Source organism: Corythoichthys intestinalis, chromosome 21, assembly GCF_030265065.1.
Source record: "Corythoichthys intestinalis isolate RoL2023-P3 chromosome 21, ASM3026506v1, whole genome shotgun sequence".
Lineage (NCBI taxonomy): Eukaryota > Metazoa > Chordata > Actinopteri > Syngnathiformes > Syngnathidae > Corythoichthys > Corythoichthys intestinalis.
Window position 1 is genome coordinate 30,178,986 of NC_080415.1, and position 124,235 is coordinate 30,303,220.

General features: G+C 39.0%; 2 protein-coding genes and 2 long non-coding RNA genes across 12 annotated transcripts; all 4 read right to left on the bottom strand.

Moving 5' to 3' along the window:
* Positions 1-8,112: 8,112 nt before the first annotated feature.
* Positions 8,113-15,470, bottom strand: LOC130909391 (uncharacterized). The gene is made up of 3 exons (XR_009061749.1): positions 11,760-15,470; positions 11,591-11,698; positions 8,113-10,596 (listed from the first exon to the last, which is right to left on the bottom strand). It is a non-coding gene; the product is annotated as an uncharacterized LOC130909391 (long non-coding RNA).
* Positions 15,471-30,603: 15,133 nt separating this feature from the next.
* LOC130909390 (uncharacterized) lies at positions 30,604-36,440 on the bottom strand. 7 transcript variants are annotated; one of them, XR_009061747.1, is made up of 5 exons: positions 36,279-36,440; positions 36,113-36,217; positions 30,972-35,672; positions 30,839-30,887; positions 30,604-30,756 (listed from the first exon to the last, which is right to left on the bottom strand). It is a non-coding gene; the product is annotated as an uncharacterized LOC130909390 (long non-coding RNA). The 7 variants fall into 7 exon arrangements; XR_009061748.1 differs by having other exon boundaries at positions 30,604-31,669; positions 31,731-35,672; XR_009061745.1 differs by having other exon boundaries at positions 30,604-31,155; positions 31,556-35,672.
* Positions 36,441-48,055: 11,615 nt separating this feature from the next.
* On the bottom strand, positions 48,056-51,654 carry LOC130909388 (short neurotoxin 3-like). Its single transcript, XM_057825783.1, has 3 exons — positions 51,492-51,654; positions 51,312-51,422; positions 48,056-48,232 (listed from the first exon to the last, which is right to left on the bottom strand). Exons 1-3 carry the CDS (start codon positions 51,538-51,540, stop codon positions 48,126-48,128), a joined length of 267 nt encoding a protein of 88 aa, XP_057681766.1. The 5' UTR covers positions 51,541-51,654; the 3' UTR covers positions 48,056-48,125.
* A 2,832-nt stretch (positions 51,655-54,486) lies between these two features.
* LOC130909788 (potassium voltage-gated channel subfamily H member 4-like) lies at positions 54,487-115,183 on the bottom strand. Of its 3 annotated transcripts, none has more exons than XM_057826645.1 (16): positions 114,953-115,183; positions 90,207-90,440; positions 86,271-86,402; positions 86,069-86,205; positions 80,427-80,667; positions 75,893-76,050; positions 75,612-75,813; positions 75,354-75,548; positions 71,441-71,640; positions 70,277-70,526; positions 69,991-70,205; positions 63,687-63,725; positions 60,040-60,371; positions 59,870-59,925; positions 58,778-58,854; positions 54,487-55,373 (listed from the first exon to the last, which is right to left on the bottom strand). In XM_057826645.1, the coding sequence occupies exons 1-16, from the start codon at positions 115,026-115,028 to the stop codon at positions 54,960-54,962; spliced, it is 2,958 nt and encodes a 985-aa protein (XP_057682628.1). In that variant the 5' UTR covers positions 115,029-115,183; the 3' UTR covers positions 54,487-54,959. The 3 variants fall into 3 exon arrangements, with proteins under 3 accessions (XP_057682628.1, XP_057682626.1, XP_057682627.1); XM_057826643.1 differs by having other exon boundaries at positions 59,870-59,970; XM_057826644.1 differs by lacking the exon at positions 63,687-63,725 and having other exon boundaries at positions 59,870-59,970.
* Between the last annotated feature and the right edge of the window lie 9,052 nt (positions 115,184-124,235).

Here is a 124,235-nt window from a genome sequence, read left to right on the forward strand (position 1 = left end):
CGTGAATGGTTGTATGTCTCCTTGTGCCCTGCGATTGGCTGGCAACCAGTTCAGGGTGTCCCCTGCCGACTGCCCGTAGTTAGCTGGGATAGACTCCGGCACCTCCGCGACCCTCGTGAGGAATAAGCGGCATGGAAGATGAATGAATAAATTAATTAAATAATATTAAAATAGTTATCTTAATATTTTGTTGTGTCCACAGATTGATTCACCCTATGTTTAAAATGTTTCATCTTATTTCGTTGTGTTTGTGGAAAATATACACACACGTTTCAGCATGAAAAGACTGTTGTACCTACGGTTTTAAACCAGCAGGGGGCAGCGTTCGCCTCTTGGCATGCACGGGCAATAAATATTCGCATTTTAGAGCGAATAAGAAATTAGCCGTCTTTGTAGCAATGCGTGACAATGCGTGATAATTTGACTGTGTATATCAGACATGTCCAAAGTCCGTCCCGGGGGCCAAATGCGGCCTGTGGTCAAATTTCATCCGGCCCCCAGCCTCTGTCATAAAATCAATAACATCTGGCCCGCACATAGACTTAATAAATTGGTAAGCAGTACTGCTACCAGCGTATGAAGTAGCTTACACACTAAATGCTGCTCCTCATTTACCCACTAAAAGGCAGCAGCACTCTAAGCAACATTACCCCATGTCACCCTTTACTTCCAATTTTGTAAAATGGTGACAATCAACCAAAAAAAGAAAGTTGACTGCGACGGCCGACGCTTCAAGGATATGTGGATATTGGACTATTTCTTCACTAAAATACGCAACAACTGTGACTGCCTCATTTGCAAAGAGACAGTCGCTGTTTTTAAAATCTTGGGGTGGCCAAGACTAAAAGCCATAATTTCAGGTTTTCATTATATTATTGCAGTAAAAAGGCCAGGGGAGAACTATCAGAAAGACATTACGACACGACTACTGATATACTTTGGTGTATTGTGTAATATTTGATGTTACTAATGATTTGATGTGCATAGTCCCTAACTCTCCAGTCAACATTTTGAGTTCCAATTCTGTTTTATTGTGTTATGTATATATTAGGCATAAGGTGTACATTTAACTAGGGCTGTCAAACGATTAAAAATTTTAATCGAGTTAATCTTGGCTTAAAAATGAATTAATTGTAATTAATTGCAATTCAAACCATCTCTAAAATAAGCCATATTTTTCTGTAAATTATTGTTGGAATGGAAAAATAAGACAAGACGGATATATACATTCAACATACTGTACATAAGTACTGTATTTGTTTATTATAACAATAAATCCACAAGATGGCATTAACATTATTAACATTCTTTCTGTGAAAGGGATCCACGGATAGAAAGACTTGTAACTCTTAAAGCAAAAATGTGACTTTGTATATTGTGACTAAATATTGCCATCTAGTGTATTTGTTGAGCTTTCAGTAAATGATACTGTAGCGACTTAACTGTTCTGCCCAAATGCATGATGGGAATTGGTGCAACCATGACTGTGTGTGGTGGCTGCAAATGCTATATTTTCTCTGCATTGGGTACACTACAGGGTGTTAAGAAAAAGATCAACTCCTGTCATTCTTCCCCACATCGCTTCCCACAATATTTATAGTTGCTGTGGGAGAGATGACAAAGCTTTTGCCAATTAAAAGCACAGCCCCAAAGAATGCTTTTATCTACTCCACTCACTTGACACTGCCTCTTATCTCTGTATTGAAGTAAAATGACGCCATTGTAGGCTGTTTGCGGCAATGCGTGAAGGAGTCGTACTGCGAATGCATTAATTGCGATAAATATTTTCACGTTATTAATTAAAAAATAATAATTACCGCCCGTTAACGCGATAAATTTGACAGCCCTACATTTAACAAAACAAAATGAATGCATTCATTTGGGATGAAATGCATAACTGATGCTTCAACAATCTAACGATATACTGGCAAGCGGGGTGGCCAGTGGGGTGGCCAACCAATTTATAGGGGTGGCCGTGGCCACCCCTGGCCACCCCCTGGTGGCGCCATTGTCGACCACTCCTTAATGTCTGCGATTTCTGCATCGCGATCCTTGTTATATTACCATGTTTCACCCATAAAAACCCCCAAAAATCCAGCTGTGGCCATTCACAGCTGTGTCTTGACACTCAGTGATACATGCGACATGGAGTTTTTGGATTGAAACAAAGTAAGTATCTCGTTAAAGTCATGGCGTCTGTAATTCTGCTCTCACGTGCTCTCACCTCCAGATAGGGTTTTGCTGTTTAAAAAACTTTTTTTTTTTTAGAAATGCCTTCCTGTCCAAAAATTTTTTTCCCCGAGAAAATTGAGATTTTAAGCTTTCCAATGACACCCATGCATATCGGACAATTTTGAAATGTGGCCAAATTGGGGGTCTCAGAGCGGAACTTCAAGTAACATGAGTGTTTTCCGCATGGCGGAAAACATATGGTGCTTAAAATCTCAATTTTGGGGGGGTAGGGGGGGTGACAAATTTTGAACAGGAGGGCATTTTAAAAAAATATTTTTTTCAACAGCAAAACCCTAACTGGAGGTGAGAGCATGAGAGAGCATAATTAAAGACGCCATGATTTTAACGAGGTATTATCACGTGCTGACCTCTTTTCGGTCCAAAAACTCCATGTAGCATGTATCGGCGAGTGTCAAGACACAGATGTGAATGGCCACAGCCGAATTTTGGGGGGATTTTAGGGGTGAAACATGATACTATAACAACGGTCGCGATGCAATAATCGCAGACGTCAAGATGTTCTTTTTCATATATTTACCCTTTTAAACGTTTATTTATTTATTTTTTTATTATTATTTGCTTGGATCGATTATTTATCATCTAAAATATACAGTGCCTTGCAAAAGTATTCGGCCCCCTTGAACCTTGCAACCTTTCGCCATATTTCAGGCTTCAAACATAAAGATATAAAATTTGAATTTTTTGTCAAGAATCAACAACAAGTGGGACACAATCGTGAAGTGGAACAAAATTTATTGGATAATTTAAACTTTTTTAACAAATAAAAAACTGAAAAGTGGGGCGTGCAATATTATTTGGCCCCCTTGCGTTAATACTTTGTAGCGCCACCTTTTGCTCCAATTACAGCTGCAAGTCGCTTGGGGTATGTTTCTATCAGTTTTGCACATCAAGAGACTGACATTCTTGCCCATTCTTCCTTGCAAAACAGCTCGAGCTCAGTGAGGTTGGATGGAGAGTGTTTGTGAACAGCAGTCTTCAGCTCTTTCCACAGATTCTCGATTGGATTCAGGTCTGGACTTTGACTTGGCCATTCTAACACCTGGATACGTTTATTTTTGAACCATTCCATTGTAGATTTGGCTTTATGTTTTGGATCATTGTCCTGTTGGAAGATAAATCTCCGTCCCAGTCTCAGGTCTTGTGCAGATACCAACAGGTTTTCTTCCAGAATGTTCCTGTATTTGGCTGCATCCATCTTCCCGTCAATTTTAAGTCTTCCCTGTCCCTGCTGAAGAAAAGCAGGCCCAAACCATGATGCTGCCACCACCATGTTTGACAGTGGGGATGGTGTGTTCAGGGTGATGAGCTGTGTCGCTTTTACGCCAAACATATCGTTTTGCATTGTGGCCAAAAAGTTCAATTTTGGTTTCATCTGACCAGAGCACCTTCTTCCACATGTTTGGTGTGTCTCCCAGGTGGCTTGTGGCAAACTTTAAACGAGACTTTTTATGGATATCTTCTGAGAAATGGCTTTCTTCTTGCCACTCCTCCATAAAGGCCAGATTTGTGCAGTGTACGACTGATTGTTGTCCTATGGACAGACTCTCCCACCTCAGCTGTAGATCTCTGCAGTTCATCCAGAGTGATCATGGGCCTCTTGGCTGCATCTCTGATCAGTTTTCTCCTTGTTTGAGAAGAAAGTTTGGAAGGACGGCCGGGTCTTGGTAGATTTGCAGTGGTCTGATGCTCCTTCCATTTCAGTATGATGGCTTGCACAGTGCTCCTTGAGATGTTTAAAGCTCCGGAAATCTTTTTGTATCCTAATCCGGCTTTAAACTTCTCCACAACAGTATCTTGGACCTGCCTGGTGTGTTCCTTGGTTTTCATAATGCTCTCTGCACTTTAAACAGAACCCTGAGACTATCACAGAGCAGGTGCATTTATACGGAGACTTGATTACACACAGGTGGATTCTATTTATCATAATCGGTCATTTAGGACAACATTGGATCATTCAGAGATCCTCACTGAACTTCTGGAGTGAGTTTGCTGCACTGAAAGTAAAGGGGCCGAATAATATTGCACGCCCCACTTTTCAGTTTTTTATTTGTTAAAAAAGTTTAAATTATCCAATAAATGTTGTTCCACTTCACGATTGTGTCCCACTTGTTGATTCTTGACAAAAAAATTAAATTTCATATCTTTACGTTTGAAGCCTGAAATGTGGCGAAAGGTTGCAAGATTCAAGGGGGCCGAATACTTTTGCAAGGCACTGTAGGGGGAAAATGCGACAGTAAAAAAAAATAATACAGTTAATCGATAGTTGTGAGGTAGATATCCGTGACTTTTTTACAGACGCCATTTTTTTCATTGTGAGGTAATTTGTTTAAAAGTTAAATATGCGAGTGAATAATTTTTTAAAGTCGTTTTTTTTTTTAAACTAAATATTAGACATCAATTAATGATTATAAGCTAAAAATGACAGACATTTCAAATGATAAATATAATTGCTTACCTTCTTTTTATGGCTTGGCTGAAACAAAAGCGGTTGCGTGACATCTGTAAACGGGGGTCTCCAGGGTAAAACAGACAAATTAAAAATAGTTCTTTTGTTGTGTGATGGATGCTTTTATTTTGGCATAAGGTAGTACTTCCGCACATACGCGGAGATTAAGGGTGGGCCAGGGGCATACCCCCCCCCTCGGTGGCCAAACATGTCATTGCATGTAATTGACTTTCCAATATATTAATTTAAAATTAAGACTTTCCCGGTAAAATGCTGTCTACAGTAGTTGTAAAGCCATGAAACAAATGACAAAAATGAAATATATTTTTATTATGGGTCAAGATCATTTTTCGAACATATCATGTAACGAGACGGTCATTTGATTAGCTTAACCAAAAAACAAAACAAAAAACAAACAAACAAAAAACAACAGAAGATGCAAGATGGATATACGAATTTTTTTTCAAGCCCAGAACCAAGGATTGAAGATGTGGACCATGAAACGCCGGACAGCACCGCTCAAATGGTGAGCGAAGTTTCAGTTTGCCCTACTAAAGACGTGAATTGTACAACAAAAAAAACGCTCATTTTCAACGTATTATTCTAAATATTCCCGCTGGAATATTCAGTCAGAAAAGGATGCGATGTCTACTTCACCACTAGGTAGGACAGAAAACTGACACATGCTAATCGTTTGTGTGGACTCTAATTGCTGTATCAGAAGCTAGTTATAAACGCAAATCCGAATTGCTGTTTTTCAAGATGAAACTGATTTAATTTCATTTTTATTTTAGTTTCATTCTACAAGTGATGGTGTCATGAGCGACGGAATAAAGTCAGCAAACCACACGGACGTCTGACGTCATCATTTGGGCGCTTAGCTTGCTGTGTAGCTAGGACTTAGCTTAGCTTATCTTGGCGAGGACAGTACAATAACGTATAATACATGTTTTTGGATAGTTATTTTGAGATTTTGGGGTACTTAAAGGGTTCTGGATTCACACGGAAATTCGGGTTATGTCGCCAGTGTAGGAACAGAATTCGTTCGTAACCCGGGGACTACCTGTACAGTATCTACAAAACGGTAACAGCGCAAATCAGGTGGCGAATCAATCATTCGTACCCTCTCAGTCAAATGGATTGCACGTCTATTGCCGTCATTTGCAAATAAAGAGATATTAGGAAAGTAAAAAGTATCCGCTATAACAGTATTTTATTTGTTTGTCTTTAGCCCAGTGTGTTTGTTTGATATTGAGTCAGACTTTCCCATACAAAGTTAATATTAAACTCGATTTAACGTCAGTATTCCAATATTGGGTAGTATAAAGTTCGCATGCTCAATGAAACAGGCTACACAGAGGAGGTACTACAGAAGAACATGAAGACTGCGATCGTTGCTCTTTTCGTCTTTTTACTGATGGGTCAGGGTGAGTGTGTTGCGCTCCATTCATAAGAAAAGAGATTAATGAAAAAAATATTTCTATGCATAGGTAAGGCGCTGAGGTGCGCCTGCGGAGGAACTCATCAGTGTCCGCGAGGGATGGAAACTTGTTCCAGTGACAGTGATGTCTGTGGCACTCGTACTTCCATTTCTTTAGGTGAGTAGTTCATTGAAGTATTGTTGTACAGTGATCCCTCGCTACTTCGCGCTTCAAACGTTGCGCCCTCAGTCTATCGCAGATTTTTTTCCAATTAAAAAAATGAATAAATACAGATGAGCCGTCCCGAGCCGATCACGTAGTCTCACTCTCCCTCCTGCTGCTCTTTGTTGGTCAGGCAGTGCACTGGAGTTGCTTATTAAAGTTAAGGATGATTGACAGACATCAAGGTTTGCTCATGCCACAGATGCCTGGAAGTCGAAGCTTCAAAGCGCCACATGCGTCAATCATCGTTTAACTTGAGTGAATTTGAGTGGACTCACTCAATGATGCATTTAATATAGACAAATGTTTTTCTACTTTATTCTTGTTTAAAAATTCGGTGGGACAGTAACATGTTTAAAACTTATCATAATTATTACATTTGAAGTGCTTAAAAACTGCGACGGTGAAAAATGTGACAGTAACAAAAAAAGACAATTAAGCGATAGTTATGAGGTAGACAACCGTGACTTTTTTTACAGACACCAATTTTTTTCATTGTGACAGTTTGTTTAAAAGTTTAAAATATGCAGGTGAAAAAATGAATAACGTTTTGTTTTTGTTTTTTAACGAAATATTACACATCAATTAACGATTCTAAGCTAAAAATGACAGGTATTTTGAATAATAAATATAATGACTTCCTTTCTTTTTATGGCTGAGTTAAGAAAAAAAGCGGTTGCGTGACGTCTGTAAACGGGGGTTTCCAGGGTAAAACGGACCAATTAAAAATAGTTTGGGGGCTTAACGCGCCATGAATCTGCTATGGCAGCATGTAGACATATTGTTCTATCAAACACATCAGTTTTTTGGCTTAAAATACAGCAGTTTATTTTAAAGAGGAGTGCAAGAGCAGAAACTGCTTTTTCAGTCTTGTCTGTTTTCCGCCATGTATATATGTAATATATATATATATATATATGTATATATATATTTTTTTCAATAAATGTTTTTAAGCTCTTTGAATGTAATAATTATGATAAGTTTTAAACATTTAATCATTCCACAGACTTAAAAAAGTAAACACCCTATCCATTTAAAAAAAGAAAAAGTTAAAAAAAAAAAAAAAAAAGTTTTACTAAATGCTTCATTTAGCGTCCACTCAAATCCGCTCCAGCTGCTCACTTACACACAGTGAGTTGCCACAGCAATTGTTTAACAAGTTAAACAATGAATGACGCATGAGGCACTTTGAAGGTCGAGTCTCTGCCAAGATCAAAGCTTAACCGTCTGTCAAAAAGCAGAGAGAGGGAGGGAGGGAGCGAGCGTGAGGCAGCTCGGGACAGCTCATCTGTATTTATTTATTTATCTATTTTTAATTGAAAAAAAGATCCACGATGGACTGAGCGAATTTTAAAGCACGAAGTAGCGAGGGAGCACTGTATGTTATTGTTTCGAGGTTTTATTTGATTTATTTAAAAAAACAAAAAAGAATCTATCGAAAATACTTATTCTCCTCCCCAACTCCAGGGGGTGCTGCAGCACCCTCAGCACCCCATCACCAACGCCACTGCCAAATATACAAGGAATTAACCTGAAAAGGCCCCAAAATCAACAGGAACTAGGCTGGAAATGCCTGAAATGTTCCAAAATTTACAGCAATTGAACCGTAAATACCTTAAAATGGCATAAAAGTGACCCAAAATTAACTCATTTCCTGCCATTGACAACGTGAGATGTCCAATTCACTTATAGAAAAGATATTTTCTCAGCTTAATTTTTAGTCTTGGAAAAATGAAACGTTTTTTCTTCTAACATGATATGTTTTCTGTATAGGTTTTGTTTCCCCCAAAAGTGGCGTCACATTTAAAGGCTGCGTTGCACCGGCGTATTGCCGGGTAACTGATGGGTCTAGACGTTCCTGCTGCGGGACTGATTTTTGCAACTTTTGATGTATGTCATCAATTGTTTACCTTGATGGATAAAGAATAAAAAATTAAGATTTTGACGATCAATGGCACAGGTTTTGAACAGTGTTGTTTTTTTGGCAGCCCTTAGTCTTTTGGACAATAACACTGATTAGTATTAGTCATATTTTTGTGATCTCAATTTGTGTTTGTCTTTGTTTTGTTTTTCTTGACGAAAACTCAAGACTAATTTCGTGTAGTTTCGTGTCGTCGACATTTTCTAAAAATGTTTTCGTCTGGAAAATTGAAAAATAAATAAATAAAGGTTTCCAACTATTCCAATTGAACTTTGCCAGTTGAGCACATATTGTAGCATCTACCAGGACAATGCCAACTTGGTGACTATACACACTCAGCAGAAAACAGTACATTATTTTCAATTAATTATAGCCACCTGGACGTTTCAAACTGTATGTAAAAAAAGTTGCCTGAAGCCCCTTTCACTTATATCCTGGTAAATTCCCTTTTAAGGTGACGCAGTATTTAGCCGTGTCATGGCTTTACCACATGGGGAATTGTCCCGGGAATAAACCTGGTTGTATGTGTGAAAGTGGCTTGATTTATCCCGGGCTGGCGTCTCGGCCAAATCGAGTTTAATATTAACTTTGCATGTAGTGCAGGAAAGTCTTGCTCAATAGCAAACAAACACACTGGGCAAAGACAAACAAATAAAATACTTTTATACCGGTTACTTTTTACTTTACTAATATCTCTTTAATTGCAAATAACGGTGATAGATGTGCAGTCCATTTTTAATGAAAGTGTTCGAATGATTGATTCGCCACATAGTTTGCGCTTTTACTGTTTTGTAGAGTCTCATACAAAAAATAGAACATTTCGTTTACTAACATAATATGTACATTCTTTACAACAACCATACTTACGGACAAATCTTGTCCAAGGATCATATAAGCATAACATTACAACGTAGGCTTCAGCCCGAGACGTCGTGCAGCCATATGAACTGGCAAGAAAAAAATAAACCATGTCGCAAAGCGACCACAAGAGTTCGCTGTTGTTGTTTTTTTGTTTTTTTTTACAGCCTTGCTGTAAAACTTAGCAAAAGGCAGAATGCTGTCTGAGCGGGACATGTGCGTTAATTGCGTCAAATATTTTAACGTGATTAATTTAAAAAATGTATTACCGCGCGTTAACGCAATAATTTTGACAGCCCTAATATATATATATATATATATATATACATACATACAGCATTGGCCAAAAGTTTGGAGACACCTCAAAGGTGGATACTTTAAAGAATGTAGAAAACAAAACCTGTTTTCAATTATTTCACATTTTTTGCCCTTCCACATGTTCGTTCATAGTTTTGATGTCTTCAAACGCAAAATGTGTGTCCAAACTTCTGACTTTCGTTTCAGTCTTCAACATGCTTCTCCCCCCAGTCCCACAAATGTAAAACTCCGCCTATAATTACAAACTCTAACTATAAAAATGTACATAATTACACATATTATAAAGGCTGGTTACAACCTGTAGAAGAGCTGGCTGTCTCGTTACCTGTCGGCTTTTTTTTTTCGCGACATGTAGTGCTGTAATTCCAAGTGCTTCCTTGTTGAATTGGATGTCGAGTATATAGCGGTCGACAGTCTTTCTGAGCCAGCACAGAGTTTGCAACGCACGGCGATATTTTTGTCATCTTTACTGGACGGATATGTGAAGTAATGGCTGTATCTCCAGTGAGCAAATGCAGCCGTTTGTTGTATCTCTCCTGCTCCTTTACTGTTAGCATCCTGATAGCTAGCAGGCTATGTTGTTGACCGCCGTGGCAGACGGCGCGCGCACAGGCAACATGGTTTTACACGTGACCCGTTTTTTACCCCCCGATGACAAAACGTGAGATGTGATGTCACTCCCAAACTCAAGCGCAGTATTTTCTTTTCAAATGCTCAGCGTACATGACAACAATATTCTTCATTCTACATACAGTATGAGGCAACAACAAAATAGTAACGCACAGGCACCGAGGAAACTAACTTTAATCAGATTACTGGCCAGTAACTGACAGATTACTGACAAGATTGACTGACAGATTACTGACAGTAGTAACGCGTTACCTACATCCTACATCCTTGGCAACCCCATGCCTACTCATTGTTAGCCGGGATCGGCTCCAGCACCTGCGTGAGGATAAGCGGTTCAGAAAGATGAATGAATGAAAACTTTACAGTACTTTTTTCTCCACTCATTTATTTGTAAAGTAAATCCATGCCATTCATGAACAGGAACTCGTATCAGTTGCACCAGCTAGACGAGCAACAGGTAGCTGACTCGGAGCTGGACTTCAAAAAGCAATCACTCCATGATGCGCAGCCTTTATAGGTTTCCAGAGCTGAGGGAACAAAACATTTATTCCAAAAAAGTTTTATTTTGTTCTATTACAGAATTAAGTGGCTTTTTCCCCCTAAGAGGACAATGAATATGTGTAAAACTGCAAGGCTCAGGTATTATTCATCTGAGGAAAAAATGACAGACAACACAAAATTGCGAGAGAATGAAGGTATATCTACGTAGGAAAAAACATTTCATTGCAAAAAGAAAGAAAATAAATAATAATTTTTACAAAGAAAAAAGTTCATGAAAAATTAAGTGAATTTTTACCAAATGGTTTTTGGGGGTTCTTTTGTTGTTGTTTTTAAGAAAATTTTTGGGAGAAGAAAAAAGTGCAATTAAAGCATTTAAATAATAATCACCGGAGGAAAAAAATATTTTTAATTGTATTTAGATGCATCTACAACAAATGCCTTTGTGAGTATAAAAACTAGTGATGCACGATAATACATTTTTCAACCGATATCGATAACCGATAATTTCCTGCCCCTTCCACCCGATAACCGATAACGTCACGCCGATAATTCTATTCAAATATGTATGTAAAATTTTAAAGTATACAAAGATCAAATGTTACTGTGCAAAAATGTAATTTAGTGCTATTTTTTTCCACATCAAATGTGAACAAGTAATAAATTCCAACATCTAAACAATGGCAATGACATTGTGTAATGGTAAGATTTTGGCAACAATTACTTCAAGAGTAAACACCCAAGTTGCACAAAAATGCCTTTAAAAGTAAGCCATTCCTAACATATATCACATTACTACACTGCAAAAACACCTCCTTAAAACTAGCAAAATTCGACAAAACTGTTGATTGCGCACATTTGGAGGCTAAATTAAGTATATCATTATCGGATTGGCATTATCGGTTGAATTTCGTTTCATCTGGATTATCTGTGTGACGTCATAATTGCCATTATCGGCCAATAATTATCAGTGACCGATATTATCGTACATCTCTAATAAAAACCCTTGAATGAACTACTTACAGGTGTAAGGCATGTGGTAAGTCGCACAGACATCGTTGAAACCTGAGCAGGTCTCAGTAGATATACATGTACTATGTATTCCTCCGCAGTTACACACCAGGGCCTCACCTAGACAACGAAATATGTTTTTCATAAAGATGTTACAGTTGAAATGACATACGACACTCACCCTGGCTGATGAGCACAAAGACGAGAAGAGCAATCTGGACGGTCTTCATCTTGTTTAGGATGTGGAGTTTCTCCTCTTCGCTGCTTTATATGCAACTTCGTCCCCAATATCTTCCTTTCGGGGTGTGCCAGCCGATTTAAAATGAATTTGGCATGTTTTGGGGGAAATTACTTTCTTACACAAGAGTACACAAAGCCAAAAACACAGCATTACGCAATGAAGGGATGACTTTTGGACAAAGGACCCCTGGAAATTGGACAAATTGACCTGTAAATGATCTCAAAATGGAGCAAACTTTTGTGTGCCCTCAGGGATGGCTTCTTGAGATTTTTTTTACCCTGGGTCTACTCATTCTTTTGTTGTCTACAATCCATCTTCAGGGAGGTTACTTTAGTTGCCATGGGGACCCAACACATTTCACATCTTAAACTTACAGCCAGTGGGCCAATCGCGGCACAGTACAGGTAGTCGCCGGGTAATGAACAAGTTCCGTTCCTACGCTGGCAGCATACCGTAATTTCCTGAATATAACGCGCACTTTTTTCCCCCAAGATCAACTTGTAAAATCATGGTGCGCATTATACACGGGTACATGGATGGCGACACAAATATATTTTTAAATATATATATATAAAACTATTTTTTTTATTGACACAGCCATGTTGTGTTGAAGAAACGTATGCAGCGATCCGTTGCCGACCATTACGGCACGTGACATTAACTTTTTTTTTTTCGGTAATACTTCACTCTGATCGGCCGAATAATTTCGTCCGTGTTAAATTCTGCTTTTTTCACTCTTCATAAAGCACAGAATTTAATTTCTTGAACTCATTTGAGTCAACGTTTATTGCAGCTCCGCAACTCAGACCATAAAAAACGTAACACAACACAGACTTCCTGTGTCCGTCAACTATATCTGTCCCTCGGGAAACTTAAACCCAAATAAAAATAGTTCCTACTGTTACTGTCGTGTCGACAGCGATGAGCTCTCTCGGATTTCCGACTTACGTTCTCACTTTCATTTTACCGTATCAATCCATGGAGGAAACATTTATTCATCATGTTGAAACGAGCAAGTTATACAGCAGCCTTTAAAAGAAAAGTCACATCTGTTTTGTTTTCTCCTGGATTCTGGTAAGTTCAAGAAGTTATCAGCTTATTATTATCGTACATATTGTCAGTTTACGGTAATGTTTTGAACTACCAATGTGCTATGCTTGTGCTGTGTTTCACCAGTCAGTAAAATGACATTTCTGTGTCTGTACATGAGCTCTGTTTTCTTGTATTCTTCTATTTATTGGTGCTAAAATTAGGGAGCGCGTTAAGCACAGGTACAATAATTTCCCCTAGATTTTACAAGTAAATTTGGGGTGCGCGTTATACACGGGTGCGCCTTATATTCAGGAAATCACGGTAATCCCAATTTCCGAGTAAATCGGAATTGACCCTTTAAGTAACCCTAAATCTCAAAATTGCTATCCAAAAAGTCCATAAATTTTGTATTTTGTTTTTATGACGGAGGATACAATGCCCTCTGGTGGCAGCATTGGGTCTGGTTGGTCTGTCAGCTTGTATGACTGAGCTGAGTAGCAGACTCGTCTGACATGGATAAAAAACAGCTGCGCTCTGGTTTGGCCCACATAAAGCTGTAAGTTGTTTTAGCTAATATATGTTTGTGTATACATTTGTAATTAAGGTTAGAGCTATAGTTTGTGGAGTTATGTGTGAGCGATTTGCTATAAGAATTGTAAATACGTTAGCATTTAAAGCATTTAAGATAGCGGACTGTTACAGCTTTACAAAATGTCAAAAGTGAAAGAAGTAAAAAGCTTCAAAAACCACAGTTACCTTGTTTGCTGTCTGTCAAGCTGAACAACTTCACATTTAGTGAGGACAGAAAACATCATATTAATAAAATTAAGTAAAAAAAAAAAAAAAAGATAATGTGAGGTACAACAAGGTACTGTTTACGTGATTGGAAAAAAAAAAACGACAAAATAGCGGACGAGACTCCAGCATCGTAAAGTCAAAATCACCGAAGTCGAGTACGTCGTAACCCGGGGACTACCTGTATTATGCAGCCCCTTACTCAATATGTTGTTAACTACTGAGATGAATGTTTGTGTGTACCCGTTTTTCTTTTTAAATATTAATCACTACAGAACAAGCTAGCATAGCTCAAGCTAAAGTCAACTTTCAACGATGCTTGTCCATCTGTTAGCCAAATCGTCTTTGATTTAGAGTACTAAAAATTGTCCAAATCCTCATTTTTTAACTTCTTGATAAAAAACTTTGTTTCTTTTGCATTTCATTTCTTTAAAATTTGTATTAAATAAACAAATGCAGTAAAAAAAACAACAACTTTACTCTATTTTTTGTTTATTATTTATTTATATATTTGTACAACCACCATATACACTAATATACTATATGCTACCTTGCTATAATTAGTAGGGTTGTTCCAATCATGTTTTTTTAAAATAAATCCTCAAGATGGCATTTACATTATTAACATTCGTTCTGTGAGAGGGATCCACGGATAGAAAGACTTTTGACTTTGTATATTGTGACTAAATATTGCCATCTAGTGTATTTGTTTAGTTTTCAGTAAATGATACTGTAGCCATGCCCAAATGCATGATGGGAAGTGGAACCATGACTGTGCGTAGTGCTACCAATTGATATATCTTCTCTGCGTTGGGAAATAACATAAGGTGTTAAGAAAAAGATCAATTGCTACCTTGCTTCCCCACATTGCTTCCCATGATATTTCTAATTGTAGGGAGAGGGATTGTAAGGCTTTAGCCAATTTAGCGAAAAAGGCTCCAAAGGCTGCCAAAATTCACTCTACTCATTTTACACTGCCTTTTATCTCTCTATATAGGTAAAACGGCGCCATTACAGATTGAGCGCGACAATACGTGAGTGGGTCGTGCAGCGCATGCATTAATTGCATCAAATATTTTAACGTGATACATTTTTTAAAAAATTAATGACTGTCGTTATCGGGATGAATTTGATAACCCTACCTTAAGCCTAAACTAAAGAGTCTGGATGAGTGTAACATATTATGTCTGTAACGTTAAATACAGTTAGAAAACGATTTAATTAAAAAATATATATATATATTTTTAAAAAAAGGCGTGGCCGATATTTTTTTGCCGATTACGATACTTTGGAAATAACGTGATCGGACCCGATCGATCGGCATATCGATCGGGACATCTCTAGGTATGACCATTACAACTGTTGGAGTACTTTTGAATTTATTAATGGTTTTGTTGCATGATGATGGAATTAATCACATTTAATCTCATGCAGTTAATCGCAATAAAAATTGTAATCACTGGTCAGCCCAAGTTTTTTATTAATACAAATTTAATATGCACATTTAAAGCCATTAAAAGCATAACCTTTTGTTTGTATGTAATTCATCCCTTTGCGTGGTCTCCCTTATTCGCAAACTTTTTTGATATGACGCAATAGCCAGTTTAATATTAACTTTCAATTTTGGGTAATTGTTACGCAAAAGCAAATAAACCCGCTGTAGGTTTTAGATGATAAAAACAATGCCACTGACTGAAATCAATGAATCGGACGTCTATTGAGTCAATTCATTGAGACTCGTAAGACTCAAGTAAATGGTTTTTAATGTTGAAACGACCAAAAAGGACAAACCCATAGTCAGTCAATGTTTCTTTTTAATGTTTATCCATCAGGGTAAGTGCAGGATGATATTCATCAACATGAGGTTTATATGTTGCACAAGTCAGAGGTGCAGCAAGATGCTGTGGAGACGCCAGGATTATTCAATATTCTGCATTTAAACAGTGAACTGCAGCCTTTAAAGTAGCTGGGACCTGCGGGCAAAAAAAAATATACAAAGCAAGTTGGATTTTTTGAAGACAAAACAAGTACTTTTCTGTTGAGTAGAAGTAACGTTTCAGCAGTTAAAAGTTCAATTTTAGAGCTGAAGTGTGCATTTTCTTGTAGACACAAGATACATTTTTGTGAGTACTACAATAATTAAGTTGTAAACTTTAAACAAATAAAAGTGTAATATGGAGGAAAAAAGGTTTTCAAGGGCCTCATCTAGGAAAAAATGAGTTAATTTTTTTCCTAAACTCATTCCATTTTTGCCCCTCCATTTTTTATCCTGCCTGTTATTGATCAAGTAATAATTTTGCTTTGTTGTAAAGCTCTGACGACCGTTAAGATTTTTGTAAAGGGTTATATAAAATTTGACTGAATTGAATGTTTATTTTGTTTTGTTGTAAAGCTCTTTGACGACCGTTAAGGTTTTTGTAAAGGGCTGTACAAAATTTGACTGAATTGATTTTTTGTCCAGATATTTGTGTTGTGAAAACTTTTTTTTTTTCTTCAAAGGTAAGGTAGGAAAATACTGTATCATGGTTTCATTTTAACAGAATGAGGTCAAAATCATTGTAGGAAAAAAAAGATTTTTGTGAATTTATATTTCATCCAGGACAACAGAACCTTTTTTGTTAAGCTTTTCGTGTAAAGCAAAACACAAAAAAAAACAACTGGCAGTCCAAAATTTTGCGTTTTGTAATCAACCTGAAAACACACACACAATATAATAGTTTTATAAGCAAATACATTTTCCGAAGTTTTTTTGTTTGTGGTCACAAGTGACTTTTTGTCTCCAAAAACTTGACGAGGATGTGCCAAAATTCACGCACTTGTAACTGTTGAATTTTAGTAGCAAAAAAAAGGAAGTAAAAAAATAAACACCCTTAGAACAAAAAATTCATTGCAAACAACCAGTGTTGTTTTCGTCAATGATGAAGATAATTGAAATAATTCGTCAACGAACGATTTTTTCATGACGATGACGTCACGACGTGCTAAAAACATGTCTTGGGAGACTAAAACATAACGAGATGGATGCCAGTTGTCGGGAAAGAGATGAAAATTTGCCAAAATTTCCGCCATAAAATTGACGATATGATATTTTCTTATCGTATGTGTAGTTAGCACTATGCCTGAACGATATATCGTTTAAACAACGCAATGTGCGCGTGCGCGATGGTCCTTATTTTTTTTAATCCACATCAGGCTTGCTTTCTGCTCTGCGCACAGCCTCACACCCTCCCTCTCCCAGCCCTTTGTTCCTCACAGTCACTGCAGCACTTGCTTATAAAAGTTAACGATGCTCGTTGTCTTTGATCTTGCCAAAGAAGCAGACATCAAAGCGGACCAATGTGTCAATTTTTAACTTGTGATGAATGTGTGTTTGTGTGGAGACGTTGGAGACATATTAAATAAATGCCAGAAGTGATCATGAGGAGTTTGAAATTGTACATGTCACTCCAAGATTCACAGCTATGGTAGATAAACAGAAGCATTTAATAAAGCCAAGCATTTTTCTACTACAGTACTTTATTCTTGTTCAAAAATGATTTGGTTGGACGGTTATGTTTAAAACTGATCATAATTATGACATTTGAAGTGCTTAGAAACCATTTATTTATATATTTTTTAAATCATTTTGGGGAAAAAGTGAGAAAAAACTTCTTACGTCTTATATGTATCTCTTTCCAATGCTAAATCTGAATAAATACAGTGAGCACAAAAAACACACACACACAAAAAAAAAAAATTGGGGGGGGAGGGGGTTGCTCTACTATGCGTTTTTATAGACCCTACCCACCGACGTCACAAAATCACGTGCTCGCTGTATAGTTCCGCCCCCTTGTCCGTCATTTTGTGTCTGTATTATCAATGGTCTCAATTGATCGAGCAATTTATAATGCAGTTCATGGAAGACCCGGTGCTTTCGGATGCCGTAAACTCACTTGATGCGTTGCATAAAAGGCGTTATGTGGAAAAGCTTCAGTTTATCCATTCGCCAGATCCATATTTGATGCCTAAATCGATGTTTTTCGACCCGCTGTCTCCGCCGTATTTGCCTGACATCTGCTAGCTACCCTGATATGTACAACTATCTTGTCCACACAAAATCAGCCTATTCTCACGAAAGTTTGAAAAACTTTAAGAGCTCGGAGGCTTATAAATACTTCGTTGCTGGTTGGGTGAAACAGGTCCTCGTCCACGAAAATTCGTCAGGAATCTATCTTGTGCTTGGAAAGTTGAGTTACGAAATTTTCAATTCAAAATCTTTTGTTATTGCTAACATCCACTGTCAAGTCTAATGTATTTCATGTCGTTTGTCAATGGAGTTAGGGCTTTTAATGTTTATATGGTTTAGCGATAGCACTCTCACTACATACATACGTGTATGTTGTTGGCGATTAGCCTAGCAATGATCTTAATTGTGGTTGTCATCCCAAAACCCTCTAAATATATATTAAATGCATCTTACCAGATATAAAATGACTACTACATAATCTGTGGTAATCGTTTGGAGCCCAGTTTTCTCGTCGAATTGCAGCAGCCCATCTCGCTCTCTTCTCTCCGGGTCTCTCGGAATCCGGTAGAACTTCAAGTCTCTCCATCTTCTCCGTCTATCTTCTCTGTTATTGCAACCGACCGCCACACACGCCTTCACCATTTTGATTATTAATGTTAACGAGCAGAAAAACACGTCGTAAATAGGAGGAATGTACGTAGCCGTAACAGGTAAACATGATGTGTTGACAGACAATTGGGCGGCACCAGTCAGGAGGAAGGAGCTGTGACGTCACGTGGGTAGGGTCTATACTTATCACGGCAGGTTCTGGTCTCCATTAACCGCGAAAAACGAGGGATCACTGTACACTGTGGTAATAGTGAGTCATCCAAAGTCTTTCCAAACAGCTATTTTAGTCATCTAGTGAAAATTAAAAAATATATATATATATATCTATTAGGGCTGTCAAAATTATCGCGTTAACGAGCGGCAATTAATTTTTTAAATTAATCCTGTTAAAATATTTGACGCAATTAACGCACAAATTCCCCGCTCAAACAGATTAAAATGAAAGCATAGTGAAAGGTGTACTTGTTGTGTTTTTCAGAGTTTTGCCGCCCTCTGCTGGCGCTTGGGTGAGACTGATTTTATAGGCTTCAACACCCATGAGCATTGTGTAAGTAATTATTGACATCAACAATGGCGGGCTACTAGTTTATTTTTTGATTGAAAATTTTACAAATTTTATTAAAACGAAAACATGAAGAGGGGTTTTAATACAAAATTTCTATAACTTGTACTAAAATTTATCTTTTAAGAACTAAAAGTCTTTCTATCCATGGATCGCTTTCACAGAATGTTAATAATGGTAATGCCATCTTGTTGATTTATTGTTATAATAAAGAAATACAGTACTTATGTACCGTATGTTGAATGTATATATCCATCTTGTGCCTTATCTTTCCATTCCAACAATAATTTACAGAAAAATATGGCATATTTTATAGATGGTTTGAAATGCGATTGTGATTAATTACGATTAATTAATTTTTAAGCTGTAATTAACTCGATTAAAAATTTTAATCGTTTGACACCCCTAATATATGTATACATATACATTATAACATCGCAATATAATATCGCAATATATCGCAAACCCCTCAAAAATCGCAACAATAGTTTTTTCCAATATCGTTCAGACCTAGTTAGCACACATATTATCTTTTTGGTAGTGTCACTCATGTGACGTACTACACCTCCCCCCGCCGCCCCATTCGCAGGCTTACTCATTAGCGGGTGAGTAAGCTTATGCCATTCCAGGTTCCTTTTGTGAAACAAATGTGTCAGGTGCTTCTTGTTAAGTTTTGTTTTCTTATTTTGGGTATGCCATGATGCTTTAGCCTTTATAAGTTTGTGTTGAGTGATCATCACCAGTGTTGCTAATAAAAGCGTTATAGTAAAATGCCGTTACTAGAGGCGTAATTTTCCTATCTTTTCGATTTTAATCTAATTAATTACTTTTCTCATCTTTGCAACGCTGTTACCGTTACTGAGGATGTAAAGGCGTGCGTTACTATGTGTTACTACATTGGTTGAATGACGCGAGAAGGTCTGAGAGACACGGAGAGGGAAGAGTGGGAGTGGGAAGGAGTGAATGGAGTTCTGACGCTGTTGCAAACGCGATGCTAGGCTAGGTGGCTCCAATAATACCTGACTGTAGCTGACAGCCTACAAACTACGCCGACATGATGTTGAGCTAGATATCACTTGCATATAGAACTAAATGAACTAAATCATTTTAAAGGACATAATTAAAAGGAAAAAAATGAAAATTCCATAATTGTTTCTTAAATGGCATGTTTTAAGGTTTCATTTACTATGAATAAAGTATTTTTCCTCCATCACTCTTTGTTTTATTGGATTATTAAAACATTCCCATTTTTCTGGTTCACCCTGTATATACTAGTACTGAAGTTTCTCCTATGCTATTAACTAATAACAACGCTCAACTTTGTCCAACATTACGAGACTGCAAATATAAAACTTCAACAAACTACTCACGTGAACCAACATGAAAGATAACACTGGCACAAGCGTTGTCAGAATTGGTGCACGTTTCTCTCGATCTCGGGCAATGTCGCAGTCCTCCACAGTGACACTCCAAAGCCTCACCTAGGCAAAAATATTTTTTTTTCTTTCAAACATATTCCAGTTAAAATGAAGTTTAACACACTTACCCTGGCTGACGAGGAAAAAGACGAGCAGAGCAACAAGTACGGTCTTCATGTTGTTTAAGTGAGGATTCAACTCTATTGTGGTTCCTCCCCTGTGCTGCCACCTTTATACACTACATTCTTACTCAATATGTTTCAATTATGGTGTAAAAGCCATTTCAATATTAACTTTGACCTGAATTTGTTGGAAATGACTCATTAGTAGAAGAACGTGCGATACAGGTAACAAAAAAATAAACACATTGAATTGCAAAATGACATGAAAAATACAGAATTATGCAATGAAGGACGTATGTACTCATGATGGATGTTTCCGAATTCTGTGCGTCTTGTATAAACAGCTTGAATGCGTGTCGTAATACTTTTGCACTTAAAAAGAGGGATGAGAGGGAGATTTTTGCATTTATGCTTATTTGAAATTAGTTATGTAACAGGGAGTTTTTAAAATATGGGTAGAAAAAAAATGCTGACTTGTATATTCACGGTACGTTACTGTTCTAGGTATTAAATCATTGGCCAAATATTGACGGAAATAAAGACGTCCAATCCAATTTGACTAAAATGGATTGGACGTCGATCACCGTCAATGGCAGTGAAACAAACCAGAAAATCAAAATAGCTCAAGTCATCTCATTGGAAAGTTTTTTAAATATATGTTTATGTACAAGAAAATACTGAAATTCCTATAATGTTTCCTCGTACATTAATGTCAACATTTGTTTAGCACTGCTTAAGTGACTAGCTCCATCTAGTGTGTAAACCAGGGGTCTGCAACCTGTGGCTCCAGAGCCACATGCAGCTCTTTGGTCACTCTGACGCAGCTGTTTTAAAAAATATAAATAATTGTCCTGGATTAAAATATATTATGTTGCTTACCGTGTTTTTGCTATGTTTATTAACAAAACACTCACACAGGTCATGAATTCACCAACTATGTACAGTGACGGTTTCGCCTTGATATTGTTCCCCACAAGTCTTTGTGCCATTTACACTAATGGCACCATAACGCAAGCTGAGTGACAGGTAGGGAGCCATTACTGTGAATTCCGCAAAGACATGTGGGTAAAACCTTTGAGTGGAACCGTCACTGTTCATAGTTGGTGAATTCATGACACGTGTGATTGCTTTGTTAATAAATACCTACTTCTTCTTACTAAATGTAAGCTAAATTACTTTTATAACTTTTGTATGCGCCTCAATATATAATATATATATTTGCTTGGACTGACTCTGTCAAAAAGGTTCCCGACCCCTGGTTGAAATGGCTCTTTGAATATTAAAGGGTACCATGGATAGAAAGACATGCAGTTCTTAAAACATAAATGTACTGTAATTTTCGCACTATAAGGCGCACCTGACTATAAGCCGACACCCACCAAACGTGACACGAAAACTGCATTTGTTCATAGATAAGCCGCACTGGACTAAAAGCCGCAGCTGTCCACACTGTGTTATGGGATATTTACACTAAAACATATTAACTGGAAAGACTTCATTTGACAGCGGCATCATACGACTGTCATAAGACCAAATGAACCACCATGAAGCTTTGAACCTATTGGTTGCAAAGCTTCATTGCTTCAAGAACCTTCATTTGGCTATCACTGCTCCCTTGGGGGAGACGTCAAACTCTCCTGCCACCTGCTGTCAACACTGTTGCCGTCCAACATGCCTCCTAGCATACATTGCGGCGCTCCAGATGTAAATAACAATCCAAATTCATGTTCTGTGGCAATTATTTCTTCAGTTACTGTTCTAGTTGTTTCATTAATTGCTAGTTATGGTATTTAGTAACACTTTATTTGACAATGGCGCCTTAATACTGTCATTAGACAATCATAATTATGACGTGACACTGTCATGAGCATTAATGAATGCTTATAACAGATGTCTTTGAGTGTCATCCGGCAAATTATCTCACTTTTGAATGGAATGGAATGAAATGGAAATAAATGTAGTTTGTTGACATAATTTACCAAATGACACTTAATGACATCTGTCATCAGCATTCAGTAATGCCAATGATAGTGTCATGTCATAATTATGATGGTCTTATGACAGTCTTGTGACGCCGCTGTCAAATAATGTGTTACCAAATACCCTAATAAGCAATTAATGAAACACCTTGTACAGTAACTGAAGAAATAATTGGCACAGAACATGAATTTTGATTGTTATTTACATCTGTAGCACTGCAATGCATGCTAGGAGGGACGTGCTGCCTATTAACCTAAATAAATCAACAAATAAGCCACACTGGACGATAAGCTGCAGGATTCAAAATGAAGGAAAAAAGTAGCGGCTTATAAGTACGAGTTATAAAAATTTGATATTAAAAACCCCCCTTAATCTCTTCATTTTAATAAAATTAGTAAAATTAGAAGAAAAAAAAAAAAAACAGGAGCTCGCCATTGTTGTTGACGTCGCAGGGCGGTGACGTCACATGGCCACGCTGCCGTACTTCACCGTGTCACTCTTAAACGATGTAAGGTAGTGATTTAAATACACTACAAAGTGTCAATGGCGAGTTTTAAATGAATAAGAGATCAAGCCAATAAGTACATTTTGTGCCTTGACTGACGCCGCAGTTTCCTGTTTAGTGCAGGTCCATTGGGATTTACGTTCATTTGAATGTTGTTTTCACAACAAACAAGACTCCTGATAATGGCTCCCAGCATCGTTTGTATATCGTGACAAAATATTGCCATCCAGTGTATTTGCTGAGCTAAACGAGTTGCCAAATAAATAGAGTTTGACCAAAGTTTGAGTAAATTTTATGTGTATTTTGCATTATCTATTTTGATTGTGAATTTGTGAAAGCCAGTTCTCTTTGCATTGTTGTTTAACTGTGTGAGAATAGGGCCTCATTAATACAGATTGAAGCACTTTTTGTGAATATTATTTTTTGAGAGATTTTTGTTGTATTTTCACTATATGATACTTATGTTCAGGGCCGGCGCTAGCTATTTTGGTGCCCTAGGCATAAATGCTTTGTGGTACCCCCCATCTACCAATACAAGAAAACACATTCAGGGATTATACGGTGAAATATTGTTTTGAACCATGGTGTTATGACCCTGTGGGTCAATTGTTCTTTTTTACTGCTTTTTCCACTGTGTGTGTGCGCGTGAGTTGGGTGGCAGATTGAATGAATTAGGTGCAGGTGCTGCTGATTCAACCACCCTTGATTGGTGACCCCTCATTGGCCGAGGTTTGGACTTCTGGCCTACTAAAGAAGCTTGCCACAAGCACTCTGCCTCCTCTCCAGCCAAACCGGCATTCAGAAACGTCAGTTGTGTGTGTTCGGTCTTCGGTGAGTCCTGCTTCGTTTCCTCTGAGCTGTTCTGTTTTTGCTGGCCTTTCTGGGCGTGGGTAGGTCGGGAGGAGCTCGCCCCAATCTTACGGTGATTTTGGGGGTTCGTCCGTTGCTTTTTTATCGTCGTTCGTCGCCTTTCCTGGTGAGTCTCTTTGGTTATTTTCTGCCTCGTTGGCTGCTTTTGGTTGGCAGTTTTTTCTTTTTGGTGGTGGCGACTATGGAATTTAGTGTATATGATTTTGTTAGTAATCCGACTATAGAGGTACTTGGTAAATGTAGAAAGGCTGATCTTGTTCTAATTGCACACGCTTTTGAGGTGGTTGTGCCTCCTAACATCAGGAAACCTGAGCTACGTGAGGTCCTGTGTAATGTGTTACATGACAGGGGTTTGTTTGGTGAGCCAGCCCCGACAGAGGGGCCATGTGCTGTGCCTGGTGTTCCCCCACTCCGTACCTCCCCAAGTCAGGCTGCTATGTCTGCCGAGGAGCTGAGGATAACGCTTCACATAAAAGAGGTTGAGGTGAGACTCAAGGAGTTGGAGGTGGAAGCCATGCATCTGCGGGTGAAAGCTCTGGAGCTAGAGCGGGGTGCGGCTGTTACAGCCAGCCCCTCAACCCCACAGTCACCGCTCACAGGTATGCCTCATGACGGGTTTGATGTTAGCCGGCACATCGCATTAGTTCCGCCTTTCGGAGAGTCTGAAGTGGACTCATATTTTAATGTTTTCGAACGTGTCGCAGCTACATTGAATTGGCCCAAAAATGTGTGGCCCTTATTGCTTCAATGTAGATTAGTTGGAAAAGCCCAAGAAGTGTGCACCTCGCTGTCTTTAGAAGATGGCCTTAATTATGACGTTGTGAAAGCCACCGTCCTTCGCGCGTATGAGTTAGTGTCAGAGGCATATAGGCAAAAATTTAGAAAATGTGGAAAAACTGCCACCCAAACCTATGTAGAGTTCGCGAGGGAGAAAACGGCTTTGATAGATGGTGCCAAGCTAGCAAGATTCAAAATTTCGATGACTTGCGTGAATTAATATTGATGGAAGAGTTTAAAAATTGTCTTCCAGAGAGAATTGTAATTTATTTAAATGAGCAGAAAACCACCTGCCTGACTGAAGCCGCAGTACTGGCGGATGAATTCGCTTTGACACACAAACCAGTGTCAGCCCTAATAGTTCGTTGTGATTCGGCTCTTGTTGACAAACCTAGATCCCCTAACACCAATCGTCGTAACCCTGTCACGGTCTCTTTGGCTACAGAAACCCGCGAATGTTTTTACTGCCATGAGCAGGGCCACCTGATTGGCTCCTGTCCCATCCTGAAAAGAAAAGAATCAAAAACCAAACCACCATCCTCAATTGCATCCATTCAGACTAGACAATTTGCACCGCCTCGCATGAAGTTAGCCACACCAAAACGGCAGGTTGATCCAGATTTTCAACCATTTGTCTCAAAAGGTTCAGTAACATTGGAAAACACAAAACCGGTTGATATCACTATTCTGCGGGATACTGGGGCAAAGCAATCGCTTATTCGTGGGGATGTCACTGTCCTGTTCTTATCACTTAGTCATTCATTTCTTGCACAAAGGGCTCATTTTTCTGCCCAGAGACAAGTATTCTTGCACTTATGTTTGGATATTTTTTTATTGTTGGTTACACTATGGTTGTAATATCCTTATTTTATCAAGTTATTATTTATTAAGTTACTAAAACAATAGAAGCAGGCACGTCTGTTTATTGATTAGAATTTTAGCAACAGAGCTATAATTGAATTTAAAGGGGAAAGATCAGAATTTTTCATCTAAGGCTTAATCTTCGAGTTAGCGGGGATTTAATTAGTCGATGGAGCTGATTTCAACCACCATTAATTCGCGCTAGCTTAGCCACTCAGGAGCCTTGAAACTAACAAATAACTGACAAACTGCATGGAATCTGTTGAAATCAACTCCACGGACTAATTAACCCCTCCCTAGCTTGAAGATGAAGCCAAAGATGAAGAATTCGGAACTTCGGGTTAGTGTTTAGGGTTAACATCATATCAGTGCCGATGTAAAACAATGCAAATTGACTGCATAATAATCAACAACACACAAACGAATTGTGCAATAAACAGTGCAATAAACACAAAGGTGGGGGCAGGCGCGAATGCGCGCGCACAACCCGGAAGTGTGCACACACGCGATTTAGAAGATGAGTGAATGAATGAAAACTTTACAGTACTTTTTTTCCTCCACCCTTTTATTTGTATTGTAAATCCATGCCATTCATAAACAGGAACTTTTATCAGTTGCACCAGTTACACGAGCAGCAGGTAGCTGATTCGGAGCTGGACTTCAAAAAGCAATCACTCCATGAGGCCTTTGTAGGATTCAAGAGCTGAGGGAACAAAAAAACATACTCCATACAGGTTTTATTTTGTACTATTACAAAATTAAGTGGATTTTTCCCCAGAGAATGAAGGTATATTTATTTAGGAAAAACCATTTAATTGCAAAAAAAAACAAACAACTCATTTTCAAACAGAATAAAGGTCATGAAAAATTAGTAAATTCTTACCAATTTTTGTTGTTGTTGTTGTTGTTTTTAAAGGGCAACTGAAGAGCTTTTTGGATTTCGCTCTTGAATGTTTTACTCAGTTGAATTGTATTAAATGCATCATTCGCTGTCTCAAAAACTCACATTAAAAAAATATAAAAATAATAATTGACCGCGTAGTTTTTGAGTTATGGCCATAGCAACGAGGGACGTGCTGACCGCTACCTGATGACGTAACTTCCAGGAAGCCTCGCCACCACTCTGAACACGGAAATATAGCACCACGCTATCCTCGCCATGTATTGCATACATTTTCTGGGTTTTACTCGCGAGATTCGTCATGCCATCTCGATGTGTAGTGATGAATTGCTCACAGGAAGACTCGAGACTCTATGAGTGGTCCCCAAAAACTTCTCCTGCAAAGGTTTGGACCGTTTTTGTGAGCATGCATACAGGTCCCCAATCGGCTCATTGTTTTCATCATTTCAGCGACGACAGCTTTGAAAACCTACAACAATGCAACATTGGTTTTACAAAAACGTAAGTAGATACCTTTACTGGCTTTTATGATTCTATAATTTGATGCACTTCTGTTAATAATAAACGAGGGGGACTCCTACTGCCTGTTTGTTGAAGCGCGACATTTATTTATTTATTTTTTTTGAAGAAGGAACAATAGCATCAAATAGATGCTGATTTGACTGGGGCATTATTATTTGATCACCAAGAAATTATTATCAAAAATTATTAAAATTAGGATTCATCCAATATTTTCATGCTGCTGTGATTCCCCCCCCGCCCCAGGAAGCCAAACATAAAAAATTCATTCATTCATTCATTCATTTTCCATGCCGCTTTTCCTCACAAGGGTCGCGGAGGTGCTGGAGCCTATTCCAGCTAACTATTAAGTGGCGGAAACCCTCAACACGATGAAAAAAGCGTTGCAAGTCAGTCGCCACCCAGTTTCCCAAAATCAACAGAGAGTGGGTTGAGTCATATGATGACCAAAGTGATGCGGTGTCCAGCGATGACGACGGAAGAGATCCTATGAGGCCTGCCAGATGCTGAATTTCTTCCGTCTGCGACATCAGATGACGATGACTTAGGAGAAATAAATGTAGCAAATTTTGATGACATGAAATCATAAACTAGTCATATATACTGTATACATAATGCCTAAATTTATTTCCAATCATAAAAAAAATGTTTTGGGTGTGTTTTTACCTTCAAATAGATGCTAAATTAAGTTGAAAGTGATCATTTGAATATAGCCCATAAAATAGGCATACATTTAGGTATGATGCCGATTAGCGACAACAGGCAATTAAGTAAAACAAATGGCAAAAAAGGCACATGTTCCCATCTCAGGTCTGAACACACTTTTATTGATACATCTTTTTTCACTGCTTGTGAAATTCAGAAAAACAATTATTGTTTCTGTTTAAGCACAGATGTACATTGCACTTTTCACATTTGAAAACGCTCTGCCCCTTACGATTTGGGAGTTTGCAACGTTGCTGCGCATTTTGGGCATTCGGCACAATGTTACCACTGGCTCCTATGTCTGGTTTAGAGCTGTCCCGACTAGTCGACATAGTCGACGTCATCGATGACGTAAATCCGTCGACGAGCACAAAATCCTGTCGACGGTTAATGAAGGGTTAAAAAAATATATGCGCGGAAAGTTCAGAATGTCGGATGCTCTGTATGCAAGCGGGGAAAGCGGCACAAAGCCAAAAAAGCGCACCAGAGTGTCCAAAACATTGACTTATTTCAAAGAAATAAAGGAGGGTACACTCTTGTGTCCTGTCTCTTCAAAAAAAAATTTGCATTTTTTGTACACTAGAGGGTGCTGTCGCTTTACTGAATAATAATGTTTCATTGACAATGGGCCTATAAGTGCTATTAGTATTGCTAACTGAAAGGTTTATTTCATGTTATTGTTTATTTTATGGTATAGAAAATTATATAACGTTAAAAGGTCATAAATATATACAGTATATACAGTGATTGCACTCAAGGGAGAGATTGTCAATGATAAGGTAATAAGGTAAAGGCAATTCATATAGGCAATTCATTGATATATAAATAAGGTTTAAAAGGAAAAAGGTGAAAAGTTTTCGTTAATTTCTAATTGTGTTGTTTTATTTGTGTGCACCGTAGCTCTTACAGTGTGATTACATCAAGGATGGAATAAAAGTTGTAAACCATCAGTTTAAGAGACCATCTTTTCAATCGGGATGCGACACTAGTTAATTCTATCAGCATTTGAAGTCATTGTTTATTTGTGATTTATTATTGTTATTTACGTGTTTATTTGTACTTTAGTAAATAATTTAGGTGTTCCAATATGTTTTTTGTAAATTGATAAGTGTCAACAAAAATTTCATTGCTAAATTAGTAAACAAAAACAAAAAACATTTTTTAAAATTATTAGATTAGTCGACTAATCGTAAAAATAGTCGGCTGACTAATCGGGAGAAAATTAGTCGTTTGGGACAGCCCTAGTCTGGTTGGCTCGGTATCGGATCTATTTTCCCTGTGAATACATCAAATGAGTGCACCAGACCTCTTGTGTCGCAAAGCACAAAAAATGCGTATCCCCATTTGTATGGCTTTTAGGGGATGTATTGTTTTAGGCTCAATCTGACCTTGAACCATTTGCTCATCTACACACAACATTTGGTACTAAGGGAGAGCTTGAAATTTGGGGAGAAGTGTGTCAATTAGTAATCTAATTTTGTAAATCTTTGTTGGGTGCCATGTTGTCACATATATGAAGTGTTATTTCTTACCATCTGTCTCGGGTCATGGCATCTGCTACTATCAGAATTCGAGTTACACTGGACCAGTACAGCATGAACAAGTTTTGCAGAGTTTTGCTGTTTTACAGTTCTCCAAGGTATCCTGTTTCTTTTCGATGTAGTACCTCTTGCAGGTGCAGCACTGGTGGTTGGAGGTGGATGAGGCGGCCCGTCAGCATCTGCCCTCACTTTCACTGAGAGCACTCTCATCACTCTCCGCAGGAGGAGTTTTGGTCAGATGTGCTTGCTTAGCGTAAAAAGCCGCTGCATCCATTTGTATTTCTGCAGAACAATAAGGAACAGAAATTACGGTTATAATTTCAAAATAAAATGTGTTGAAAACCATCAACATACATATACTTCTGTTTGATATTTAGCAGCACATGCTGTGTTCATTTTTCATTAGAGAAATAAATCAATAGCAATTACATTGTTTATGCAACACGTTATGTTTGCTATGTTTACAGATGATATAAAACGTGAAATAAATAAAACGTGTCTAAAAGCGGAACGACATGGAGGCACACGTGACGTGTGCACCGTTGCATACAAAGGATGTGTTCATTTTTTTGTTCTGAAGAAAAATAATCACTACAAATGCCCTTTTTTATGCAACACGTTACTTTTGTAATGTTTACAGATGATAACGAGAGTGATGGCCTTTGGGGGGGGGGGGGATGGGGAAATATGTGTATTTCGAAAATGTGAATTTTGAAATGTTCATTCATCTGTGTTGCACTTTGATGGTTATTACATTATTGCATTTAGCATACAGAAGGAAGAATATATTTTGAATAATCGTGTTTACAGAATATTGTTTCATCTGCATTACAACCGGAATGTTCATGTTTGAATTGAAAAGTGATTGCTAATGTATGCTTTGTTGCACGCTGAGAAATTGTTTATCTCAAAAGAGGGAGATGTCATATATCCATTGTGCAGCGCTGTGTTTACATTTGCGGTACTTCACGTCACCTACTTTACGGCAGCTAAAGCGATAACCGGCAAGTGCTTGGAGGCCGGAGTTGAAGCCCGCATTCCCACGCGTGTGCTGTATTGTGTTGAGTCTTGTTGAGCCAAAATAAAAGGCAACGTTCACAAAACGTTACTTGACCGCGCGTCATTTTACAGTGAACAAAGGCAGACGATATTTTGGCCGCTAAGCGGGAACGGTATGATGCCGAATCGCCACATACGGCATTAAGGGTTAAAAGAAAAATCTAGTTAACTTGATATTTTATTAATGATTTATCTTTGTATAGAGAACACTTATTGCTACAGAAAAGAGTAAATACATATTTCCCACTGCCATTATCATTTTTCAATGTTGCGCTAGTCCGTTGCTATCCTAACTTTGTGTTGCTTACTAAATTTATGTTCTTTGATGTGTGCCATTGTGTGCTACGTATAACTTAGCTTTCTATGTTGTGTTACAATCTGACAGCGAAAGCTGATGCTGATTCAACATAAATCTGGTATCATTTATTATTGTGCCCTATTGAATAGTGTTTCAGAATGTAATATAATTACAATATATTATATACCAATAGAATACATTAAAAAGTCAACAAAATATGTCAATGTTGTTTACAATTTATGGTTTTATTTTTTTTAATGTAATTCATGCCCCTGTCAGTGCTTCAGCCTCCTCAAGTTTGGCTCTCAAGTCTAGGATCTCCTGACGACACAGGCATACTCTTGGAATGGTAATTACTTGACGGTTTACAGCAACACCTGGAAAATACAATCGTTTTGTCATTTATTTTGAAAAATCAATAACATATCATTCATTTAGCCACATTTGGGCTAGCTTTACCATATTTAGATCGGTAGGAGCTGTCTGATTACCTAATATCCAGTTTTAGCTATGTGGAGAGCATAGAAAAATATACAACCATGTAATCGCATTCTCTCAAATGAAAAAATCACGATGCTGGATTTAGGCTTACCACTCACTCTCCCGTTCGTGAAGTGTCGAGCTGTCAATTGGCGTCATGACGACATCTGCTGTGTCAAGCAAATCGTCGTCATCTGACGCCTCAGGTTCAAACATGTAGGGATTTATTGTAGTTCATCTTTCCTCAGAGCCTTTGCCATCGGTAGCGTCACGAAAGAGCGATCCTGAATGGTTACCTTTGGTGGAAATATCATTGACATCGTTGTTGCTGCAATGCTAGCTGTGGATAGTCTTCTCTGTTGCGGCGGGGAATCTACGTCACACTTCCGGGTTTGCGAAGGGAACATTAACGGAGTGCAAAAAAACTAAAAAAACGCAAATTATCCTTACAATTACGTGTTGATAATGTCATGGTTGTTTTGACGAACTCGTCCAAAGTTTATATTCGTAAAATTACACCAAAATCCGGAAAGGTCTTCAGTTGCCCTTTTAGAAAATTCAATTTTTAGGAGAAAAAAGTGCAATTTATGCATTTAAATGATAATCATTGGAGGATTTTTTATTTTTAAATGTTATTTAGACATATCTACAACAGACGCCATTGTGAGAATGAAAACCCTTGAATGAACTACTTACGGAATAAAGGCGAGTAGTAGTAAGTGGCACAGACATCGCTGAAACCTACGCAGGTCTCAGTTGATTCATTACATGAACTACGTGTTCCTCTGCAGTTACACTCCAGGGCCTCACCTAGACAAAGAAAAATATTTTTCATAAAGACGTTACAGCTGAAATGACGTACAACACTCACCCTGGCTGATGAGCACAAAGACGAGAAGAGCAACCTGTACAGTCTTCATCTTGTTGAGGATGTGGAGTTTCTCCTCTTCACTGCTTTATATGCAACTTTGTCCCCAATATCTTCCTATCGGGGGGTGCCAGCCAATTTAAAATGAATTTGGCATGTTTTGGGGCAAAGTACTTTCTTACACAAGAGTACACAAACGCCAAAAACACAGCATAATGCAATGAAGAGATGACTTTTGGACAAAAGACCCTTGGAAATTGGACAAATAGACCTGTAAATGATCTCAAAACGGAACAAAATTTTGTGTGCCTTTCCAGGGATGGCTTCGTGGGAATTTTTTCTGGGTGTACTCATTATAGTGTTGTCTGCATCCTCAGGGAGGTTACTTTAGTTGCCATGGGGTCCCAACACGTTTGACGGAATATAGGGGTCTCAGAATTACGGCCAGTGGGCCAATTGTGGCCCGCGGGACAGTACAGGTAGTCCCCGGGTAACGAACGAGTTCTGTCGCTACGCTGGCGACGTAACTCGAATTTCTGCGAAAATCGGAATTAATCCTTTAAGTAACCCTAAATCTCAAAATAACTATCCAAAAGTCCAAAAGTATTGTACAGTGATACCTCTACATATGAAACTAATTTGTTCCAGGACCTTGTTTGTAAGTTGAAATGGTCATATGTCGAGCAGGATTTTCCCATAAGAATACATTATAATTCCATTAATTCATTCCACAGCCTGAAAACCTACACTAAATTCTTAATAAATGCTGCTGGTACTATTGCAAATAGCAATTACACATAGCAGAACAAATAAATTATGAATAAAAATCGGAAAACAGTGTATCACTAAAGTGAATACACCTCGCATTTCTGCAGATAATTAAGTATATCTTTTCATGACACTTTGACACAATGGAATTTAGTCTGTGTGCATCTTATATAATTTTCTCCTCAAAATAAAGCCTTTAGTATCTAAACCCCTGGTAACAAAAGTGAGTACACCGCATAGAAACTACGTACATCCCTAAATGTCCACATTGAGTACTGCTTGTCATTTTCCCTCCAAAATGCCATGTGACTCGTTACAGGAGTGCTGTCAGCATTGCTGCAGAGATTGAAGAAGTGTGGGGTCAGCCTGTTAGTGCTCAGACCATACGCCGCACTCTACATCAAATTGGTGTGCATTGCTGTCACCCCAGGAGGAAGCCTCTTGTGAACACGTGTTTTCCGAAATTTCCAGGTTCACGGTGAATCAGTAACAGGCACACTTTTGCTCAATAGACGATGTTTATTGATTAGAAAATGCAGAATAAATTAGATTTATTGATTACAATCCCACAAGAGCAAGCAAACAGATGGTAACGTGATGCTAGATTTGAGTTTGTCAATCTCAGAATCCCTATGCTACGTTACAGTACAACCAAGTGTCCCCTAGCAATGAAAATCGCTTACCGTGACAAGTGAGTGGGAAGCCAGCAACATTCCAGTAAAGCGGCAAAGGGGCAAAGCCAGGCGATCCGTACGTGACCCCTGGCGGACTTCACGGGTCGCCCGGAAGTGTCCAGTTTTGTAAGGACGCACCCCTCGGAGGCGGAGAGGCCAACTTCCGACCCCGAGCGGCGCGGCCCCGTCCAATCACAAACATTTAAGCTACTTTTGGTTCAGCCCTCTTGAAAAAGGGCTTTTCACATGGGACAAATGAGCTGTGCTGCAACAGATGCCAACAAATATATTAAATAGTATAGTAATAGTAATAGTAAATATTATGGGTGCAAAACAAGTTATCTCTATGGGACCCAGGCGTGTAACTATGGGACCCAGGCGTGTAGTAAAACAATACTATGGTGCAAAACAAGTTATCTTGTGAGATTCTCAAGCGCGTCTCCCAACTATGGGAACAAGGTGAAAAACAATAGAAGTTGTTACAATCTATGTCACAGAAGCAATCATACATCACAAAAGCATAATGTAATATTTTCCCCCATCAACACGGTACATAAAAAAACCCCGCAAACAGCTTGCTGAAGGCATATCTACAAAGCACATGGATTACTGGCACCATGTCCTATGGTGTCCTATGGTCTGAGGTGACGGGCGGGTCACATGACATTTTGGAGGGAAAATGACAAGCAGTACTCAATTTGGACATTGAGGGATGTACGTTTTTTCAAAGGGGTGTAATCACTTTTGTCGCCAGTGGTCTCGATATTTAATGGCTATATTTTGAGTTTTTTTGAGGGAAAATAAGCTGCACATAGACTACTTCTCATTGTGTCAAAGTGTCATTTTGTCAGTGTTGTCCCATGAAAAGATATACTTAAATATCTGCAGAAATGCGAGGGGTGTACTCACTTTTGTGATCCACTGTACATTAAAATTGAAGCAAATGTAAACACTGACGGATGTATACATTTAAAAACACAGGAACATACATTAACAAAAATAGGTACAAATGACTTACATTAAGCCAAGTGAAATGGAATATATTTTAAATGCAAACATTTACATTTCATATTATAAGGAAATAAAGTTGAATGTCTCGTCCGACTCAGATACGCGCGGTCGAAACGGATGACGCTACACAAGCAGTGCTTGATTTGAAACTCATAAGGTGCCGGAACGCAAATTACATATGACAGCGCAGGGATGGCTCGACAATGTGTTGGAATAAAACACAGGGCGAGGATTGACGGTCGTCACATATGGATGAATTGGATAGGACAGTTTTGTGTACATCGACACTTGACGAGTCTAATCAAATGATGTACAATAGACGTGCTGAGGTCCACATTGTTACGGTCAGCAAGGTGGCTGATGGCTAGAAGTCCGAGCAATTCTTGAACGCGACACGAGCAATACCTCGCACATCTGCACACGACCGCAACCTTCTACCTACACCTTCCTTCCCACTGTAACTCCGCCCAACGACGTAAAAAAAAATAAAAAATGTGGTATTGGATAATTTCATGTGGCACACCGGTTGAAAAACACTGACTTAGATAACCCCCCAAAAAAGGTTTTGCATGTTTTCTCATTTAACACAATCAGTTAAATTCCCCAAAAGCAGTTTCGATGTTATGGTCAATTTTTTTGCGGAAACATTTGAACGGTGTTGTCACAGGTTACTTGAAAAAGTAATTTCATTACTGATTACTGATTACGCCTCAAAAAAGTAATGTAGTTACTTTACTGATTACTTTATCATCAAAGTAACTAAGTTACTTTAAAAGTAATGTACCGGTTACTTTTTACCAATTTTTCTCTCTTTGCTGCCCTAACATAAGAATGACAACAGAAAAATGTCATCACATGTAAGTGACTTTCCGATAATTGAATTTAAAGGGGAAGATAAGAATTTTTCACATAAGGCTTAATCTTGGTGTCACCGGGGGTTTAAGTAGTCGATGGAGTTGAGTTCAACCACCATTAACTCGCGCTAGCTAAGCCACTCAGGAGCCCTGAAACTAACAAACGGCATGGAATCTGTTGAAATAAACTTCACCGACTAATTAACCCTCCCCTAACTCGAAGATTAAGCCTAATGTGAAAAATTCTGAACTTCAGGTTAGGGTTTAGGGGTTACAGTTAACATCATATCAGTGCTGATCTAAAACAATGCAAATTGACTGCACAATAATCAACAACACACAAATGAATTGTGCAATAAACAGTGCAATAAACACAAAGGTGGGGGCGGGCGCGAATGCGCGCGCATAACTGGGAAGTACGCCGTTCACACACGCGATTCAGAAGATGAGTGAATGAATGAAAACTTTACAGTACTTTTTTTCTCCACCCATTTATTTGGATTGTAAATCCATGCCATTCATGAACAGGAACTTTTATCAGTTGCACCAGTTAGACATGCAGCATTTAGTTGTTCTGTCGATGTTCCTCTTCGGAAAGCATTCACTGCGTGGTGCGCAGCCTTTATAGTGTACCAGAGCTGATGGAACAAAAAACATTCTCCACACAAGTTTTTTTTTCTACTATTACAAAATTAAGTGGATTTTTTTCCCCTAAGAGGGCAATATGGATATGTGTAAGAATACAAAGCTCAAGTATTATTCCTCTCAGGAAAAAAGGACATTTTTTCAAGACAAGACAAAATTGTGAGAGAATGATTGTATATTTATGTTGGTAAAACCATTTCATTGCCAAAAAAAAAAAAAAGTGCCCATAAAAGTAACCTGTTTTCTAGTAACGTGAATTTTTACCAAATGTTTTTTTTTTTAAAGAAAATTCACATTTGTAGGAGAAGAAAATTTAAGCATTTAAGGCATTTAAATCATAATCACTCAAGGACATTTTTTTTTTTAACGGTATTTAGACATATCGACAACAAACGCCATTGTGAGTAGGAAAACCCTTAAATGAACTACTTACTGTTGTCAAACCTGTAGTAAACGGCACAGACATCGCTGACACCTGAGCAAGTCTCAGTTGTACACAAAGTATTTATTCCTCCACAGTTACACTCCAGGGCCTCACCTAGACAAAGAAATATGTTTTTCATAAAGACGTTACAGTTGAAATGAAGTACAACACTCACCCTGGCTGATGAGCACAAAGACGAGAAGAGCAACCTGTACGGTCTTCATCTTGTCAAGGATGTGGAGTTTCACCTCTTCGCTGCTTTATATGCAACTTCGTACCCAATATCTTCCTATCGAGGTGTTCCAGCCAATTTAACATTACTTTGGCATGTTTTGGGGAAAATTACCTTCTTACACAAGAGTACACAAACGCCAAAAACACAGCATGATGCAACGAAGAGTTGACTTTTGGACAAAGCACCCTTGGAAATTGGACAAACCTGTAAATGATCTCAATATGGAACAAAATTTTGAGTGGCTTTTCAGGGATGGCTTCTTGAGAATTTTTTTCTGGGTGTACTCATTATAGTGTTGTCTACATCCTCAGGGAGGTTACTTTAGTTGCCACGGGGTGCCAACACGTTTGAGGGAATATAGGGGTCTCAGAATTACAGCCAGTGGGCCAGTTGTGGCAGCGGGACAGTACAGGTAGTCCCCGGGTTATGAATGAGTTCCGTCACTCCGCTGGCGACGTAATCCAAATTTCTGCGAAAATCGGAATTAATCCTTTAAGTAACCCTAAATCTCAAAATACAGTGCCTTGCAAAAGTATTCGGCCCCCTTGAACCTTGCAACCTTTTGCCACATTTCAGGCTTCAAACATAAAGATATAAAATTTTAATTTTTTGTCAAGAATCAACAACAAGTGGGACACAATCGTGAAGTGGAACAAAATTTATTGGATAATTTAAACTTTTTTAACAAATAAAAAACTGAAAAGTGGGGCGTGCAATATTATTCGGCCCGTTTACTTTCAGTGCAGCAAACTCACTCCAGAAGTTCAGTGAGGATCTCTGAATGATACAATGTTGTCCTAAATGACCGATGATGAAAAAATAGAATCCACCTGTGTGTAATCAAGTCTCCGTATAAATGCACCTGCTCTGTGATAGTCTCAGGGTTCTGTTTAAAGTGCAGAGAGCATTATGAAAACCAAGGAACACACCAGGCGGGTCCGAGATACTGTTGTGGAGAAGTTTAAAGCCGGATTTGGATACAAAAAGATTTCCCAAGCTTTAAACATCTCAAGGAGCACTGTGCAAGCCATCATATTGAAATGGAAGGAGCATCAGACCACTGCAAATCTACCAAGACCCGGCCGTCCTTCCAAACTTTCTTCTCAAACAAGGAGAAAACTGATCAGAGATGCAGCCAAGAGGCCCATGATCACTCTGGATGAACTGCAGAGATCTACAGCTGAGGTGGGAGAGTCTGTCCATAGGAAAACAATCAGTCGTACACTGCACAAATCTGGCCTTTATGGAAGAGTGGCAAGAAGAAAGCCATTTCTCAAAGATATCCATAAAAAGTCTCATTTAAAGTTTGCCACAAGCCACCTGGGAGACACACCAAACATGTGGAAGAAGGTGCTCTGGTCAGATGAAACCAAAATTGAACTTTTTGGCCACAATGCAAAACAATATGTTTGGCGTAAAAGCAACACAGCTCATCACCCTGAACACACCATCCCCACTGTCAAACATGGTGGTGGCTGCATCATGGTTTGGGCCTGCTTTTCTTCAGCAGGGACAGGGAAGATGGTTAAAATTGACGGGAAGATGGATGCAGCCAAATACAGGAACATTCTGGAAGAAAACCTGTTAGTATCTACACAAGACCTGAGACTGGGACGGAGATTTATCTTCCAACAGGACAATGATCCAAAACATAAAGCCAAATCTACAATGGCATGGTTCAAAAATAAAGGTATCCAGGTGTTAGAATGGCCAAGTCAAAGTCCAGACCTGAATCCAATCGAGAATCTGTGGAAAGAGCTGAAGACTGCTGTTCACAAACACTCTCCATCCAACCACACTGAGCTGGAGCGGTTTTGCAAGGAAGAATGGGCAAGAACGTCAGTCTCTCAATGTGCAAAACTGATAGAAACATACCCCAAGCGACTTGCAGCTGTAATTGGAGCAAAAGGTGGCGCTACAAAGTATTAACGCAAGGGGGCCGAATAATATTGCACGCGCCACTTTTCAGTTTTTTATTTGTTAAAAAAGTTTAAATTATCCAATAAATTTTGTTCCACTTCACAATTGTGTCCCACTTGTTGTTGATTCTTGACAAAAAATTAAAATTTTATATCTTTATGTTTGAAGCCTGAAATTTGGCGAAAGGTTGCAAGGTTCAAGGGGGCCGAATACTTTTGCAAGGCACTGTATATATATATACAGTGGGGAGAACAAGTATTTGATACACAGTCAATGGGAAGACCCATTGGCAGTGTATCAAATACTTGTTCTCCCCACTCCCCACAGTCCATTGACTGTGTATCAAATACTTGTTCTCCCCACTGTATATATATATACTGTATATATACTGTATATATTGGATAAGCGGGAGATATTGGACGGATGGATGAACCTTATATATTTGCACTACTGAATCTACTACTACTACTAAAATTCATTATACAGAAATATTTTTTAGATATGTTTATGTAAAACATAATACTGCAACTTCGACAATGTTTCCTACATTGATGTCAAGGTGTTAAGAACTGTTTAAGTGACTAGCTCCATCTAGTGATAAAACTGAGAAGTGAAACAAAATGTAGGCTGAACTCAAGCTTCTTGTGCGGGCTATTTTCATTTATATTTTCATCATAATAGTGCGGGCCAATAAAAACCAGGCAGCGGGCCACAGTTGGCCCGCAGGCTGTAGTTTGGACAGATATTTACTTGGAGTACAAATCACCAATTTTATGAAGATACAAGATCGATACTTTGGATGATATATTTTGAAATATTCCAAAGTCTACCACATTTGTGCACAGCCACCCGTTGTATTCTGATATTATGTGAAGTCACCTGACGTGAAACCTTTCATTTTCTGTGTTCTTTTTGGAGTTTCGTCATTGTCATCATAAAATGCGTGAAAATCAATACAAAAAAAGATGGAACAGAGGATAGAACAGTCATTTACTTTACCCTTTATTCTAAAAAATAAAAAATGTCACCCATATGTTATGAACTGAAGAATATTTCTCGACACATGTGTGGTTACTTTCCGTCATTGACATTCGATCAATCGTTCCCTGTCCAAATGATTTAGACCTATCTATATCTACAGTCCCTGACAAAAGTCTTGTCACTTATCCATTTTGATACAATTGCTAATAAACTGACTTTTAATTATTAAATTGGTTTCAGAAATGGCTCATATGAAAGCTAAGACCCTCCCAAATTATGTTGAATGTACAGAAATATATTTGTTTCACTGAAAAAAGATTGATCATTTAATTAAGTCATAAAGGTCAAATTTTGGCAAGACAAAAGTTTTGTCGCCGAAAGAAACTAGTGTGAAAATTGAACAAAAAGTGTAGTTCAAATACAAAAATATGTTACATAACATAAGCGAATTACGTAGTGGTGCTATGAGATCCAAATTTAATATTTTGTATGACTTCCATGCGGTTCGGCAAGGATTCATACAATTTATTGATGAAGTCATCAGGAACATCAAAGAAAGCAGTATTGAATGCCTTCGAGAGTTCATCAACATTCTTGGGTTTCGTCTTCCATGCTTCCTCTTTCATCTGACCCCAGACATGCTCAATGATGTTCATGTCTGGTGACTGTGCTGGCCAGTCCTGGAGGATCTTGATTGAAGTATGCGATGGAGCACCATCCTGCTGCAGAATTTGTCCCTTTTTATGGTTGGGAATGTAAGAGGCAGCTAAGATTTGCTGATATTTCAGACTATTTATGTTGCCTTCCACCCTGCAGAGCTCTCGCACACCCCAATACTGGATGTAACCCCAAACCATGATTTTGCCACTACCAGTACCACCACCTCGACATTGTGTTGGAATGAAACACAGGGTAAGGATTCACGGTCATCACATATGGATAAATTGGAAAGGACAGTTTCGTGTATGTCAACACTTGACGAGTCTAATCAAATGATGTACAGTTGTGGTCAAAAGTTTACATACACTTGTGAAGAACATAATGTCATGGCTCTCTTGAGTTTCCAGTTATTTCTACAACTCTGATTTTTCTCCAATAGAGTGATTGGAACAGATAATTCTTTGTCACAAAAAACATTCATGAAGTTTGGTTCTTTTATGACTTTATTATGGGTTAACAGAAAAAGTGATCAAATCTGCTGGGTCAAAAATATACATACAGCAACACGAATTAGCAATTTCTTGTGAGTGATTATTGACTTGAACAATCATTGACTTGAACAAGTCAGGAAAGTCACTTGGAGCCATTTCAAAGCAGCTGCAGGTCCCAAGAGCAACAGTGCAAACAATTGTAAGTGTAAAGTGCATGGCACTGTTTTGTCACTGCCACGATCAGGAAGAAAACGCAAGCTATCACCTGCTGCTGAGAGAAAATTGGTCAGGAGGGTGAAGATTCAACCGAGAATGACCAAAAAGCAGATCTGCCAAGAATTAGAAGCTGCTGGAACACAGGTGTCAGTGTCCACAGTCAAGCGTGTTTTGCATCTCCATGGACTGAAAGGGTGCCGTGCAAGAAGGAAGCCCTTGCTCCAAAAGCGGCACCTTAAGGCTTGACTGAAGTTTGCTGCTGATCACATGGACAAAGATAAGACCTTCTGGAGGAAAGTTCTGTGGTCAGACGAAACAAAAATCGAGCTGTTTGGCCACAATGCCCAGCAATATGTTTGGAGGAGAAAAGGTGAGCACTTTAACCCCAAGTACACCATGCCTACCGTCAAGCACGGTGGTGGTAGTATTATGCTGTGGGGCTGTTTGGATGCCAATGGAACTGGTGCTTTACAGAGAGTAAATGGGATAATGAAGGAGGAGGATTACCTTCAAATTCTTCAAGATAACCTAACGTCATCAGCCCGAAGATTGGGTCTTGGGCGCAGTTGGGTGTTCCAACAGGACAATGACCCCAAACACACATCAAAAGTGGTAATGGAATGGCTAAATCAGGCTAGAATTAAGGTTTTCGAATGGCCTTCCCAAAGTCCTGACTTGAACTTGTGGACAATGCTGAAGAAACAAGTCCATGTCAGAAAGCCATCAAATTTAACTGAAATGCACCAATTCTGTCAAGAGGAGTGGTCAAAGATTCAACCAGAAGCTTGCCAGAAGCTTGTGGATGGCTACCAAAAGCACCTAATTGAAGTGAAAATGGCCAAGGGACATGTTACCAAATATTAGCGCTGCTGTATGTATATTTTTGACCCAGCAGATTTGATCACTTTTTTCTGTTTACCCATAATAAAGTCATAAAAGAACCAAACTTCATGAATGTTTTTTGTGACAAAGAAGTGTCTGTTCCAATCACTCTATCAGAGAAAAATCAGAGTTGTAGAAATAACTGGAAACTCAAGAGAGCCATGACATTATGTTCTTCACAAGTGTATGTAAACTTTTGACCACAACTGTACAATAGATGTGCTGAGGTCCACATTGTCACGGTCAGCAAGGTGGCTGATGGCTAGAAATCCGAGCAGTTCTTGAACGCGACACGAGCAATACATCGCACATCTGCACACGACCGCAACCGACTACCTACTCCTTCCTTCCTACTGCAACTCCGCCCAACGACATAAAAAAAGATAAAAAATGCGGTATTGGATAATTTCTTGCGGCACACCTGACGATCTCTCTCGGCACACTAGTGTGCTGCGGCAATGACTGGCATAACCCCCCAAAAAGTTTTAGCATGTTTGCTCATTTAACACAATCAGTTAAATTCACCAAAAGCAGTTTCGATGTTATGGTCAATGTTGTTGCGGAAACATTTTAACGGAGTTACCACAGGTTACTTGAAAAAGTAATTTCATTACTGATTGATTACACCTCAAAACGGTAATTTTGTTACTTCGTCAATTTTTCTCTCACTCACATATGAATGACAACAGAAAAATGTCATCGCATATAGCTGACTTTCCGATAATTGAATTTAAAGGGGAAGATCAGAATTTTTCACGTAAGGCTTAATCTTGGAGTCACCGGGGGTTTAAGTAGTCCATGGATTTGATTTCAACCACCATTAACTCGCACTAGCTTAACCACTCAGGAGCCCTGAAACTAACAAATAACTGACAAACTGCATGGAATCTGTTGAAATCAACTCCACCGACTAATTAACCCCTTCCTAACTTGAAGATGAAGCCTAATGGGAAAAATTCGGAACTTCGGGTTAGGGTTTAGGGGTTAGTGTTAACATCATATCAGTGCCGATGTAAAACAATGCAAATTGACTGCACAATAATCAACAACACACAAACGAATTGTGCAATAAACAGTGCAATAAACACACTGGTGGGGGCAGGCGCGAATGCGCACGCACAACCCGGAAGTGCGCCATACACACATGTGATTCAGAAGATGAGTGAATGAATGAAAACTTTACAGTACATTTTTTCTCGACCCATTTATTTGGATTGTAAATCCATGCCATTCATGAACAGGAACTTTTATCAGTTGCAACAGTTAGACGTGCAGCAGATAGTTCGGTAGTCGGTCCTCCTGATCGCAGAGCAATCAATTTCTGCTGCGCAGCCTTGAAAGGATACCAGAGCTGAGGGAACAAAAAACATACTCCATACAAGTTTTATTTTGTACTATTACAAAATTAAGTGGATTTTTCCCCTGAGGACAATATGATTATGTGTAAGAATACAAGGCTCAGGAATTATTCATCTGAAGGAAAAAGGACATTTTTTTCCAGACAAGACAAAATTGAGAGAGAATGAAGGTATATTTACTTAGGAAAAATCATATCATTGCAAAAAAAAAAAAAACAGAAAAAAGGTCATTAAAAAATTAAGTGAATTCTTACCAATTTTTGTTGTTGTTGTTTTTAAGAAAATTTACATTTTTAGGAGAAAAAAATTGCAATTTATGCATTTAAAAAATAATCTTTGGAGGATTTTTTTTCAATGTTATTTAGATAAACAGTGGGGCAAATAAGTAATTAGTCAACCACTAATTGTGCAAGTTCTCCCACTTGAAAATATTAGAGAGGCCTGTAATTGTCAACATGGGTAAACCTCAACCATGAGCGACAGAATGTGGAGAGAAAAAAAGGGAAAAAAAAACAGAAAATACCAGCAACAGTGTGTGAAAAGCTTGTGAAGAGTTACAGAAAATGTTCGGCCTCCGTTATTGCCAAAAAAGGGTACATAACAAAGTATTGAGATGAACTTTTAGTATTGACCAAATACTTATTTTCCACCATGATTTGAAAATAAATTCTTTAAAAATGTAATTTTTTTTTTTTTTTTTCTCCACATTCTGTCTCTCATGGTTGAGGTTTACACATGTTGAGAATTACAGGCCTCTCTAATATTTTCAAGTGGGAGAACTTGCAGTTAGTGGTTGACTAAATACTTATTTGCCCCACTGTATCTATACATCAAACGCCATTGTGAGTATCTTACGTAATAAAGGCGCGAAGTAGTAAGTCGCACAGACATCGTGGAATTCTTCGCAGGTCTCAGTTGAATCAATACATGAACTGCGTGTTCCTCTGCAGTTACACTCCAGGGCCTCACCTAGACAAATATATTTTTCATAAAGACGTTACAGTTGAAATGACGTACAACACTCACCCTGGCTGATGAGCACAAAGACGAGAAGAGCAACCTGTACGGTCTTCATCTTGTTGAGGATGTGGAGTTTCTCCTCTTCGCTGCTTTATATGCAACTTCGTCCCCAATATCTTCCTATGGAGGTGTGCCAGCCAATTTAAAAATGAATTTGGCATGTTTCGGGGGAAATTACTTTCTTACACAAGCGTACACAAACGCCAAAAACACAGCATGATGCAACGAAGGGATGACTTTTGGACAAAGGACCCTTGGAAATTGGACAAATTGACCTGTAAATGATTTAAAAATGGGACAAAATTTTGTGTGCCTTTTCAGGGATGGCTTCTTGAATATTTTTTTCTGGGTGTACTCATTATCGTGTTGTCTACATCCTCAGGGAGGGGACTTTAGTTGCCATTGGGCCCCAACACGTTTGAGGGAATATAGGATTCCCAAACTTATGGCCAGTGGGCCAATTGCGGCCCGCGGGACAGTACAGGTAGTCCCCGGGTTACGAACGAATTCCGTCGCTACGCTGGCGACGTAACCCGAATTTCTGCGAAAATCGGAATTAATCCTTTAACTAACCCTAAATCTAAAAATAACTATCCAAAAATCCAAACGTATTGTACAGTGATACCTCTACATATGAAATTAATTTGTTCCAGGACCTTGTTTTTAAGTCGAAATGGTCATTATGTAGAGCAGGATTTTCCCATAAGAATACATTATAATTCCATTATTTCATTCCACAGCCTGAAAACCTACACTAAATCCTTAATAAATGCTGCTGGTACTATTGGAAATAGCAATTACACAGAGCAGAGCAAATAAATTTAGGGCTGTCAAAATTATCGCGTTAATGGGTTGTAATTAATTTTTTAAAATTAATCACGTTAAAATATTTGACGCAATTAACGCACATGCTCCGCTCAGACAGATTTAAATGACAGTACAGTGAAATGGCCACTTGTTAATTGTGTTTTATGGAGTTTTGCTGCCCTCTGCTGGTGTTTGGGTGCGACTGATTTTATAGGCTTCAGCACCCATGAACATTGTGTAAGTAATTATTGACATCAACAATGGCGGGCTACTCGTTTATTTTTTGATTGAAAATTTTACAAATGTTACTAAAACGAAAACATTAAGAAGGGTTTTAATATAAAAATTCTATAACTTGTACTATCTTTTAAGAACTACAAGTCTTTCTCTCCATGGATCGCTTTAACAGAATGTTAATAATGTTAATGCTGATTTATTGTTATAATAAACAAATACAGTCCTTATGTACCGCATGTTGAATTTCTATATCCATCTTGTGTCTTATCTGTCCATTCCAACAATAATTTACAGAAAAATATGGCATATTTTATAGATGGTTTGAATTGCGATTAATTGCGAGTAATTACGATTAGTTAATTTTTAAGCTGTAATTAACTCGATTAAAAATTTTAATCGTTTGACAGCCCTAAAGAAATTATGAATAAAAAAACGGAATAATAATATAATAATAATAGTAATAATCATATAGTAATAATAATAATAATAATAGTAATAATCATACCTGTAAAAATGTAACGAATTGGGTTCTAATGTGGCAAATGTGTTTTGTGTAGTGTACCTGAACGCAACGCGTGTCTGACTTGACAGAGTGAGGGAGGACTTTTTACTTTCACTTTGTTCATCTGCAGAGCACAGTGGGCATGTTGTGTTGCACAAGTTCTGAAATAAATATTAAAAACCTGAAGAAGCTGGCAATTTTTTGGCAATGTTACCACAATATTAATTTTCACCTTAACTTATAAAGACTGGCCAACAGAGGTCGGAGGAGGACTGTCGAGATCGCAGACATTCTACGGCCGTATTGTCGAGCCAGTTCACGGACGTGCACACCACGCTCATATTTTTCTATCATTTCCATCTTCATTTCAATGGTAAGCCTCAACTCTTTCACCCCCTGCACATTCTTGGAACCCATGTTGTTTTTTCTCAAAAGAAAATCTGCCGTGCGCCCGTCTTCCAGGAAAACAAAGAAACTGCGGGGCTTTTATAAATTGTCACATTTCGAGCATGTCGTCGAATGCAGAAAAAAATGGCGAGTCAAATTTTACGTCTGATGTCAAAAAGATTGTGTGTCGAAAAGTGATCGTATGTCAAGGTACCATTGTATTTTGTTTAATAATGGAGGGTACACTGCCCTCTGGTGGCAGAATTGGGTCTGGCTGGACTGTCAGCTTGTTTGACTGAGCCGAGTAGCAGAAAACGCCTGACATGGAATAAGAACAGCTGCGCTCTGGTTTGGCCCACATAAGGCTGTAAATTGTTTCAGCAAATATATGTTTGTGTATCCATTTGTAATTAAAGTTAGAGCTATAGTTTGTGGAGTTAAGTGTGAGCGATTTGCAATGAGAATTGTAAATACGTTAGCATTCATAGCATTTAAGACAAGGGACTTTTGTTAGGTAAATTATGCTAGTTTAATCTACAAAATTGGAATATTGATCAGACTAGATTAACTTTTAAACAGCTATTGTTTTGTGTCTTATTTTATATTTGTGTGTGTTTTATTGTTAAAATGTGTGTCGTTTTGAACATAAGTGTACATACAGTATGTGCGTTACATCTTTACAAATTGTCAAAAGTGAGGAAAGTAAAAAACTTCGAAAACAACAATTGTCTTGTTTGCTGTCTGTCAAGGTAAACAACTTCACGTTTAGTGAGGACAGACACGTTATATAATAATAGTCAAGTAAAAAAATAAAACACTATGAGGTACGATAAAGTACTGTTTACCTGACTAAAAAAAAACAACAACAAAAAGACTGGAAACAACACGGCGGACGAGACTGCGGCGTCGTAAAGTCGAAATCACATAAATCGAGTAAGTTGTAACTCGGGGACTACCTGTATTAAGCAGCTCCTTACTCAATATCTTGTTATCTACTGAGATGAGTGTTTGTGTGGACCTGTTTTTCTTTTTAAATATTAATCATTACAGAACAAGCAAGCATTTCTTAAGCTAATGTCAGTATTCAACTATGCTTGTCCGGCTGTTAACCCTTTTTTTTTTTAATTTAGAGTCCTAAAAAATGTCCAAATCCTCATTTTTTTAAAAATAGAAAACTTTGTTTCGTTTGCATTTAATTTCTTCAAAACTTGTAATAAATAAACAAATGCCGTAAAAAAAAAAAAAATTAAAAAAAAGACTTTATATTTCTGTTCAACCACTGTATACACTAATATACTATACGCTACCTTGCTATAGGTAGCATTACAAGCTCAGTACAATAGGACAGGAAGAGGGAAGTCAGGAAAGATTTCGGTATGACCATTACAACTGTTTGGACTACATTTGTACTTATAACTGGTTTCTTTGCATGGCAATGGAATTAGTCACATTTCATCTCATGCTGTTAATCGCAATAAAAATTGTAATTACTCCTCAGCCCAAGTTTTTTATTAATACAAATTTAATTTGCACATATAAAGCCATTAAAACCATAACGTTTTGTTCGTCTGTAATTCATTCCTTTGCACGGTGTCCCTTATTTGCAAACTTTTTTGATATGACGCAAAAGCCAGTTTAATATTAACTTTCGATTTCGGGTAATTATTACGCAAGAGCAAATAAACCCGCAGTAGGTTTTAGATGATAAAAACAATGCCACTCACTGAAATCAATGAATTGGACGCAGGGCCGGCCCCGGCCATTTGGGGGCCCTAAGCAAAATAATACAAAGGGGGCCCATATTTTTGGCCCAACATTTTGTCACCGTGTACTGTGAAACCCATATATGCAATCCAACCCATACGTCCATATTTTGTATATTAATCAGATTTTTCGTTTCTCTGCTCCAGGAGGATAAATTCTCTTCGACATTCATGCATCTATTTTCCAAGCAAGTTTGAGCACCAATCATCGCGAAGCAGGTTCAACGTCACTCCCCAGGTTGCCGGATTGTGATGACAAGAAAATGGCTGTTTGCATAGATAAATAGCAATGCGCGCCACATTATTCACGATGCTTAATTTTAATAATTTTATATTTATAATTTTAATATTAACAACGTATAAAATGAGGTTGCCAGATTGGGGGCCCCCTAGTGTTCAGGGGCCCTAGGCAGCTGCATATTCTGCGTATAGACTCGTAAGACTCAAATGAATGGCTTTTAATGTTAAAACAACCGTTAAAGACAAACCCATAGTCAGTCAAAGTTTGTTTTTAATGTTTATCCATCAAGATAAGTGCAGGATGACATTCATCAACATGAGGTTTATATGTTACATAAGTCAGAGGTGCAGCAAGATGCTGTGGAGACGCCAGGATTATTCAATACTCTGCATTTAAACAGTGAACTGCAGCCTTTAAAGTAGCTGGGACCTGCGGGCAAAAAAAATATACAAAGCAAGTTGGATTTTTTGAAGACAAAAAATATTTCAGTGTTTCAGCATTTAGAAGTTCATTTTTAGAGCTGAAGCGTGCATTTTCTTTTAGACACAAGATACATTTTTGTTAATACTACAAAAATGAAGTTGTAATTTTTAAACAAAACTAAAATGTTTTCCAGGGCCTCCTCTAGGCAAAAATAAGATGTTCCTAAACACAGTACAGTTTTTCCCCTCCATTTTATTATATAACACTTTTGTGCCTGTTATTTATCATGTTTATTTTGTTTTGTTGTAAAGCTATTTGACGACCATTAAGGTTTTTGTAAAGGGTTATATAAAATTTGACTGAATTGAATCATGTTTATTTTTGTTTTGTTGTAAAGCTCTTTGATGACCGTTAAGGTTTTTGTAAAGGGTTATATAAAATTTGACTGAATTGAATTTTTTTCCAGATGGTTGTGTTGTGGAAAGTTTTTTTTTTTTCATAGGTAAGGGAGGAAAATATGGTTTCATTTTAACAGAATGAAGTCAAAATCATTCTAGGAAAAAAAAGGAGATGTAATTTTATGATTTTTCTTTTCCGGAATAGATGAACCATGACCAAAATTTGTGTTTCATCCAGGACAACAGAACCTTTTTGTAAAGCTTTTCTTGTAAAACAAACAAACAAACAAACACAAAAAACTGGCTGTCCCAAATTTTGCGTTTTGAAATAAAAGAGAACGCACACAATGTAATAAATTGTTTTATAAGTAAATAAATATTCCAAAGTTTTTTTGTCTGTGGTTACAAGTTACTTTTTGTCCCTAAAAACTTGATAAGGATGTGCCAAAACTCACGCACTTGTAATTGGTGAATTTTAGTCGCAACCAAAAAAAAGGAAGAAAAAAAAAACACGTAGAGCAAAAAATTCATTGCAAACAACCAGTGTTGTTTTCGTCAACGATGACAACAACGAAAATAATTCGTCAACGCACAATTTTTTTCATGACGATGACGTCACGATGACGAGCTAAAAACGTGTCTTGGGAGACTAAAACATAGCGAGATTGGTTGCCAGTTGTCGTCTGACGAGACGAATGAAAATTTGCCAAAGTTTCCGTCATGAAATTCCCAATGTGTGTGATATTTTCGTATTGTATGTGTAGTTAGCAAGCATCTTATCTGTTTGGTAGTTTTACTCATGTGACGTGCTGCGCCTCCCCACAACCCCGCCGCCCCACACACACGCTTAGGTGAGTAAGCTTGTGCCCATTCCAGGCTTCTTTGTGAAACACATTTGTCAGGTGCTGCTTACTAAGTTTTGTTTTCTTATTTTGGCTATGCCATGTTGCTTTAGCATTTATAGGTCTGTGCTGAGTGATCATCACACACTAAACTAACTTGTAGAGCTAGCATTACGTTTGCATTAGCATAGTGTTAGCATTAGCATTTAGCGCGGTGACTTGACTTAAACTCTTGGAAAACTTTTTACATCCAGCTTGTGGCGTTCGAGTTTACTTAACTCCAAATAATTTCCTGTTTTCCTGCTGTGTGTGTAATATCATCATGAAGACGTTGATGCCATTGTAGACAATTATGTGCTCTTCTGTCAATGTTCATTCAAAACTGTTGGAAACGTTTCATTTATTTAATCATGAACCAAAACTTTTGAGAATTGAGACGAACACATTTTGAAATAACTTAATATGACTAAGACTAATAAGTAGGGTTGTTTCGATCATGTTTTTTTGCTCCTGATCCGATCCCGATCGTTTTAGTTTGAGTATCTGCCGATCCCGATATTTCCCGATCCGATTGCTTTTTTTTTTTTGCTCCCGATTCAATTCCAGTCATTCCCGATAATTTTTCCCAATCATATACATTTTGGCAATGCATTAAGAAAAAAATGAATAAAACTCGGACGAATATATACATTCAACATACAGTACATATGTACTGTATTTGTTTATTATGACAATAAATCCTCAAGATGGCATTCACGTCATTAACATTCTTTCTGTGAGAGGGATCCACGGATAGAAAGACTTGTGACTTTGTATATTGTGACAAAATTTTGCCATCTAGTGTATTTGTTGAGCTTTCAGTAAATGATACTGCAGCCATGCCCAAACGCATGATGGGAAGTGGAACCATGACTGTGCGTAGTGCTACCAATTGATATATCTTCTCTGCGTTGGGAAATAACATAAGGTGTTAAGAAAATGATCAATTACTACCTTGCTTCCCCACATTGCTCCCCATGATATTTCTAATCGTAGGGAGAGGCATTGTAAGGCTATAGCCAATTAAAAAATGGCTCCAAAGGCTGCCACAATTCACTCTATTCATTTTACGCTGCCTTTTATCTCTCTATATAGGTAAAACGGCGCCATTACAGATTGAGCGCGACAATGCGTGAGTGGGTAATGCAGCGCATGCATTAATTGCGTTAAATATTTTAACGTGATACATTTTTTAAAAAATAATTACCACCGTTATTGGGATAAAATTGATAACCCTACCTTAAGCCTAAAGACGCTGGATGAGTGTAACATATTATGTCTGTAACGTTAAATACAATTAGAAAACAATTTAATTAAAAATATACATATTAAAAAAAAGGCATGGCTGATATTTTTTTGCCGATTCCGATACTTTGAAAATGATGTGATCGGACCCGATCAATCGGCATCATCTCTACTAATAAGTATTTTTGTCCAAATGACTAAGATGAAACACCGCAAACAACATTAAACAACTTTGATTTTACAACTTCATTTCTTTTGGCAGTATTGGATCTCCATTTTGCTGCGGTCAATAAGGAATCCTAACTGTAGATTTCAGGACATTTTAACGGTAGATCTTTTTAAAGGACATAATTAAAAGGAAAAAAATTAAAAATCCTGTTTCTTAAATAACGTGTTCTAAGGTTTCAATTACTATGAATAAAATATTTTTCCTCCATCACTCTTGGTTTTATTGGATTATAAAAACGTTCCCATTTTCCTATGCTAATAACTTAGAACTTGACGCTCAACTTTGTCCAACATTACGAGACTGCAAATATAAAAGTTTAACAAACTACTCACGTGAACCAACATGAAAGATAACACTGGCACAAGCGTTGTCAGAATCTGTGCACGTTTCTCTCGATCTCGGGCAATGCCGCAGTCCTCCACAGTGACACTCCAAAGCCTCACCTAGGCAAAAATACGTTGTTTTTTTTCTTCTCACACATTCCACTTAAAATAAAAGTTTAACACACTTACCCTGGCTGATGAGGAAAAATACGAGCAGAGCAACAAGGACGGTCTTCATGTTGCACAAGTGAGAATTCAACTCTATTGTTGTTCTTTCCTCTGTGCCGCCACCTTTATATACAACCTTCTTGCTCAATAGGTTTCAATTATGGTGTAAAAGCCATTTTAATATTAACTTTGTCCTGAACCTGTGGGAAATGACTCATTAGTACAAGAACCTGCGATACAGGTAGGAAAAAATAAACACAATGTATTGCAAAAAAACAAGAAAAATACAGCATTATGCAATGAAGGGATGATTCTTAACTTCTCTGTACTAATGATGGATATTTCCAAATTCCGTGCATCTTGTATAATCTGCTTGAATGTGTGTCGTAATAGTTTTGCACTTAAAAAGAGGGATAAAACAGATTTTTGCATTTATGCTGATTTGAAATTAGTTATGTAACAGACTTTTTCAAATATTATTATTATTATTTATATTATTTAATATTTATATCAACGATATATATACTGTATCTCAGTTATTGAAATTTATACTTTTTGCAGATGACACAAACATATTCTATAGTAGTGAAAACCAAAATGAATTGGTAACTACCGTTAATGAGGAATTAAGTAAATTAAAGAGGTGGATGGATATAAATAAATTATCACTTAACTTAAATAAGACAAAGGTAATGATATTTAGTAACCTAAAATATAACGCAGAACTACAAATAAAGATTGATGGGGTCCCAATCGGGAATGTAAATGAATTCAAATTTCTAGGAGTTATTGTAGATAGTAAATTATCATGGAAACCCCACATCAGACACATCAAAACCAAGATCTCCAAAAGCCTGTCACTAATAAACAAAGTGAAATCATACCTTGATGACAGTGCACTCCGCACTTTGTACTGTTCTCTAGTGCTCCCATATTTCACGTAATGTATTGAAGTGTGGGGAAACACTTACAAATCTACCATCAATTCATTAGTCACATTGCAGAAACGTGCGGTACGAATCATACATAAGGTTAGATTTCTCGATCACACCCACCGTTTATTTGCTCTCTCAAAACTATTAAAAATCAAAGATCTTGTAAACTATCATACAGCTATAATGCTATTTAAAGCAAAAAATGAATTACTGCCCCAAAATTTACAAAACCTATTTAAGGTTCGTGAGAATATCCATAGTCTGCGAGGCTCTGGAGATTTTATGTTGCCAAGATTTCGAACCACTTGCAAACGTTTTCCTGTGTCTGTATGTGGAGTGAAACTCTGGAACAATTTAGACAATCATTTCAAGCAGTGTCAGAATATCCAAAAATTTAAATCGCTGTATAAAAATATGGTCTGGTCACAATATATTGACATTTGCTGACAATGTGTGTTGCTGTTTATGTCAGTTGGTGTAAATATTGAAATTTTTGGGAATGAGCCAACATTAGTTGGTTGTCTGTTGGTTTAGTTGTTTTTGTCTGTTTTTCCTTTTTTCTTCTTTTCATTGTGCGGACAGGAGTATCCCACGAGTAAGGATGCTGGACAATGAGATCAGGGGTGGGACAAAATAAGTTTTTTTCTTCTTCCCACTCCCTTTCGAGTACAATTATTTTTGTTGAATTATATTGTATGTTTTTTGTTTCTTTTGTGTGTGCATGCTCGAAATAAAAAAGTTTCATCATCATCATCATCAAATATGGGTGGAGAATAATGCTGATTTGTATATGAAAGGTACTAATTGTTAACTTATTGGCTGAGTGATGATCGAACGATTGCTGCCATCCCTCTTAGTCAAAATGGATTGGACGTCTATTGTCATCACTGGCAGTGAAACATGATCATTTAATGCTAGCCTTTTCAGTTGAAATGGATTTGATATGTAGTACTTACGGTGTATCACAAAAGTGAGTACACCCTGCATCATTTCTGCGGATATTTACCCCTTAAATGCCTACAATATGAAGCAATTGCCAGAGAATCATAAAATTTGAAAAATAAGGTCTTGATAAAGCCTTTTTCTTTCAAATTTGTAAAAAAGGGGGAAGTATAAAATATAAAAATAATATGTGTTATAAGTGCTCTAATATCTATAACCCTTGCTAAATCCTGTGTTTTTTTTCTCATGGAACCTGCAGATGCAAGAGTTGACTTGCATCCATTATTATTATTATTATTATTTATTTATTTATTTTGAGGATATTTCAAAATTCTGAATTAGTCTCAAAATCATGAAATTCTAAGTGTATCAAATGTGATACATTTGGCAAGAAAGGGTTAAGTATATCTTTTCATGGGACAACACTGACAAAATGACACTTTTACACAATGAAAAGTAGTAGTGTGCAGCTTATATAATAGAGTTCATTTATTTTCCCCTCAAAATAACTCAAAATATAGCCATTAATATCTAAACCCCTGGCAACAAAAGTGAATACACTGTATGGGAACTACGTACATCCCTAAATGTCCAAATTGAGTACTGCTTGTCATTTTCCCGAGTCATTTTGTGACTGTTCCAGTAATCCATGTGCTTTGTTGACATGTCTTCAGCAAACTGTTTGCGGGCTTTCTTGTGTACCGTCTTCAGAAGAGGCTTCCTCCTGGGGTGACAGCCATTCACACCAATTTGATGTAGAGTACGGCGTATGGTCTGAGCATTAACCGGCTGAGCCCCCACCTCTGCAGCAATGCTGACAGCACTCCTGTAACGAGTCACATGACATTTAGGAGGGAAAATGACAAGCAGTACTCAATTTGGACATTTAGGGATGTACGTAGTTCCCATGCGGTGTACTCACTTTTGTTGCCAGGGGTTTGGATATCAATGGGGAAAATAAATGAACTCTATTATATAAGCTGCACACAGACTAACTTTTGAACAAAACGACATATCTACTAGATGAGATTGTGATCCATATTTTGCATTTCAATTGATCCGAAATGCGGAATGTTTTTTTTTCTTTGTGAATTTTTGTTAGCCAAATTTGTCATTGCAAGACGTTGCTCACAAAAAAAAAAAAAAAAAACGCAACAGACAGTGGGACATTTACTTTATAATTTATTATTTTAAAAAAGAGGCATCCTTATTCTTTCATTTAAAGGGAATTTTTCATTTCCTGTGTTGTTACCGGGTTGCTGCCATTAACGGCGATGGACGTCCTATCCACTTTAAAACGGATTGGATGTCTTATCGCCTTCAATGACAGTCAATAAATTATGAGTAAATTCTCACCTCAGAAAGGTTCACTTTCACCGAAAAATGATCATTTGCTGCTAGCTTCTCCCAGTCACAATGGATTGAACGTCTATCGCCATCAATGAACATTAAAAATGTATGAATAAACTCCCACTTCAGAAAATGTCACTTCCGCTGAAAATGATCATTTACAGCTAACTCCTCCCGTTCAAAATGGATTGGACGCCTATCGCTGTCAGAAAAGGTCAGCAGGGGTTCAGGAGAAATACTGTTTTTAAATTTTTTTTTTTTTTTAATCCGTAAAATCCAGACACCACGACTGTTCGCTGCTTTGTGTCTGCACGCCGACGCTGGACCGGGACGTGCTCTCGCTGTCCATCAGGCACTCCGATTGTAGCAGGGACAGAGAAATGGGGATTAAAGGCGGATGCGAGTCTCGGGTTAAACGTCGCACGTCCTCATCCGCGTCCAGGCACAAAGCGGGCTGGGACCGGCTTATGGCGGTCGGGCATACGAGGCCTCCATCAGGGAAGGCTACTCGTGTCCACGTCGGTGGGGCTAATGTGGTGGGGTGACATTGGGCAGCGGGCAGCATCTGAGGGCGGAGGTTGGAGTTCTGACGCTCGGTCACGTGGGTCTGAAGGAGGTCCATCACTCGGCGTAAGCCGCCGGCCAGTTCCGACACTTCCTGGTTCAACGCGCTCATCTGTGCAGAGAGAAGCTAGCGTTACTTTCAAATGTGCTGGATCGGCATCTGTTTGTGGGCCAGGTAGTGTTGAGTCAGCTCTCTGGAGAACCTCTCTGATTAATGAAAGCTCGCTACCTGACAACATGGGTAGCCGACTGCGGCCTATTTACGTTCATTCCGTTGTGGCGATACAACACAGCTTTGCTTATGAAGTAGGATATTCTATTACTGGATTTTGTGGACTATAACTCACACATATTTTTTTCTAGGGCTGTCAAACGATTAACATTTTTAATCGAGTTAATCACAGCTTAAAAATGAAATAATCGTAATTAATCGCAATTCAAACCATCTATATAACATGCTATATTTTTCTGTAAATTATTGTTGGAATGGAAAGATAAGACACAAGACGGATATATACATTCAACATACTGTACATAAGTAGAGTATTTGTTTATTATAACAATAAATCAATAAGATGGCATTAACATTATTAACATTCTGTTAAAGCGATCCATGGATAGAAAGACTTGTAGTTCTTAAAAGATAAATGTTAGTACAAGTCATAGAAATTTTATATTAAAACCCCTCTTAATGTTTTCGTTTTAATAAAATTTGTAAAAATTTCAAACAAAAAATAAACTAGTAGCTCGCCATTGTTGATGTCAATAATTGCACAATGCTCATGGATGGTGCTGAAACCCATAAAATCAGTCGCACCCAAGCGCCAGCAGAGGCCGACAAAACACAAAAAAACACAAGTAACAAATGGACATGATACTGTCATTTTAATCTGTTTGAGCGGGGCATGTGCGTTGATTGCGTCAAATATTTTAATGTGATGAATTTTAAAAATTAATTACCGCCCGTTAACGCGATAATTTTGACAGCCCTAATTTTTTCATAATAAATTTTTGCATAATATACTCAAGTGTGACTTACAGGTACAGTCGTACCTCAAGATACGTAATTAATTCGCTCTTAAGTGGCTTTTGTATCATGATTTTTTCGTATAATGTACAGTACCTCATTTTACATGTAAATTACCTAAGTCGTTCCAAACTCCACTAAAACACCAAATTAAATTTGCCATCTTCTCTCTGATTGCTTGTCTTTATTTTGTAATGCTTTGTCGCCACCTAGTGGCACTAAGTATAACTAATTTGTTATGCTCATTCTACAGATGTTATCACATGACTACTCAAGCTCATAGCAAACACAGAGTGCTGAAAGACCAGTTAACTTCGGCAGCCATTGCTTGCTGTTTCTTATCATTGTTTATGCATTGTGGTCCCCAGAGGTCCCCAATCTTTTTTGCACCACAGATCGGTGTGATGTGGACCTTTTTTACACGCACTGGCATGTTTGACAGAAAATTTCAGTAAATATAAATACACTATTGAGCTAAAAACGAACATTAGGTTCAGGAAAAATGTAACTCACCACATGCTGAATCAACCTTTTTCAACAGCGGCCTCTCCTAAAACTTGACGACAGATATCCTTAGTCGCAGGCATAATGTTCTTCTCCAATCAAGAAAGGTTTCTTGGCTTTAGCAATACGGTTCGCCACGAGGTACGATGCTCTTAGTGCATTCGCTTTTGTTGCCTCGTTTGCTAGCTTTTAGCCACATATTATGCTGAATGGAATTGGTTGTAGGCTCTTCTTCTGGCTGAGCAGCTGGCCTTTTCCCCGTTAAAAAGCTGTCCAAAGATGTCGCCGCCCGCAGCACACAGCCAACAGCAGCTAACGTTACTATTGACATTGACTGACGCTGAGCAGCTATAGGTGTGCAAATACCCCAGTAATGGCGGTCAACCACTAGATGGTAGTAGATGTACACAAATCTCTCCTCAGATTAGTCATTAGAGTAGACAGGCATATTGATGTGTCAAGAGGCACAGGCCAGATTGCGGCCGTAAACAATTATTTATCATTTCTCTGCGGCCAGGTTGCAAATTCACCGCGGACGGGTACCGGTCCCCGGCCGTGTGGTTGGAGATCACAGGTGTAGCACATTGTGGTGTGTATATTTCATTTTTTTTCAAATTTTTAGTTGAACTTAGTTACATTATTGCATTGCTGCGAGCGGGAATGATCTATTACTGTACGTATTATCTTTCGTATGATAAACACTTTTTTCGTAATATGCAAGTCCTGTAACTGTAACTGCAAGTCTCAATAAAAAAATGAATTAAAAAAATACACTGTATTTTCTGCAATATAAGATTATAAACGGCACTTGCTCATATTAAACCACACTGGACTAGAAGCTGCAGGTGTGCACATTGTATACTATAATGGAATATTTACACCAAAAGACATGTAGTTCATTAGCCTGTAAAAAGAACCCCCCCCCCCCCCCCCCCAAATAAAGAAATAAATAAATAAACTGGACTATAAGCCACTGGGTTCAAAGTAGGGTTAAATAGTAATGGTTTATAGCCCAATACATGATACGCATGTTGCTATTCATCCGGTTGTTTTTACAATAATATATGTAGTGCTGCAACGATTAATCGATTGACTCGAATAATTCAATTAGAAAAAAAGCTTTGAATTGAATTTTGCTGCTTTGAGTATTCGTTTAATGAAACTGGTGTTGTAATGGTTTGTTTTTAAAGTGTTTGCATTTAGTTTTATTGATTTGGGTAGATACACTGCCCTTTAGTGGCAACAGTGAATATGACATAACTCATTTCACATTGTCGAATCCAACTGCTCCCTGTTAAGACCAACATAAGCTAAAATGTTTTTTGTGCAATCGTAATTTAGTTTATAAGTATATATAGCTGTTTTTTTTTTATGGAAAAATGTGTTTGAATGATTTTTTTAAGCGTATTGTTAAAAAAAGTAAGCATTTTATTGATTTTAAGCTATGGGATTGTTACTATGCAAGTTAGCCAATTGTTCTTTTATTGTATTTAGATCCTTACTTATTTATTTTTTTAAATAACATTTGAAGCTAAGCTCAGGTATTTTATTTTTAAATGAAAGTGCAATCCTGCAGAGTTTGTTAAAACACTTGAGGAATTTTTCTTTATGCTGGCATTTAATGCTCTTTTGAAAGTGCAATCTTAGCAAGCCTTTTATTTTTCATCCCCTAAAATTTATTCTGCAACGCATTAAATGTTCTTAATACAATTACTCCATTATTCGAACTAACTAGTTGACAGATTAATCAACTGCTAAAATAATCGATAGCTGCAGCCCTAAATATACGATGTTCCTGGTCTATAAATTCCCCCAAAACATGTTTACTCCAGTGCAATACTCTATATGTCTTTCCATAAGATTATTATTAATCCATAAGGAATTTTTCAAGACACTGATATCACTATGTGTTACAGTGTTGTTTACTTATTTAGCCATTTGCTACCAATGAGCTTTTTTTCCCCCCATTGTATTGTGTTACATACCTTTTGGTGGAGTTGACTGATGCTCTGGCGGACCTCCTCGGTTTCCAGTAGCAGTTGGGCGTTCACCCGTGTAGAATCTACGAGATTACTGGCAGTATGTAAGCATGCCAGTAGTAGGTTGTAACAATAACATATATATAACTATAGAATAGGAACCTGAGTGTCCTTATGGTCTGAACAGTTTTAATGTATCACATGGGAGTTTGATATACTCATTCCTTGTGGTTGTTCATTATGTTTTATTTATCAGGAGAAAGCAGCGAGCAGGGAGGGAAGGAAGCAGTACATTACACGCATATGCTACTTATGAACATAGTGGTGCTATGTTATCGTTAGCTAATTATATTTAAAATGTCACAATACAGTATATTGATATCATAAAATCGATTAATTCTCTAAAAATTGGGAAGTTATTTGCACTTCGGAAATAAATGTTTAAAATGTTTTTTTCTATTAATTCCAGCAACATTTTTTGGCCCCACATAAAAGTGATTAAAAAATAAGTTAATAAATGTTTCCTTCACAATATCACCACATTATTCTTATAAACAAAAAATAGAAACGAATATGTAGAGCACATATAACTCACTGACTGAAGTCATTGGCTGCCACTGATGGTACTAGGCGTCCTGTCTTATTTTTGATTGCTGCCAGCCCTCCCAATCAAAATGGATTGGACGTCTAGTGCCATCAATGGCAAGCAATGATTGAAATACTATGAAATGGAAAAACATGTGATAAATAGATCACCTTTAGAATGTTATTGCTGCTTATAACTAGAATGTATTTGTTTTTAATCTATATTTGGAGTATTTTTGTTTTTATTAACATTTTTAAGCCTACATGACCAAAGATGTGATGTCCATATATGTGGGTCTATATGTGGTTGATTTTTTTTTTTTTTAATGACCAAAAATAGTCACTAGCCAAATATTTTTTTTTTTTTTTTTTTTTGCATCTTTTTTTAAACAATGTAAATGAGCATTCAGTATTTGGAAAATTGAGCCCCCATTTGACGGACGAGGTCTCTTGAGCACACGCCAGATGGCATCGAGGCGACCCCGGCTGACCGGCGGCGGCGGATCAGCTTACCTTGGCTGCCGCCACCGCTGCTTCCTCTCCTGGCTTTGGGCCCGACGTGCTCCACGCTGAAATGGAACGCGAGTCCGTTATCCTCAACGCCATCCACAACCCTTGAGCCAAAGAAACAGGAGCGCGCTTTGAATTACGAACGGCGGAGTTCCAGCCAGATGGGCATTTACCTGGGACTAAGGTCTGGAGGTCCGAAGCAGGTGACAGTAGGGATGAGGAGCTTGGAAGGCCTCCTCTCTTCAGTAGTTTGCCGCTGGGGTTTGGCCGGCGTCTGAGGCGAGGACGACGAGCCGATGTGGCCGAGGAAACCGCGGCCCAGGTTGGGTGAGCGGCAACGGCGCAGCGCGTTGAACTGCCGCAATTCGTCTCCCAGCAAGTTCCCCAGCGAGGTGCGGCGCACCGGGCTGCTCAGGTTGGGCAGAAGCAGGTTGCGGCGGGACGAGTGCGAGCAGTCGGCAGAGTCCTCGCGTTTGCTTTCCGGCGTGGGGCTACGTCGAGCTTCCTGATGGACAAGATCAAATGGGACGTTTTCAAATGTTGGACTTTTAAACACTTTTTACTCAAATAAATAAATATCTGCTGTCATTTTGCTAAAAAGCTTAAACAAAAAATAAAAAATGATTCATAAAATATATAAAGAAGAACAATCAAAAATGTGAAAATTAAAGCTTAAAAGATATTTAAGAAATATCTAACAGACCAAACTAAATACCATTATTAAAATATTTAGAAAAACATGTATTTAAAACCTTAACCTAAATAGAAAGAAATGTTCAAATAAAAGCACAAGCAATATTCCAGGACTAAAATCTTTAAATGGATATTTTGTGAGAGTAAATTTACACATCGAGACCCTCAGAAGTAACCAATAACTTATATAAAGATATTACAATTATATTTGAGGGGTGTCATTTTGGTTGGCAGGCACATTCAACAGGATCTCATGTGGGTCGGACCATTACGTTTTAGCCAAATAAGTTAACTCAAATGGGTTAAAAAGTTAACTTTGACAGGGAGGGGCCGTCTCACAGTCAAAATAGATTGGACGTCTATAGCGCAAGTCAATGGCACTGATAGATGAAAGATCCACAGCCATTCCTCCCAATTTAAGTATATCTATGACATCTATCTTTGTCAGTGATAGGCCACAAGTTAATTTTGTGTCACCTCCAGTAGCGTGGGAAGTGGGGTGCTGAGGTGTGCTACAGCACCCCCTGATGTTGATGTTTTGGGAGATTTTTTGTGTGTGTTAAAAATAAACAAATAATTAAAAAAAAAAACATTAAAACAATAGAGTATTTAACTTTGGGGAATAAATATGTTGAAAAATATATATTTTTTTGTGTTAATAATAGGTTCACCACCTGACACCTTGCTTGCTACCGGGTCACGTTAAATAAGGAGCTATTGGAACGAATGTGACTGCAGGTACAAGTGCAGTAGTTATTGGCTGGGCCAATTATAAGCGCCATATTTGGAAATTTGACGTATATTGGTATCTGCCTTTTTTTTTTTTTTTTTTAATTTCGATATATATGTACATATATATATATATATATATATATATATATATATATATATATATATATTAGGGTTGTCAAACTATTAAAATTTTTAATCGAGTTAATTACTGCTTAAAAATTAATTAATCGCAATTCAAACCATCTATAAAATATGCCATATTTTTCTGTAAATTATATATATATTCTGTAAACTAAATTGTTGGAATGGAAAGATAAGACACAAGATGGATATATACATTCAACATACAGTACATAAAGACTGTAGTGGGCATTTCACTCTACTGTCATTTAAAATCTGTCTTTGCTGTCCTCACTCCGAAGCGTCTACTTTTTCCAAAGCTAGACAGCTAGTGAACGACGCCTTAATAATTAGACTTCTTCCTTTTTCATCTGATTTATTAATAAAATGGCCTCAAACCATTGTCCTCTTTAGACCGTCGTAAAACTACAAAAAGTACACAAGCATTGCATTAGCAACAACGTTAGCTTAGCACGCTATACAGGTTCACTAAACATAAACAAAAAACGTCTCATACAAAAAATATAACATTTCGCTTACTAATATAATATGTACATTCTTTACAACAACCATACTTACGGACAAATCTTGTCCAAGGATCATATAAGCACAACATTATCAGCCCGAGACGTCGTGCAGCCATAATGAACTGGCAAGAAAACAATAAACCATGTTGCAAAGCGACCACAAGAGTTCGCTGTTGGACAGCACAAAAAGCCTTGCTGTAAAACTTACCAAAAGGCAGAATACTTTCTGAGCGGGACATGTGCGTTAATTGCGTCAAATATTTTAACGTGATTAATTTAAAAAATTAATTACCGCGCGTTAACGCGATAATTTTGACAGCCCTAATATATATATACATTTTTTTTGAATATGAAAAAAATCCATCTAAAACTGGGTTATTTCGGCTCAGATGCAGCCGCGCCTCTCTCTCCTGCCTGCTGTCTCCTGCACTAGTATTCACCCCGTCCTCTAATTGGTTAAATGGTAATGGTAAATTGAGTTACACTCAGGGACGCTGGAAGTCACTTACAGCAGGAGGTGCTGAGGATCCTTTGAAATCATCATAAGATCATTTAAAGATCTGGCGATACATAGCCCCATCCATCCTCCCCTCAATACGGTGCAGTCGTCCTGTACCCTTGGCAGAGAAGCAGCCCCAAAAAATGATGTTTCCTCCTCCATGTTTCACGGTTGGGATGGTGTTCTTGGGGTTGTACCAATCTTTCTTTTTCCTCCCAACACGATAAGGCAAGTTTAGACCAAATAGTTCCATTTTGGTCTCATCTGACCACATGACCTTCTCCCATTGCTCCTCTGGATCATCGAGATGGTCAGTGGCAAACTTCAGACGTGTCTGGACATGCACTGGCTACGTGCGCTGTAGGATTTTAATCCATGACGGCGTAATGTGTTTCCGATGGTTTTCTTCGAGACTGTGGTTCCAGCTCTCTTCGGGTCATTGACCAGGTCCTGCCGTGTAGTTCTGGGCTGATCCCTTACCTTCCTCATGATCAGTGATGCCCCACGAGGTGAGATCTTGCATGGAGCCCCAGAACGAGGCAGATTGACCGTCAACTTGAACTCCTTCCATTTTCTAATAATCGCTCCAACAGTTGTTAGCGTCTCACCAAGCTGCTTGTTTATTTTCCTGTAGCCCATCCCAGCCTTGTGCAAGTCTATTATTTTATCCCTGATGTCCTTACACAGCTCTTTGGTCTTGGCCATTGTGGAGAGGTTGGAGTTTGTTTGGTTGAGCATGTGAACAGGTGTCTTTTATACAGGTAACAAGTTCAAACAGGTGCAGTTACTTCCGGCAATGAGTGGAGAACAGGAGGGGTTCTTAAAAAAGAACTAAGAGCCGAAATATTTACTCGTTCGTAATGTATCAAATACTTATTTCATGCAGTTAAATACAAATTTATTATTTAAAAATTATACAATGTGATTTTCTGGATTTTTGTATTAGATTCCGTCCCTCACAGTTGAAGAGAACTTATGATACAAATTACAGACCTCTACATGGCTTGCAAGTGGGAAAACCAGCAAAATCGGCAGTGTATCAAATACTTGTTCTCCCCACTGTACATCTTGAAATAAAATGGTGCCAAACAAGTACACTTGCTCAGAAATTGTCCCATCTAGAACTATTGACCCAGTTAGCTCACTTCAGGGACCCCAACCCCACCTGCTTCTCATCTTTCTCCCCACTCGAAATAATCTACACAGGCCCTTCTTATCAGGTGTGGAAAAGACTTGGCAACCAACTCACATGCGGGATCCTGGGCGACCTTGAAAACCTGCCGAGTCCCTGCAGAGAGAAGAAACAGGTAGCTGAAGCGTACAATTTACCGCATTTGCATTTTCATTTCGCTGCTCCAAAAGTTCAAACCAACCCTAATCAAAAAAAGTGTTCATAGGGAAAGATTGGAATGGCTACTGGCAGTGGAGAAGACTTCCCCAAACAAAGTGTCCCTGGAGTAATGCAGACTTGTCGTGTTAAATCATTGGCTGCCACTTACAGCGATAGACGTCCAATCCATTTGGACTGGACCGAGTTCCCTCAAAACAAATTATGATAAAACAAGAGCTTGAAGCCAGGATTTAAGGGTTTTCCCTGACTCTGGAAAAGCTAAAAATAGCAATCCATCTGGCAGATTGGACACTATAGTCTGTTTCCTTGGCAACATTTTTTGTAGCTTTTTTTTTTTTTTTTTTTTTTAACTAACGGCCGCAGGAACTGGACAGCGTCCCGGAGCACGGCGGATAAGCTCCCCGCTGCGTCACAACCGGACGTCATTTTGTTTGCCCTCAAACTCTGAACAGATGGTGCGAGACGAGTTGGAATGCGAGCGAAGCCGCGGTAGAAGCATCGTTATTTGGCTTTCAGTTTGTAAATGCTGGGGAATTTGTTTTTTTAGGACATGTGGAGCAGCACCCCACTAGAATTGGAATTGCAGAACTGTGAGGTGCCTCCCCTTGAGCCAAAAAAAATTGGAATAAAAATGATGTTGAAGAAATGTAACACAAAAACGCAAGCGTGTTAAATTAATATACAGTCATGTGAAAAAATTAGGACACCCTATGGAAGCCTGTTTGTTTTCTAACATATTCATATGGATATGTAATATCAATTTGAACAATCTTGAGAGATTCAAGTAATAAAACTAAACAACTAAAACTGAAAAAAGATTTTTTAATAACTTTCTGTAAAATGTAGTAATAAATAAATGCAATAACAGATGAGCAATAACCCCCACATTTAATCCCACTTAAATGGCTAAAATCACACACGGGTGTATCACATCAGGTGCACATAATTAGAACATCATTACCAAGTGTTTTGAAGGAGGCTTGCCTTATTTAAACCTCACATTTGTTTTGGTGTGTCCCTGACTGTTGAAGTGAGAGAAAACACCATGGTGGGATCAAAGGAGCTGTTTGAGGCCTTCACAAAGAAGATTGTAGACACTTATGGGTCTGGTAATGGATTTCAAAAGATCTCAAAAGAATATAAAATCAGCCATTCCACTGTCCGGAAAATAGTTTACAAGTGGAGAACATTCAAAACAACTGCCAACATGCCCAGGTCTGGCCGTCCAAGCAAGTTCACCCCGAGAGCAGACCGCAAGATGCTAAAAGAAGTCTCCAAAAACCATAAAATGTCATCACGGAACCTACAGCAAGCTCTTGCTACTGTTGATATGAGAGAGCATGCCTCTACAATCAGAAAAGATACTTCACAAGTTTAACCTTCATGGGAGGTGTGCAAGGAGGAAACCTTTGCTCTCCAAGAAGAAAATGAAGGCCAGACTGATGTTTGCCAGAGTGAATGTAGACAAAGACCAGGACTTCTGCAATAATGTTATTTGGACCGAATAATCTAAAATTGAATTATTTGGACACCAGAACGGAGGACATTTTTGCGTAAACCCAATACAGCATTCCAGGAAAAGAACCTCATAGCAACTGTGAAGCATGGAGGTGGAAGTGTCATGGTTTGGGGATGCTCTGCTACAGCATGACCTGGTCAGCTCACTATCATAGAATCCACCATGAATTCTATCGTGTATCAGAGGTTGCTTGAGGAACATGTGAGATCATCTGTGTAAAAATTAAAGCTGAAGCGAAACTGGACCCAGCAACATGACAATGACCCAAAACATTCCAGTAAATCCACAAAGGACTGGCTGAAAATGAAGAAATGGAGAGTCCTGGAATGGCCAAGTCAAAGCCCAGATCTTAACTCCATTGAGATGCTGTGGGTTGACTTGAAACAGGCTGTACATGCAAGAAACCCTGCAAACATCCTCAACAACAACCTCATAGCTGAAAGTATTCTGCATTGAGGAGTGGGGCAAACTTGCTTCTGACCGACGTCAAAGATTGGTTGATGGCTACAAAAAGCGTCTCACGGAAGTTATTTCAGCTAAAGGGGTTAACCTAGCTACAGTATTAGGTGCTAGAGTGTCCTAACTTTTTCCTCAGTTAGAATATACATTTTTGTTGATATATATATTTTGTTTAATGAGTGAAACAATGTTAATTTTTGTTGTTTACCAATACCTGCAATTAAATCTTTTCCAGAGAAAAACAAGATCAGACAACGATATGTGAACATTTCTTGATTAAGAAATGAATATTTAATGGGGTGTCCTAATTTTTTCACATGACTGTACATGCATTTTAAAAATGTTGGTCTATAAAAGTTGTAAAGCACTAAAACGGACAACAAAAATGAGTGAAATGAACAAGAATCCTACATTCATAATGGGTCAAAATTATTTTTCGAACAGATCACGTGACTAGCACCTTGGAGACGCTAACCCCACTAAACAAGCATATATTGTATCTAATAAGTTTATCTTATTGCTAACACTGTGTTTCGGGGTCATGAACAAGTTTGCCCCCTCCCGTCCCACAAAAGTCAAACTCGCCTTAGGCTTCCTACAGGTTTTGGGGTAATTTTGATCATTTCCTGTTGATTTTGGGGCATTCTGTCACAGTTCTTAAAATAACGACCATCAATGGAGATTTTTTTGCGGCTCTGAGTTGAAAGTCATTAGCAATGAATGGAGAATATTTTGTGGGTTTTAATCTGTGACATGAATTGAATGAATGTGCAATGTTAATGCAATAAGTTGAATTTGGCATTGGGAATGAAGGGTGCTTTTTTGTTGTTGAAAATCGTGAGTTCAAGAAGGAACGGTGAAAAGTCAAAGTTTAAATATGTACAGTGTATCGCAAAAGTGAGTACACCCCTCGCATTTCTGCAGATATTTAAGTATATCTTTTCATGGGAAAACACTGACAAAATGACACTTTGACACAATGAAGAGTAGTCTGTGTGCAGCTTATATGATAGAGTTAATTTATTTTCCCCTCAAAATAACTCAAAATATAGCCATTAATATCTAAACCCCAGGCAATATAAGTGAGTATACCCCTTAGAAACTACGTACATCCCTAAATGTCCAAATTGAGTACTGCTTGTCATTTTCCCTCCAAAATGTCATGTGACTTGTTACAGGAGTGCTGTCAGCATTGCTGCGGAGTTTGAAAAGGTGGGGGTCAGCCTGTTAGCGCTCAGACCATATGCCGCACTCTACATCAAATTGGTGTGCATAGCTGTCACCCCAGGAGGAAGCCTTATCCGAAGACTATACACAAGAAAGCCCACCGGTCTCATCAGACCATAGGACATGGTTCCAGTAATCCATGTGCTTTGTTGACATGTCTTCAAAAAACTGTTTGTGGGGTTTCTTGTGTATCGTCTTCAGAAGAGGCTTCCTCTAGTATAATTTATACTAAGGGTGTAACGGTACATGTACTTGTATTGAACCGTTTCGGTACGTGGTGCTCGGTTCAGAACGGCGGCGTACCGAACGAGTTAATGTAACCCTTACTTTTCGAGGCTGTGAGTCGATCGGGTTACAGTTTCTTTGTGTAGATTATATTTACTCCGTCTTCTCTACTATAATGAGGATCAACACGGTAGGACGGTATAACCCAGAAACATCAATGGCGCGACAACGTAGCCGCCGCGAGAACGCAGTGAAACACGGGCGTTAAAGTCAATCAGACAATGCACACCAGTCGCAGTGCGGCCGCATGTTAGACGCGTCCCAGAAGCGGCTCAACACGGCGCACGCAAAAAGAACGGCACAGTTTATTATTTGATGCAAGATGCGACCCTCCTGCGTCAATACTACTACCTGTCGCTAGGATCGGGCAGACTGGAAGTCACTCGTGTAAAAATACGGTGGATCCGGTCGATTTTCAAACTAATATGCAATCGTAACCCACTTTTTGAGTACATCAGATCCCTTGAGTGGTAGATCGGGACACAGTTGACTTGTCTTTGTTGATTTACTGCTGTCTTCTCTGCTATAATAATAACCAACACGGCCCCGTGTTCAATACAAAACCCTCCTACCACAACAAAACAAGTAGGAACTAATATTCACATCGGATAGGTTATACAACATAAAATATACAATATAAATGAATACGATATCACATTTGTAAAATATAAACACATAATAAAATAAATAATAGCCCATTTAAATAAAACAAATTGAAATGAGCTAAAACACCTGTAATTAAATAATAAGAATAACACACAGATCCTGCTTACACAATTAAATTTATTAATTTGTGTGTGGCGCTTTAACTTGAGAAAATCCGCCAATAAAGCTTTTGAAAACTGTTCATAAGAAAAAAAAAAAAAAGATTCATTGAGGCATTTCATTTGTAAAATACATGTTAAAATCTTTGTCATTGGGATTGCTTTTCTCTTTAGCACAGGACTTCTTTTTTCTTCTTTTTTTTCCAGAAAGAAAGCTGACCAATACGCGGGGTCTGAAAGTCAAATTGTTGTTGGATTATCTTTAAATACCCGCTACTTTTTGTGCAGAATTCTAGCTTTGTATAGGCTAATGTTCCTTTTGTTGAAAGGTGTGTAATAAACAACTAGCACATTTATATTTTGCATTTTGTTTTCTTACTCTACCGAAAATGAACCGAACCATGACCTCAAAACTGAGGGACGTACCGAACCGAGATTTTTGTGTACCGTTACACCCCTAGTTTATACTATTGTATCTTTCACTGTAGCCACTTTCACCCCTGCTAGTATAGTATATAATACCTAGTATAGTATATTCAATGAACCCTTTTATGCATGAATTATGATTTTTTTAAGCCTTACAAGGCACTCATTTAAGTCATTGGCTGCCATTGCCAATCCATTTTGGATTGAACGTCCAGCATCATCAGTGGCACTAAAATATGAACATTCACATCAGGTTAAATGAAGTTTGATGTCTTCGTCGTCAGTGACATGCAGTGGGTTGTATACAATTAAAAAAAAAAAAAAAAAAAAAAAAAAACTTTATAGTGTAGCTGTAACCATTGTATATTTTTGTTTTTATTCATTTTAATTTGATATATTTTTTTATTACCATGTACAATGTACAAATGTTTTCATAGTTATTAGAGATGTCCCGATCACGTCATTTTCAAAGTATCGGAATTGGCAAAAAAATATCGGACATGCCGTTTTCTAATTGTATTTAACGTTACAGACATAATATGTTACACTCATCCAGAGTCTTTCGTTTAGGCTTAAGGTAGGGTTATCAAATTTATCCCATTAATGGCAGTAATTAATTATTTTTTTAATTTATCAAGTTAAAATATTTTACGCAATTAACGCATGCGCTGCACGATCCACTCACGCATTGTCACGTTCAATCTGTAATGGCGCCGTTTTACCTATATAAAGAGCTAAAAGGCAGCAGAAAATGAGTAGAGCGAATTTTGGCAGCCTTTGGAGCCTTTTTTTTAATTGGCTAAAGCCCTACAATCCCTCACTCTACGATTAGAAATACTGTGGGTAGCAATGTGGGGAAGAAAGGTAGTAATTGATTTTTTTCTTAACGCTCTATATTATTTCCCAACGCAGAGAAGATATATCAATTGGTACCACCACACACAGTCATGGTTGCATTTCCCATCATGCATTTGGGCAGAACAGTTAAACGGCTACAGTATCATTTACTGAAAGCTCAACAAATACACTAGATGGCAATATTTAGTCACTATATACAAAGTCACATTTATCCTTTAAGAATTATAAGTCTTTCTATCCGTGGATCCCTCTCACAGAAAGAATGTTAATAATGTACAGTAAATGCCATCTTGAGGATTTATTGTCATAATAAACAAATACAGTAATTATGTACTGTATGTTGAATGTATATATTCGTCCGAGTTTTATTCATTTTTTTCTTAATGCATTGCCAAAATGTATATGATCGGGAAAAATTATCGGGAATGATTGGAATTGAATCGGGAGCAAAAAAACATGATCGGAACAACCCTAATAATTATTATGAAATGAAAAAAATACAATAATTATTCATAATAAAACCAGATATATTAAGTAATAATATTTGCTAATATTTAAGTTTTTTTTGTGAACAAAAATGGTCACGTGTCCGATAAAAGGGTTAGAGGTCTGAAATGCCATTAAAACAAAAACGCAGCTGTGGAGTGGGTAATTTTGCACCTACCTCATCCTGGCTGCCCTCGCGCAGGTTGTACGTGATGTTGTTGTGGATGTCGGAGGCGAAGACGCCGGCGTACTCCGGGTAAAGGTCTAGCACTTCCCTCAGTCCACGCACGCTAATGTACTGAAGGTCGCAGTAGGTCAGAGCCTTCACGTCCGCGTTTGTCTTAATCACCTGCTCGCTGTCCGGCAGGTCGCAGCCGATCAGGTCGCCTTTTCCTGTGACCACAAGACAAAAAACTCAGTGTACACGGCAGGGAATGTTCCAGTGTCAATGAATCTTTCCGTACCCAGTATGGCAAGCACCATGCCGTCCTTGAGCACCTCTAGGGAGCCGGAGCAGACAAAGTAGTTGGCGTGCAGCGCGTCGCCCTGGCGGATCAAGTACTCGCCAGGGACGCAGAAGGAGGTTTTGATGTGCAGTGAGAGAGAGCGCAGGCAGCCGCGGCTGGCGCCCTTGAAGACGGGAAGCTGCAGGATGTCCTTGTTCAGATGCGTGGCGATGTCGGCGCGAAGCTCGTCCGGAAAGTCGTGAAGCAGCTATGGAAGGGGAGAGCAACTTTAATGAGGATGATCGGGAAAAAATTACATGTAAAAGTATTTTTTTTTCAACACTAAAACGGACGTTTCGAGAGTTACAAAAAAAAAAAAAAACTAATGATCGGTCGCAAGCACAATTAGTAAGTTTATAAAACAGGTTTTAAGTTGAAATAATTCAGTTATTACTTACTTAAATTAGATTTTCAGAAATTCTGAAATGGAATTTACCATAATAATTTACCATTAAAAAATTAAAAATGAATCAACATCAAATTTTAAAAAATATATATTTATTTATTTAATATAAAAACATATTTAAAAAATGTATCTAATTTTTTTTTAAAATTAAGACCTCGATGAAAAAATGTAATATTTACGATATTGATAAATTATTAATTATCAATGGATGTATTATTATATTATATTTTAATTAAATTTCAAAATCCAAATTAATAATACAAACAAAGATGTTGAAAACAAGTTGAAGCCTGCAAACTAATTAGAAATCCACGATTAAACTGACAAAAGTACATAAAATATATTGTTAAATATATTGGCTAAATATATTGCTATTTTAAAAGTTTAAAAAGTATATATCAAATAAACTAATACTTACAATAAAGATTCAAGATTGTTGTTGTTTTTTTTTCAAATTACAAATATAAATTGCAAAACTTATATATTTGTATGTACATATTAAGGAAATTTAATTCAGAAAAATCTTTTAAATATGACAACTTGAATAAGAGAACAATCAATTTTTAGTGTTCAAATTAAAAAGAAATCTAAAATGTCAAATTCTAAAAAATGATTAAAACAAAATAACAATGATCAAAATAACAGTCAGACAAGTGTAACAAGAAGTTAACCACTGCAATTGCGAGTTAAAAAGACTTTCCTCCGACTTCCTATACCTCATTGGCGTCGATGCCGTTGTTGACCGACCAGGTGGTCTGAAAGTACTCCAGCATGCGTTGCTTGAGTTGCTGGGGCAGCCCGTGCACACGGATGAAGTCCTTCAGGTCCTTCATGCGTGTATGGTAGAGCGAGCGGCGCGAGTACATGCGCTGGATGATGGCCGTCACGTTCCCGAAGACCAGGGCGTGCATCAAGGCTGTGGGGAAGCCGAGTTTGTTATCATCAGTGTTGTTTTCGTCAACAATGACGATAACCAAAATATTTCGCCGATGAACAATGTTTTTCATGACAATCACTTGAAAATGACGGGCCAAAAATGTTGCTTGGGAGACTAGAACATAACGAGACGAATGCCATTTTTGTCTGACGAGACGACAATGTGACGAAAATGCGACATAGTTTTTGTCATATGTTAGGGTGACCAAACGTCCTCTTTTGCCCGGAGAAGTCCTACTTTCACGTAGTATCCTCGTCGTCCGGGCGGGTTTTATAAATTCATAAAAATGTCTGGTTTTTATGATTTTTCACAGGACCAATTTGAAGAGAATCCCTCCGTGGCATGGCTCCAACTAGAAGGGAAGGAAGGAGTAGTTCTTGTTTTTGTTGGCAGTTTACCCCTATCATGAGGCATTACCGCCATCTACTGGGTTGACGATTTGGCCACAACGCCTGCCCAGTTGTTAAGTTTTTTACGATAAATACATATATAATGGCAACTGTTGACTTCTGTCGGAGCGCTGACTGTAAAATCCCTTTTGGTGTCGCATCGTTGCGCTGCCGATTATTGTAAACTTTTGTAGCAAAGTTTGATTTTTGCCTCAGCTAACTATCAGTAAGCTAAACCACGCTAGGCATTATGGGAAACGTAGTTTTGAACTGCTACGTTTGGAAACATACTGGTTGAATAGTTTATCAGTTTTTTTTTCGGGTATTGTTTGTGTGAAATCTAGAACATTTAATGAGAATATCAATTGAATGGGAATAACAATTTGTCAAGGACAATTGTCGTGATAGTAATTTATAAAAATGTTTAGTTGGCACATAGCCTACTGTGTGTATGTGTATTGACTGGACTACATTTCCATGGGTCTGCATTATTATATATATATATATACACATATATATACAGTGCCTTGCAAAAGTATTCGGCCCCCTTGAATCTTGCAACCTTTCGCCACATTTCAGGCTTCAAACATAAAGATATGAAATTTAATTTTTTTGTCAAGAATCAACAAGTGGGACACAATCGTGAAGTGGAACAACATTTATTGGATAATTTAAACTTTTTTAACAAATAAAAAACTGAAAAGTGGGGCGTGCAATATTATTCGGCCCCTTTACTTTCAGTGCAGCAAACTCACTCCAGAAGTTCAGTGAGGATCTCTGAATGATCCAATGTTGTCCTAAATGACCGATGATGATAAATAGAATCCACCTGTGTGTAATCAAGTCTCCGTATAAATGCACCTGCTCTGGGATAGTCTCAGGGTTCTGTTTAAAGTGCAGAGAGCATTATGAAAACCAAGGAACACACCAGGCAGGTCCGAGATACTGTTGTGGAGAAGTTTAAAGCCGGATTTGGATACAAAAAGATTTCCCAAGCTTTAAACATCTCAAGGAGCACTGTGCAAGCCATCATATTGAAATGGAAGGAGCATCAGACCACTGCAAATCTACCAAGACCCGACCGTCCTTCCAAACTTTCTTCTCAAACAAGGAGAAAACTGATCAGAGATGCAGCCAAGAGGCCCATGATCACTCTGGATGAACTGCAGAGATCTACAGCTAAGGTAGGAGAGTCTGTCCATAGGACAACAATCACTCGTACACTGCACAAATCTGGCCTTTATGGAAGAGTGGCAAGAAGAAAGCCATTTCTCAAAGATATCCATAAAAAGTCTCGTTTAAAGTTTGCCACAAGCCACCTGGGAGACACACCAAACTTGTGGAAGAAGGTGCTCTGGTCAGATGAAACCAAAATTGAACTTTTTGGCCACAATGCAAAACGATATGTTTGGCGTAAAAGCAACACAGCTCATCACCCTGAACACACCATCCCCACTGTCAAACATGGTGGTGGCAGCATCATGGTTTGGGCCTGCTTTTCTTCAGCAGGGACAGGGAAGATGGTTAAAATTGACGGGAAGATGGATGCAGCCAAATACAGGACCATTCTGGAAGAAAACCTGTTGGTATCTGCACAAGACCTGAGACTGGGACGTAGATTTATCTTCCAACAGGACAATGATCCAAAACATAAAGCCAAATCTACAATGGAATGGTTCAAAAATAAACGTATCCAGGTGTTAGAATGGCCAAGTCAAAGTCCAGACCTGAATCCAATCGAGAATCTGTGGAAAGAGCTGAAGACTGCTGTTCACAAACACTCTCCATCCAACCTCACTGAGCTCGAGCTGTTTTGCAAGGAAAAATGGGCAAGAATGTCAGTCTTTCGATGTGCAAAACTGATAGAAACATACCCCAAGCGACTTGCAGCTGTAATTGGAGCAAAAGGTGGCGCTACAAAGTATTAACGCAAGGGGGCCGAATAATATTGCACGCCCCACTTTTCAGTTTTTTATTTGTTAAAAAAGTTTAAATTATCCAATAAATTTTGTTCCACTTCACGATTGTGTCCCACTTGTTGTTGATTCTTGACAAAAAATTAAAATTTTATATCTTTATGTTTGAAGCCTGAAATGTGGCGAAAGGTTGCAAGGTTCAAGGGGGCCGAATACTTTTGCAAGGCACTGTATATATATATATATATATATATAATATATATATACATTAGTCATTATTTATTGTTATTTTTTTCAAAATGCATTTTCCATCCAGAGTGAGGGGGCACACTTTAAATATAAATTAAATTAAATTAAGTGATATAGGCATCTTTGAGTGAACTTTGAGTAAAATTCAAGTATCTTGAGGCCGGGCTGAGTGTCCTCTTTTTTGGAAATCAAAATATGGTCACCCTATCATATGTCAATGCCTGATATTTTCATACTGTAGTCGAGTATTTCAGCTTGCATCATAACAGTGTTTGTCGTGCACCTATCCCTCAGTTTAGGATGCGTTTTCAAGCTACGCTGTGTTCCATTTTGCTTGTTTGGAAACACATGGTGATATTTGTTTTCTTATCTTAGCAAGAGAGAATATACTGTAACGTAATTTTCAGGCTATAAGGTGCACCTGACTATAAGACGCCACCCACCAAATTTGACACGAAAAGAGCAATTGTTCATGGATAAGCTGCACTGGACTCTAAGCCACAACTGTCCTCACTGTATAACAGGATATTTACACCAAAATATATTAACCGGTAACACTTTTTGACAGCGGCATCATAAGACTGTCATTAGATTAAATGAACCACCATGAAGCTTTGAACCAATTGGCTTCAATGCTTCATTTGGCCATCATTGCTCCCTTGGGGGAGACAGTCAACCTCTGCTGCCACCTACTGTCAACACAGTTGTTGTCCAACATGCCTCCTAACATGCATTACAGCGCTACACATGTAGGTAACAATCAAAATTCATATTCTGGACTAATCATTTCTTCAGTTACTGTTCCAGTTGTTTCATTAATTGCTAGTTATGGTATCTGGTAAAACTTTATTTGACAGTGACGCCATAAGACTGTCATAAGATCATAATTATGACATGACACTGCCATGAGCATTAATGAATGCTTATGACATGTCATTTTTTGTCACCCGGAAAATTATCTCAGTTTTGAATGGATGTTAAGATCCGAGCTGGAAATAAAACTAGACGAAGACGAACACATTTTGAAATGACTAAAATATGACAAAGACTAATAAGTATTTTTGTCTAAAAGACAAAAATTAAAAGGGCTGCCAAATCTCCCGAAAATGTACGTTCAATTCACGAAAAAAAGCCGTACCGCCCACGAGCATTGTGCAGATGGAGAAAATCTTCTCGGCGTCAGTGTTGGCACAGACGTTACCGAATCCCACGCTGGTCAGGCTGCTGAGGGTGAAGTAGAGGGCGGCGATGTAGGAGCTGCGCACTGACGGGCCGCCCACTGTGTTGTTGACGTACGGCGTCTCCTGACGCTTGCCCAGCTCGTGGAGCCAGCCTGCTGGGTCAGCGCACCTAATTAACACCGTCGTCCAACCATCCATCCGGTCGACTTCCTCACCTATTTCCCAGGAGTCGCTGGTTTCCAGCTCCTTGCGTCCTATCATGTACCAGATGCAGGCCATCCAGTGCGCCAGCAGGGCGAACGCGGACATGAGAAGTGTCAGAACCATGGCGCTGTACTGCGAGTAGCGGTCCAGCTTCTGAAGCAGACGCAGGAGCCTCAGTAGACGCACCGTCTTGAGAAGGTGCACCAGCGAGGTCTGCCGGGTCCGACAAAAATTTTAATCAGGATTTCCGACTTAAAGCAACAATCCAAATTAGGGAGCCAAGGTGCCTCACCACTGTGATGTTGAAGGCATAGAGGAGGTCAAAGGGCAGCGCCGCCACCAGGTCCACAAAGAACCAAGTGGTGGCGTAGTGAATGCAAATGGAGCGTGACTGGTACACCACCTGACCCGACTGGCTCACAAAAGTCGTGCGGAAATTCAGGATGATGTCTGCATTAAAAAAGGTATTCAAAGCAATTAGATGTGATTTCTGTACCTTCGTGAAGTTGGCTATCTGACGCAAATTTCTATGAAAATGGTGTCAATTGTTTGTGCTACGTTTGTGCTGTAAAAAGTTTTGTCTGTGCTGCTATCGTTTTTAACATATTTACACTTGTTTTATAGGTCAATCTGAGGTCGATCAGCCCCCCATTTTGATTAAAAATGGCTAAACATGATGTCAATCGATTGTGCTGGTTTGTGCTGTAAAAAGTTTTGTTTGTGCGGCTATCGTTTTGGAGATACAGTGATCCCTCGCTACTTCGCGCTTCCAACTTTGCGCTCTCAGTCCATCGCGGATTTTTTTTTCCCAATTAAACAAAATAAATAAATACAGATGAGCCATTCGAGCCGATCACGTAGTCTCACTCTGTTGCTCATTGTTAGTCAGGCGGTGCAGTGGAGTTGCTTATTAAAGTTAACAATGTTTGACAGACGTTAAGGTTTGATCTTGCCACAGATGCCTGGAAGCCAAAGCTTCAAAGCGCGGCATGCGTCAATGATCGTTTAACTTGTTAAACAGTGGGGCCGTATGTATGCGGGGGCCGGGGTGGCCCACCCAGACGTGAGTCGTGCCCACCCAATCAAAATGTCGGTAATATCTATTGTAGCGTCGCACTGGATATAGCGAACGAACGGAGAGTTGGTCTCACCTACTTTTTTATTGCAGGATTAACGGTTACTGTTGGCCGCAACCACGCCAAACAAGCAATCACCAAAACAAGCTGTTTTTCCAACATAAACCCCCCAAAAATTAATGCAGCCTCAACGGGACACACGCCAGTGTCCTACTAGCCCCGGTCCCAAGCCCGGAGAAATGCAGAGGGTTAAAAAAAAGCCTGCATTGGGGTGCCCCCTCAAGATTTCTTAGTGCCCACTCTGGTGGGTAAACCTAGATCCGGGACAGATGCTGTGGCAACTCATTGTGTGTAAGTGAGCTGCTTGAGCGGATTTGAAATGAAGCACTTAATAAGGACAAGCATTTTTCTACTTTATTCATGTGCAAAAGTAATTTGGTGGGACAGTAATATGTTCAAAACTTATCATAATTATTACATTTGAAGTGCTTAAAAACCATTTATTAAAATATTTTAGGGCTGTTAAACGATTAAATTTTTTTAAATCGAGTTAATTACAGCTTAAAAATTAATTAATCGTAATTCATCGCAATTCAAACCATTTATAAAATATGCCATATTTTTCTGTAAATTATATATATATTCTGTAAAATAAATTGTTGGAATGGAAAGATAAGACACAAGATGGATATATACATTCAACATACGGTACATAAGGACTGTAGTGGGCATTTCACTCTACTGTCATTTAAATCTGTCTGTGCTGTCCTCACTCTGAAGCATCTACTTTTTCCAAAGCTAGACAGCTAGTGAACGACGCCTTAATAATCAGACTTCTTCCTTTTTCATCTGATTTATTAATAAAATGGCCTCAAACCATTGTCCTCTTTAGACCGTCGTAAAACTACAAAAAAAAGTACACAAGCATTGCATTAGCAACAACGTTAGCTTAGCACGCTATACAGGTTCACAAAACATAAACAAAAAGCGTCTCATACAAAAAATATAACATTTCGCTTACTAACATAATATGTGCATTAGTTACAACAACCATACTTACGGACAAATCTTGTCCAAGGATCATATAAGCACAACATACAACAACGTAGGCGTCAGCCCGAGACGTCCTGCAGCCATATTGAACTGGCATGACAACAATAAACCATGTCGCAAAGCGACCACAAGAGTTCGCTGTTAGACAGCACAAAAAGCCTTGCTGTAAAACTTACCAAAAGGCAGAATACTGTCTGACATGGGACAGTGCGGGACATGTGCGTTAATTGCATCAAATATTTTAACATGATTAATTAAAAAAATTAATTACCGCGCGTTAACGCGATAATTTTGACATCCCTAAAATATTTACAAACAAAAAAGGTTTTTTTTGTGTGCGAGGGGCGCTACTTCGCGGTTTATCACTTATCACGAAGGGTTCTGGTCCCCATTAACCATGAAAAATGAGGATTTACTGTATTGAGATATTAATTTTGAGTGATGAAGTCACTTGCAGCTTTTCCGTATCCAACTCTTGCGGCTGACGGAGCGCACCAACTCTCTCAAAAACAGATGAGCGTCCCAATAACTAGCGCAAACGCAGCATAAACAAATAACACCCCTTGGGCTCATTTTGCAGTAAATGGGGGCTTGAGATATTAATTTCAAGTGATGACGTGACTCACAGCCCCCCATTTATTGTAAAATGGACCGGGATGAGTGCCATTTGTTTATGCTGCGTTTGCGCCAGTTGTTCGGACACCCCTCTGTTACTGAAAGAGTATGTGCGCTCAGTTAGCCGCGACGGCGAAGCTAAGATTGACTTCATCACTCGAATTTAAAATCTCAATACTGTATCTAAAAAACGATAGCAGCACAAACAAAACTATTTACAGCATAAACGATTGGCACCATATTTAACACTTTTTAATCTAAATGGGGTGCTGGTTGACCTAAGATTGACCTATAAAAAATTGTAAATATCTTAAAAACAATATCAGTACAAACGAAACTTTTCACAGCACACGTAGCACAACCGATTAACATCATTTTTATACAAATTTGCGTCTTATGGCAGGACAACTTTACGGAGATTTCTGTGTCAGGGGAAATAATACTACTGTCCCTGACAAAAGTCTTGTCGCTTATCCATTTTGTAGAAATAATTGCTAATAACCTGACTTTTAATAATTCAGTTGGTTTCAGAAATGGCTCATATGAAAGCTAAGACCCTCCCAAATGATGTTGAATGTACAAAAATATATTTGTTTCACTGAAAAATGATTTATAATTTAATGAAGACATAAAGGTCAAATTTTGGCAAGTCAAAGGTTTTGTCGCCTACAGAAAGTAGTGTGAAAATTGAACAAAAAACTTAACTTAAAATATGTTACATAACATAAGCGAATGAAGTAGCGGTGCTGTGAGATCCAAATTTAATATTTTGCATGACTTCCATGGGCTTTGCGAGGATTCATACAATTTATTGATGAAGTCATCAGGACCATCAAAAACAGCAGTCTTGCATGCCACCCAGAGTTCATCAACATTCTTGGGTTTTGTCTTCCATGCTTCCTCTTTCATCCTACCCCAGACATGCTCAATGATGTTCATGTCTGGTGACTGGGCTGGCCAGTCCTGGACGATCTTGATCTTCTGAGGTAGAGATTTAAGTATGCGATGGAGCACCATCCTGCTGCAGAATTTGTCCCTTTTTATGGTTAAGAATGTAAGAGGCAGCTAAGATTTGTTGATATTTCAGACTATTTATGTTGCCTTCCACCCTGCAGATCTCTCGCACACCCCCATACTGGATGTAACCCCAGACCATGATTTTGCCACTACCAAACTTCACTGTTTTCTGAGTGAATCTCAAATCCATGCGGGCTCCAGTAGGTCTCCTGCAAAATTTGCAGCAACTGTGGTGCAATTCAATGGAAGATTTATCTGAAAAATCCACCTTTTGCCACTTTTACAGCGTCCATCCTTTTCACAGGCTGCGGGCCTCGGCAAATGCCACACGTTTTTTTTAATTGTCTGTACCCTGAGAGATAAATAGTCTGAAATATCAACAAATCTTAGCTGCCTCTTATATTCCTAACCATAAAAAGGGACAAATTCTGCAGCAGGATGGTGCTCCATCGCATACTTCAATCTCTACCTCAAAGTTCCACAAGGCAAAGAAGATCAAGATCCTCCAGGACTGGCCAGCCCAGTCACCAGACATGAACTTCATTGAGCATGTCTGGGGTAGGATGAAAGAGGAAGCATGGAAGATGAAACCCAAGAATGCTGATCAACTCTTGAGGCATGCAAGACTGCTTTCTTTGATGTTCCTGATGACTTCATCAATAAATTGTATAAATCCTTGCCGAAGCCCATGGAAGTCATACAAAATATTAAATTTGGATTTCACAGCACCACTACTTAATTCGCTTATGTTATGTAACATGGTTTTGTATTTGAAGTACATTTTTTGTTCAGTTTTCACTCTACTTTCTGTAGGCAACAAAACCATATTCTGGCCAAAATTTGACCTTTATGTCCTCATTAAATGATAAATCTTTTTTCAGTGAAACAAATACATTTTTGTACATTCAACATCATTTGGGAGGGTCTTAGCTTTCATATGAGCCATTTCTGAAACCAATCTAATAATGAAAAGTCAGTTTATTAGCAATTGTTTCTACAAAATGGATAAGCGATAACTTTTGCCAGGGACTGTACAATGAAAAAAAATATTTTATGTGAATCGACCTGTGATGAAGAGCATCTCAACGGCAATGTCGCTGACGATGGTGGAGCGCGCGGCCGTGACGGTGTCGTCATAGGGCGTGAAGCTGACGTTGTATGGCACGGTAACGGCCACGTAGAAGGTGGCCAGCAGGATCAGCCAGTCCCACAGAGCCTTGGACACGCTGTAATGCAGCAGCAGGAAGCGAGACTTTTGCACCGCCGCCACCTTGTACTCGGGAACCGACGGCCTGTCCATCATGTTCTGACAGATGTAGAATTAGTGCTTAAAACTTTGTACATCAATATGAAAGCGACACACAAATGATGAGCAGTATGTTAGAAATGATTGAAAATTCAGCCCTGAAACCGGACTTACTTAGCAACATGAAATTTGGTAGGCATGTCTCTCATGAGTAGACCTACAAAAAATTCTCACAAAGTCATGCCCGAAAAGAAACAGGAAGTCTGCCATTTTTGGTTCAAACGGGACATTTGGGGTGCAGTAATGCAGCTTTGAAAAGTTTAAAAATCCAGGCCTCGAAGCCAGATTCATTTAGCAACATGAAAGTTGGTAGATATGTCCCTCATTGGTAGACATTCAAAAAAGTCTGAGTCCAGCCCGAAAAGACACAGGAAGTCTGATATTTTGGCTCAAAGTGGAATTTTTAGGTACGGTAATGCAGCTTTGAAATTTGGGAAAAAATTCAGGCCTCGAAGCCAGATTGACTGAGCAACATGAAATTTGGTAGACATGTCCATCATGGGAAGACCCACAAAAAAGTTAAGAACCGATGCCTGAAAAGACACAGGAAGCTTTCATTTTGGCTTTAAATGACCAATTTTGAGTGAATATGGAAACTTCTGGGAATTATTCAAAGAAAATTCAGCCCCTGAAGACAGCTCCACTTGGCCACATGGAATTTGGTAGACATGTTTATAATGGGAAGACCCACAAAAAAGTGTCAAGAACCAATGTCCTAAAAGACACATTTTGATTGTAAATGGCAAGTTCAAGATGAATGTGTCAATTTTTACAGGTCCCTAAAAACTTACCTAAAAAACCTAGAGCAGAGGTCACGGAACCGCGGACCTCGGTCCGGTTCCGGACCCCTAAGCCGTCTGGACCGGATCTTAAGCTGTCCAGACTAATACACGTTGCAACAACAAAAATCATTTTTTTTGCGGGTTTAAAGAGCAGAGGTGGGCAACAAACAAAAACCTTAGCTATGACGCGCGTGCGCCAGCCAATGAGAGTGAAGCATTGGAAAGTTATTTTTAGAACAGCATGTCTCACACTCGCTTTCCAGACTCCGCGGAGTGACAGCCAAAAACTGAGCCGAATGAAGTTGGAGGAAGAGGCGAAAAGGTACGGCAAATGGCGTGCTCAAAACTACGCAAGATTGATGCAGAAAACAGAGTGTTTAAGGAGGATTAGACCAACACATTTTTGTTCATTTTATCTGGCGGCAGCACAAGACCACTATGCCTCATCTGTTCAGAGACGGTGTTCTGCCAAAATCTGCTACATCGACGAAACGTCCTACATTAATCGAATTTGACACCCAAAGTACTGCCGTGCGCGCTAAACTTGTTTTGTTTGGCTGCATACAGGCAGAACGTACAAAAAATGCCTTAAGAAAATACTTAAATGCAGTTATACCAAATATGGACGGTTTAAATACGCTACGTGACTAATGTGGTCAACTGCTTCAAAGCTAACACTAAAAACCACAGTGGTTAAAAGTATGAGAGGGAAATGCAAAAAGTATTTTTGAGGCAATGAAAAAGTTCTAAAAAACTAAATATAAACAAAAATAGTGAGTACTCGCCGCTTCGGACCGATGTGCGCATGCGTGCGGATACTTGCGCAAGCGCGCTGAGCGTTGTGTAGACGTTTCTCCGCGTAGTAAGGAATGGCCGAACAACGGTAGCGCTTGTAAAAAGCAGCAATTTGAATAGGCACTCTGAGACGAAGCACGTAGCTTTTTCGCAAAGTTTCCCTATGAACTCTTCCATCCGTTCTCAAAAAATAGTTGAATTAAGGGCTCAATATGATCGCTTTATTATTTATTACTAATTAATTATGATTAAATATTATTTATTACTTACTATTAATTTATTTTTGTGTATTTTGTGTATTATTGTCGTTTTTAATGTTGTAATTATCAGCATGGCCCCGTAAAGATACATTTGTATTTTTTGGAAAAAAAGAAGCATTAAAAATATTCCCAGACCCAAGATTTTAATTCTAGAGTCCTGTCCTAGAGTATTTGGCCTCTACCTTCCAAATCGAAATCACATTACATTACATACTATATAGGTGGCGCTAAACTGTGGGCACTTTTGAATTTTTATCATTGTGTGTGGGTGGCGCACGACTGCAAATTCTCATGATTGGTCATAAACTAGGAAGTCCAAATCGATCACAAAGTTGAAGCTTGACCAAAGTTTAAAAAAATCAGCCCCTGGAGCAGGTTCTCCTTAGCACCATGAAATTTGATAGGCAAGTCTACCATGAAAAGACCAACAAAAAAGCCTCTAGAACCCATGCTCAAAAACATACAGGAAGACAACCATTATGGCTCGAAGCAGAAGGTGTTTGACTGCCACGAACAGCTGCTAACACTCTAATGAGTGTCCATGCCATGTCGACAAAAGCCGGATTCTTTTTTTTTTTCATTCCCTCCATCCCCTCTGACCGGTTTCTTTTTAATTTGCCTTTCATCCCAGATGTCGCGGCGTGAGCCCGGTGATTGGAAAAAGGACAAGCATGGCCTGGCAAGGATTCAGCGTTTCATTAAGTCGGGAGGGCAAAAAAACAAATCCTAGCAGGCTTTGAGCAAGATAGAGATAGCCAATTTCCTGGCATTTATTTCTAAAAGTATGTTCATGGTTGTTAACATACAGTGGGGCAAATAAGTATTTAGTCAACCACCAATTGTGCAAGTTCTCCTACTTGAAAATATTAGAGAGACATGTAATTGTTAACATAGGTAAACCTCAACCATGAGAGACTTGCTAGGCCACTCCAGGACCTTGAAATGCTTCTTATGAAGCCACTTTTTTGTTGCCCTGGCTGTGTGTTTGTGATCATTGTCATGCTGAAAGACCCAGCCATCTCTCATCTTCAATGCCCTTGCTGATGGAAGGAGATTTTCACTCAAAATCTCTCGATACATGGTCCCATTCATTCTTTCCTTTACACGGATCAGTCGTCCTGGTCCCTTTGCAGAAAAACAGCCCCAAAGCATGATGTTTCCACCCCCATGGTTCACAGTGGGTATGGTGTTTTTCGGATGCAATTCAGTATTCTTTCTCCTCCAAACAAGAGAACCTGTGTTTCTACCAGAAAGTTCTATTTTGGTTTCATCCGACTATAACACATTCTCCCAGTCCCCTTCTGGATCATCCAAATGCTCTCTAGCCAACCGCAGACGGGCCTGGACGTGTACTTTCTTCAGCAGGGGGACACGTTAGGCAGTGCAGGATTTGAGTCCCTGGCGGCGAATTGTGTTACTGATAGTAGCCTTTGACTGTGGTCCCAGCTCTCTGTAGGTCATTCACTAGGTCCCCCCGTGTGGTTCTGGGGATTTTTGCTCAATGTTCTTGTTATCATTTTGACGCCACGGGGTGAGATCTTGCATGGAGCCCCAGATCGAGGGAGATTATCAGTGGTCTTGTATGTCTTCCATTTTCTAACAATTGCTCCCGCAGTTGATTTCTTTCTCAAAGTCCGGCCCGGGGGCCAAATGCGCCCCGTGGTCAAATTTTATCCGGCCCTCAGCCTCTGTCCTAAAATCAATAACGTCTGGCCCGCACACAGACTTAATAAGTTGGTCAGCAGTACTGCTACCAGCATATGAAGTAGCTTACACACTAAATGCTACTAATCATTTACCCACTAAAAGGCAGCAGCACTCTATGCAACATTACCCCATGTGACCCTTTACTCCCAATTTTCTAAAATGACGACAATCAACAAAAAAAAAGAAAGTAGACTGTGACAGCCGACGCTTCACTATTTCTTCACTAAAATATGTAACAACTGTGTCCGCCTCATTTGCAAAGAGACAGTCACTGTTTTTAAAGAGTTCAATGTGAGGCGATATTACCAACAAGACACGCTGACATGTACGACAAGATTACAGGGAAGATACGTTGTGAGAAATTGAAGCAACTTGAAGCTAGTTTATTTCACAGTAGTATTTCGCAAGAGCCCGAGAGTCGACAGAGAACGCCACAAAGGCTGTGAGATTGTTGAAATTATTAATTAAATAATTAAAAAAAAATAAATAAAGCAAATGTGACGCACAGAATGGCTTGCTAAAATTTGCTTAAATATATTGTTCTTAGGGCTGTCAAACGATTACAATTTTTAATCGAGTTAATCACAGCTTAAAAATTAATTAATCATAATTAATCGCAATTCAAACCATTGATAAAATATGCCATATTTTTCTGTAAATTATTGTTGGAATGGAAAGATAAGACAAAAGACGAATATATACATTCAACATACGGTACATAAGTACTGTATTTGTTATTATAACAATAAATCAACAAGATGGCATTAACATTATTAACATTCTGTTAAAGCGATCCATGGATAGAATGACGTAGTTCTTAAAAGATAAATGTTAGTACAAGTCATAGAAATTTTATATTAAAACCCCTCTTAATGTTTTCGTTTTAATAAAGTTTGTAAAATTTTCAATCAAAAAATAAACTAGTAGCTCGCCATTGTTGATGTCAATAATAATTATGGTGCTGAAGCCTGAAAGTGCTGAAACCCATAAAATAAGTGCACCCAACCGCCAGCAGAGGGCGGAAAAACACCAAAAAACAAGTAACAAGTGAAAATGACACTTTGCTGTCGTTTTAATCTGTTTGAGCGGGGCATGTGCGATAAATGCGTCAAATATTTTAACGTGATTAATTTTTTTAAAATTAATTAACTCCCGTTAACGTGATGATTTTGACAGCCCTAATTGTTCTACGTAAAAAACGTCAGCCAAGGTCGGCCCCCCCAAAATTTTTACGACACCAAATCTGGCCGCCTTTGCAAAAAGTTTGGACACCCCTGCTTTACACCAAGCGTTTTACCTATTGCAGATTCAGTCTTCCCAGCCTGGTGCAGGTCTACAATTTTTTCTCTTGTGTCCTTTGACAGCTCTTTGGTCTTGTCCATAGTGGAGTTTGGAGTGTGACTGACTGAAGTTGTGGACAGGTGTCTTTTTTAAAACAGGTGCCATTAATACAAGTAACGAGTGGAGCCTTGTTAGACCTCGTTAGAAGAAGTTAGACCTCTTTGACAGCCAGAAATCTTGCTTGTTTGTAGGTGACCAAATAGTTATTTTCCACTCTAATTTGGAAATAAATTCTTTAAAAATCAAGCAATGTGATTTTCTGTTTTTTTTCCACATTCTGTCCCTCATGGTTGAGGTTTACCCATGTTGACAATTACAGGTCTCTCTAATCTTTTCAAGTAGGAGAACTTGCACAATTGGTGGTTGACTAAATACTTATTTGCCCCACTGTAATTGATGGCAGTAAATCTCAAATTGATCGGAGCTTTTGTTTTTGTTCATGGGTGGATCCGCCTCTGATTGGACAACTATCCCCGGCAATGGCACTGAAACATCATCGTTCACTAGAGTACTCACTCCACCGAGGTTGATGTCGCCTTTGCCGCCGCGCGAGAAATGGCTGGTGATCTGGTACAACACGGTGCGCCCTCGCTTCCGAGCCTCGCTCAGGTGGGAGCTGCTCTTCCTCCTCCGACGCTTGCCCTCTTCTAAAACTATCAAAGATAGGATCAGAACCAATAGAATGCTAATAAGGACGAAGTGAAAGAATTGGGTCTACCTTCTTTGGTGCTGTTGTGATGACATTTCCCATGGCTGTCGGTGATGTCCTTGAAGGAGAAGAGGAAGAGGACCATCTCGCCCTTCTCGTTCTTGATGGGCACAATGTCCAGCAAACACCAGAAGGCAATCCCTGAAAACATTTTTTTAAAGTGATACAATCTCAAAGTCTATTTAAGAATGTATAACACCATTACTAATGATAACATGCACTTTTTTATATAGTTCAGTAAATATTGATTATATGGTAGCATTTATTGTTTTTTTTTATGTTCGATTGTTGAACAATATTTATGAGATATTATTTATTGGGAGCCCTGTGATTGGTTGGCGATCAATTCAGTGTATCCCACCTACTGCCTATTGTTAGCTGGGTTAGGCTCCAGCACCCCCGCCACCCTTGTGCGGATAAGCAGTATCAGGGCCAGCCCAGCCTATAGACCCTACCCACGTGACGTCACAACTCCTTCCTCCTGACTAGTGCCGCCCAATTGTCCGTCAACACATCATGTTTCCCTGTTACGGCTACGTACATTCCTCCTATTTACGACGTGTTTTTCTGCTCGTTAACATTAATAATCAAAATGGTGAAGGCGTGTGTGGCGGTCGGTTGCAATAACAGAGAAGATAGACGGAGAAGACGGAGAGACTTGAAGTTCTACCGGATTCCGAGAGACCCGGAGAGAAGAGAGCGAGATGGGCTGCTGCAATTCGACGAGAAAACTGGGCTCCAAACGATTACCACAGATTATGTAGTAGTCATTTTATATCTGGTAAGATGCATTTAACATATATTTAGAGGATTTTGGAATGACAACCACAATTAAGATCATTGCTAGGCTAATCGCAGACAACATGCACGTATGTATGTAGTGAGAGTGCTATTGCTAAACCATATAAACATTAAAAGCCCTAACTCCATTGACAAACGACATGAAATACATTAGACTTGACAGTGGATGTTAGCAATAACAAAAGATTTTGAATTGAAAATTTCGTAACTCACCTTTCCAAGCACAAGATAGATTCCTGCCGAATTTTCGTGGACGAGGACCTGTTTCACCCAACCAGCAACGAAGTATTTATAAGCCTCCAAGCTCTTAAAGTTTTTCAAACTTTCGTGAGAATAGGCTGATTTTGTGTGGACAAGATAGTTTTAAATATCAGGGTAGCTAGCAGATGTCTGGCAAATACGGCGGAGACAGCGGGTCGAAAAACATCGATTTAGGCATCAAATATGGATCTGGCGAATGGATAAACTGAAGCTTTTCCACATAACGCCTTTTATGCAACGCATCAAGTGAGTTTACGGCATCCGAAAGCACCGGGTCTTCCATGAAATGCATTATAAATTGCTCGATCAATTGAGACCATTGATAATACAGACACAAAATGACGGACAAGTGGGCGGAACCATACAGCGAGCACGTGATTTTGTGACGTCGGTGGGTAGGGTCTATAAGCAGACGATGCGACTGCTTTGGGCCCCTGACCACTAGGGGGCCCAGATAGGGGGCAATCTGGCAATTATTTAATTTATATTCTATTTTGTTTACTACAGTTTGCTTTATTTGACTTTTGTGAGTTTTGATACTTGATTACAAGCGTAAAAAAATAAAAGTTCTTCCTTAACTTCTTTCTTTCCTCTTTTAGAAAAAGGTTTGGCGTTATCTACTGTAAGTACTGACAATCATTTGGGGTGAGAAGTTTGAAGAATGCAGTGCAACAAAATCTGATTAATATACAAAATACGGACATATAGGTTGGATTGCATGTATGGGTTTCACAGTACACTGTGACGAAATGGTGGGCCAAAAATATGGGCCCCTTGGCATTATTTTGCTTAGGGCCCCCAAATGGCCTGGGCCGGCCCTGAGCGGTTTGGAGGATGAATGAATGAATTGAAGTATGTGTTGTAAGAAAACCCAAAACATTATTATTTTTTGTATTTGATTTTAAATTGATTCTAATATGTTTTTAGTTTATTAGCTTGTAAATCTTTAAAACATATACACTCTATATTTTTTAATGTCCTTATTTTGCATAATCTTATTAATATTTCTCCCGTGTAATTTTACGAAAAAAATAATCCAACGTTTTCTTTTTTTTAATTTTTTTTTTTTTTAATAGCACTTGTGTTTTAATTTTTTTTGTTGAATTTAAAAATAAATACATACACTTACATACCTATTTAATTTATTGTTGACACTTAATATCATTATTTTTTTTCATGTAAAAACACTATTTTCCGGACTATACGTCACATTTTTTTTTCATAGTTTAGTTGGGCCTACGACTTATACTCAGGTGCGACTCATATTTATACTCGAGTCGAGACATGCCCGCTACTTCGAGTTGGTCAAAATGGGTACTGAAGACTGAAGACTTGAATGGATTTGGTAGTTATTTGGAGTGTGAGATCGAGAGTTTGTTTTGTTTATCGTTATCGGAATACAGGTAGTGCCCGGGTTACGAACGAGTTCCGTTCCTACGCTGGCAACGTAACCTGAATTTCCTCGTAAATCGGAATTAACCCTTTAAGTACCCCTATATACTCTTTAAATCTCAAAATAACAATCCAAAAACATGTATTATATGGCATTGTACTGTACTTGCCAAGACGTTAGCAAAGTCCTAGCTAGACGGCGAGGTAAGCTTTAATCTTCCCCTGTCTCTCTCTCACTCGGTTGCACGACTTCTTCGTGGGAGCAAACATTCTTCCTCGTGAGAGACAGTGCGCAAATACGTGTTCGTGCGCATATACGCTCTTACTCGCATGCAAAAGAACAACCTGTTCTCCGCTTCCAGCGCCAAAAATAAAAGCATGCATCATGAAAAAAAAGTCAACATTTTAATCAACTGGAAACTGCAATTTCTGGAGAAATTACGATGGGGCTTTGCTATGGTAGATAAAGATTTATCAGGGGACACGTCTAGTTGATATGAAGTCATTTCCTGTTTATTTGACGACACGTCTCATTAAATGGCTGTCAATGGCATCGATTTACATGGGCGCCAGTTGAATGTCAATGGGCTGTAATGGTAAGTTTTTGGTGAAAAATCAGAATCACACAAGTTTTTCTGCCATTGAAAATGAATGGGAAATTTGGATGTACATGGCCATCGATGGCATGGACGTGCATGGCTGTCAATGGCATCGATTTACTTGGGTGCCAGTTTCATGTCAGTGGACTGACATGATAAATGGTCAAAAATCACAAGGGCCTATGTTTCCCTGCCATTGAAAATGAATGGGAAATTTGGACGTACATGGCTGTCAATGGCATCCAATTAGAAATGAATGGGACAGTTTTTGGCAAATTTTGGGGGAAAACCGTAAGTTTTTGGAAATTTTGTTTACAACTTTTATGTCCCTTATCGTCTTGGAATTTTTGATGTGTAAATTATGGGATTGGGTCAAAAATGGTAGGACTAGATACATTTAGAAAACAAAAAAGTGGAAATCACGTAAGTTGGGTACGACGTAACTTGGGGTCTAACTGTAACTATATGTTAACAGATACCTATTTAGCACTTTGCTATGTTTTATTACTACTATAATGTAACATGTTTGTGCTTGGTAAATAAAATGACCTCCCCAAATTTCGACTCCAGTGCGACTTATAGTCAGAAAAATACAGTAAAAGGAAATTATATACAGCAAAGGGACTAAAAAACACAACTTTATGGTTTTTGTATTTTGATTTTCAATTATCTGAAGAAAAAAAAAGCTATGAATGAAAATATTTGAATTTGAAAGTTATATAAAACAGTGTAAATATACTAGTAAATAGAAGCCGACTGATCATTAAGCAGTACTCTCTTAATTTAATCCAGAATAAGTACTTACTTGACTAAAGGTCTCCCTTCTCATTCTAATAAATGTACAAAATTGATTGCGACGGATGGAATCGAGAATTATAAATGATGTGAATACCATTCTTCCTGTAGAAGTGGACCTGTGCCTGGTACTCCTCGCGGCCCTCCAGGGCTTTTTCCATCTGCTGGGCCACCCGCTCGCTGGTGTCGGCGCCGTACAGGAAGCGGCAGCTGCAGTTCTTCTGCATGACCTCGGTGCGGGTGAAGCCCGTCAGCTCGCAGAAGCCATCCGAGCAGTATACGATGGGGTAGCCGCGCTGGCCTTGGGCGTTGCCCAGCAGGAAGTTGCTGTCTACCATCCGCATGAGAGGGAAAAAAACAAAGAAAAATGGAAAAAGTAGTTTGGAGTCCATTTTTTGATGGATTTTCAACTGACATTTGAAAATATCAATGTTAAAATTCAGAGTTTTAGGACTTATACTGAATATTTAGATAAATTATCCATTCATCATCTGCCGCTTAATCCCAGGGTCAGGTCACGGGGGCAGCAGCTTTAGCAGAAAAGCCCAGACTTCCCTCTCCCCAGCCACTTCAACGAGCTCGTCCGGTGGGATCCCAAGGCGTTCCCAGGCCAGCCGAGAGACATGGTCTCTCCAGCGTGTCCTGGGTCGTCCCCGGGGCCTCCCGCCAGTGGGAAATGCCTGGAACACCTGTCCAGGGAGGCGTCTAGAAGGCATCTTAACCAGATCCCCAAGCCACCTCAACTGGCTCCTTTCAATTGCGGAGGAGTAGTGGCTCGACACCGAGTCCCTCCCGGATGACCGAGCTTCTCAACCTATCTCTAAGGGAGACCCTGGACACCCTGCGGAGGAATATCATTTCGGCCGCTTGTATCCGGGATCTTGTTCTTTCGATCATGACCCACAGCTCGTGAGCATAGGTGAGGGTAGGAACGTATATCGACTGGTAAATCGAGAGCTTCCCCCTTTGTCTCAGCTCCTTCTTCACCACAACGGACCGGTGCAGAGTCCGCATCACTGCAGACCCTGCACCATCCTACTCCTAACCCGTGAACAAGACCCCAAGATACTTAAACTCCTCCACTTTGGGCAGGATCTCATCCCCGACTCGGAGAGGGCACACCACCCTTTGTACAGGGACCGAACAGCCCTTACCAAGGAGCCCGTACCCCATACTCCCGGAACACACCCCCACAGAACTCTCCGAGGCACACGGTCGATCGCCTTCTCCAAATCCACAAAACACATGTAGACTGGTTGAGGCAACTCTCATGCACCCTCGAGGATCCTGCCGAGGGTGTGGATAGAGCTGGTCCACTTTTTCACTTTTGGGAGGGGCCAAAGGGGTCGGGTGCGTAGTGATTTGGGCGGCACCCAAAGGCGGGGACCTTGGCGGTCCGACCCCTGGCTACAGAAGCTAACTATTAGATAAATTATTTAGATTAATTTCAGAGATTCTAGGTGCAAAATATTGACTTAACAAATAACAAAGTTAGCTCAACAATATTTAGTAAGAGATAAACAATGCCTTCTTATCACGGAACCGATAAACCAGATTGACGCTGACAAGCCCACGGCTGCACCACAAAGTCTCACAATCACTTCTCCCGGAAAGTCCACAACAAATGGTGGGACGGTCTGTCCTAACACAAGGAACACAGGAGAACGCCCGATATCCAACTGATAACATGACTGACAAGACTCCAAAAGCCCAGTTGATGCTGAGGTGGCAAAATCCACACGTACACAAATCCTCCTGTCCAATCTACAAACAGACAATAATCCCAAACACACCCTTCTTCCTGCCCAAGGCCCGCCCAGCGAGAGCCTTCAAAAGACTGAATGTTTAACTAAGCATTGTCATTTTTCTCGAGAACGTCTCATAAGCAGATTTTAAGGGGGAAACCAGGGGGGCTAGGCCCCCCCCCGTGGCCAAAAAGTGTCATTGCATGTAATTGACTTTCCTATGTACAGTGGGGAGAACAAGTATTTGATACACGTCCAATAGGTTTTCCCATTGGCAGTGTATCAAATACTTGTTCTCCCCACTGTATATAAAAGTTGTACAGCAATAAAACTGCAACAAAAATGCATGAAATGAACAAAAAAAAAGATATTTTTATAATGGGTCAAAATTATTTTTCCAACAGATCATGTCACTAGCAACTTAGACAGTCATTTGCTTTGCATATAATTTTCACACAAAAAAAATTAGGGGAGGGCAATTTTATTTTTCAAAAGATTTTTTTCTTTGAAATTTTTTTTTTTTGATTGAAGCAACTTTTTTGCGGGGATTGAATGAGTTAGACACAAAAGTCCTACCCATAATATAGCCCAAACACAAAAAGGATTGCTTGATTGAATAATAAAGACAAAAATGTCCTAGCCAAAATTTGGCCCAAACACAAATCAATATTACTTCAATCAAAAAAGTTGCTTCAAAAAAAAAAATACACAAAAAAAAATCAATCAAAGAAAAAAAGCTTTCACATACATTTTTTTTTTTTTTAATTTGCGTTGAAAATTTATTTTTGCATTCAAACATTTTTTTTTTGATTGCAGCAACTTTTTTTGTGTGTCTTTGAATAATAAAGACACAAATCTGGGGTAACTACATTGGCACGACACCGGCGGGCGTACCATATTCAACGGATGACAATCTTGGTGAAAAGTATAGCCTAATCAGCCTCATTTGGAATTCCGCTCAAGAATGATGGGAAACAAAAAAACGCTCATTGTCAACTTGTTATAAATATTCTTGAGATTTTATTGCTGACACTGCGTTTCGGGGTCATAAACATGTTGTGCGCCCCCTGGCCCAAAAGTCAAACTCCGCCTATGGAACCTCTGATATGGTGACCTTGGAACGAGTTTGCCCCCCCTCCTGAGTGTTTTCTGTTTCGCCTTGCCGTTTTGATCTCTGTCGACCAGAATAAATTGCCATTTTTTTTCGGTGAGCCTTTTTTAAACCTCTCAAGATGGAGTCAGTACAATGGGCTAAGACTAAGGTGAACGCGCGGAGTTTGCCCTTCTGGCCGGATTGCCGGGGTCTCCCCGGCCCGGACCGTTGGCTCTTCGCCAGTATGGGTCCGGCGGTCCAGCTTGCGTGATTCCGGAGATCTGGAGCTGATCGGAGATCTTATGAACATAATGGTGCTATCGTTAGCTAATTTTATCAACCCGTGGACACCATGCGTGCACACCTGATAACCGAGGAGAAGGGAAGGAAAGTCAAAAGGAGATATGATTAGGTGGGGTGAGGAACCCAGTATTATGTAAATCGCCTGTAAGTGTGAATAAATTGACATCCTATTATATGCTACCTGATCGCTAATCCTGGCACTGGCAATCTCTCTTCATGCATGAATCAATGTAAAAAACAAAAACATATACCAAACTATTTATATTTCTATTAGGGCTGTCAAACGATTAAAATTTTTAATCGAGTTAATTACAGCTTAAAAATTAATTAATCGTAATTAATCACAATTCAAACCATCTATAAAATATGCCATATTTTGTCCGTAAATTATTGTTGGAATGAAAAGATAAGACACAAGACGGATATATACATTCAACATACGGTACATAAGTACTGTATTTTTTTATTATAACAATAACTCAACAAGATGGCATTAACATTATGAACATTCTCTTAAAGCAATCCATGGATAGAAAAACTTGCATTTCTTAAAAGATAAATGTTAGTACAAGTTATAGAAATTTTATATTAAAACCCCTCTTAATGTTTTCGTTTTATTAAAATTTGTAAAATTTTCAATCAAAAAATGAACTAGTAGCTCGCCATTGTTGATGTCAATAATTACACTATGCTCACTCCCCAAACCCATAAAATCATTTGGACCCAAGTGCTAGCAGAGGGCGCCAAACAACAAAAACAAGTAACAAGCGGACATTACACTACTGTCATTTTAATCTGTTTGAGCGGGGAATGTGCGTTAATTGCGTCAAATATTTTAACGTGATTAATTTTAAAAATGAATTATCGCCCGTTAACGCGATAATTTTGACAGCCCTAATTTCTATTTATTTAAAGCCTTTTTTTCACTCTCCTTTATCAAAATTGACATACATATGCTGAACTCCATCCATGAGCACACTCCAGTGGTTTTCACCTGAGGCAAATTGGTTGCATTTCATTTGAAGGCACACAGCCGGCAAGCAAATAAGATAATAAATGAGACTTGAGTGTTGCTCCAAACGCAATAAAGAGACAGGAAGCAAGTCGGCGTGTCACTATAGGGCAAATTAAACAAGAGTGTGTGATGATTGCTATTTGCCAGACTCATCAACATGCGCTAATATCCCCGAACGCCAGCCTTAGCTTCTTATTAGCCGCATCATTACGATGCGGCGCCAGCCTTATTATCATTGTTACTATTGGAAAGGAAAGTCATAAAACAGATGATGAAAGTGCAATTCATCCAAATGTCAAGGTGCGCCACTTGTTTTGCTCATTTGCACGTAATTTGTTTCAGCTTTCGGAGGTGAAAAACCCCGTTAGTGCTCGCTTATCTTTTCTTTTAGCTTGTTCAAAATTTAATATTTTTAGAAGTGGCTTTGAATTGGTGAGGGGGAGGGGGTGGCGCGAAATGCCGCACGATGTCATGAGATTACAGCTGTGGCGAGTCAGCACAGATGTGCCGTTAAGGAAGGGGCGGGGCCTTTTGCAGCAATCTCCGGGAAAAGATTAGACTGCTTGGCATCGTCACACACTCACGCGCCGATTATCTGCTGTGTTTCATCTAATGGTCACTGACCAAAACCGCTCAAATGCTACGAGGAAAAATGACATCTTGAAAACAGGTTACTTTTGGAATTATCGCAAACAATGCAGCATTTTCGGATATAACCAGCAGGCGCCTTTTAAATTTTTTTTACAATGACTAGTTAACTCATTGACAGAAACAGACGTCCAATTCATTTGGACTGGAAGCGATATAATATCAAAATGTAATGGGCGACTATTGCTGTCAATGGTAGACAGAAAGAGGCAAGGTTTTTAGCTCTGATTTAAAGGAGCTAAGAGTTTGAGCACACTTCAGACCTTCAGGTAACTTGTTCCAGAGGTGAGGAGCATGATAACTAAATGCTTCCTCACTCTGTTTGGTTCTTGTTCATGGAACATACAGGAGACCGGTTCCAGATGACCTTAGGGGTCTAGATGCTTCATAAGGATCCAACTAATCAAGCATGTGCATTGCCCTCCATAATTATTGGCACCCCTGAAAAAGATGTGTTTTTTAGCTTCTAATAATTTTTTTTAAATTCAAATAATATGGGACCTTAATGAAAAAAAAGAGAAAAATCCAACCTTCAATACAAGTGCATTCATTCAGTGTGGAAAAAATCCCACATAAAGAAAAAAATTATTTGACATCAAATAACGTGTGTCACAATTATTAGCACCCCTGGTGTTAATACTTTGTACAACCCCCTTTTGTCAACAAAACAAGGTCTGGGGACTGAGATGGCCATGGGAGGAGCTTGATTTTGTGTCTGGTGAACCATTTCTGTGTAGATTTGGCCATATGTTTAGGGTCATTGTCTTGCTGAAAGACCCAGTGACGACCCATCTTCAGCTTTCGGGCAGAGGGCAACAGATTTTGATTTAAAATGTCCTGGTATTTCAAAGCATTCATGATGCCATGCACCCTAACAAGGTTCCCAGGGCCTTTGGAAGCGAAACCGCCCCACAGCATCACTAACCCACCCCCATACTTCACAGTGGGTATGAGGTGCTTTTCAGCATGCGCATCTTTCGTGGCACACCAGACCCACTTAGAGGGTTTGTTGCCAAAAAGCTCAATCTTGGTCTCATCTGACCAAAGCACACGGTCCCAGTTGAAGCCTGGGACCGTGTGTATTTTTGTGTCTGCCTGAAAGCTTAATATGGGTCGGCACTGGGTCTTTCAGCAAGACAATGACGCTAAACATATGGCCAAATCTACACAGAAATGGTTCACCAGACACAAAATCAAGCTCCTCGCATGGCCATCTCAGTCCCCAGACCTTGTTTTGTTGGCAAAAGGGGGTTGTACAAAGTATTAACACCAGGGGTGCTAATAATTATGACACACATTATTTGATGTCAAATAATTTTTTCTTTATGTGGGATTTTTTCCCCACTGAATGAATGCACCTGTATTGAAGGTTGGATTTTTCTCTTTTTTTCCATTAAGGTCCCATATTATTTGAATAGAAAAAAAATATATATATTAGAAGCTAAAAAACACATCTTTTTCAGGGGTGCCAATCATTATGGAGGGCACTGTATTTTGGTCCAAGGCCATTAAGTGTTTTGTAGACGAGCAGTAGTACTTTGTAGTCTATCCTTTGACTCACTGGAAGCCAGTGTAATGCGATTTTGTTTCCTTGTATTTGTAAGGACTCTGGCAGCAGCATGATGTACTAGCTGCCGTTTCCTGAATTTTTTATCAAGACGTGTAAGTATACTGTTGCAATAGTCCGATCTACTGAAAATGAAAGTTTTTCCATGTCTTGTTTATTCAGAAGACCCATAATTCTGGCGATATTTTTAGGTGGTATTAAGCAGATTTAGTGACGCACTTTACATGGCGATCAAATTTTAGGTCTGAATCAATAATTACCCCAAGATTTCTGACTTGATTTGTAGCTGTAAGTGACATTGTGCCATGGTGCGTCATAATCTTTGACCTTTCCTTTTTTTGGCCGAAAAAGGAGCACTTCTGTCTTCTCCACATTTAGCTGGAGAAAATTCTGGCACATTTATTCATTGATTTGATGAATGCATTTACACAGTGAGACTAAAGGCTGAGTTATGCTTCTGCGGCAGATCTACGCCGTCAAGGCAGACCCGATTTACGACCCTCCGCTGTAGCCTGACGTGCAGCTCCACAAAATTCTGACTTCGTGTCAACGCGTGGTGACGTGACGCAAATGGACTGTGATTGGTCCGCTCAGACTGTTGTTTCCGGTTAGGCGCGAAATTACCGCCATTTACAAACATTCTTGAGCTAACGACCACCTCCGCAACCGTCTTCTACGTTGCCTGCGCCTCAACATTTGTATGATCAACATTTGTTGTTCTATGTTGATGAGCTGAAGACCCACATTCAAGTGTTCCATCTCCATTGGCAGTGTTGTGTAACCGGAAGAAAACTAGAGGAAGTCGACAAGAGTCCCCCAAAACCGTATAAACACAACACCACACCCCTCTAGTGGCTTGGCGGTGAATCACAGAGCAACGCGTTCCCTTGCCGCAGAACTATCGCATGCTCATTGACGCCGTAGTCGCTACGCCGTCACCGCAACGCAGAAGCATAACACAGGCTCAGGGGCCGATAATCATGCGGGGACACAGAAATGTAGAGTTGTGTTTCATCTGCATAGGTGTGATAGGAGATGTCATACTGTTCCATGATCTGAGAGCAGCACTTGTTTCGAGTAATGTCATCATTGTATGAGTTTTCAAAAAATTAAAGAGGAAAACTTGAAAAAAAAAATCATAAAAACATACGATTCGTGCATTGACACCTGACTCAGGGGCAAAACACACGGGAGGCGACGTCACTAACATTCAATACATTTTCTATACGTAAAAAGCACGACGAGGCAAAAAACGCCAACCCTCTTGCGGCGAAGCCGCTCGCAACGTTCGTGCACGTGAAATTTCACACTCGTACACACACGTGTGCACACGCGGACCAGTGACGCGATATTAGAAAATAGGAAATTCTAAAAAAGTTCTATTTCTGTTGCTATCGCCTGGCACGACAACCAACCAGCAATGGATTTATTGATCGACAAATCACCTACGAGGACACTGGCCAACTCGGGAATTGATCCTCACGCTACACTTTGTCAACATGGGGAAAAAAAGACTTTCAAGATGGAAGAGTATCATTTTAAGTTACTAGGGCTGTCAAAATTATCGCGTTAACGGGCGTTAATTAATTTTTTAAATTAATCACGTTAAAATATTTGACGCAATTAACGCACCCGCTGGCATATTGCCTCAAACATTACAATGAGGCCGTTTATGGACATTAAGAGTGAAGAGAATGCCACCGGCCGCTTGGGTGCAGCGCCGTTCCATACTCATGTCTTCTAAACGTGGGAGAATTAGTAGTTGTGAGACGTTTATGCTGTATTCACAATGCAATGCAAATTGCTATTTGTGCTCCACACATATTTCGGTAAGTTTTCTTTCTTTTAGTGGCAATTATGTGTCTCTTGTTTTATTTTGGGTAAGATATGTACAGATACAGTGGGGAGAACAAGTATTTGATACACTGCCAATGGGTTTTGGCAGTGTATCAAGTACTTGTTCTCCCCACTGTATATGTTATACAGTAAAGGCGAGTGGTCACAGGCGCGCCGTTTATTGGCATAAGCTTCTCCTTCACAACAAACATAAGTATCCTTTAGTGAAAGCACAACAAAAATAATATTCCTATCTCTCAAAAAAAAAAAAAAAAAAAAAGTTCTCAAAAAGAAAAGCACTTCAGTCTATAGTAATGAGGCCCTATTCTGACACACAGTTAAACAACAATGCTAAATAAACTGGCATTCCATATCAATTTAGCTATGCAAAATACACGTAAAACTTTTCACTCTATTTTTATTATTGTTATTTTTAGTCTCATTATTATTATATTAACTCTACTTTTGATTGAAAATTTTACAAATTTTATTAAAACGAAAACATGAAGAGGGGTTTTAATATAAAATTACTATAACTTGTAACTATAAAATTTATCGTTTAAGAACTACAAGCCTTTGTATCCGTGGATCACTTTAACAGAAAGGATGTTAATAATGCCATTTGTGGATTTATTGTTACAATAAACAAATACAGTACTGATGTACAGTATGTTGTATGTATATATCCGTCATGTGTCTTATCTTTCCATTCCAACAATAATTTACATAAAAATATGGCATATTTTATAGATGGTTTGAATTGCGATTAATTGCGATTAATTACGATTAATTAATTTTTAAGCTGTAATTAACTCGATTAAAAATTTTAATCGTTTGACAGACCTAATTTTAACAGTTGTTGACCAGCAAAATTAAAAGCAGCAGTTTGAGAAGTTGTTGGTGCTCAGAATAGACCAAAATGCCCTGCAAATTCATAGCCAATCAGACACCAGCTTTCCGCTGCCGTCGCATCGTGCCCCATGTGTTGGCTTTCACCTCAACGGCGATGACTTTGGCATTTCGCTATCGCTTATCACCTCCCATATGTTTTGCCCCTTAGAAGTGCTTTGACACATTTTTTATTTGCTTCCTATGCAGCTTGCTGAGTTTTGATTGTCTTCAAGTAAAGCAATGTCTTTGTCATACTTCCCCCATATGACCAAAGTGCGCACAACAGAAGGAGCTGCACAAGGTCTATGAATGTGAAACACAAAACGTGGCAGAAAAGTCTTTACATTCTGCTTAAATGCAAACCATTGATCAACATTGTCATCTTTTTTTAGATATGTAATTTTCTTTATAAAATAATCTTTCTGCTACAAAATTGTCAAAATTTGTCTTATATCGACAAATACTAAAGAATGGAAATCGTGTCATATGGTCATGAATTTAGTGACTTTGGGGCCGTTCACATGGTGACGCTCCGAGAATACGAAACATTTCATGCTTGCATTTACATGGGTCTGTCTCCATTCGAACGATGTCGCAATTCCGCAAGAAATCGACGTAGTATTCATGCCAGGTCCTATTATTTAGATTTGTTGTTTTTAAAACATTTTGTTAAAAAATTGTTGATATAGTGACAAATACTACAACTCATCTAAAGAATGGAAATCTTATCGCATGCGCATGAATTTAGTGATTTACCCCTCTAGTCATTTTAGTAATTTTAATTTATAAGCCGCATGCTCCTCTGTCAAACTTAATTCTCCGTAAGCCTGCTGTTTGTTTAATGGACTAACCTCACCAAGGGCTCTTGTGTTATTCTTTTTGCTGATTAAAAGGACACTTTTTATGGAAAGTTGCAGCGAGGGCGAGTGGTCCCGCGTGAGCTTGGCAACACTCTGCTGTGATGTATACGTGCAATTGGAGCAAATCTGCGGGGTGCTGTGAAGACTTTATTGAGCCGCTCTTGACAAGGAGGGGAGCACCACAGCTTTTTTATGGCTTCTGTGCTGCACTTTTGTTTCGAAAACAAAAACAATGTAAGATGCATTGAGGTGATGAAAGAGTTCTTACTCGCAAGTTGTATTTATATGAGAGAAAAAACATCCAAATCACGTTATATTGTGAAATGTATCATATTGAAACGTAACAAAGTTCACTTTTGCACTAGGAAAATCATTGTGAAGCAATTCATTCTGGTTTAAGTCACTTAAAGACAAGTTACTAAGGGTGTAACGGTACATGTATTTGTATTGAACCGTTTCGGTGCGTGGTGCTCGGTTCAGAACGGAGGCGTACCGAACAAGTTTCTGACATAATGTAACCCTTACTTTTCGAGGCTGTGAGTCAATCGGGTTACAGTTTCTTTGTGTAGATTATATTTACTCCGTCTTCTCTACTATAATGAGGACCAACACGGTAGGACAGTATAACCCAGAAACGTCAACGGCGCTACAACGTGGCCGCCGCGGGAACACAGTGAAACGCGGGCGTTAAAGTCAATCAGCCAATGCACACCAATCGCAGTGCGGCCGCGTGTTGGACGCGTCCCAAAAGCGGCTCAACACGATACATGCGAAAAGAACGGCAGAGTTTATTATTTGACCTGAGACGCGACCCTCCTGCGTCAATACTACTACCGGTAGCTAGGATCGGGCAGACCGGAAGTCACTTGTGTAAAAATACAGTGGATACGGTCAGTTTTCAAACTAATATGCAATCGTACCCCACTTTTTGAGTCCATCAGATCTCGAGTGGTGAAACGGGGCACAGTTGACTTGTCTTTGTTGATTTACTGCTGTCTTCTCTGCTATAATAATAACCAACACGTCCCCGTGTTCAAAACAAAACCCTCCTACCACAACAAAACAAGTAGGAACTAATATTCACATAGGAACTAAAGTTATACAACATAAAATATACAATATAAACAGGGGTGCACATAATTTTTTTGCCCAGGTTCTCAGAGGAGGACCTGGAGATGTGACTTGGTCCTCATTGAGCTTGAGAGCCGACCCGCCTGATGCGATAAATTTATGACAAGCTTTACTTAGAGCCAATTAACTTTAATTAATTATATTAACAATTAATGCTTGATTAACATCAACTGGCACAACAAAATTGCCATTACTTTGAAGTGAAATGTAAAGAAATAAAAAGCACCAATTCAAAATAAAGGGCATTATGCGGCTCCCACATTAACTCCAACCCTTTTTAAAAGTGGGATGTCCTCCTCATAAGACCTTATTGAACGTGCATGTTTAGTTTTGTAAAATGCGAGCAAAAACACGTTTGTCAGTGCATGTCGCTGTTCATTACCTTTATTCCGCCACTTGTCCATAGGGCGAGCGGGGTCCTGTTTGACATCGATAGTTTGCTTAATTGCCACATACTCTGTTTTTTTCGTGCTTTTCAAAGTTTGGATAGCTGAAATTCTTTGACCCTACATAAAATGCGCTGCTCTTATCGGCGACATTGGGATTCTCACAGCACATTTTGTACCGCATTTCCGTGCGAGCATCATTTGCTTCTAGCCATGGTACCTCTTACTTTTCAGCAAAAGTCCTTTTTTTCGGTAGCTCCGGTGACGTCTCTGTCGTCTGTCTGTCTTTTGACGGGGGTGGGGGAACACGGAAGTAATTACTCAGTGTGGCCTGCCTCTGACATTTTGAGAAGTTATTTTCTCGTGTCCGCCGCAAATACGGTGGTCAGCCATCGGTACGCAAAACCGTATGGAAGTCGTTGAGGGCCAGCGCGTTTGTCTACGTCCGGTGTTGTGCCGAAAAATAGCCCCCCCCTGCGTGAAATGTCCCCCCTGACGGGAACGCTTGTTTATAACGCATTATTTGAGCGTTTATTTTATTTTATTTATTTGTTTATTTTATTATTGAGCGCCCACACGTCACTTGTATAAACAGCTTTTTCTTACCAATCGATGGACATGGAAACGATTTTCTTGTGCCGTGAATATTTATTATTTTACTCTGCTTGAACTAATAAATGTCATACCAGTGGGATTGTCATTGGGATATGGTCGTGAAAACCTGTAGACTAATACATTACTGTTCAAAGATGTTTATGTGGCCCAGTCCACGATTTGTTACTAAAATACAGTACTAGTATTTTGTTTAATTTATTTATTTAAAACTGATTTTACAGTCGTAAATCCATTACTGTAATGCGTCCATGAAAACATTTGATGTTTTCACCTCAATAAAGCGTTGTAAATAAGCTTTCCCGTCAGGGGGGACATTTCACGCGGGGCGGCTATTTTTCGGCACAACACCTGTACGCATGCGCGCATGCGGACCACTTATGTGCACCCCTACATTTGTAAAATATAAACACAAAATAAATAACAGCCCATTAAAATAAAATAAATTGAAAGTAGCTAAAACACCTGTTATCAAATAATAATAATAATACACAGATCCTGCTTACACAATTAAATTTATGAATTTCTGTGTGCCGCTTTAACTTGAGAAAATCCACCAATAAAGCTTTTGAAAACCATTCATGAGAAAAAAAAAAAGATACATTGAAGCATTTCATTTGTAAAATATATATTAAAATCTTTGTCATTGGGATTAAATTATTGTTGGAATGGAAAGATAAGACACAAGACAAGATATACATTCAACATACTGTACATAAGTACTGTATTTGTTTATTATAACAATAAATCAACAAGATGGCATTAACATTATTAACATTCTGTTAAAGCGATCCATGGATAGAAAGACTTGTAGTTCTTAAAAGAGAAATGTTAGTACAAGTTATAGAAATTTTATATTAAAACCACTCTTAATGTTTTCGTTTTAATAAAGTTTGTAAAATTTTCAATCAAAAAATAAACTAGTAGCTCGCCATTGTTGATGTCAATAATAATTATGGTGCTGAACCCCATAAAATCAGTTGCACCCAAGCGCCAGCAGAGGGCGGCAAAACACCAAAAAACACAAGTAACAACTGGGAATGACACTTTGCTGTCATTTTAATCTGTTTGAGCGTGGCATGTGCGTTAAATGCGTCAAATATTTTAACGTGATTAATAAAAAAATTAATTAACGCCCATTAACACGATAATTTTGACAGCCCTAGTTTTTTTTCAACTTTTTTTTTTGTTTGGATCAATTATTTATGATCTAACATATTGGAGAAAGTGCGACAGTAACAAAAAAAATACAATTAAGCGATAGTTATGAGATAGATATCCATGACTTTTTTACAGACGCCATTTTTAGTTTAAAATATGTAAGTGAATAATTTTTTAAAGTGTTTTTTTTTCAAACCAAAATATGAGACATCAATGAATGATTCTAAGCTAAAATCGACAGACATTTTGAATAATAAATATTAAAGATTTCCCGATCGATCGGGATGCAAATTGATCGGGTCCGATCACGTCATTTTCAAAGTATCGGAATCGGCAAAAAAATATCGGACATGCCTTTTTTTAATATATATATATATATTTTTTTATTTAAGTCGTTTTCTAATTGTATTTAACGTTACAGACAAAATGTCTTACACTCATCCAGAGTAGTTTTGGCTTTAAGTAGGGCTATCAAATTTATTGCGTTAACGGCGGTAATTAATTTTTTTTAATTAATCACGTGAAATAATTAACACATGTGCTGCAGGACCCACTCACGCATTGTCGCGTTCAATCTAAAAAGACGCCGTTTTACCTGTAGATAGTGCTAAAAGGCAGCGTATAATGAGTAGAGAGAATTTTGACAGCCTTTGGAGCCATTTTTTTTTGTGGCTAAAGCCTTACAATACCTCTCTCAGCAAATAAAAATAATGTGGGAGGCAATGCGGGAAAGAAAGGTAGTAGTTGATCAATTTCTTAACACCCTATGTTCTTTCCCAACGCAGAGAAGATATATCAATTGGTGCCCCTACGCACAGTCATGGTTGCACTTCCCATCATGCATTTGGGCAGAAGTTAAATGGCTGCAGTATCATTTACTGAAAGCTAAATAAATACATTACATGGCAATATTTAGTCACAATATACAAAGTCACATTTATCATTTAAGAATTACAAGTCTTTCTATCCGTGGATCCCTCTCACAGAAAGAATGTTAATAATGTAAATGCCATCTTGAGGATTTATTGTCATAATAAACAAATACAGTACTTATGTACTGTATGTTGAATGTATATATTCGTCCGAGTTTTATTCATTTTTTTCTTAATGCATTGCCAAAATGTATATGATCGGGAAAAATTATCGGGAATGATCGGAATTGAATTGGGAGCAAAAAAAAAAGCAATCGGATCGGGAAATATCAGGATAGGCAGATACTCAATCTAAAACGATCGGGATCGGGAGCAAAAAAACATGATCGGAACAACCCTAATAAATATAATTAATTACCTTTGTTTTATGGCTGGGTTGAAACAAAAGCGGTTGCGCAACGTCTGTAAACGGGGGTTTTCAGGGTAAAACGGACAAATTAAAAATAGTTCGGGGGCTTCATCTGCCATGAATCTGCTATGGCAGCATATAGACATATTGTTCTATCGAACTCAACAATTGTTTTGTCTTAAAATACAGCAGTTTCTTTTAAAGAGGGGTGCAAGAGCAGAAACTGCTTTTTCAGTCTTGTCTGTGTTTTCCGCCATAGGCACTTTAAGCGCCAAAGTCGCCAAAGCCACACTTTGCACCAAAAGATGGCTGACATCTGCCATTTTTTGGTGCGAATTAGCAACTACACTGTTTTTCTTTAATACTCTAAATAAATAAATAAAGTGGTAAAAAACCTTGACTCATTGGCAGCCACTGATGGTGATAAACGTTCAATCCATTTGATCCAGTTCAGATGGATTGGACGTCTACTAGTGATAAACTCATTTAATTTCAAACGACGGCTACCAGCCCCGATTCAAATAGATTGGATTTCTATTTCCGCAAATCTTGGTGAATGAGTTAATATTTAAAACACTGTAGCTGTGAACGAGGACACTAAAATTAAAAGTCAACCTCGCATCTAATTGCTTTTCAGACTTAATTTGTCCCCCCCCCCCGAAAAAAAACTTCAATCAATCGCGATGAGAAATGAATGCCCACGGCTAAACAAAATTCATTAAAATTTAATAGCTTTTCTTTTTAAAGAAAAATGAGAACAATCAAACAGTCAAACTAATGTGAAAGCACACTTGGAGAGACATGAACCATTTGGTGGCTGGCGGAAGATAAAAATATGCGAGCGCATGTGTGCGTGAGTGACACTTCGAAAATACTGTTTTGACATTTGCCGCTGCCAACTCTGCAATTTTTCACCCTGAGTTTTTGTGCCGATGTGACATATTTTACAGCATACTGCCTCGAATGATAACGGCAATATTTTGCCTTCTTGCATAGCGCAATGTATTATTTATAAAACACCGGTAGGGAGGGAAAAAGTAAGAAAAATGTGGGGTGTTATTCCTGCTAAAGAGGTTCTGACCTGTCACCCGGGCAACAGGACCGAAGCTATTTTAAGTGGCGGGCATTTTGGCACTGCTTCAGGGAAGGGTGACCTTTGCACTATGCTGCAACCAGCCAGCTGTGATCTTCATTCTTATTAAGTTTGTATTTAATACAGAACTGTGATGGCTAGGTTGGGCAAATGTCATGTTTTTTTTCTTCCTTTTAATTACGGTGGAGCACTAGAAAGTTTGCCTAGCGACCAGTGGCTGCAAATAGGGTTGTTCCGATCATGTTTTTTCGCTCCCGATCCGATCCCGATCGTTTTAGTTTGAGTATCTGCCGATCCCGATATTTCCCGATCCAATTGCTTTTTTTTGCTCCCGATTCATTCCCGATAATTTTTCCTGATCATATACATTTTGGCAATGCATTGAGAAAAAAATGAATAAAACTCGGACGAATATATACATTCAACCAGGGGTCGCGTTAACCGAATATTTTCCGTCGTTGACCGGTTTTTTAAAACGGTGACGGAAAAAACTGAAGTCCGTCCGTCATTTTGACAGGTTGCAATTCACACCCCAGACCACAGGGTGGCGAGTGAGCATATTAATTAGCTATTGTCTCTCTTAATGCATGACGTCGTTGGCTATTCTGTCAGAATATTGTAGCATCACCGGGGTCTGGCAGCGGCACCTTGAATGCCACATCAACGCGAGGTTCTAATTGGCGCACCCGGTGTGCCAGCGCGTCATCCAATTGGTGGACTAGATTGCCGCCTGTGTATAGACCCCAATCACATGACGTCACAACTCCGCCCCCCTGACTGGAGCCGCCATATTGTGTGTCAGCTTGTCGTGTTTACACATTACCGCTACGTACATGCCTCCTATTACGGCGTGTTTTTCTGCTCGTTAACATTAATAATCAAAATGGTGAAGGCGTGTGTGGCGGTTGGTTGCAGTAACAGAGAAGATAGATGGAGAGACTTGAAGTTCTACCGTATTCTGAGAGACCCGAAGAGGAGAGCGAGATGGACTGCTGTAATTCGACAAGAAATCTGGGCACCAAACGATAACCACAGACTATGTAGTAGTCATTTTATATCTGGTAAGATGCATTTAATATATATTTAGAAGATTTTGGGCTGACAAACACAATTAAGATCATTGTGTGACGTTGGTGATTGGGGTCTATATAGTTGCCTATTTTTCTTTGGGGCGGAGTTGTTGTTTTGTTGGTGTTGTTGGTGGTAAGCAGAGTAAAAAGAGGGAGAAAAATACCACAAATTCCGTGTGTAATTTTTCGCCGCCAAGCAAGCGTTACATTATTAATTAAAAATGAATGAAAACTAAATACTATTGAATATGTCATCATTATCATTTTAAAAATTTAAGTGACGGGTAAAAATAAATTATGACCGGATTTTTATGACCCTGTCAGTCAAAATGACAGACAACAAAAATGTCTAGCGCAACCTCTGCATTCAACATACAGTACATAAGTACTGTATTTGTTTATTATGACAATAAATCCTCAAGATGGTATTTACATTACAGTGGTACCTCTACATACGAATTTAATTCGTTCCAGGACCTTGTTTGTAAGTCGAAATGGTCATATGTCGAGCAGTATTTTCCCATAGGAATACATTATAATTCCATTAATTCGTTCCAAAGCCTAAAAACATACACTAAATTCTTAATAAATACTGCTGGCACTGTTACAAATGGCAATTAAACATAGAAAAACAAATAAGTTATAAATAAATAATTCAGAATAATATAATAATAAGAAGAATAATTAATAATTATTCCTGTAAATAATGTAACGAATCGGATTCTAATATGGCGGACACTTTTTACTGTCCCTGAACGCACCGCGAAGCTGACGTCTCAGTGAGATAGGTCGGTGCGGTAGAGATAATACTTTCGTTTTCTTGAGAGCAGTCAACTGCTTAAGACAATGGGCGTTTTGTGTTGGATAAGTTCTTAAATAAATGATAAAAACGTGACGAAGCTGGCGATTTCCTTGGCAGTGTTACCACAATAATAATTGTCACCTTAACTTATAAATAGTGGCGAACGGTGGTCGGAAGAGGACCATGGAGCTGTATTGTTGAGCCAGTTCAGAGACGCGCACCCCAAGCTCATATTTTTCTATAACTTGCATCTTCATTTCAAAGGTAAGCATCACTTTTTTCCTTGTTTCTCCAACTGTATCAACTTTTTTTGAAAACTGTGTTGATTTCTCACACAAGAAAATCCACCGTGCGTTCGTTTGCAGTGCTGTCATGTCGTCGTATTTCGAGCAACTCGTCGGATGTAGAAACAAATGGCGGCTCAAATTTTATGTCGGATGTCGAAAAGATCGTGTGTCGAAGTGATCGTATGTAGAGGTACCACTGTATTAACATTCGTTCTGTGAGAGGGATCCACGGATAGAAAGACTTGTGACTTTGTATATTGTGACTAAATATTGCCATATAGTGTATTTGTTGAGCTTTCAGTAAATGATACTGTAGCCATGCCCCAATGCATGATGGGAAGTGGAACCATGACTGTGCGTAGTGCTACCAATTCATATACCTTCTCTGCGTTAGGAAATAATATAAGGTGTTAAGAAAAACATCAATTGCTACCTTGCTTCCCTGACTTTAACATAGCTTAAACTTGACTTTTCGCTCCCATTGACAGTGATGGCTCCCTCATTAATTCTATTTTTACGACAGGTGGGCAACCTACGTCCCTCGAGCTACATTGCGCGCACTCGCGGGGGCGTTTCGATGCGGCGTGCCCTTCAATTGTGACAACAAAAAAAACCTCGGGGGAACGTGTACAAACCACAGATGCTCATCATATAGAATCATTTGAAAATTGCATCATATTCAGGAGGACCGTTGAAACACAACACGCACGTCCCCACGGCCGCCGGCGACAACGAGCCGCGCGAGCTCCCCCGGGGAGTCGGCAGCTACAAAACAAGAAGGGAACAAAGCAACTGCTTCTGGGCAGTGTACGGCAGTAAAGGAACCCTAACCAATAAACATAATGAAACACTCCAATTGACGTTCTAAAGACACATTTCTGTGGGTTGTTTTGAATATGAAACACTCAACTATTTGTTTCACGGTAAACTTAAACAGAATGCAAATAGGCAATAAACAGCCTGAAGCACCCATTTTTTAAAAGATTCCTCAAACAGCTGCATGTTGTGAAGTGAGATGAGTTCACTGCGATCATCTCGTGCTCAAATGTTGCATTTTTGTCAACATTTGAAGGCAAAAACACTTTCTTAAATCATGGTATCGGCTTTGTTGAGTCAAGCCATGTCTTTCATATCAAACAAACTCACAACACAATGTGTTTTTTGTTTTGATATAGCAATCGAAAACCAGCAACAACAAAAATGAAAAATATATTTCAAACCTTCACCACAAAATGTCAAAACAGCGACACCGAAATACCCGATAGTATTACAAAAGTAATCATGCCCAAGAATGTACATTATACAAAATACAGTCATTACTTTCTGTAGGTGTAAAAGAGGCAACACTACTAAAAACACTACCTACTCCCCAACCACCCACAGACACACAAGCACAGCCCCGACAGAATAATGTCATGCCGCCTCCTCCACCCCCTTCGAAGAGGAAGGATATTAGAAGTTTTTTTCCGGCCAGCAACAGCCATTGTTAGTAATGTAAAAAGACGTCAATGTTGTGGAAGTGGGGAACACACCACTAATTTTGCTATTGAAAGTACGACCTGCATTCGAGTAGCAAGCTGCTTAGGGAGAAGTGTCCGCCTATATGTGTTTTCGACTGTTAACGTTAATTAAACTGTGAGAAATGTAGGGAACTCTACTGGAAACTATAAAACCAGAAAAATGTGAGCAAGTAGCTGCTTAGAGAGAGAGGTCCCAAGTCTGTGTGTGTGTCAGTCAATTTTCAATTGTATTTTATTTATGTGGACTGATAGCAACCCAAAGGAGCGTTCATTTTTTGTTGAGTTTGCCTGTGCTTGTGGACAAAAGCAGTAGTGTTTTACCAGAAGGAAGGCTCCATTTTTATTTATTTTTGTCATTCCCTGATATTCGTTTTTTTTTTTTTTTGTTATATTTTATTTATTTAGACGGACAATGTAGAGTATCCCTAAGGGGAAAAAAATGCATGCCCGGATAGTTAAGAGATTATTAACAAGTTTGTATTTATTGTGTATGTTGATATAACTGAAGTTATGTTCAAATATTGCAATGTACATGTTCTAATAAAATCCAGACATACATTCTAGAAGTTTTCCAAATTTTTCTTTAGTAGTTTTTGAAATGAAAGTTTGAATCGAATGGTGTTAGAAGTTAGCAGAAGTCAATAGAGATTTATTTTTGCATTGATCCTTTACAGGGCTGTCAACAGACTTGCAGGGGCCCGGGGACAAGAGACCATTATAGGCCCCCACCCCGCACCCCTGCCACCGGTTTGTAACGACGACATACGGAGTACTTTTAACGCTTTGGAAGCAATGACAGTGTAACTTTTCAAATTACAGTGGGGCAAATAAGTATTTAGTCAACCACTAATTGTGCAAGTTTCTCCCACTTGAAAATATTAGCGAGGCCTGTAATTGTCAACATGGGTAAACCTCAACCATGAGAGACAGAATGTGTGTGTGTGGGGGGGGGGGGGGAGAAAATCACAGTGTTTGATTTTTAAAGAAATTATTTGCAAATCATGGTGGAAAATAAGTATTTGGTCTATACCAAAAGTCCATCTCAATACTTTATTATGTACCCTTTGTTGGCAATAACAGAGGCCAAAGGTTTTCTGTAACTCTTCACAAACTTTTCACACACTGTTGCTGGTATTTTGGCCCATTCCTCCATGCAGATCTCCTCTAGAGCAGCGACGTTTTGGGGCTGTCGTTGGGCAACACGGACTTTCAACTCCCTCCTCAACCCGTGGCGTCAAAATGATAACAAGAACGGTGAGCAAAAATCCCACAGTAACAAAGGCTACTATCAGTAACACAATGCCACAATGCCGCCAGGGACTCAAATCCTGCACTGCCAGATGTGTCCCCCTGCTGAAGAAAGTACACGTCCAGGCCCGTCTGCGGTTCGCTAGAGAGCATTTGGATGATCCAGAAGAGGACTGGGAGAATGTGTTATGGTCAGATGAAACCAAAATAGAACTTTTTGGTAGAAACACAGGTTCTCTCGTTTGGAGGAAAAAGAATACTGAATTGAACCATACCCATTATGAAGCATGGGGGTGGAAACATCATGCCCTGGGGCTGTTTTTCTGCAAAGGGACCAGGACGACTGATCTGTGTAAAGGAAAGAATGAATGGGGCCATGGATCGAAAGATTTTGAGTGAAAATCTCCTTCCGTCAGCAAGGGCATTGAAGATGAGATGTGGCTGGGTCTTTCAGCATGACAATGATCCCAAACACACAGCCAGGGCACCAAAGATGTGGCTTCGTAAGAAGCATGTCAAGGTCCTGGAGTGGCCTAGCCAGTCTCCAGATCTCAACCCAACAGAAAATCTGTGGAGGGAGTTGAAAGTCCGTGTTGCCCAACGACAGCCCCAAAACATCACTGCTCCAGAGGAGATCTGCATGGAGAAATGGGCCAAAATACCAGCAACAGTGTGTGAAAAGCTTGTGAAGAGTTACAGAAAACGTTTGGCCTCCGTTATTGCCAACAAAGGGTACATAACAAAGTATTGACATGAACTTTTGGTATTGACCAAATACTTATTTTTCACCATGATTTGCAAATAAATTCTTTAAAAATCAAACAATGTGATTTTCTGTTTTTTTTTTTCCTCCACATTCTGTCTCTCATGGTTGAGGTTTATCCATGTTGACAATTACAGGCCTCTCTAATATTTTCAAGTGGGAGAACTTGCACAATTAGTGGTTGATTAAATACTTATTTGCCCCACTGTATGTACTGTATAGAAACATTCATTCATTAATTCATTTTCCATGCCGCTTTTCCTCACGAGGGTCGCAAAGGTGCTGGAGCCTTTCCCAGCTAATTACAGGTAGTAGGCAGTGTACACCCTGAATTGGTTGCCAGCCAATGTATATAAACACACACTGTATATATAACACACAATGTATGTTCTTTGCCAGCTTGTCAGAGTCCGTTTTTTAAGCATTGTTTCTTTCGTGAACACATTTGAATGCAGAGGGTTGTCACGCTCTGCTTTTACGAGCAGTTGCCTAGTTGCGATTGAAATAAATCTTGAAAAAACAACAAAGAAAGTCTAACATCGTTACTTGGGCTGTCACAATCGTTGCGCATTTGTGCACTCGCCACAAGGAAAATAACAAAGAGAAACATGGTGTGGTGCCGCGTATATTTCCTGGAATAGGAAACCACAATCGGGGAAGACCAGGGGGACGTGTGTGTAACAGTGGCCGAGACAGGCGGAGCAATTCGGGGCAGTCAGTTCGTGAGTCTCGCTCACCTGGAAGTGGCGACAATTTGACAGTGCATAAAGTCACAAAAGTGAAGCACCTGTGTGACGTGGGGTCCCATGCGGTTCCCTTTCGTGTTTTAATTTTCCCCTATATATTTTTTTATATACTCTAGTTTGCTCGGCATTGAGTCAGGAGGGGCCGACCCCGAAGCAATCTCGCCCAACTCTGCGCGACCTGACTTGAAGCATATTGTTGCGACGCACATTTGAAGTGTCCAAGATTAATGTACGAATGCGCCATCAGTTCATCATAGCTGGTTCATGTCAAGCGAGCCGGATGGTTCCACATTTAAGATGACTGGTTGGCAGAGAGCCATATGCGCCCCACCCATACAGTGGGGCAAATAAGTATTTAGTCAACCACTAATTGTGCAAGTTCTCCCACTTGAAAATATTAGAGGGGCCTGTAACTGTCAACATGGTTAAACCTCAACCATGAGAGACAGAATGTGAAAAAAAAACAGAAAATCACATTGTTTGATTTTTAAACAATTTATTTGCAAATCATGGTGGAAAATAAGTATTTGGTCAATACCAAAAGTTCATCTCAATACTTTGTTATTTACCCTTTGTTGGCAATAACGGAGGCCACTGTATATGGCTCGCGAGACGTAGGTTCCCGACCCATGATTTCGCCTATCAATTAATTAGGCTCATATTCTTGAGAAATGTAGCCCTGACCCCCGTTCACCCAATCTGTTTGGTCTTATTAATGTCCCGTCCCCAGCAAAAAGTGTACATGCAGGTTATGCTGTTATATCGTCCCTACCAATGTTGAGACTAAACATACTCCCTTGAAAAGAGGGTTGCGACAATCAAAACTCGGCAAAAACTAGCTTGGTCCAGACATAGACTTCATTACCTATTGACGTGACACTCAATCTTTGCGTCACGCCTTATCAGAGGGGGCCGAGCTTCATTTAGTATAGTATTTTTGAAGGACTACGAAAGCTGTACCGCATACAAACAGGAAGGATTGTCTCAGGATTGATTTGTTCGAGGATTCAAGGTAAATATTATATTTTTTGTACCATGCATGCATTTTGAAACGTTGTGAAAAAATTCAATGGGAGAATGAGAACCGCTTCGGCATTGGCATCATTCTTCAACGTTTTTTTGCTCTTTTAACAAAGAATCGAGACAGTTTTACTGTACGTCCATATCTACAAAGAATTCGTGATTGAAGCATTTATTCCCAGGAATATTCTTCTTTGTTTACACATGGAGGCGGCTAATTTTCGTAACTGACTAGCCTCATAGTTGGCAATATTTACGTGAAATAAATGATACCTGCACGTTTTTTTTGCTTTTAACCAAGAATCGAGACTGTTTTACATCCATATCTATGAAGAATTCGGGGATTTAAGCATTTATTCACAAGAATTTATGCCAGAAAAGCTCTGTTTACGTCAGAAGGCCATTAGCCTCCTTCGCTAACAGAGTAGCATTGTACTTCGACATATATACGTAAAATAAACGCCAACTGTACGGTTTCTTTGCTTTTAACCAAGAATCGAGACTGTTTTACGTCCATATCTATGAAGAATTCGCGAATTTAAGCATTTATTCACAAGAATTTTCACCAGAAAAGCTGTTTGCATCAGGCGGCCGCTAGCCTATTTCCCTAACAGTATAAAGTGTATAATGATAATAAAGGGTTATTCTATTCTATGATAAGTTGTGATTGTATAAAAAAATGTATTAATAATCTATTTACATATTATTTATAATTGATTCTGCATGTTTTCCTCAAGTATTAAGTGTCTGATGTTGAATTGGGTGATTTATTAGCTGTTAAAAACTTGAAGTAAATAAAAAAAAATTTTTTAAAAGTTGCTATTTTGATAAAAAATTTATATGATATGTTAAATATTGCTATTGATCCTGAAAATATAGGTGATTATCTCTGCATTAGGTGATTTTTGTGCATCTAGTGTAAAATCTGAGACTTTTATAGCCATTTTAGGTTGTGTTATACTTATATAAAAAATAATTAATCGGGATTTTACAAGGGAACGACTTTGAATTTTTTGATGCCGCTGCTCACGGAGACTCACATATGGCTAAGGTAGGTGCCTGTTTTGGTTTTAGGTCGGTAGCAGCTTTGGTTTTGAAAATATTTGAATTTGAAGTTTTTGAAAATAGGCCCAATAATCGGCCCTTTTTCCCCTGTCATGTCAATAGGTTATGAAGTCTATCGCCCAGATAAACATCAAGGTAGCAACTGACATTATTCATCAATAATCGTGCCAAAAGATCTACTTTGTAAAATTAATTTAAAAGTATTGCTTTTTGTGGCTTTAAAAAGCAGCATTGTTAGGAAAATTCAACAATCTTCCACATAAACGAAGCAAAGTTAATGTTTTTCTACAGTCAAATTTTGAGTGTCAAACAAAATAGTCGCCATCTATTGGTAGGCATTGGAATTGTACAAAAATAACAGGAGGCTAAACAAAATTGAGTAACAAACTGCACCAAAAAAAGTGAGAAAATGATCTATAATAGAAGAGAAGATTGCGGTATTCCCGTTTTTGCGTGATATTTTTTATTAAAAAATTATAAATTGCGTACACCCTGAAAAAAAAATCTTAATGTATTTACTCAGCTTGTTTACACGAGTACAAAGCTATTATTCTCCCGCATGAATGAACAGGTGCATAAACAGGTATATTGTACCTTTTGAACCCGTTGGAAGAACATTTAAAGCTTCCGCATGTCACCATACGTTACATCCAAACAACAAAAACACCCAAAAGTCCCACAGGAAGTAGCGACTACTTACGGGTGCCGTCGAAGCGAGTGGCGATGTTATCCAGGAAGGTGTTCTGGGGGGCCAGGAGCCCCTTCATCACCGGCATGTTGGGTTAGATGGGAGGCGTCACATTATTCCAGAGGCGCAGCTAAGGGGAGCCCCATGAGAGCGATGGCTGAGTTAGCCCACCTTTTCATAAGAAAACCATCCAAAAGAAACCCAAACATGTTGCGAGGAAGTTCCGCGCCAGTCCGTGGCATCTTCCGCTCTCCTCCCGCCGCTCCTGCATCCCGCTCCCTGTGAGGCGGCGGCCAATCAGACGCTCGCGTCCTCTGAGAGCGAGCGAAACACAAAGAGAGGGAGAGGGAGACAAGAGTGAGTGGCTGACAGCAGCCATGGAAGCCACTATCAGCACATGGCTTTTGTGTTCACCTCCAGATGGATGCTTTCTATTGTGTTTACCCGACAGGTTCTTCCATCGCGGGAATCTCATTTAACCCTTACACACTGTAGATCAATATTAAGCCGAGTCTGTCTAACATTAACGAATTGGCTGCCGTTGACGGCGGTAGACGTCCAATCCATTTGAAATGGGAGGAGCTGAGAGCGAATGATCGCTGCCAACTGTCCCAGTCAAATGGATTAATGGCCCTGAAAGATGGTCATGGGAAAGATATACCCTAATTTTCGCACTATAAGGCGCACCTGACTATAAGCCGCAGCCCACCAAATTTGGCACGAAAAAGGCATTTGTTCATAGATAAGCCGCACTGGACTATAAGCCGCAGCTGTCCTCACTGTATCATGGGATATTTACACCAAAAGATATTAACCGGTACAACCTTATTTGACAAGGGCATCATACGACCGACTGTCATAAGACCAAATGAACCATTATTAAACTTTGAACCAATTAGTGCAAAGCTTTATTGCTTCAAGAAGCTTCATTTGGCCATCACTGCTCCCTTGGGGGAGAGAGTCAACCTCTGCTGCCACCTGCTGTTGACTGTTGTCATCCAACATGCCTCTTAGCATGCATTGCAGCGCTACAGATGTAAATAAAAATCAAAAATCACGTTCTGTGCTAAATATTTCTTCAGTTACTGTTCCAATTGTTTCGTCAATTGCTAGTTATGATATTTGCTAACACTTTATTTGACAGTGGTGCCATAAGACTGTCATTACACAATCATAATTATGACATGTCTCTATCCTGAGCATTCACGAATGCTTATAACAGATGTCACTAAGTGTTATCCGGCAAATGATCTCAGTTTTGAATGGATGCAAAAGATCCAAGATGGACAAAAATTGAGTTAGTGACATATTTACCAAATGACACTTAATGACATAAGCATTCAATAATGTCAATGATAGTGTCATGTCATAATTTTGATGATCTTATGACAGTCTTATGACACTGCTGTCAAATAAAGTGTTACCTAAAAAAAATCAACAAATAAGCCGCACTGGACTATAAGCCACAGGTATCAAAATGAAGGAAAAAAGAAGCGGCTTATAGTCCGAAAATTACGGTACTAACAGTTTCCGGAAAAAAAAAAAATTGGGGGGCGGAAAACACTCAGGTGACTTGAAGTCCTCAATTTGGCCAAATTGTCTGAAATGAATGTGTGATACATAATTGGAAAGCTTAAAATCTCAATTTTCTGGGGGAAGAATATTTTGAACAGGAGAGCATAAATGGTTAAACAGCGAAACCCTAACTGGAGGTGAGAGCATGAGAGAGCATAGTTAAACACGCCATGATTTTAACGAGATAATATCGCGTACTTACCTCGTTTCGATCCAAAAACTCCATGTAGCATGTATCACTGACTATCAAGACACAGCTGTGAATGGCCACAGCCGGAATTTGGGAGGATTTTATGAGTGAAACATGGTAATATAACAAAGGTCGCGATGCAGAAATCGCAGACAACAAGGAGCGATCGAGATTTTCTTTTTCATATACAATATTTACCCTTTTAAACGTTTTTTTTTTTCAAATTGTCTTTGCTTGGATGGATTATTTATCATCTAAAATATCAGGGAAAATGTGACAGCAACAAAAGAGGTAGATATCCATGACTTATTTACAGACACAACAATTTTTCATTGTGACGTAATTTGTTTAAAACTTTAAAATATGCAAGTGAATAATTAAAAAAAAAATTTTTTTCTTTTTTTTTAAACTAAATATTAGACATCAATTATTGATTCTAACCCCAAAAATGACAGACATTTGGAATAATAAATATAACTAGCCCTGCAAGCAGGACTCAACGGGCCCTCGGGAGTCCTGCGTCGATTTCTCCAATTTCTTTTCAGTGATTTTTGGGGGGGGGTCATTTGTTTTTTTTTCCCTTCCAGGAGGTGTCGGTCTCGTAAAAAAGGCCATTTCCTGTTCCCAGCAGGGGGCGCCAGGCCTAATGGGTGATATTTCAATGAAGACGAGTTCAGGCTGGGGTACATCACGTACATGCCAAATATGAAAAAGATTGAACATTGTATGGGGGAGTTATTAGTCATTTTCTGAATTTGGTGTTTTGTTGAAAAAATGTCCGATTTTGGCACCCCATCGACTTTGGCACGATGAAAAATACATCGTATCTTTTTTTCTCCTACAGATGAAGTAGCAGAGTGTGAAGCAACAGCCTAAATGAGTCAAAGCAGTTCTTCACTGCTATCATCAGATGTACCAATTTATACCTAATATATTTCATTGAAAAGTACATAGTATTATTTTCTCCCACAGAAGAAGTAGCAGAGTGTGAACCCTAAGCCCTAACCCTAACCCCCCCAAAAAAACGCCCCGCACAGGTCAGGCCCGTGAATGAAAACTCACCATTTTGATATGTGCAAATTTTGGTGAGTTTTCGAGCATGTTCAGAACTTCAAATTGGCCATTTTCATATGCCCTGAAGAAGCCCTAACCCTAAACCCTAAGCCTAAACCCTAATCCCCAAATAAACCCGACTTTGGTACTCCGCCCAGGTCAGGCCCGTGAATGAAAACTCACCATTTTGATAACTTAACATCTCATATGTCTCATGAAGAGTCTCACCAATTTTGGGGAGGATCCAACTCACTGCCTCGGTGCAATGGTCTCAAACTTGCACCCTGGTTTTCGACAAAAATGGAACGTTTTTCAATATTCAATCCAAAATACTCGGTTTCCTGTTGGGTTTGGAATATGGGTGCAAGAGACTTTTTGAAGCATTTTTGCACAAGGTATCGACTCCCCAAATTTCATCGCTCTACGTTGAAAAAACCTTAATGGAGAGTCCTTTTTTAAAAAATTCCAGGGGGCGCCACTGAACCATTTTGTGACATTTTTTCACAACGTTGCCAAATTATCGAAATTGTCGCGAAGACGCATGTGTGTGCAAATTTTGGTGAGTTTTTGAGCATGTTAAGACCTGCAAATTGGCGATTTTCATTTGCCATGAAAAAAGAATAATAATAATCCTTTGCAGAACAATATGGCCTTCGCACCTGTACGAAAGCCCTAATTACTTAGCTTCTTTTTATGGCTGGGTTGAAACAAAAGCAGTTGCGTGGTGTTTGTAAACGGGGGTCTCCAGGGTAAAACAGACAAATTAAAAATAGTTCGGGGGCTTAATGCGTTATGAAACTGCTATGGCAGCATATAGACATATTGTTCTATCAAGCACAACAGTTCTTTTGGCTTAAAATACAGCAGTTTATTTTGAAGATGGATGCAAGAGCAGAAACTTTTAGGTTTGTCTGTGTTTTTGCCATATACTATAAGACGCTACTTTTTTCTCTCCTTTTGAACACTATGGCTTTAAAGGCAACAAATACACTTTCATCACGTGTATCCGAGCATAAAGATTTTTTAAATAAATTGAAATAACACAATGTAATTTCTATGTTGTGTAACACCGGAGAAAATGGTAAATAAAAGCCAGTAATTCCAGGATGACATGGGTAAAAGACATTTTATCAACATTGATACTCTTTCAGCCAATGAGATGCGAGTATCTTAGTTTGCCCGTCCTTCCTCGTGACATCATTATTACCCATTATTACATAGACATCTGCTCGAGAATAGGCATGTGCCGGTTTCAAGGTTTACCGTGGTGTGAAAACGTCACAGTTTTCAAAACCACCAAAATTTTCCTTCATACCGTAGTACAGTATTAGCTATTTTTTATGACCAAAAAATGCAGCGACAGTGCTCAACCCTCCCCTTCCAGTTGCTGCGCTGTCCTGTGTCTGTCAGTGACACTACACCTGAGCTTTTCCCCCCTTAAAAAAATACAAAGTTGCTAGTATGGGAGTACTTCAGCTACCGAAAAGAAACAGACGGCCCTGCTTGAAAGGAAAGGAAGGATGGTCGCAATGCTTGCGAAGGGGTTGTTGCTTGGAAAAAACACCTCCAACATGAGTTCACATTTACATGACCATCATCTGTCACTTTACAGAAAATTTAAGCTAAGTAAACACTGTCATGAATGTTTCCCACCAGCGACGATAGTTCACTCCAGCGTGTTCAGTGTGTCTAGCGATGGTAAAACAAAAAATATAACGTTAGCTTGTTAACGAGGCAGATAACGTGGCTAGTTAGCATGCTAAGACCGCTAACTAGTTTCCTCTCTACCATTAGCCTACTTTTGTAAAATCATGCGCCATTATAAACATCTGTTAAAAATGACATTTTCACAATACAGCCTGTGGTGTTTTTCTCTCTGGCGACTTTCTGTGTTGAGAGAGGTTGGGTGTGTGTACATAATGTGTAAATAATGATACAAGTCATACACACGTGCTCTGTCTCTTACTCTCGCTCGCTAATAATATTTAACTAATTAATATTAATCGCAGTAGTGGTTGTGGGTTTAGTCTATAAGTTCTATTGATTTGTTGTTTCGTCAACGATGACTGTAACGCAAATATTTCGGCGACCAACACATTTTTCATGGTGATGAGGAAATAATAACGAGCTGAAAATGTGTCCCAGGAGACTAAAACATAACGAGACGAATGCCAGTTTTCTTCTTACGAAATGAGAATGAGGCTAAAATGCGCCAGTTTCCTTCACATGTTCACAATGTGCAACATTTTTATGTGTAGTTAGTGTTAGCCCACATTGTAGCAGTGTGTATTTGTGTCACCCATGTGACATGCTGCTAGCCCCACCCCCAACTCACCTGTGCGGTAAGATTTGTTTTCTTATCTTGGCAAGAGAGAATATGCAATGTTGCTTTAGCCTTCCAAGGTCTGTGCTGAGTAACCATCACACACAAAATGTACCTCTTAGGATTAGCATAGCATTTAGGATCACATTAGCATTAGGAAAGACAGGGCTGGTGGTAAAGGATAGCTTGTTGAAACCAGAGAATGTAATTGTCAGTCGCGTAAGATAAAGATGTCGATAAAAAGCTAAGGCTATGCTAAAGTCGGCACGTTTTTTTCGTCTTTTTCAGCCCTCGACACTCAAGCCATCTCTTTAACTGAACATTTTTAAGTACTTCCACATCTTTGCAAGTGAATTTGGCACCAGGGACATCATTTCGGAGAGAATTGGTAGGTTTAGCTTTGTAAACTTCTCCTTCGTACACGATTTCCATTCATTTGCTATTGGGGACAAACGCTGGCGTGTCCTCCCTTAGCAACAGTAGCTAACGTCATGAATATTAATGAGCGGAAGTGACGTGTTGCTTGCGGTACGCCATTGACACAACACACCGCGGGACCCCCACGGCCCACTAGACCCGGGGCAGGACACAGCCCCCACCCAGAGTGGGCGACATAATAAAATTACTGATTTACTCTCCGACTACTCACCAATTTTTTTTTGCGATTAGTCCAATCATTGGCTACTTACGAAGAAAAAACATTTCTACACAAAATTTATCTCTTGATAGTGTAATTTGAAATATGAGTGTTGTAGATAACTTCAATTTTTTGGACCGCACCTTCCTGGGACATGAATAAAGTCAACCCAGCCCTTTGTGTCCTATCAGGCGACATGTTTAATGGATGACGACAGGGCAAGATGGATGAAGTACAAGTGGGCCCGCAGGACAATGGGAGGCAATTCAATTGAGAAGGAAAAAAAAAAAAAAAGGAGATAGCAAGAGCGCTGGAATTGAATCCGAGAGGCGGAACATTACGCCGCTACTACTTTCACTACACTTGTGCCTCCACCATTGAGCTTATGAAGCAGAACTGCCAAGTCATCCTTTAATTGGGAACCGTGGCAGCCATCTTATTAATTTTTAATCACCACAGTGGAAGCTCACATGTACCTGCGTGTTTTATTTCATGGAGAGTTCCCAATTCAAGTGGATTGGACGTCTACTAGTGACAAACTATTTTAAATTCCCAACAGAAGAATGAAAACAGCCAAATGATTTGGACGTATTAACGGCTCCTAGTGAAAGCGATTGGACGCTCTGTTGCTGTCAGTGGACAAGTTAATGGCTAGCGTACCGTAGGTTGTTTGTTGACTTGTCCGACGTGTTACTCGGGCGTGTTAAGCATCAAGTCGTCATGAAAAACATCTCCCGGCTTACGCTCGTAATCCGCTCTTAGCGGCTTTTCTGCCCGCGGAGCCTTAATTCTCTCACGAGGATGCCGCAATAGGGGGGTTGAGGGGTCTAGAGGGGCCGCGACAAGCGAGAATATGTAACGTGGGCCCTCATGCACATTTATGGCTAAAATGTTAAGCCAAGAGTAGTACAATGATAAATAACAAGTGATTCATATATGAGTAGACTAATTGCGGAATATAATAGGAAATTAGTCGATAAGTCAAAAGAATTGCTTGTGGCATCTCTAATGAAGACAATTTCCTAATAATGAAAGTACTGTAAATTCTGCAGTACACTCAGTGCACTTGCGTATAAGTCGCAGCTTACCTTTTTTTTTTTTTTTTTTTTTTTTTTAAAATAAAATCAGATAAAAAATGTTGCATCAAGTGATGAAAAATACTTTACACCATTTTAAGACCACTTGAAGAGAATTTAATGCTATTTTCAACTAAAATGTAATCTATATTGGTATGAAAAAGTATCAACCTTATGGAATTTCTCACATTTCTGCATAAAATCACCATCAAATGTGATTTGATCTTTGTCAAAATCACACAGATGAAAAAACTGTCTGCTTTAGGCAAGGCAAATTTATTTATATAGCAAAATTCAACACAAGGCAATTCAGTGCTTTACATCAGATGAAGATCATAAAAATCACATTTAAATCAATACAAGGTAATAAGCAGGACAATCAAATTCGGAAATAAAATTATACATAAAAATCGCATTTAATCACAAATAGAATAAAAAATAAATAAAAATGAAACAAAAACTACTACTACTAATAATAATTGAAATCAGCAATGGAGATAGCACAAGAGGAAAAGAAAGCAAGTAGATTTAAATATATAGACCGTTATGGATACGCAGTGCGAAACAAAAGCGTTTTTAGCCCTGATTTAAAAGAGCTAACAGTTTGAGCATACTTCAGACGTTCAGGTAACTTGTTCCAGAGGTGAGGAGCATAATAACTAAATGCTGAATCACCCTGCTTGGTTCTTGTTCTTGAAACATGCAAGAGACCGGTTCCAGACGACCTTAGGGGTCTAGATGTCTCATAGGAATCTAACAAATCAAGCATGTATTTTGGTCCAAGGCCATTAAGTGTTTTGTAGACGAGCAGTAGTATTTTATAGACTATCCTTTGACTCACTGGAAGCCAGTGTAGCGATTTCAAAGCTTCCTTGTATTTGTGAGGACTCTGGCTGCAGCATTCTGTAGTAGCTGCAGCTTCCTGACTGATTTTTTATCAAGACCCGTAAATATAGCGTTGCAATAGTCCAATCTGCTGAAAATGAATGCATGCATAAGTTTTTCCATGTCTTGTTGAGTCTGAAGCCCCTTAATTCTGGCTTTACCTAAAACCACTCAGACATTTATAGGTTTTCATATTTTAATGAGGATAGTATGCAAACAATGACAGAATGGAGGAAATAAGTAACTGAACCATCACATTCAATATTATGTGCCCACGCCCCCCTGGCAGGAATAACTGTTTATGTTGCCTTCCACCCTGCAGATCTCTCGCACACCCCCATACTGGATGTAACCCCAGACCATGACTTTGCCACCAACAAACTTCACTGTTTTCTGAGTGAATCTTGGATCTATGCGGGCTCCAGTAGGTCTCCTGCAATATTTGCGGTGACTGTGGTGTAATTCAATGGAAGATTCATCTGAAAAATCCCCCTTTTGCCACTTTTCCAGCATAACTTCTCTTCATTTTGGATATACGCCAATTTAAAAAAGCCAAATCGCCGCTCACTATGAGACACGTGAAGGAGGGGGGGGGTGGTGGAGTGTAGAGCAAGTGAAGGGGCCCCTTCAGGGAACTCAGACACAAGGCTTTCACTGGCACTATCACACTTGTCGCTGCGACAGTGCAGTAAAGCTGCGTGTGCTAAATCTGTTGGCCCTTTGGGGGCCCCTGCTGGCTGGGGACCCTAGGCAATTGCCTGGTTTGCCTAATGGGACGCGACGCCTCTGTAGATGTCGAATCCTTTTCCAAATGGATTGCAGCCAATAAATTATGTACTGCTATGAATTAAGGTGACAATAAAAACCATTTTTTATTAAATTTCCGAATATTACAACATGTATTTATAATCAATTCATTTTGCTATGCGTAACTGCTATTTGTAAACGTACCTGCAGTATTTTCTACAGATTTAGCGTAGCTTTTTGGGCTGTAGAACGAGTAATTCAATCTATAATGCATTCTTCTGGGAAAATCCCGCTTGACACACGACCATTTTGACTTACAAACCAGGTCCCCGAACAAATTAAATCCGCATGTCTAGGCCCCACTGTATTTTTTTTAGCTGCTTTTTCCCCCCCAGTGTGTTTATATGCCATAAACATTCGTTTATTCGCTGTCAGCCCTCTGAGTTCAAACGAATTGGACATCTATCGCCGTCAGTGGCGGTATATGATTGAAATCTAGGGTGCAAAAGAAAGTAGAACAGAAAAATACACTCAAATACCACAGCAAAGCACTTGATTACTTGCCATCTCAGCATACACGACGGAACCGGATTCCCTGAATGAAAGCCATTGACAAATCAGGCCGGTCATTCTCAAATCTCAGCGCTTTGCACTCAATTGACATCAGGCAGATGTGCGCGTGCGTGTAAATCCTTGAAGCACGAGTCAGGGATGATAGGCCAGACTCGTGCGTCAAAACCTCCGCTAGGAACCGAATCTGCGGCGAGAGAATAGAAAGTGAGTCATTCATGAGAATTGGGAGTTGAGAA

Bases quoted from the DNA above. Each gene is read 5' to 3' on its own strand.
- LOC130909388 (XM_057825783.1), bottom strand. From the start codon at position 51,540: ATGAAGACCGTCCTTGTTGCTCTGCTCGTATTTTTCCTCATCAGCCAG. The intron at 51,423-51,491 runs GTAAGTGTGTTA...ATTTTTGCCTAG, and splicing joins ATTTTTCCTCATCAGCCAGG to GTGAGGCTTTGGAGTGTCAC. The intron at 48,233-51,311 runs GTGAGTAGTTTG...TTTTGCCCGCAG, and splicing joins TATCTTTCATGTTGGTTCAC to GTCCCAGCTACTTTAAAGGC.
- LOC130909788 (XM_057826643.1), bottom strand. From the start codon at position 115,028: ATGCCGGTGATGAAGGGGCTCCTGGCCCCCCAGAACACCTTCCTGGAT. The intron at 75,814-75,892 runs GTGAGGCACCTT...CGGACCCGGCAG, and splicing joins ATGCCTTCAACATCACAGTG to ACCTCGCTGGTGCACCTTCT. The intron at 63,726-69,990 runs GTAGGTGCAAAA...TTCTCTCTGCAG, and splicing joins GCGAGGGCAGCCAGGATGAG to GGACTCGGCAGGTTTTCAAG.